This window comes from Brassica napus, chromosome C9, assembly GCF_020379485.1.
Source record: "Brassica napus cultivar Da-Ae chromosome C9, Da-Ae, whole genome shotgun sequence".
Classification (NCBI taxonomy): Eukaryota; Viridiplantae; Streptophyta; class Magnoliopsida; order Brassicales; family Brassicaceae; genus Brassica; species Brassica napus.
Genome location: NC_063452.1, coordinates 27,655,134 through 27,798,790, shown reverse-complemented (window position 1 = coordinate 27,798,790; position 143,657 = coordinate 27,655,134). Strand labels below are relative to the sequence as shown.

The 143,657-nt window shown below is 33.9% G+C and overlaps 7 protein-coding genes and 2 long non-coding RNA genes across 14 annotated transcripts; 4 read left to right on the top strand and 5 right to left on the bottom strand.

Moving 5' to 3' along the window:
• Positions 1-37,671: 37,671 nt before the first annotated feature.
• Positions 37,672-38,627, bottom strand: LOC125592838. The gene is made up of 2 exons (XR_007328502.1): positions 38,074-38,627; positions 37,672-37,990 (listed from the first exon to the last, which is right to left on the bottom strand). It is a non-coding gene; the product is annotated as an uncharacterized LOC125592838 (long non-coding RNA).
• A 45,991-nt stretch (positions 38,628-84,618) lies between these two features.
• LOC106381580 (E3 ubiquitin-protein ligase UPL5-like) lies at positions 84,619-87,962 on the top strand. The gene is made up of 3 exons (XM_013821492.3): positions 84,619-86,631; positions 86,828-87,414; positions 87,484-87,962. Exons 1-3 carry the CDS (start codon positions 84,837-84,839, stop codon positions 87,745-87,747), a joined length of 2,646 nt encoding a protein of 881 aa, XP_013676946.1. The 5' UTR covers positions 84,619-84,836; the 3' UTR covers positions 87,748-87,962.
• A 51-nt stretch (positions 87,963-88,013) lies between these two features.
• LOC106381581 lies at positions 88,014-88,934 on the bottom strand. Of its 3 annotated transcripts, XM_022709171.2 has the most exons (3): positions 88,780-88,934; positions 88,224-88,501; positions 88,014-88,162 (listed from the first exon to the last, which is right to left on the bottom strand). In XM_022709171.2, exons 1-3 carry the CDS (start codon positions 88,792-88,794, stop codon positions 88,156-88,158), a joined length of 300 nt encoding a protein of 99 aa, XP_022564892.1. In that variant the 5' UTR covers positions 88,795-88,934; the 3' UTR covers positions 88,014-88,155. The 3 variants fall into 3 exon arrangements, with proteins under 3 accessions (XP_022564892.1, XP_013676948.1, XP_048624275.1); XM_013821494.3 differs by having other exon boundaries at positions 88,014-88,501; XM_048768318.1 differs by lacking the exon at positions 88,780-88,934 and having other exon boundaries at positions 88,224-88,549.
• Positions 88,935-103,816: 14,882 nt separating this feature from the next.
• On the bottom strand, positions 103,817-105,974 carry LOC106381582 (ER membrane protein complex subunit 3). Its single transcript, XM_013821497.3, has 8 exons — positions 105,703-105,974; positions 105,520-105,613; positions 104,897-105,016; positions 104,761-104,809; positions 104,577-104,676; positions 104,403-104,464; positions 104,274-104,332; positions 103,817-104,153 (listed from the first exon to the last, which is right to left on the bottom strand). Exons 1-8 carry the CDS (start codon positions 105,852-105,854, stop codon positions 104,049-104,051), a joined length of 741 nt encoding a protein of 246 aa, XP_013676951.1. The 5' UTR covers positions 105,855-105,974; the 3' UTR covers positions 103,817-104,048.
• A 2,461-nt stretch (positions 105,975-108,435) lies between these two features.
• LOC106379568 lies at positions 108,436-110,287 on the bottom strand. Of its 3 annotated transcripts, none has more exons than XR_001276103.3 (3): positions 109,365-110,287; positions 109,038-109,250; positions 108,436-108,961 (listed from the first exon to the last, which is right to left on the bottom strand). XR_001276103.3 is itself a non-coding variant. In XM_048768317.1 (2 exons), the coding sequence occupies exons 1-2, from the start codon at positions 109,072-109,074 to the stop codon at positions 108,615-108,617; spliced, it is 384 nt and encodes a 127-aa protein (XP_048624274.1). In that variant the 5' UTR covers positions 109,075-109,348; the 3' UTR covers positions 108,436-108,614. The 3 variants fall into 3 exon arrangements, 1 of the variants encoding a protein (XP_048624274.1); XR_007328501.1 differs by having other exon boundaries at positions 109,038-109,174; XM_048768317.1 differs by lacking the exon at positions 109,365-110,287 and having other exon boundaries at positions 109,038-109,348.
• A 346-nt stretch (positions 110,288-110,633) lies between these two features.
• Positions 110,634-112,864, top strand: LOC106379569. Of its 2 annotated transcripts, none has more exons than XR_001276105.3 (3): positions 110,634-112,131; positions 112,218-112,274; positions 112,546-112,864. It is a non-coding gene; the product is annotated as an uncharacterized LOC106379569 (long non-coding RNA). The 2 variants fall into 2 exon arrangements; XR_001276104.3 differs by having other exon boundaries at positions 112,218-112,304.
• A 10,200-nt stretch (positions 112,865-123,064) lies between these two features.
• On the top strand, positions 123,065-124,204 carry LOC106381583 (NHP2-like protein 1). The gene is made up of 2 exons (XM_013821498.3): positions 123,065-123,405; positions 123,832-124,204. The coding sequence occupies exons 1-2, from the start codon at positions 123,178-123,180 to the stop codon at positions 123,988-123,990; spliced, it is 387 nt and encodes a 128-aa protein (XP_013676952.1). The 5' UTR covers positions 123,065-123,177; the 3' UTR covers positions 123,991-124,204.
• A 458-nt stretch (positions 124,205-124,662) lies between these two features.
• On the bottom strand, positions 124,663-131,377 carry LOC106378268. The gene is made up of 5 exons (XM_013818424.1): positions 131,281-131,377; positions 126,478-129,260; positions 125,020-126,420; positions 124,834-124,906; positions 124,663-124,751 (listed from the first exon to the last, which is right to left on the bottom strand). Exons 1-5 carry the CDS (start codon positions 131,375-131,377, stop codon positions 124,663-124,665), a joined length of 4,443 nt encoding a protein of 1,480 aa, XP_013673878.1.
• A 1,609-nt stretch (positions 131,378-132,986) lies between these two features.
• LOC106379956 (auxin response factor 22-like) lies at positions 132,987-136,872 on the top strand. The gene is made up of 13 exons (XM_013819802.2): positions 132,987-134,045; positions 134,131-134,219; positions 134,345-134,440; positions 134,549-134,605; positions 134,694-134,850; positions 134,921-134,992; positions 135,236-135,398; positions 135,483-135,596; positions 135,671-135,742; positions 135,834-135,973; positions 136,043-136,338; positions 136,592-136,776; positions 136,848-136,872. The coding sequence occupies exons 1-13, from the start codon at positions 134,003-134,005 to the stop codon at positions 136,870-136,872; spliced, it is 1,509 nt and encodes a 502-aa protein (XP_013675256.1). The 5' UTR covers positions 132,987-134,002.
• The last annotated feature ends 6,785 nt before the right edge of the window (positions 136,873-143,657 follow it).

The following is a 143,657-nucleotide window of genomic DNA, read 5'->3' as shown; positions in this document are numbered from 1 at the left end:
TCATTCATGCAATGACAATACTATGCATATAGATGATAAAGTGTGTTCATGTTTAATGTATTCGTTCATGTATATATTCATTTCGTGTATATATTGTTTCTCCATTTATGGTTGGAGTAGGACATGTAAAACTTGATATATATAGCGATTGATAAGCCAATTTGGCATAATTTTTAAATATTAAAATGAAATGGTTTTTAACTCAATGGATTATACAAACACTAATAATAGTTGACTAAAGCTTTATATATAAGATATGTAAAGAGGTTAAATGTTTCATCTATGAAAGGGGAGGGTGTAAATTAAAATTTAACCATTAATAAGAACATTAGATTTGTGTTAAAAATTATTGACATAAATTTTAATGTTACATGATAGAATCATTTAAAGTTGTGATCTCTAAAAGATAGATAAATTAAAAAACCACACATGTAATAAGTCATGATTTATGTGTTTAGTAAACAATATATTTTTATTGTAAAATTTAAATAGAAATAGATATTGCTTTCAAACAAAATCTTTTTTAAAAAATTTTAAACTGTATTTTTGAAATGTTTTTAATTTTAAGTCGTTATTGCGATCAAAATATTTTATATATTTTTTAATTTTTGTTTATAAATCAAAACTGATTTAAATTAATTTTCTTACTATATTTTATGATAGCTAAAATTTAAATTAATCAATTTTATGAAATAATTTTAAAATGATTCTGGAAAATTCTTTTTAAAAGATTTTGTTCGAATTTTATTAAATAAATATTTATTTTATCTTAAATAAAAATAAAGATATTAAAAGATATTATAATTAAGTTATGTACATTTGATAAACTTTCTCAATAATGATCCAACTTAAAATATCACACATGAAATGAAGTTATGATAAACTTTCGAAAAAATATTATTTTCGAAACAAACCAAATTTATATGATATAAATTTATATTTTTGATTGTGTATCTACATTTAAATGTTACACATGAAGCGTTATATTCAGTGTTCTGAAATCCGACCCCGACCCACGGTAAAACTGACAAAACCAGTGACCCTATATGTAATATGGTTTGGTTTTCAAAAAGAAATTTGCTGTTTAAAAATTCTATAAAACCCACAAAAAACCTTAAACCTTGAGACCCAACTACTGGTTGAACCGATGGATGACTCATTATGTAATACAATTTGACTTAAGTTTTCATATATTTAAAGTATTCTAATTCATGAATGTTTAGATGCAAAGTGGATATATTATGAATGTGATGCTCTAATTTTACAAAAGTTAACCATGCAAATTTTGAGTCAAACTAATTTATCATTTTGTTGTAAGCGTAATAGATCAATTTTTGAGAGGATACATAATAAAATAGATATCGAATTGAGCATCAACGATTCGTATACGGTTATTACAATTTAGTGATTTAAGACTGAAATAAATATAATCGTTTATTTATTTAGTTTACTTTTACTGTTTACATGTTATTAGATTTTTCTATTTTTTTGGTTTATTTTTAATTTTTAATTTAATTTCACTATTCATATTATACATTTAAATATTTATTAATTTTAATTTTGTTGTATATTATAATTATTATTAGATTTTGATCCGCGCTTTAAAGCGCATGATTAATTTTTATTCAAAAATTTATTTACTGAAAATTAGAAATATTATACATATGTATTTCTTATAATTTTTTTTAAAAGTATATATAATTAAATTAAAATTTACATGAATATAGTTTTATGAAAATAATATTATTCATTTATATAACCAGCCTCGAATCAATTTTACTTATATTTTAAAACTTTAAATTTTAGTAAAAATGTATTTGTTGTTTTAATATTGGTAACAATTTATTTTATTATTATATTTTTTTGTCAGCATAATTATATAAATTAAATATTCTCATTCAACTTGTTTCATGCTTGATAAATATATTAAATTATTTTTAATATTCTAATTTAAATATATATATATATATATATATATTAAAATATGAAATTATTTATTATTTATATATCTTATGTTAAATTTGTTTTAATATGTTGAAGTATGTTGTAAAATTCATGAATATATTGTATTCTGTTATTTTATAATTTATAAATTAGTTAATAAATGGTGTAGTAATTTAATTATAAATATATATTATGTATATATAAATATTATAGAAATGTCATTTCTTATTATATAAATGAAAAATAAATTAATATTTTTTTAATGTTAGTTGATATTAATTATGATTTTTATTATTTAAAAGTAAATATTTAAAAGAAATGCATATTTACATTTTAATAAAAGATATTATTAAAATGTAATCTTAGAAAAAGATTCTCAAGAATTTCTTTTTAGATATCTTATTTTGAAAATATTAGAATAATTTGTTAAATATAATATATTAAAAAATTTCTATTTTAATACAGATTAGTTAACATAAACAATTATCTTTCTATTTTCCTTTATGTGAAACACATAATTTCTCAGACATATAAATTAATATTAAACACAAATATGATTACAAAAAACAAAAATATAAAAATTGAAATTTTCAAAAATAAAGTAAACAAAACATATAACCAGGACGGGTCAGAATCTAGTTATATTATTAAATGATTAACAAGAGATTTTAATAATTGTTTTAAAATAGGTTATGTTCCTGTTTTAATAGAATAGATATATATAGCCACTCTATAAAACTTTAGTTATTTTTTCTATTAAAAATAATAATTCACAAAGAAAAAAAACAATATATATATATATATTTTAAAACTGATTTACAAAATTAAACTAATTGGCCAATAAGAATTTAGTTTATTTATCAAAATTGATTTACTAGAAACCTTGTTTCAAAAAAAAAAAAAAAAGATTTACTAGAAACCTAACCAAAAAACTAAACCGAGCAAATTTTGGTATTATTCTCCGCCGCCTCCTCGGACTGTGACCACCACCATCGTTGCAACTGCGATCACCACCATTGTGACTGCTACGTGAAAAAACCCACAAACCCCAAATCATCAAAACGAGAAAACGAAGTTCAAAAGTCATCCAAAAAAGTGAAGCTAAGATAAAACGATACCTGAAGATTCAGCCACAGCAAACTTCGTTTTTCTCTCCACTACACATCCATTGACCACCACTACCATCTCTTCATCCAATAGGAATTGCCTTCAATCTCGTCAATTTTAACTTAGACTGCAGCAGCGATATGTTAGCGCCTCGTCCGTATACCAATATATCCATGGTGATAGTAGCATTAGTTGGAGATGAAGAGAACTATAAGAAATGGAGAGCAAACTAGATTGTTATTAAAAAAAAAAAACTAGATTGTTATTAGGTTTAGAGATTATATTCGTGGGAGAATTTACCGCATTGTTTGTACCTAAATTCATGTTTGCCTTGGAAATATTTTCACAAATACATTCTTTATTAAAGAGTCAAAATATCCTTATATCTTGTTTTATAGATACATAAATATAAATAATTATTTAAATTAAAAAAATTATATAATTTTTGAATTACATGTTTTCAAATTTGAACTTTTTTATAAATTTTGTTTTTCGATTTTTTTTAAAAAACTTTCTTTTTGAAATTCAAAAATTCTTTTTGAACTATTTACAAAAATATATTTTAATTTTTAATTTTTAAATCCTAATCCCACCCTCCATCCCCCCCTTCCCCCCCTTTCCCCCCTCAAATATAAATCATAAATCTAGATTAGTTAAGCATAAACATAAAAATAAAAAGTGGTACTAAAAAAATGGTAGTTTAGCCAATTTATCTAGATTTTGATGTATTGAATTTTAGAATTTGTAAATGGTTTTAAATATATGTACATATTAGTAATGATTTTTTTGGTTTATGCAGTGTTGTTAAAACCGGGCCAATGGTCAAACGCAGCAGTTAAGGTTTACGGTTGAGGGAGTTTGCGGATGCGGGTGGTTGCGGATGCGGGTGGTTGCGGTTTTAGCCGTTTTAAGAGATTTGTACGACTGGTTCTGCGGTTTGAAATTGGTGCGTTTGCGGGATACTTATGACTGATTAACTACCAAATGCAGCAGCGGTTAAATAAAAAATTAGCAATATTTACATTTTGTATAATTATAAAAATATCAAAAATCATACTATTATAATAAATATAAAAATTATATTTAGAAATTTTTAGTTTTAGATTTTTAAAAATTATAGAAATTATTTTTATTTTAAAATTTTAAAATATTAATTAAAATATAATAGATATCTTTAGTACTTTTATAATTTCAATTTAAAATTTTTATTGAATATTTTTATTTTTGTATTTATATTATTTTTTTAAAAAAGAAAAAAAAATTCTCCCGCAACCGCAAACGCTAGCTGGAACCAACTTTTGAATTTATGAGGTTTAAACCGGTTTGAAACAGTTTAGAGCAGTTTGGGTGATTGGTGCAAAACATCAACAACCGCTACCAACCGCAAAAACTGTGTTTGCGGTTGGTAGCGAGGAAACCACTCATACCAATAGTCGGGTTAGGTTGATGTTAAAATTCAAGAGAGATCAAACAAGCTAAAAACCATATCAAACCGGAAAAAACAAAAACCGATGAACCATGTAAAACATTGTTCATCTTCCTTATTTGACTTGTCAAATTTTCTTCACATCGAATTAGTTCTTTAAGTAGATAATTTTTTTTCTAATCATAATATCTATAAATTAACTCAAACCTTCATATTAAACATCGCAGCGAAATTTATATAACATATAAACCTTCATATAAAACTCTGAAATAGACATGTGTTTTTCTAAAGTATTCTTTTATTGTTCCTTTTAAATGAATATTTTAATATATTCTATTTTTACTTTACAACTAATACTTTATAAAACTGAAAGTTAGATTCATTTAATTTAAATTTTTACAATTTTCATAAAATTATGATATTATTAAATTGATCTTTTACAATACTATTTGTAATAAAAGTGTGATTATGTTTTTTTTTATAAAAACTGCATTTATCTAAATAAATATTTATTTTAATCATAGTTATAAATTTGAAAGTTAAATGATCATTTAGAAAATAAAAAGAATGACTCTAAAATCGAAGAATGTTATTCTTATTCTACCATCATATCCATTCTTTTTGTTGTTTTCTCTAAAATATAGAAACTTTACAAATAAAAGTAAAATTTACTCCAATGTGTTGTTTTAAATAATATTTTAATCTAGAATAAAATTAGAAGAATACTATTTTATTTTAAATATAAATATAATCTTTAATTTAGAGAAAAAATAGAGATAGATTAAAGTAACTTTACATGTAAATAATATTATGTAAGCAAGTTATGTAGGTTAGAGATGTTTCATATAGATGAAAATAAAAACCACTATTTTTGAAGAAAAAATAGAAATTAGTTGGATTATATTTTTTTTCTATTAAAACAGTTAAAGGTAAAAACATGTGGTAAAAAGACGAGTTTGAGATGCCAATACAATTCAGATTGGATTTATCTATTGCAAAAAAATAAGTTACATTGCTCTCGAAAACCTATACAAGTATGTATCTTTGCTTTTGGCTCATTATATGCTTTTAATTTTGGCTCATTTACATATCTAAAGAAATAGTTTATCTATGAATTACCTCTTCATTTGAAAATTAGTATGAACTCTTCCGTAGATTCAAAATACATTCAAATTAATTAAAAATATTTAAAGGTAAAAGTAAAGAAGAACTGGAGATGTTTATACGTTGGGGGAAGCTACATCTGTTGGTGCATTTGGTTGATACCACTGTTTAGAAATTCCGTTTGCCTTAAATCAGTATTGGTTAAAATCTTGTTCCCTTATTTTTTTACCATATTAATTTTTAAAATATATCAATTGAAACCAACTATTGTTTTCATATTTGTTAGCTTTCCTTATATTGATGACAGACTTTTTATTGTAAAATATGTTAACTAGAGCCAGCTTTTAATTTTGGCTCATTTACATATCTAAAGAAATAGTTTATCTATGAATTACCTCTTCATTTGAAAATTAGTATGAACTCTTCCGTAGATTCAAAATACATTCAAATTAATTAAAAATATTTAAAGGTAAAAGTAAAGAAGAACTGGAGATGTTTATACGTTGGGGGAAGCTACATCTGTTGGTGCATTTGGTTGATACCACTGTTTAGAAATTCCGTTTGCCTTAAATCAGTATTGGTTAAAATCTTGTTCCCTTATTTTTTTACCATATTAATTTTTAAAATATATCAATTGAAACCAACTATTGTTTTCATATTTGTTAGCTTTCCTTATATTGATGACAGACTTTTTATTGTAAAATATGTTAACTAGAGCCAGCTATTAACGTTCATATTAAAATATTAACGTATAATAAATGTTTTGACAATTAATGGATAAATAATATCTATACATCGAAACTGATAAATTTAAATAAAATTAATAATTGAATTTTTTAAATGTTAATATATATTTTAAATGTTAATAATATTTACTAATGTATTTAATATCAAATACGCCTAAATGTATATAATTATTATTTACAATTTAAATGTTTTTAATAAAATAATCATATTATATCAATTAAATCAGTTTAATGGATAAATATTTTAAATGTTGATATATATAATATTTAATACATATATACATCTAAACTGATTCATATTAATGTATAATATCTATTAACAATTTTGGGATACATTAATACTATGGTCATTAAACATTTATTTTGCTATTATCAAATACAATATTTTAGGCAATAAAATATCTATCACTAAATATTGTCCCTGACTCAGATGAATCAAAATTGCGTCATTTATTTTGATGGTTTCACTGAAGATTGTTTCCGAATTATGTACTACTAATGGTAATTGCTCGTCAATTACGCTTGACCTACTGCCTTCGATTACTCAGCCCCGCCGCAACTCAAATCGCACTTGCTTGCTATCAATCGGAGTTATGGCTGACACGCTTCACAAAGCAATAGAGCTATGTCGATTGAGGAAGAGGAACCACTCACGTTGCCTGACGAACCAAGATTTCATGTGATAGCGGATAATGAACTCAGCATCCTTGAACGGCTCCTGAATCCAGATTGTCAATCAATGGCTAGAATGATTGACTACATGTCGACGACGTGGAGAGTTTATGGTCGTGTGCGTGGGATTGCCTTCTCAAGAGACCGCTTCTAGTTTATCTTCCAACGGTAAGAAGATCTACTGACGGTGTTTAAGGATCAGCCATGGTCGTACAATCATTGGACTATGATCTTGGAGCGATGGTCTCCAACCCCCCCCCCCCCCCCCCCCCCCCTGAAAATTTCCTTTAATGACGTGGAGAGTTTATGGTCGTGTGCGTGGGATTTGGATCCGTATACGCCATATTCCGTTGGTCTACTTCACCATCGATACCATGTATGCTCTAGCCAAAGAGATTGGTAAGGTTGAAGAAATTGCGTACGATCCAAAAGTGTCACAAACTAAGGACTACATTAGGGCGAGGATCACTTTCAACGTGGACAATCCGGCTAAAGTAACACGCAAGCTGAATGTCGAATCAAGCGATCCTGTCACTATTGAATTTGAGTATGAGAAGATTCACAAGCGCTGCTTTCATTGCTTCCGTCTCACTCACGAGAAAATCAGGTGCCCGCACCTCCGCAAAGGTTTTTTTAAGGAGAAACCACACACCCTGGAGACTCAACTTCTCCGAGGAGCCAAGAACTTGTTTTAGCTCCACCTTGCAATCGTTTAGGAGGTCCCCCTGGTTTTCCTCCCTTGTTTCCCGAATTGTCACAGCAAGATCAACAAATGGCTCTACTCTACATCTCCCATGCTGATGAAACTGAGAGGAATGCAAGAATTCAAAGTGAGGAAGGGTATTGCTGAGGAGGCTGCAGACTCTGCGTTTCGTTTGACCAAGATCACCAATGACCTTAGCAAGGGTAAAGGCCACATCGTCGACTATCTTGATCCTGCGGTCACTACTCCAAGTTAGAAACAAAGGAGAGCAGGCACTCTGTCTGATCACAAAAGTATAACCAATGTGCTTGAAGAGGTCGCTGAATCCTCGGCGGCTAATGGAGAAGCTCTCTCTGCTCCGGTCTTAGCTTGTTCGGATTTTCAGATGGCCCCTTCATCTGGGGGGCGAGTCACTGCAAGTTCAAGTTCAAAAAAGAACCAGAGAAGAAGACCTCCATCTTGGAAAAGGAAAACTGGTACCAGACCAGTAGACCCACAAACCTTCTCCACTCAGGTTATTTCTACTCAACAGAGAATGAAAAGGAAATCATCCCCTCCTCCATCATCCTCGGATCACAAGACGCTGAAAATCACAAAAACTCTGGTGGCTTCCGTATTGAAGCCGCTGCCTCCCCAATGAGCCTCCTGAGTTGGAATTGTCTAGGTGCTGGTAGATGCGCCGGGTGCATTTTCCCAATTTTATATTCTTAATGGAGACTAAACAAAAAAAGAAGTTTGTGAGTGATTTGCAACGGGAACTTAGGTACGATAATTTGATTACGGTGGAGCGTATTGGCTTAGTGGAGGCTTAGCTGTAATGTGGAAACAATGCTACAATATGAAAGTGTTACAAGAAGATAAGAGGATCATAGATCTTCAAGTCAGAATGGGTTCTTTGGTATTTTACCTTACGTGTGTTTACGGTGATCCAGTTAAGGAAAGAAGACATGCGGTTTGGGAACGGTTAAGTGATATGGGAGCGAGTAGAGACTCTCCATGGATGCTGGTTGGAGACTTTAATGAGCTGCTCAGTAATGAAGAGAAGCTAGGAGGATCAGTTCACAGCGACTCGTCCTTCCGAGACTTTAGAAACATGGTTGACAACTGCAAGATTAGTGATATGAGAAGCTCTGGAAACCCCCTGTCATGGGCTGGTAAGAGAGATAACGGATGGGTGCAGTGTAGGCTGGACCGCTGTTTTGGCAACGACGAATGGTATCGTCTGTTCCCACGGTCTCATGTTGAGTATATGGCTATGTATGGATCTGATCACAGACCATTGAGAATTGATTTTGCTCTGGAGAGTGATGGAGTTAGTAGAGGGCGTTTCTTCTTTGACAATCGCATGGTAGGCAAAGAAGGTGTGGAAGATGCAGTTAGGAAAGGGTGGTGTAAGGAGATGTCTGGTAGACAAGTAAGCATTATAGAAAGGATTTCGAGATGCAGGCGGGAACTATCCAAGTGGAAAAAATGTTCTACAAGTAATGCTAAAGTTAACATTCAACGCCTGCAAGTTGAACTAGAGAAGGAAATCTGCAAAGTCCATCCGAATGGGGTCTTGATGAAAAACCTGAAGATTGAACTTGGAAAAGCATATAGAGAGGAGGGACGGTTTTGGCGCCAGAAATGCAGGGAGTTTTGGCTGCGTGAAGGGGATTGGAATACATCATATTTCCACAATTGTGTTAAGGGAAGAAAGGCCAAGAACAGAGTATTGATGCTTCAAGATGACCAGGGTGTTGAGCATTTTTCAGAAGGTGCAAAAGGACACATTGCAACTGAGTTCTGTCGTGAATTATTTATGAGCTCAAACCCTTTTGATCTCCAGAGTTTGTTTACGGGTTTCACTGCAAAGGTCACAACAGAAATGAATGAGATGCTTTGCAAGGAGGTATCAACTGAGGAAATACGTAAAGCAGCCTTTGTAGTCTGTGGTAACAGTGCTCCAGGAGAAGATGGCCTCACTGGTGTTTTTTTTACCAAAAATACTGACACATTGTTGGTCCTCAGCTGTGTACGGAGATACATGTTTTTTCAAGAGCTCAGTGATCCCTCCAGGTTGGAACCATACACAGTTGAGTCTCTTGCCTAAGATACAAAACCCAACTCAGATGGGTGATATGCGACCAATAAGTCTATGTTCTATCCAGTACAAAATCATTTCCAAGATCTTATGCGATAGGCTCAAGTGTATACTACCAGCCATTATCTCAGACACGCAGGGCACCTTCGTACAAGGACGTTTAATCTCCGACAACATTGTCGTTGCTCATGAATTCGTTCATGGTTTGAGAACTAATACGTCATTGTCCAAGGAGTTCATGGCAATTAAAACTGACATGTCCAAAGCTTACAACAGAGTCGAAAGAAGTTTCATGGAGGAGCTTCTTGATAAAATGGGTTTTGATAGAATCTGGATCCACTGGTTGATGGCTTGTATTACATCAGTCTCATATTCAGTGCTGCTCAATGGGAGATCTCTTGGTTTTATCAAACCAGAGCACAGAATAAGACAAGGCGACCCTTTGTCCCCTTTCCTCTTTATCCTTTGCATAGAGGCACTCGTCAGCAAGCTTAATTATGAGGAGGAAAGTGGTCGTCTAACCGAAATTGGTCTCTCTGCAGATGGTCCTCGGGTGCATCATCTGCTTTTTGCAGATGGCAGTCTGCTTATGTGTAAAGCTAATGAGCTTGAAAGTACAGAAATTATGGATTGTCTTAAGGAGTATGGGGACGCTTCGGGTCAGAGAATAAATCTTCAAAAGTCGTCTGTCATTTTTGGGTCTCAGGTGTTAGATTCAACTAAAGAACAAGTTAAGCAAATTCTATGTATTCATAAAGAAGGAGAAGAGGGCACATACCTGGGACTTCCTGAGTGTTTCAAAGTTTCCAAGAGAGAGCTGCTGAGCTTTATTAGAGAGAAGCTTCAATCTAGACTGCATGGATGGTTCGCTAAAACTCTGTCGCTTGGGGGGGGGGGGAAAGAGGTATTACTCAAGTATGTGGCCATGTCACTACCGGTCTACGCAATGTCTATCTTCAAGCTGCCTAAAGATGTATGTGTTAAGATAACAAGTGCCATGACAGAGTTTTGGTGGGGAGGAGGTAATGGGAAGCGGAAGATTGCTTGGGTCTCTTGGAAGAAACTCTGTAAGCAGAAGAAACAAGGGGGTCTGGGCTTCCACGACATTGTCAAGTTCAACCAGTCTCTTCTTGGGAAGCAAGCTTGGAGGATCATGAGCAACCCGAATTCAATGGTAGCTCATGTACTGAAGAGTAAGTATTTTGAGAATGAGAATTTTTTACAAAGTAGTCTTGGGCCTCGACCTTCTTACGCCTGGAGACGTATTTTACATGGAAGAGATTTGCTAGGTAAAGGTCTAGTAAGAGACATTGGGAATGGTGAGCAATCAAATGTATGGCCAGTGAATTGGATCATTGATCCGATACCTAGAACTCCCAATTATTGGCAAGACAGTGTCGTTGACCTGACGCTGAAAATCTCTGATTTGTTACTACCTTACTCGTCTTCTTGGGATGCAGTACGTGTAAGAGAAGCCTTTACTGATCATGATGCGGAGATCATCCTTCGCCTCAAGCCAAACCGAAACCACGAGGATGGGTATAAATGAGGTTTCACTAAAAACGGTGAATATTCATCATGCAGTGGGTATAAATTCCTAGACTCTCTCCCTGAGGAGAATGCTTTTCCTCAACTATCACTGACACCACTGGAGAAAAAGCTTTGGAGCTCGTTATGGAAGATCAAAGCTCCTGCTAAAATAAAGCATTTTCTTTGGAAATCTCTTTCGGGTGCAGTGGCTGTTATGGATAAACTACAGAGCAGAGGAATTCAGGTTGACACTACGTGCAGAGTGTGTAACTGTGGAATCGAGACGATATGCCATCTTCTCTTTACTTTTCCCATGGCTAAAGATACTTGGGAACGGTCTGCTAACTCTGTCTTCCTCAACATTTATCACCTCTTGGAAAAAAGTAAAAAATTCCCAAAGAACTTGAATGTTAACTCATTTCCTTGGATCCTATGGCATCTGTGGAAGGCGCAAAATGGGCTGACTTTTGAGAGGATTCAGTACTCCTCAGTGTCTGTTGTAACAAGAGCTAAAGAAGAAGCAAATGTGTGGTTTGAGGTCAACTTTCCAGGAGCTGAGGTGTCGCAAATACCTCATACTATTCGAGATAACTTTGTCTCGTGGTCTAAACATCCCACAGGTTTCTTGAAATGCAACGTGGGAATATCTTGGGTAAGTCGACATGTTAACTGTGGTGTAGCTTGGATTTTACGAGACAATAAAGGCAAAGCTATCCTCCATAGTCGTCATGCCTTCTCGAATGTGGAATCACAGAGAGATGCTGAGCTCATAGGTCTTCAGTGGGGAGTCAAGTACATGGTCAACACCCACCAACGGAATATCATCTTCGACTCATCATGTGCTTTGGCAAGGGACACATTCCTCAACATGGCAAACTATATGGAGCATGTTTTGATCACAAACGATATCAAGTACATGTTGTGCTCACTACAGGATTGGAGTTTTCATCATTCTGATCAAAGGAAGAATACTATTGCGCAAGATATAGCGGAAAGTGTGACATCAGAACGCCGTTACCAGTTTTATATAGCTTTTGGTGCACCGTCTTGGTTATCACGGCGTGTTGAGAGCGATGCTGGTGCTTGGATGGCCAGGAGGCCATCCATGTGTTTTTACGCCTTCTCTATATGTGTCTACTGACATCTTTTTATTTACTGGGTTGTGTTTTTTTACTTATGTCTTTCCTCTATCAGTTTTGGGATGTTTTTCCCTTAAACCCATATGGGTGTATGTCTGTGAATCTTCATGGTTCCATTGGAATAAATTCAATCAATGTTAAAAGAAAAAAAGAAAAATCAAAATTTAGGTGATGATTGTTTTTTTAGTTCTTAGATTTTAGTTTTTTTTTTTTTTTTTGGTTTTTTGATTTTCCAGTAGATTCTAATTTTTTGAAAAACATGAATGGTTTTTTTAGATTTTGGTTTTTAGTTTTTGGTTTTTGGTTTTTGCTTTTAAAATTAATAAAATGAAAAATATGATTAATTAATAGTAAATTGTTTATTCTGCAAAAATCTATAGTATACTATTATCAACACAAATAAGCTTATTTTATAAAATTATTTTAAAACAAAAAATTCAAATAAAAGTTAAAATAATGATATTTTGGTTTTTAGTTTTCTGAAAAACAAGAATGATACTTTCATTTTTAGATTTTTGTTTTTTTTTAATAAATTTATTAAGATATTTAATAAACTTTATTTGTTTTTCTGTAATATTAAATTTTAGAAAAACATGAGAAGTATTTTTTAGTTTTCAACTATTTATTATTTATTATTTTTTGTAACTGAAATTTAGTAAAATTAATAAAATATAACCCCATAACATATATTTCTGTTTTATAAATTATTTTAAAATTAATTATATTTTTAAATATATTCCCGAATTCAGATATTATAAAAATATTATTATATTATTTTTAAAATAATATTTGATTCTATACATATTAAATAGTACACAATTTATAGTTAGCTTATTATTTGAAAGACTAAACAAAATTTAAATATATCTTTTTATAACTTTTTCAAATTTTAGTAAATTTATTTAATTTAAATATTTTAAATACAAAATTGATAGGTGGATTTTTAGAATAAAAAATTAAAAATTCCATTTTAATAAATATAAAATATTTATAATTTGAAAAATTAATTATTTTACAATAAGATTTATGGTATAAAAGATGATTAAAATATTATGGAATTAATTTAGATAAACAAAACTCTAATATTTTGATATGTAGAGAAGATTATATTTGTGAGTTTGTGTTTGTTTTATAAAATGGTTGATGTGGTTTTATATATGTAAAATTATTAATTTCTTTTTAAAAAAAGTAGTCGTGGGTTGCATGAGAAACCCATAAACTCTGGATTTTGGTTTCTATGTGTAAAATGGCAAAAGAACAAAAATCTGGTTTCCCTGAAGAATAGGAAATCTATTTTACCAAAATCTTGTTTATAGAAAAAATAGATTTTAGAAAAACAAAGCCAAAATCTAGTCTAGAATCAACAAATAATCAACCTCTTAGACACTTCCAAACTAGTTTCGTGTTGGTGTCTTTGAATAGAATTTAAAAGTCAGCACTCACAACTAGTAACTTCACACTAATAAAAGAGAAACCAATGAGTTACTATTTGCTGGTCAAGTGGGAAATGAGTGTTAGACACTCCACCATCTGGGTTCAATTGTTACTGGAAGGGATTATTTATATTGGTTGGTTCTCGGCAGAAACGTGAAACCACATTTTTTACAAAAAAATAAAAGTGAAACCTAATAATAAGTAGAGGTTATTGGTTGTTGTATTTTAATGGATTTGAAAATCCGAACTAAATCTAGTGTTATTGGTTATATGATTTTCAAATCTGTATTAAAATCATGTGTTATTGGTTTAATGATTCATAAATTCTGTATCAAATCAAGTATTATTCAATCGTACGGATTTACTAATATATTTGATTTTATAATGGATTTGAATGGATTTGTTTGGATTTTTTAGTTAAAAATACAAAGACTCAAATCCGAGGAAAAACCTCCGGATTTGCATATTTTACTTGGATTTATAAATACTATATGGATTTTTAAATCAATCAAAATATATAAACCAATAACACCCCCTAAATTAGCATGATCAAACCTTTATAGTTAGTAAGTTCAATAATTTCAACATTACTTTTTTGTTATTAACTATTTTCTACAATTTTATTCAATTGAAATTTAATTATTACAATTAATTTCTTTGAAGTTTATAATTTGCCACTATTACATAATAAAAATACATTAAAATGTAAAAAAGTTACTTTTTGAAAAAAAATTTAAAACCTAGATCATTTCGAAATGAAAGTAGTCATTATTAAGAATAGAAAGTGCGGGACTGAGAAAAAAAATCAAAATATATAATCTTTATGCATTTTTTGGATTTATTAGTACATATATATATTAGTTTGGTGAATTTTTGGCATCTCATTAAAAATCCTTCTACATTTCCCATAAAATAATATCCATTGCCAAATCTAAGAAAATATATTTACTTTTCTTATTAATTTATGATCAAAACCTACAATTACTAAATTTGATAATTACTTACTACGCATGCATGGGAAGTGTGACACTGAAGCAAAAATATATTAAAATTTGAAGTATTTGAGAAATATATGTTATATTCTAGGTTTTGAATATTTAGGATGCTGTAAAGCACCGAGATCATGTATAGCCCGCTCAAAAATTTTGAAGTGAGTACGAAGTGGAATTGTTGCATGTTCTGATCAGCAGCTTGTGCTAATTCTGAAGTTGAGAACACATCACAATTTATATATGTACCGTCGGCTGTAAACCGTTTGCACCAGCCAAAAAATATACAAGAATATTTAATTCATTTTCTCTTCATACATTTAGTTAATAAATCAAGTTTTATATGGAATCTTGAACTAATCCATCGCTCATATCCAGAAAATATTATATTTACCACAATCAACAAGAAGACAACATATCAAAGTTTCAGATGTCACTGTTTTTAAACAAAACTTATATTTCTGTATGTCTCGTTGTATTCTGAAGTGGTATTTCTTCAACCTACTAAAAGTTCCAAATTTTACTCTAGTATAGTTTATTGGAATTAAAAAAATAAATAAAGCAGATAAGAAAATAATGAAACAATCGATTGGTCAATTATATAGTAAAGAATTATTTTGCATGATGATTATTATACTGTTACATGGAGATGCAAGTGAAGCTTGTAGATGTCAATAGTCTTCCGTGACTAACTAAGCGATGAAGTTACTGATGTTGGATGCATTCATCGTTAATATATAAAGTATGCGGAGTGATGAGTTACCATGTGGATGCAAGATGCTGAGATCTAAAAGGATAAACTGAGGTTTATGTCTTGACGTAGTCGCTGAAATAGTTGCTGATACAATGTGTGTCAGAGAGTGAACCAGAACACATGCGGAGTGGTGGAGACCATGTGGATCAAGATGCTGACCTGACGTTGGATAAACTTGAGGACCAAGTTTATACCATGTAAAAAAGACAAGAGATGAACTTGAAGAGCAAGTTTATGCCTTGAAAAATAAGTACAATTCCAAAAAAGAACAGTGTACTTATTAATATGAAAGTTGTTCAATATATCCATGGTTCCTTGGACAAGGGTTTGAGAACGTGGAGATCACTATAAAAGAGCTATGGAGTCGTGTGTATTCCATAAGACACTAAGTTATTATTATAGAGGAAGAGTGAAAATATTTTAGGGGTGTTCTTAGGTCGTACTGAAGCAGATGCTGAAATACCGACAAAGGAGAGACATGTTTGGATAGATAAGGAATCTTTCACTAGCAGTTGTTAGGGTGTTAAAAGCCTATGTAAAACTGATTAAACAAGTCTTTGTATAGATTGTTTAGGCGCTTTCTAATAAAACAATAGTTGTTTGCTTGTATCCTATTTTGTCTCTTGATTTATCTTCTGCATTACTTAATTGTGGTGGCATCTTTGCACTAACAAGTGGTAGCAAAGCGGGTCACCTAAGTTATTGGTGTGATCATGAAGGTGAAGATGTACACGATTTTTTATGCAGAAGACAATCATGTTGAATGCTGGCCGGTATGGTCAGTGAAAGGCGCGTATGAAGCTATTGGTTTGAGGAATCACTGAGGGTGTGTGGATAGCTGTGAAGACAAGGTGAGAGGAGCCTACCATAGTTACAGCAGAGGGGAAGAAGCCCAAGTCAAAGGAGACAAAACAAGGAGTTGTTCGAGATGTAGTTTGGTGGATGCGTCAGAGCATGATGCATCACTTATAATTTATTCCGCTGCAACAATGGTTGTATCATGATGAAGCAAAGAGCAGACGGTGTGTGAGTGAAGTAAGGCTTGACATCTAAGCATATGTGTGTTTAGCTTAGTATGCAATTAAGCAGGGAGAGAACTGGTGACGTTCTGGTCCAAGGAGTGCATATCTTGTGGTGGGGGGGGGGGGGGGGGGGGGGGGAAGAAGAGCATGGTGATGGACGTCCTAATGTAGATGGTGCATATCTCGTGGAGAGAGAAAAACATATCTATGTATGAAGATGAAGATAGTGCAAGTCTCGTGGGGAGAATGTCATATTGAGTGTGGAAGTTTACAGGTTAGCAAACGTGGTTGTTGAACCAGAAGGGTATTGTGCTTGATTGGCATACAAAGGTAAAAAAGGGAGATTGAAGATGCAAGTGGATCTTGTAGATATCAGTAGTCTTCCGTGACTAACTAGGCGATGAAGTCACTGATGTTGAATACATTAGTCGTTACTACATAATGCATGCAGAGTGGTGGGTCACCATGTGGATGCAAGAAATGGAGAAGGATAAACTGAGGTTTATGCCTTGACGTAGTCGATGAAGTAGTTGCTGATGCAGTATGTGTCAGAGAGTGAACCAGGAGGCATGCAGAGTGGTGGAGACCATGTGAATGCAAGATGCTGAGTTGGCGTGGGATAAACTTGAGGAGCAAGTTTATACAGTGGAGAAAAGACGAGATAAACTTGAGGAATAAATTTATGCCTTGAGAAATAAGTATAATTCCAAGAAAAAGAAAGTGTACTTATTAATATAAAAATTGTCCATATATTCATGGTTCCTTGGACAAGGGTTTTGGAAACGTGGAAATCACTATAAAAGAGCTATGAAGTCGTGTGTATTCAATAAGACACTAAGTTATTATTATAGAGAAAGAGTGAAAATCTCTTAGGGGTGTTCTTGGGTCGTGATAAAGCAAATGCTGAAGCACCGACAATAGAGAGACATGTTTGAATAAATTAAAAATATTTCAGTAGCAGCTGCTAGGATGTTAACAGACTGTGCAAAAGACTCTGCAAAACTGATTAAACAAGTATATGTATAGATTGTTTAGACGATATCTGATAAAACACTAGTTGTTTGCTTATATCTTATTTTGTCTTTTGATTTATCTTCTGTGTTACTTAATTGTGGTAGCATCTTTTCACTAACATTATATTCCCGTAGAAGAAATTATTAAATTCTAGATCACTCCTATGACTACCCGTGAACCATACATTTTGGCATGTTCGACCTTATTTTATAACCTAATATTATTAAACAGACCCCTAAAACACGAAACCTGTACTATTTATTCGGGAAAAGAATAAAAATGGTTTTTTTCAAAAAAAAGAGGATAAAAATGGTAATGATATAACGTATCCCGCATTCATATCAATGAGAGATATATAATTCGATAGTATCCTAAAACACACGTAATTTGAAAGAGAAATAAGGTCGATAACTTCCTTTCTCGCTAACATCGATAACTTTGTCGTTATAACACCTTAACCAGGTTCGTGCATGCGGATATTTTCTCATTTTATAAATATATTTGATATTATTATAAATATTTTAAATATATAATTTTTATTTTAATGTTATATATTGTGTAATCTTTTAATATTATTGTATATATTTTTTATACGGCACTATTAATAATATATAGTGATTTGCTCAATATATTTTATTTTGTTATTGATTTTTATTACTTACGAATATATTTTCGAGTTAGGTACAATAAATAACAATCTAAATAATCAAACAAAGAACCTCCTTAAAAATATTTTTTTTCTTTAATTTAAACATTTTTCATATAATAATTTTAAAAATTTATTCATTTATATTGTATAAAATATATATGCTTAAGATAATTTATCTTTACATGTTGTGTTTAAAAAAATACTTTAACATACATCATTTTAGTATTTGCGGAATTTATAAGTAAAAACACTGTTTTGTTTAAATAATATAGCTCTATTATTTTATTAAATTTTATTGATATAAGATATTTTTGGATGTTATGATATTAATTTTTTTTAATTAAAATTTTAAAATATTAGATTACTTAAATTTTTTCAACATATATAGTTTGCTTTTTTGTAGTGCATTTATATCTATGATTTTATCTTTTGTAAAAATTTGAAATATCGTCATTTTGAGTTTAAACATTTATTTTAAAAATTGTATTGTCAAGAAAACTTTGAAAAATTACCCAACTATTTTTGATTTTGGAAGATTACATGAATTTTGAAATTGATTTTGTTACTACATAAATACATTATTTTTATAAAAAATATTTTAATATTTGGTAATATTTTCTTATCTTTTCTCAACATATTTTGTTATAATTATAATTTAAAAAATTATAATTAAAATTTGATTGGTCATTCATATTTTAAATGAATTACTAAAATTTCATATTTTCTAATAACATATTTTTTAAATAGTATATGAACTAAAAGTTATTACATACTATTATATTTTGTATATAAAAAATTTTAAACAATATTTTGTTGAGATTTTCAAAATAAATAAAAAATAATATATAGATGTAGATAGAAAATTTTAACTATGTTAATAAATTTTTTTTTATAAAAATATTATATAGTTTACGAATTTTAACTCATTTTTGTGATGAGTGATAATTTATTTAAATGAAACATTTTTTTGGTTAATTTATCTATTTAATTTATTTTTTCATATTTAACTCATAAATCTCTTTTATTTTTATATAATACAGAATATAATTATAAAATTTATAAAAAATAGTATAAAATTGTTTTTATTGTTTTCGAATAAAATTTTAACTAACAATGATTTATATTAATATTATATTACTATTCACAAAATTAATTAATTTATTATTTTATAAAAATATTTAATTTTTTAGTAAGATTTTGTTAGATTTTTTTTCAACAGATTTTGTTATAATTAAGAAAAAATCAAATTTGTAGTAGATTTATTATTAATGTAATTAATCAAATAAGTCATAATTATTAATTCTTTAAGTGGTCCTACTATAATTTGTTAATAGTAGATAAAAAATAGGATCCTAAATTAATAGGTTAAATACGGATCTAACAACTTTTTAATATTTTAATGTTAATCTGTTATAACAGGTGATTAATTTGGATCTACTTCTGTGGGGCCAGGATACCACTGTACAATTAAAAAAAAACAAAATTAATGTTAATCATATTGAACATAGCTGTCTTTTCAAAACTTGTATAAGAATTCAGAAAATACTGAAAAAAATGTTGAAAACTCAAACTAGTAAAAAAATTATTTTTCTACATATCATATTTAATTATTAATTCAAATTTATAACAAAGCATCTCATAGTTTACGACATGGATAGACACGAATCGAATATTCGGGCTTTTGAGATATTTGTGATCCGATCCGTTTCGTCCGAATAATCAATTATTCGGTTTGATCCGCTTCGAATCTATCCAAATATTCGGGTGTATGGATATCTGAAAAAATTATATTTTAAGGATATCCAATTCGATATGTATAAATAATAATTTTTTAAGCTAAAAAGGATAAAATATTATTTTATTACAAAAAAAAGTTATTTACTTTTTAAGGCTCCAATAATTAGTATAACAAAAATATTATAAAACTTACATAAAATATAATAACTGTATAATTTTATATATAATTTTAAATATATGTATATATGCATATAACTGATTCGATCGGATATCTGTTATTTAAAAATATTACTATTTATTTTGCTTCGTAGAGCTACGAATATCATAAGTTTTTTGTTCAAATCAAAATGGATAACGAATCAAATAAAATTTACGGATAGTTTGCGTTGTCTAAGTTTAAACACTTAAGCATTTAAATTGAGATTGAGATATTTATATATTAAAAACTATAATTTTTTTATTTCTTAGTGGTTAACTCTTCTCACTCATGTGTACCAATCCGGAAGCTCAATGATCTTTTACATTTAGTCCATTTTTTCTTTTGTCCCACCAACTCTGAGCTATAAAACTATTGTATGAATTCACATAATATATTACTGAAAAAGCAAACATGTACATATCAAATATATGTAGTGTACCCCTTTTATACGGAATTATTGTAATTAGTCTATTCATGTTGGGTTTAAAATCAAATGGTATTTAACAAATGCTAAATGAAGCCATGAATTTGTCTTCGTGTGAGATCAGGTGTAGACTAAATAATGCTTGATAATAATGGTGATATAAGTTTTCCCCGTGACAATACGTTGAAGGATCAGATATGTTCACATGGACAAGCTAGCGCCAAGAAATAAAGAACGACTATTCCATTCTAAATACGCTTAATTGATTAATTTCTAGACTTTCTTTCGTGTCTCTTATGAGTAATATTTTGTTTCCTTTAGTTTTTAACTATTCACTAGTAAAAAAACGCAAATAGCAACAGTCAGTCTTCGTGGCTATGGGTGAATGTCTGTAGCTATATGGAGGTCTTGCCACGAAAAGTCACGATTTTCAAATCATAGCTATACGATTGTAGCAAGATTACGTGGCAAGTTGCTACGGTTTTGACACGATGTTTTCATGGCAAAGTTGCTAAGAAGTAGCTACGGTTGTTTTTGTGGCAAGTTACCATGAATTTGCTATGATTATATTGTCGCATATTGCAACGAAACAGAGACGATTGTTTTAATCTCTTTTGTTTTGTTTTGATACGATTTGAACTGTGTTTTCCGTGAGTAGATATTTCAACGATTTTTAAAAAAGCCTAATTAGAATGTATTTTTTAAAACAGAAAGCGAATTTATATTACATTGAGCTTCTTAAAACTCAAAAGGTTCAAAACATTCAAACATTCAAAAGGTTCAAAACATTAAAACATAATACATAATACATAATCTTGTTTTTGGGAAAGCAACAGCCATATCTTAACCTACAAACCGTGTTCCGCACTGCACCACCTATCTAATTCAGAATGGTTATTGGTGATGAGATGTTGAGGTTGTGAATCACCTGGAGCTTGAGACTGATCCTGAGAATGGAGCCTGACCTTGACCTTGAGGTTGAGCTTGAGAGTAAGACTGAGATTGACGTTGAGCCTGAGTTGGTTGTGCAGTAAAGGCAGAAGAATTGGAAGCTTGAGGCTGTAGAAGTTGCAGAATCATGTTGAGAGTTGATTGAGTTTTAGTCATCTCTTCTTTGAAGTAAGTCTTGAAAGCATGAAAATCAGACTTGACACCCTAAGTGAGGGTCTACAAGCCACAAACCTGCATCTCCATGTCTAGGCTTCGCTTGACTGTAGCACACTGCCAAGTCCATAAATGGTGTCCTTGCGTGTCTGTCTTAGTTGAAAAGGACAAAAATAGCATTAGCACATAGAACATTCAGTCATAAAAATGCAGTCTGATCTTGTTAAAAGTTCAATACAAGAGTAAGAATAAACAAAGATAATGAGCATGAGAGATTATTATCTTGATGTATTCTTGGTTTAGGAGACAGTGCTTTGAAGTTTCTGTGCCAGCAGTTGAGGCAGTTTAGTTATCTCCAACTGGAGATCCATCTTGTAGCATCTCTTCAACCGCTTGCTCAACCTCCAGAACCAGTGCCTCTGCTCGTTCGTCAATGAAAGTCCCATTTTTACGGGTGTGAGTCTTCCTCATAAGGTCGGGATATGAAGGTGGTTCCTCCAAACCTTCATCAATTACCTACAACAAAGGGAACAACAAAAAGTTAGACAATTAGCAGTTAAATAAAGGGAAAAATGCAAGTAAAAAGAGATAGAAAGCTGACCATATGATACTCAATATTTTCAAAGGTGTGTGGTCCTTCACCACGGATGTGCATCTTCAGCTCTGGAGGAGCAGAAGTGCGAGAAACAGCTGCTGATTGGATCTTGGCTTTTGCTTCATCTGTTGACCAATTCACAAAGATTGTTTCCAGTCTTTCTCACTGATGTAACTCGGTTGCTTGTTATCTCTCATTTTCTGGCTTATGCGTCCGCAAATAGTCACTTGAGTCTGAAGCTTCAATTTGTAGTAGATTTCATCATGAAACTTGTCATCATGAAACTTATCTCTCTTTTATACATTTGCGTTTTTTACTAGTGTATTGAAAATTTAAATGATAAAAAATTATTTATTAAAATTTTCTCTTCAATTTGGTTATTTTGTAAATATTCAAAAAACTTATCATAAGTTTTTAAATGGAATTTGAAACGTTATATTGAAATGTCAAATAGATCCAATGTTTGGATATTAAGTTTTAAGGGGTTTGTAAAACATGACATATAATTTGAAGTCTAACACAAAACTAACTTCCTTTTTTGTCTACTATATTGTATTATTTATTTCCAATACAATCCTTATTTCTCTAAATTTTTACAAAATATATTATTATATTTAATTATTTTAAAAAATTATCATAACACCATAATTACCCTAAACCTTGCAATTTATTTATAACAATTATATTATCATTGATTTTTCTAACCACCATAAACAGCCAATTTGGAGCTTTTAAAGCTCAAACATGAATTTATATCTCTTCTATTCTCACTCTACACCACCAAAATTTCATTTCCTTATATTTCCTTTTCACTTTCATCTACAAAACTTTCATAGGTTCATTTTCAAAATCACAATTTTCATATTTTATGATTATTCAAAAAAACATCTTAGCTTCTTTTATTTTGACAATATTCAAAGTTTGGGCGGTGGAAAAGTCTGAAAGCTAACTTACACCGAAAAAGGTAATTGTTCACTTGATTTTCATCACTCTTCAGATTTGTGTCGAAACAATAGACTTCTTTGAATGTCTACGCTTAGGCGTAGACTTATTTTGCAGTCTACTAATCAATGCATAATTTAATTTTACAATTGACCAAATTTATATTTTGCGCCGCATACTTTACGAGAAGTCTTGTCTTTTACTTTTGAAAACAAAAAAAAATGATAAATGAGAAGTCTACTAACTGGAAGTTAGTTTTGCACTGACCGGATTTTTGACTTTTAAGAGTATACTTCTTCTAAGGTTTACATCCAATGAAGTATGTAAGAGGTCACTTTAGCATTTGACTAAAATATTGGCTTTTAGATCAAATTAGAAAGTATACTGCATGAGTTGTAGCCTTCTTTATTAACAATAGACTTCAGAATGATAAAATCATAAAATGACTTTCTAGTTTTTTTTAAGTCATAAGTGAGTATTGGTAATTTTATAAGGGTTTTTTGCAAATATGACTCAAAACTTGAAGTCAAACACAAAACTAACCCATGTTATTTTTTTGGAACTTTGACTTGCCACTTTCACCCCCAAAGTTCAGATTATTTACGAAAATACCATCACTTTTTTTTTTTTTTGAAAATTCATATTTTACCATCATCTTCCTCAAGTATTCACAATATTGCTATTGCCATCAATACACCAACCACCATGAACAACCAATTTGAAGCTCTTAATGCACCTAAAATCGATTTCACTCTTTCTTTCTCAATTCTTATGAACCAAAAACAACATCTCTTTACTTTCGCTCCATATTCATCCAAAAAAAATCCAAGATTTTTATTCTAAAAATTTTATGGTTCATAGAGCCATTGAAGCTTATGATTCTTGGTGGGTCACTTTTGTTTAAGATTCTGGGTGCTTGGAGAAGACTTTTGTGTGCTAAACAAGTTATCTCACTAGTTGAAACTATGAAATTAGTTTTTTTTTCCAGATTTGTTTGTCCAGACGACTTCCGGGTAAGTCGTCTGGCTGTAGACGATTTACATGGAAGTCTTCTGGTCAATGCAGAGGTTAATTTTGCAATTGACTTTTAAATTTGTTTTTCTAGATGACTTACATGGAAGTCGTCCATCTTTGTTTGTTAAAAAATAAATCGAGACGACTTCCATGTAATTCGTCTAAGGTAAACGGGTTAGTTTTGCATTTGACCGGATTGTGTCAAATATTTGACTTTTCCTGGACAACTTAATGTAAGTCGTCCAGTAGAAAATTAAAAAATCAATATTTTGTTATACCTAGACGACTTCTATGTAAGTCGTCTCAGGTTAGTTTTGCAATTGAAAAATTAAACAAAAAAAAATATTTTTGTCTAGACGACTTACACGGACGACTTCCACGAAAGTCCTCCATGATTTTATTCTGAGATTCTGGTCAAACCTTGCTTATCTTGGACGACTTCCATGTAAGTCGTCGGACGGACGACTTCCGTGTAAGTCATCTAGAAAAAAATAATTTTTTTTTGTTTTATTTTTCAATTGCAAGACTAATCTGAGACGACATACATGTAAGTCGTCTAGGTATAACAAAATATTGATTTTTTAATTTTCTGACACATGTAAGTCGTCCAGGAAAAGTCAAATTTCTGACACAATCCGGTCAAATGCAAAACTAACCCATTTTCCCTAGACGACTTACATGGAAGTCGTCTCAAAATTGTTTTTAACAAACAAAGATGGACGATTTCCATGTAACTCGTCTATGTTAAAAATCAATTGCAAAACTAACCTAAATGGACAACTTCCTAGAAGTCTACCAGACGACCTCCGTGGAAGTCGTCTGCGTCAGTGTTTAATAAATTTTCATTTTCTCTATAACTATAAAGACTTTTTAATTTTTCTTTCTTAATTCATGTATATTAGTCAATATTGGGGCTACTGAATGAAATTTATAACTTAATTGGTGATATTTATAAGGTTACCAACATTCATGCTTATTAAAGTTTCTAACTAATTGAGAAGACTTCCGTGGAAGTCTTCTCCGTTAGTTTTTGTAAATTTGTTAAGTAAGTTTAAGATATGTTTATTTAATTTTCAAAAGTGTTAAGTAAATTCACGAATATCAAGTAACATGGTTTAATGTGTCTTCTCAGATCATAAGATATAGTTTTTACTTATATATCTAATGAAAGTGTTCTATCTCTGAACTTATGTAATGTTTTATCTTTTGTGAATTTGACTAAGTTTTCTTGAGAAATCTTCTCCCTTAGTTGTAATAAATTTGATTAATTTTTTTGTGTTATTGTGTTTTGCTATTGAAGTTGTATCAATAACTTCAATTATGTCAAGTAATTTTGGCAAGATAATGTCGTGGAAAATGAACATATTTACCAAACTTTTTCATTAATATCTCTTCAAATTTACAAAAAAAAAGTCACAACTAAAGGAGTGCACATGCAAATCACAAAACAGACCACAAACAAAACTATTATAGATCATTCCTCTACAAAGACAAGCTTAGACTCAACTTGATATGGAATAAGACCCCGTCAGAAGACTTCCTGGAAGTCGTCTAGAAGACTTCCTGGAAGTCGTCTAGAAGACTTCTTTGAAGTCGTCTGGAAGACTTCCTGGAAGTCGCCTGGAAGTCGTCTGGAAGACTTCCGCATTATATTTTAGAAGACTTCCGAGAAGACTTCCCATATGTCTTCCAAAGTATGATCCAGATCTGAAAAACATGTATATCAAACCCAGATTTGTAAAACCTGCATATCATATCCAAAAACGTTCAAATGGCTTAAAAACAGGGAAAATGAGTGAAAAATTAGATAGGCATACTTTTATAGAACACACAAAATACATATCCAAGTGGAAGATGAGAACCATCTGATTAAAACCTGCAACAAAAAGATAGATTAGTGAGAAAGACATGAGACAAAAATGAAAAATTCATATAAGTTTAGTCTTTAAAGTCAAAGAGATTAAAGTGGGTTTGGAGAGTTTTAGTTTGGGAAAAAAATATGAATTTAATGAAACAGGAGGTTACCAAATGAAGAAAAATCAACATAAGAATTTACCAAAATGCTCAGATCTATTATGAAAGAGAGACATGGGAGAAGACTCCGTCAGAAGACTTCCTGGAAGTTGTCTGGAAGTCTTCTAGCCCAGAAGTCTTTCAGATCTAAAAAACCTGCATATCCAAATCCAGATCTGAAAAACCTGCCTCCAAAAATGTTCAAATGACATAAAAACAGAGAAAATGAGTGGAATATTAGATAGACCTACCTTTATAGAACACACCAAAATACATACCTAAAATTAACAAATCTACCTTTAAATGACTGGAAGATGAGAACCATGTGATGAAAAACTTACAAAACAAGATAAATTGGTGAGTAAGACATGAGACAAAAACAATAAATTGATATAAACCGGCGACAGATCCGTCCATGGCACATCCCGATGTCACCAGAACTTCACACCGGCCAGCGTGTTCGAAACCGGTGACAGATTCGTCCATGGTTAATCTTCAGTGGCAGAGCTATACTCGGAGGCATCCCGCGGCCCCGAGCGCCGGAATCTAAAGAAACCCGACTCTCGAACCTCTCTCCGCCAAGCGCCACTGCTGCCTCGTCGTCACACACATTTTAGGTCACCGCACACAAATACTAAACTCCACCGGCCAAGAGGAGCTTCGCCGTCTAAGAGGGATCTATCTCGGAGAGCCGCCATCTCCAAGACAGGCTCGTCTACCACCAGAACTACCCACAGCGACAGCGCCAAAAGAAGCCTTAGCCCCAATAGATAACTTTCGGAAATCCAGTGTGTCTCCGTTGTCCTCTAGAAGAGCTCGACACCATCTCCCGACGACCCACCAGGACCTTAGCTTCTACATTGAGGACCACTGCAACAGTGTCCTGAGCACCGCGACAGAAAAGAAGGTTGTGCCTCCGGCGAATTGCACCTTTCCATCAGATATGCGCAGTCTCCGATGAACAAAGAAAGGAAAATGGGGGAGGGAGCATCCTAGGTAACCGACGAAGACGCTGGCGGTCTGGAGCTCCTCCCAAGGCGAGATATTCGAACTTGCTCTACAATGACCCGAATAACATGATGAAGCCATCGAGTTTTAATTTTTTGAGACCCAATAGTGAAGCCGATCAGAAGGCTCAAAATTAGTTCAAAACTGGTCATATAAATCTGTAGCTGAACCAGCAACGCTAATTCACATGAATCCGTCTATGTTTCATGTTATAAGGAGTTGACGCACTACAAGAAAACACGCGAATCCTGAAAAATCATGGGAAATCCGTCGGAATTGGTCGACATTTGAGTCATAGTGTGAAGTCAAGATGAATCTATCATAATAGAAGAAATCTAGACTTGACATTTGAGTCTTAGTGTGAAGGACCTGATCAGGTATAACACTCTCATCCCATATACATACATGGTTTTCGTAAGAATGAGTCATCCTTGTGTTATTCAAATATTCAGCGTTAATATAAATTTTCCGTTAAGTGATTGGCGAGTTAAACATGATTTATCTTTGCATGTGATAGGTGAAAATTACTTGTCAATGAAACATGGGAAAGACAGAGGAATGGGAGCCCTTTCGCAGCTCTTCGGTGCCAAACATATTGCTAGTGCGGACCTTTATTGACACAGCAACCAAGGTGGTAAGTGAAAAGCACTCAAGTATTGTAGGCTCGAGTACGAGGTTAGGGGCAGCACGAGCTGATTGATACGATATAATTGTAACAGGGTTCAATTCTCGACGACCTCCTAAGACCCAAGACGCTGTGGATGGCAAACTACTCGGAAACGCCTATATATATGCATGTCCCTGGTGCTAGTCGCCTAGAATCTCCTGTAAGACTCGGCCAGTTGCAAATCGATCCAATGAACTTATACATGATCTGACTAACACAGTAATTAATTGAATTGTCGAAGTAGTCGTGGGTTTATATTCATTGCGATGGGTGGAGATGCATGTTGGATGTCAAGGATTAAAAAAGCAGAATATTTAATATAAATATTTATATTTCATTAAAATTAACTGTGAATATATTTTAATAAAAAAAAGACAAAAATGATTTTATCAAAAAAATTTAAAGGTCAAATATTTGAATTAGGGATGGGCACTTGGGTTATTTTCTCGGTTCGGGTTCGGTTTGGTTTGATTAGTTCGGTTCTAGTATTATTCTAACTGAAATAAACAATAGTTAGTTCGGTTCGGTTTATATTCAGTTCGGTTTGTATTTGGTTAGGTTGGGTTTATTTTTTGGATCAGCTTAATTAGGTTCATCTTAGTTTAATTTTTTAAGAGAAATTATGTTTTAAAACATAAATGATCTAAAAATAAATTATGTGAACTAAATTCAATATAAATCTGAAACAAAACCTTTTAAAAGTCACAAAAAAAATATATAAGAATTAAAACAAATGAAAATTTACTTAAAAAAAACTAATATCATTAGTAATGTCTCTTATATCATTATTTAAAAGCATGTAATGCACTTTTGTTTTAAATAAAATTTTCTTTAGGTTTTAGGTTTAGATTTAACATCTACGTTTACATATTTAAGAATATAAAAATACAGACTTTTCTATTTCTTTTAAATCAAATATTTTAATGATTACATATTCGGTTAGAAGAATATATGTTAATGAATGAAAAGTGAAAAATATGTGGTTTGGTATTAGAATTTTAGTATATTGGTATTACTAATATTTTTAATTTAAATAATCACAAAACACATCGGTTTCTCGGTTTTTTTTCCCACCCCTAATTTGATCGGGGGAATTTCAATTATTATACCACAAATTTGATATTATTTTTTCAATTTTGAATTAGAGTTAGATTTATTAGAAGGTGTAAAAAGACGGTTATTCGAGTGTCAAGTTATTAAATTTACTTAGGTTTAAATTTAATAGAATATTTTGATCGTATGATTGACGATTGGTTCACTAAATTAAATTCAAATTTTTAACATATTTAATATATTAACCACAACAAACCATAAACCTAAATTTATTAAAAGGGAAGTATGTCAAATATGACTCAAAACTTGATTTTTAAATGTAAAATTATACCCAAACTTGAATCAATTGCAAAACTAACTTAAAAGCCTTGTGAAATTACAGCCAACCATTTGTGACCAAACAAAAAACCATAACTCATTTTTACGAATATATCCCGGAAAGTTTTCTCTGTCTTCTGAGATACTGTAAATTATGTGGAAGACGTGTAGGGAAGTCTTCTAGTATAGTTGATCTTAAAAATAATTGATAAATTTTGTAAAAAATATTTTGATAGGGGAAAAATTGAAATCATGTAGTTATAAACAGTTGCAAGTGATATAAATTAAAATATAATAAAATGAAATTGTTTTCAACATAGATGAATGAAAATAGTGAGTCATGATATTATTTGGTTTAGGGTTTGACAACATATGACAACATATGTTGTACTATTGTATGTATTGTGTTAGAGTTAGTTTTTGGGAAGCTAAAACTTTTTTTTTTGAAAAACTAAATTTTGACCTATATGTGACCTATACATGTTTAGTTTTGGTATATTAAACACTTTTTAAATTGTATTTAAGTTTAATGAAGTGTCTAGTTAGTTAATCAAGTTTAAGGGTTTTATTTAGGGTGTAGACGACTTCCATGGAAATCGTCTGATGAATAGTATTTACCGGACTGAATCTTTGATTTTACCAAAGTACATTAAACCTAACCAGAGAATTTACCGGACATATAAATACTATTTTTTCACTTTTTGTTGAAAACAACGAAACCCTAGCGCCGTTTCTCTCTGAGACGATTTCGAAGGCAAATCTCTCATTTACGTCGCTCTCACCGCCGGTAATTTCTCATTTTACGATGAATCTCGTTTCTCCTTCATCCCGAAGAGTAGTTTAGTAGATTAAACTAACCATCAGCTTCCTTTTTTCAGTTCTGAAACCGCGCTTCGTGAACTCCGCCACCGGTAAGTTCTTCCACTTTGCTGCCGAGTTCAATTTTATGACTTAAGGCGTTTAAAACGCCGTAAACCCAAAAAAAATTGTAGTCTTGATTCTTCTTTCCCGTCATTTTTTGCAGATCTGTAACAACTGGTGTCGTTGGCGATCATAACTTATCCGACTGTAAGTCATCCATTTTTTCTATTTATTTAGGTTTTTCTATTTATTCAGGTTTCTCTTCAGATCTAAATGGTTAACACGATTTTCAGATCTGTAAGAGGTTGATTTTAGTAATGTTCCACTGGAAGACTTCCCAGAAGACTGCACCGGAAAGTCTTCCAGTAGAATATTACTAAAATCGATCTCTTATAGATCTGAAAATTGAGTTAAGCCTACATATTTGACCTTTTTTGTAGTATTCTACTGAAAGAGTACTCAGAAGACTTCATGGAAGTCGTCTGAGAAGTCTTCTCATTAAAACTTACATGCAAGTCTTCCAGTATATGAATTTAGGATAGTACGTTTGGTTTGTGTTTGAGATTTTGGTTTTTGATTGTTTTGCAGATCGGAAAATGAATTTATCAGAACTCCCGCGGAGGATATATACATTTGGGGAAGAGCCCCCTGCACTCAAAAGCATTTTGTATCATACTGCACTCTACATGCTGACGAATATGAGGAGCTGAAGGACTCAAAGTTAGGAGTGTTCACCAAGTTCAAGGAGCTGAATTTTGGTTGGGCATCAAGGCTTGTTCATTACATGCTCAGTTTCTAGCTTAACATCAAGAAGAAGTATGAGCTTTGGAGTCTCGTTGGTCCACAACAGGTGAGATTTTCACTGAACGAGTTTGAACACCTCACTGGTCTGTACTGCGATTACATAGAGGACCTGGAAAATCCAAGGTGTGAGATTACGAAGGAGATGGCTTCTTTCTGGAGATGATGGGTGTTGCTGTCGATGCTGGTCCAACTTCTGAACAGGTAATAGCAGCATGTGGGAGATGCAAAGATTGGTCTCGGGAAGATCACATGCGGCTCGGATACCTTGTGATCTTCATTAAATTCATTGAAGGGAGAAAGTACTCAACCTCTACACGGGCTAGTCTTGCAAGGCTAGTGATGGATTTAGAAGCATTTGAGAATTATCCATGGGGGAGAGTGGCGTTTATGATGTTGATGGACTCTCTGAAGGAAAAAGATTTGACAAAGACCTACACTGTTGATGGGTTTATACAAGTTATCCAGGTGTGGATCTACTATGCTCTACCAAAATTGGCTGCTAATTATGGGAAACCTTTACCAAACAGACCGTTTCCACCGTTGTTGGCTTACAAGGGTGGCAAACATGTATCAACAGACATGTATTTTAAACGTCACTCCCCGACTTCACACAAAAGACTTATAGTTAAGTCGTCTGAGAAGTCTTCCAGAAAATACTTCCAAAAAGACTTAATTATAAGTCGTCTGCAAAGTCTTCTTTCGGAAGACTTCTCAAACGACTTATACTTAAGTCTTCTGGGAAGTCTTTTATGGAAGACTTTTCAGACGACTTAACTATAAGTTTTCTGAGAATTTTTTTCTGGAAAACTTCTCATACTTCCATCTTTGTTAATCCTTGAAATGTCTAAGTTGATACTTTTTATTTACTTACTACAGACTAGCGTGATCAACTTTATTCAGAAGGACTTTGGTGAAATGTTTCCAGAATGGAACTTTGATGTAGAGGATCCGGCCGCGGAGAACATAATTAAAGTCATGTTTAATGCGAACCCTAAATGGAAGTAGACCATGAACTGTTGGGAATTAGCCGGTACTAACTTGTGGGTCAATCCATTGATTCTTGTGAAGGAAGAAGATAATGGAAGACCCCGGAAGAAAGCTCGTATAGAGGCTCCTAAAGAGGCTCGTTGGTGGGATAACCAAAGAAAAGACTGAACAAGGCTTCAAGGACCTAGCTGATGCCATGAGGGATGGGTTTGGGATGTGCCTCAGGGAGATCAAGCTTCTCGAGGATAGGATGGCAGATGTGGAGAAGAAGGTGGGAATCATCAAAAAAAGCGACTGTATCTAATAATCTTCAACTCACTACTGAAAGTCCACCTTAATGTGGACACGAACCCGGGATGAGTACCCAACCTCTCCCGAAATCACATAGAAGAGAGTCACTAGGCAAAGTGCTAGGAATCAGAACTGAAAGTTGTGTGTGCTTGGATGTACCGTTTGTATGTTAGAACATGTGTGCTTTGTTTTAGTAGTGTGCTTGGATATTTTCTTATGAATGGATTTTGTTTCATGTGTTACTTGGAACTTTGGTTTATATTGTATAAAATTATCATAGAGGATTTTTGACTTCATCTTGTACATCGAAATTGCAGAGTAAAAGTGTGAATGAGGGCGAAAGTGGAACAACATGGGGAAATTGGATCTTTGGTTAATGATTCCCCAGAATCGAGTTCCTCGAAAGAGAAGAGTCTTGTGATAGAAAATGTGCCCGAGGATAAAGCTCCAGAACCGAGTGATAAACCTAGCGTTCTTGTATTGGACAAACGAGTATCCACTGTTTCAGATATACAGCAGGGGAAAACTAGAAGACAGAAAAAGAATGATACTACTATGGTATACTTCAGTGGAAAGAGTGAGCGAGCAAGGAAACTTGCTGCCTCACAGCAATCTCCTTTTAAGGGAAACAGCACTGCCAAACTGATCATTCCAAACAAATCCGTTGGCCCAGGCTGTGATCCTTTTGCACCCGTTGACAAGAAGATATCGAATGTGCTCACTGACTAGGTGAAACTTGATCCGTAAGCGAAAGAATGCTCCATAATATCTTGCTTTAGTCTACAAAAAATGATTGCTTATCTACATTTTGTGTTTGCAGTTATTATAAAATAGATGTGGACAAAAACTCATGTAGATGTCCAAGTCTGTTTTATTACAACCTTCGAACCCCCTTAGCATAGTTGAACTACTCTGTAAGTCTTATGCTATTTACTTACCAGTAAGTCTTACATTTTTCTTGTCTAAAAGACTTATCAGACTACTTACCATTAAGTCTTCTATTGTCTTCTCTAGAAGACTTAGCAGACGACTTACTGGTAAGTCATCTGGTAAGTCTTCTATGTAGAAAACTTACTATTAAGTCTTCTGTAAGTCGTCTGATAAGTCTGTCTGACTTGTATTGTTTTATATGCAGCATACATATTCTTTTATTAATTTACTAAGGCAATGATATCAAAATAATCCAAAATATTTCAGGAGCGAGAAAGTGTGCTTTTTTTTATCATATATTTTCTCGGCAGTGGAGGGTCAATTACCCAGATTTTCTCGACAGTGTTGGACACGTTGTTGAGTGTGCTAACTCTGACGAACAAAGTGTCCAACACACTATGGAACCATACACATATGAGAGACTGACCGTTGGAGTACCTTGTACATAATTGGTGATTGTGGCGTGTAAATTCTAAAGTACATTGAAAGCCACATATAAAATCATTCTTTAGTTTCCACTAAATCCTAATTAAACTAAAGAATCAATAAAAATACTAAACCAAACCAAAAAAAAAAACCAAAACGGCAAAACCCATATTACAAATAATTATTTTATTGATTAATTTTTAATTTTTTTTTGAAGAAATATTAAATTTATTGATCAACTTAAAAGAATATATGTACAGTGTTTACAAAAAATTTGGAAACAAAATTCTTTTTAAAAAATCTCAGCCTTCATGAGCTCCAAACCATCGACACATCAGACCCTTCAACTTTGGTTTCTCATAATACTTGGTGGACATTATGCAATCACAAAATACTAAACATCAATTCATATTAAAAAGAATTATTAATATGAATATAATTATATTTGGATTATTATATTATAATGAAAATTATAATATAATTAAAATTATATATTATAGGTTTATAATATGAATAATTATTATATGAATATAATTATATTTGGATTATTATATTATATTAATATAATTATGAACCATTATATAGACAGTGTTATGTTTAATAATATTATTATAATATAATAATTATAATTATAATATAAAAATATATAAAATTATATTAAAATTATATATTATATATTAATAATTCAAATATAATATATTAATAATTATATATTATAGGTTTATAATATAATAATGCTCTGTGAACCATTAAAAGTGCTAAAATAATATGAACCTATAATTAAACTACAAATATTATAATTGCCCTTTAAATTATTCAAGTCGGTATATATCAATCTCAATTAGGATTTTTGATCTATTACCCTATGGTTTTTATTCATAAAGATTAGGGTTTTAGGGTTTCATTCTTTATCAATCAATCCATGTCCGATTATGGGTTCTTAGGTTTTGAATTACCTTTTAACCTTAGATGATTGTTGAATCGGACCACCAAAGGAGTTGAGCCGCGAGCTGGACACAAACGGGACGCGAGCTGGAATGGATCGAGTCGCTTCTATCGGGTCGCGGACGTCCTTTGTTGCTTGATCGGGAACGCCTTGATCGTCGGACGCGAGCTGTCTGATGCTGTCGCGAACAAGGAAGAGGTCGCGTGCTGGAGCTGCTCTCGGGTCGCGAACGTCTGAGCTAGGATCAGGAACGCCTTGGGCTGAAGCTGATCGGGGACGCGAGCTGGAACATATGCGGGAACAAGAGACACGATCGGGGTTTAGAGTTCGCCGGATCGCCGGCTAGGGTTAGGGTTTTAGGGTTTTTGGATTTGGGTATTAGCTTAGGGATTTAGAGTTTCGTGCTGATAACGTGTTATAAAAGTAATAGAAAAGTCTATCTTTATTCATAACATAGAAGTTCATTATATATGAGATTACACCGTCATAGATAAATGAAAAGATTACAAATCATAATATCTTGGTTATGAGTCATCCACAATCTGGTTCATAACATAAATGATATTATCCCGTGATATCGCGGAAAGTCATCTAGTTTGATTTATATAAGCAGACTTATGGCCATTGGCCTATTGTCTATAATTAGCTAGAAATCATAAAAAGAATCTCTTATATATTATTTCAAAATCATTACAACATTTGAGGTAGTAAAGTGTCATCACCAAAATAATTTTTAGAATCTTTAGAGAAATATGTTGGTCTATCTAAATATATACTAAACTTTTTATTTAACTAATCATAAACTTAATTATTAATGTTCTTCGTACTTTACTTAAATAAAAACTACGGAATTGCCTTATGTGATTAAATGACAATTAATGAGTTTGAATAATATAGATTTCATAAAAATTTGTGTTACCACTATCATTTTTATTTAATTTTATATTATTAAATAAATTAAAGAACCAAATTAAGGATATAATAATAAAAATATAAATTTTTCGTATATGTTATATTTTGATTTTTTTAAAAGACTATAAATTACTAAAACTATTAAAAATTTCACAATAAAAATTGTGTGATCAATGGTTTAACATTTATGTTATGACAAATTACAACTAACCATATGAGTAGTAATCTCATTTAATAAATATACAGATTAAAAGATAAATATATTTATAATACTGTTTAAATTAAAATTTATACCTTATAAAAATACATAAATATTTTAATTTTGGAATTTTTTAACAAATATTGAGAACTTCATATTTTAATTTTAAACTTTTCTTGAAATTTTTAAAAACGATTATACGTTGTTATCAAACGTCTCACATTTAAAATTTTGTTATCTATGCTTTAAAGTTTTTGTTATAAAAATTACAAATGATAATAAAACCATATAAGTAAAAAAAATTTATTTAATAGATAGTCATATTAAAAATAAAATATATATCTATGCTAATATCATTTAATTTAATTATATATCACATAAAATAGATAAAATGATTGTAAATTAACAAAACTGGTTGTTTTGATTTATGTGCTCATATTAATTTTATTATATACATAATAGTTATTGACTTTTCAAAAATTTAATATATATTTATTATTTTATTATTTCATAGTAAGTAAAAACTTAAAATAAATAATAGTACGAAAAATAATTTGTATACGTAATGTTTATCCCACGAACCTAGTATCATATAATTAACGAGATGGCGAGACACTGGACACCTCCAATTTTCTGGTAGCAAAAGACCCCTAGCCTAGACTATATGGTTACCTATAAGTTTATAGTCACTACTCCCAATTTTTGCGACATATCCACGTTTTAAAAACATATAACCAAGAATATTACTAGAGTTTATATATTACTGACAAATTTATACTTTTGGGTTTTAGGAATTATTGGTATAAATTCTCATATGCATATAGATGATGCAAAATTTTGAATAGTCAGAGAATGTATCATATATTCACGATTCTTTAAAATTAGCAAATCAAAACAAAGTCCTCGTTTGTAGTTATTATAATTGAATAATTGATAGGTCATTACTCATATATGGTAAGTTGGTAACAGTAAATCGTTATTCATATATTGATTAATAAATATTTTCTGTTACTGGTATAAGTCGTTATGTATATACATCAGGAATTACCGATTGTTATTTTTAGGGGTGTTCAATCCGGATATCGGTTCGGTTTCGGTTTGGACTACTAAGATTACTTGGTTTTATAATGTGTAATTTAAAACTCCTATATATTGCAAATATTACATAAATTTAACATATAGAACCCACATATTATCTATTAGTAGCCTATGTATATAGTCAATAAGACTATTAAAACTATTTAGATTATTATTTTCTATAGTTTTAGGAATATTTATTATGTTCCCAAAATGATTCATTAACTTTTATGGTTGTTGTGTCAATCATAAGGTTATAGTAAGAAGAATAAATAAAAATACTTATTTCTGGTAATTTTTTTATATAATACTCTTCTTTAATGACATTCATTGTATAAAATCATTAGTTTTACTACAAAATATAATATATCATTTGGATATGGTTTTACTAGTAAAATTTGAAATTTGTCAAAGTATTACTATTGTAAATTAGTATTACTACCACCTTAAAGATTACCAAAAATTACTAAGTCTAATTAAAATATTAAATTTATGTATATAACGGCTGCGAATTTTACATGAGTATTTTTTAAATTATTATTTTAACATGCGCTATACATGTACGTTTTACATGATTACTTTTTATATTATTATTTTTACATGAGTAAGACAAAATGGATTTTATGAAACATAAAACGTTTTTAAAATCTAAAATAAGAAGATAAAATTTTAAAACTTTTTATTTATTTGTAAATGATGGAAGGTGTAATGTGATATATTACTTCAACTTAATATTTACTTTACTTGACAAAAAAAAATGTGTTTGTAGAAGAAAAAAAGACTTAAACTTTAATCCTACATTTTATAAAAACAATTTAATATGGGCATTTTTTTTTTCAAATGAAACATGCTTAAATAATGGGAATTAATCAAAGATGAAAGGAGAATGTGTCACATCTAAAGAAGATAATGAAAACTACACTAATAAAAATCGAGTGTATAATTAAATGTTAACATATATTTAAATCTTTTTCTACATTTAATCTGATTTGATTACAAAACTGTATGTGTTTATTTCGTAATATGTTCAGCTTGCCTCTGCAATGAACTTGATATCACACAACTCCGCTTAAACCTTCGATTATTGCTGATACGGTTCCTTGTCAGGATCGGTCGACCCAGTTCTTGTCTTCCTCAACTCACCTCTGTGAAATTCTCCGGAAGAAACTGAATACAACAAACAAAACTAACATTAATAGAGACAGAACCTCATCACTAATGAACTGAGAAAGACAAAGGAGCATGCTTACCTTCTGTACAAGAGCGTCAACATTGTCCTTTTGCTTAAGTCCTACCGGTATTGCCAACAAGCAACGGTTCCACAACATTGTCCTGTTACTAAAGACAGCAGAAGATCTTATAGCAGCTAATAATATTTGATTCCTTTGTAGCTAACTGGAACTTAAAGAAAAATCTAACCCTAGATTCAATCTAAGCAACTAAGCACAAGTAGGACACCTCTAAGCAAGCTATCTACCAAGAAAAACATATTCCATCTATTAAGCCTCTTCATCTCTACATACAATCTACCAAGGTCAGAGTCTTTTCTGATCACAAAAATTTAAAATCTCACAGCTCAAGTCACCACTAAGAGATTGGTTAAAAGGAATATAGATTCGGAGTTATTCATCAGCATCACTCTCCAAGTTTAAACCTGCATCTTCTCTATATCCCTACACCACAAACATGTATATCAATCTCAGGAATATAGACTATAGAGATGTATCAAACAATACTATACAAAAACAAATAATTTACAGAATAGTATGACTTATGATTGTTGAATGAAGACAATATAATTAAACTCTATGAATAATAAAATATAATATAATAATCCAAATATAATTATATTCATATTAATAATTCTATGAATATTATATATTATATTTAAAAAGAATATATAATATATTTGGATTATTATATTATAATTATCATATATTATAATATAATTATATTTGAATTATTAATAATTTTATTTTAATATATTTTTATATATAATAAATATTATATAATTATAATTAAAATATTTCAGTTCAATATTTTATGAGACCGCTCTAAACCTCATAAATTCAAAAGCTGGTTTCAGTTAGCGTTTGCGGTTGCGGACAATATAATATATAATTTTAATTTTAACCTAATATAAGACAGACAATATAATTAAAATTAAATAATATATTAAAAATATTAATGCAATATTATGATCCTTTCATTCTTGCTTCTCAGGCCGATCAGGTAATTAAATGTTAATTATTCATAATGATTCATCATCATGTCTATTAATTTATAATTTTTCTAAATGTTACATGTTTGTTATATCAAGTACCCCCGGGTAAGGAACATAGATGATCTATGGGTTACTGTTACAAGACTCAACCCGAGAGGCCGAGTTCAGGGAAGTTCTGAGCTGGAAGACCCACTACAACCAAGCACATCCGGCAACTTAAGTGCAACAGAAGATTTAGCTGGAGTTGGCCTTGTAGTCGATTTAACCGACTTTGGAGAGGAAGCCGTCGTTCACGTAGAGGATGAACCAGTGATTGGAGAGTTTCACCAAGATCCAGATTCAGATTCATCTGGTGATGATGACTCGGAAACAGACTACCATTGATTTTTTTTTTTTTTTTAAGAAATACCGAGGAAATTCTGAGGAACACTTGATATAACCTCTTTCCTCGGATATTAGTTATTTGTTTTATCTAGCAAGGCAAAGCTGAATACGAATTAAAAACTACTCAAAACACAACCAAATAAAATGAAGAAACCATGTAAAAGAAATACGAACTCATAATTAAGAAAAAAAAACAAAAAAAAAACTAAGTTCAAAATTAACAGAAAATAAGACCATAAAACGTTAGAGACGAACCCTCTTCTTGTGTGTTCTTCTTTGCTGATGTTTTCGTGCGCTTCATTCTCTACAAAATAGAATCATTGCTCTCAACATGGTTATAATCAATTAAGAACTCAAAGCAACATGAAAATGAAAGGCGAAATCGAGTTGTGAAAAAAAAAACCAAATTGAAAAAAATTCTCAATCCCTAAATCATTTCAAATCCTGTTCCAAACTCGTTGATCACAGACAATTGTGTTCTATTCCATGTTTAAACATCTGTTTCATGCATATTTGATCAAAGAATCAACACGGAAATAAGAATTTAACAAAACCCAAAAAATTGCTCAAGAACACGATTTCAGAATGTGGAGATTCGCGGAGTATACCTGTCTTAGGGTGAAAACGAGTGTAGGAATCAGGTAGAGCTCGAAAAATCAAGGGGAATAGAGCCCAAAATTGTTCAAATCGGATGATTATAGAGAGGGAAAAAGGGGGGGCGAATTATAGGGGAAATCGGAGGGGATGAGAGTTCTGAGGTTTTGATCCAAAAGGTTCGAGTTTTGCCTTATACTTATGTTTTCCGCACACGCATCGAACGATGCGTTTTTGAACAAATACGAGCCCTAGGTTTTATAACCACGAGCCCCTTCTTCTTCCCCATTTCTCTCTTCGCGAAAATTGAAATTAGAATTCCGACGGATAATGTCCGTCGGACCCTAGGTTTTATAACCACGAGCCCCTTCTTCTTCCCCATTTCTCTCTTCTTCCTCTGCGCGACTCCTCTCTTCTCTCCGGCGATTTCCCCCTGAAATCCGACGATATCTCCGGCGATCTCCCCCTTCTCTTACACAAATCATGTAAGGACCCTATCCCACTCTCTTAGGTTCTATTTGTTAGGTTTTTGTGTAGTTTTGATAGATTTTTGTTAGGGTGATTGGTTAGGATTGTGATTTGGTTGTATAATAGGTTTAGAATTGTGATTTGGTTGAATAATTTGTTTTGTTGAATTGATTTAGAATTTTTTTATAATTTTTTTATTTTTTTGTATTTATAAAATCAATTTTTGTATATAAAATAGATTTTTGTATTTTACAAAACGATTTTTCTATATAAATTTGATTTTTTGGATTTTATAAAATCTTTTTTGTATATAAATTCGATTTTTTGGATTTTACAAAACATTTTAAATATCTATAAAACTTTTTTTGTGATTAAAAACTATTATTTGGGATTTAAAAATATTTTTACTATATATATATATTATTAAAACTATTTTTTGTAATTATTAAACTATTTTTATTTATTAAAACTATTTTTTGTTTATTAGAACTATTTTTATATATTTATTAAATATTTTTAATATATATAAATCTTTTTTTGTGATTAAATTATTTGGGATTTTTTTTAAAAAAAAAAAAAATTAATTTATACATTTCTGTATTTATTAAATATATTTTTTTAATTTACAGGTCTCATGATGATCAGACCCGGCCTCGACAGCGTCGTGGTCGTGGTGGTACGAGGAGCCAGTCTCGGGATTCCAGCCATTTTCAGGATTCTCCTTCGCCCCACAGCTCCAACCATACATCTCCCTCTGCTGCACCCGCTCCTGCTCCTCTCGCTCCCGCTGCTGCATCCGCTCCTGTTCCTTCGGGTCCTCCGGCAGTGATGAGTGTTGCGGAGTTGGTTCAACAGCCCGGTCGTGACCATCTTCCGTATCTCACTCCGTATCCACATGGACGGGGTCAAACATGGTAATTAAACATTTTTTTTCTTTAAATTTGGATTCATTATTAACCGTTTGTTCTTTTTATTAGGTTCAACCGATCCGAGAACGGGATCAGCGCATGGATCAACCGTATGATGTACTCGGCCCTCGACAGGGGACATCCGACTTTCACTCACTTCCCTACCGACAAGCAGGTTCTGTGGTTTCGTCAGTTTGCGGTAAATATTCTAATTTTTTACTTATATTTTTAATCTTTAATATAAATTTTCCTCCAGCAATTTCTTTGTAAACGATAACTTCACTTTTCGCAAACAAATTTTTCATGATTCTAGATCGAGTTTTGATTAAAAAAACAAAACCTGGCTCTGGTACCAACTAATGTAGCAGAAACTTTATGAGATAGAACTAGAGATCTGTTGATTCTAAGAATACCCGGAAAACTAGGATAATCACAAAGATCTTATTTAGTCTAAGAATGCATAAGATCAATGTCTTCTTAAATTCGTTGAGAACACCTATAGGAATGTCAAACAGGTTGATCCGTCCCATCCCGCCCCGTACCGCAGCGGGCTCGTCTACGAGCGGGTCATGGCAGGTCAGGCCCGCGCGGGCTGCGGTCCTCAAAATGGCTAACCAAACCCGTACCGCAAAACATGTAAGCCTTTGTGGATCGGCCCGCGGGACATAGAATTACAAACGGACATATGGCTCTTGAACGCTTCAAGACATGATTCAGGACGCTTTATCAGTTTCATGACGCGTCAGTAAATGAGTTTAGTCGAGGATTGAACTGGATAAGGCAATACACTTGTTAGTTGAAGATTTTAGTTGGATCAAAACACTAGTTTATTTACTTTTGTTAGACTCCAAACATTTTAAAAATAAATAATATTTTAGTTACTGAATCCAAATATTATAACTCATAAGTTCATAACAAATGCTTTAGTTTTCTGAATCCAAAATTAAATAAAACAAACACCAAATCAAAGATGCTAATCCCAAAAATAAATAAAAAAAAACACACCAATCACACTTCTTGTTCTTCATCTTTATCACCAACAAAGCAACAAAAAGATGGAGATTTCTCTTCTTCACCATCAACTTCATCTTCTGCGAATAAGAATAATAGAAGTCAGTTAAAGATATAATGAAACCTAAAGCTCCAAAATGTATGATAATGTGAACAAATACATATAGGCAAAAATATGAAGAACCCATTGCGGGAATTAGATCTTCTTCTTCGGTGGAAAGTGAGTTTTCAATTTCTTATGATGACTCGAAGAAGCTCCACCGGTGCAGATCGAAGGCGCTTGGGAGACCGGAAGCATCATCGACCCTGAAACCACTGTCACTGGAGCTACATAACGTCGAATCGCCTTCTCTCTCTCTCTCTCTCTCTCTCTCTCTCTCTCTCTCTCTCTCTCTCTCTCTCTCTCTCTCTCTCTCTCTCTCTCTGTTTTAGGTGAAATAAGAAATGGGGACTTAGGGTTGCGGGTCTTCAAAATCCTACATGTTAACCTGTAGCCCATCCCGCTTTCGACCAGTTCCGGCCCATTTTGAACCTGTCCCGCTTTGAACCAGTCCCGCGAGGCCCACAATTTTGTAGGCTTACCAAATGGAGGCCCAATCCCACCCCGAAGCAAGCTTTTACGGGCCAGGCCCGCGGTCCAACACCTTGATTGCCATCCCTAAACACCTATTGATACGCCCTAAATTAGGGAAGTATCACTCAATCGGACTAAAGAGATATGAACTCGCCAAAAGGGAGAACTAAAGGATTTAACGGTGACACAATGGGTTGCGGATGGCCCAATGATACTACCAGACTTTAGTTGGTGCTTGATATGACTCACAAGTCCACCAAAAGAAGGATTTCTAAACGTTGCCTGATATGATGCACAAGTCCAACGATATAGAGATTTGTTTACTCAGAGGTAACATCACCAAGAAACGAAAAGTGTTCTACAAAGAACAAAGAGATAAACTCAAATAAAAGGGAAAAATGAATGCTTTATTCCGTGGATCATAGGCCCTATATATGGGATTACAAGTTGTAGAAATCCAAAGAAGAATGTGCTAAAAACAAGACATTGAAAATAGAAACAAAGACTTGACTAAATAAAGTCTTTGATTGAAACTTGGACTGCCTTCTTGATATAGCCACAACCAGGACTTTGAAAAGTGAAGAATATGCCCCTGATATGGGCCAAGACATGTCTCTTTAAGGCCTGGTCGGAATCCATCTTTTTTCCTTAGCCAATCTTTATCGGTTTCTCAATTTGGCCCAAACAAGTCTGTTTTTGAATCTTTTTGAAAACCATCAAGCCCAAGACTTTCTTGGAAATCTAGAACAAGAATAATCACCTTTGGCATGATTGAATTGGTCGTTGGTTCATCAGAAAGAAGGTTAGCCATTTCCAGCTTCTCAGGTGGTCTGAATTCGCGAGAACTGAAGATCACCTGATTTGTAAATGGCATAGCTGTCACATATGAACTCCGTTTGATCTAATTTTTCTTCGATGAGCTCCGTAATTGAGTTGAGAAAATTCTCCAAGTGATTTCATGCGTAGAAGCCTCGTGATTTGGAAGGTATGCGTCAAACAATGAACATATATCTTTACTGCTTCTCATGATCAAGCCATGCATGTCTGTTTTGCCCGGTGCGCTACCCAAAGGCGCATCACCTATGTTGTAGCCGAAAACAAGGAACAAAGAGAGAACTCTCAATTTTATTAATCAAATCATCAACTACATAAAACCATACCTTCAAAAACTATATATAAGAAAACATAAAAACCCTAACACATAAAGATAATTATCCTAATAATAATCAAAACTTTAAATAACTGCATCAAAAACTCTGTTAATCCAACAGGCTGAGAGGTTATTCAAGATAAGTACATATGTACAGACCAGATATCATATCATGTAAGATTAGAAGGAGTGTATTGTAGATCATATATTATTAGGTATGGAATTTGTTTAAAATAAATAATATATGATCTACAATACATGTTGAATACTTGTTGTTTGATCGGAGATAGCGGATATGATGTATGTCCAACCAATTGATGGATGGCGATTCTTAGTGAAAGGTGGCAAAGTGGACTGTGTTGTTGATTTGAAAAATGGAAAGTGTGATTGTGGTGTCTATGCAGTCGAGAAAATACCTTGCTCTCATGCTATAGCAGCTGGAACATATGCTGGTATCCATGTCTCCACACTTGTATGCTTAGTCTACTCAAAGCTTAATTTATTTGCAGGATACTCAGAGAATATATATCCTTGTGCTGGACAACAAGTTGAGGTACACACATTCTTTTCTCCGAAAGAAAAGTGTGGTCCAGAGAGACAGAAGAAATCAAGATGGCAATCTTGGTTGGAGCTATCGAGGATGAGAGGACGCACACCCCGGAAGCAACACATGGTTTATAGATGCTCAATCTGCAAAGAAACTGGCCATACGCACGCGTCCACAATGTAAGAACTGACGTAGAAGACCTTCTGGTAGTCTTCCCGAAGACCTTCTGGTTAGTCTTCCAGAAGACTTAACTATAAGTCTCTGGTGTCTTCGAATCTATCTATCTGCTTATCTGTGTTATCAACTTATCCGTATTAAGAATTTATGTGTTATGAACTTATCTGTGTTATCAACTTCTCTGTTTTAAGAATTTATGTGTCATGAAATTCATATTTTAATTGTGAAATTGCAATTTAATAAGATAACAAGTCCAACATTAGATTATCCGAAAGGTTACTGCACTACCAAACTAATTTCCTACGAAATGTTATTTTGGTAGGAGGATAGGTTACAAAAAAGTTCATCCTATCATGACCCTGTTAACATAGCCTAATCTATCATACAAAATTACACAAAGCATCAAGTTCAAGTACAAATAACACATCACACATCATTAACCTCACTGCTCATACGTTGCCAGGTTCTCATCATTGTCTTCATTCTCTTTTTTCATGGCATCCATGAGTCTCTTGAAATATATCCAATTCCATCTTCTCCCATGATAGTCTTCGCGTTCTTTTTACAAAAGTATGGAAGAAATGACATCCCAAGAGCGTGGCATTCAATGTACTTTAGAATGTACACGCCACAATCACCAATTATGTACAAGGTACTCCAACGGTCAGTCTCTCATATGTGTATGGTTCCATAGTGTGTTGGACACTTTGTTCGTCAGAGTTAGCACACTCAACAACGTGTCCAACACTGTCGAGAAAATCTGGGTAATTGACCCTCCACTGCCGAGAAAATATATGATAAAAAAAGCACACTTTCTCGCTCCTGAAATATTTTGGATTATTTTGATATCATTGCCTTAGTAAATTAATAAAAGAATATGTATGCTGCATATAAAACAATACAAGTCAGACAGACTTATCAGCCGACTTACAGAAGACTTAATAGTAAGTTTTCTACATAGAAGACTTACCAGATGACTTACCAGTAAGTCGTCTGCTAAGTCTTCTAGAGAAGACAAATAGAAGACTTAATGGTAAGTAGTCTGATAAGTCTTTTAGACAAGACAAATGTAAGACTTACTGGTAAGTAAATAGCATAAGACTTACAGAGTAGTTCAACTATGCTAAGGGGGTTCGAAGGTTGTAATAAAACAGACTTGGACATCTACATGAGTGTTTGTCCACAGCAATTTTATAATAACTGCAAACACAAAATGTAGATAAGCAATCATTTTTTGTAGACTAAAGCAAGATATTATGGAGCATTCTTTCGCTTACGGATCAAGTTTCACCTAGTCAGTGAGCACCTTCGATATCTTCTTGTCAACGGGTGCAAAAGGATCACAGCCAGGGCCAACGGATTTGTTTGGAATGATCAGTTTGGCAGTGCTGTTTCCCTTAAAAGGAGATTGCTGTGAGGCAGCAAGTTTCCTTGCTCGCTCACTCTTTCCACTGAAGTATACCATAGTAGTATCATTCTTTTTCTGTCTTCTAGTTTTCCCCTGCTGTATATCTGAAACAGTGGATACTCGTTTGTCCAATACAAGAACGCTAGGTTTATCACTCGGTTCTGGAGCTTTATCCTCGGGCACATTTTCTATCTCAAGACTCTTCTCTTTCGAGGAACTCGATTCTGGGGAATCATTAACCAAAGATCCAATTTCCCCATGTTGTTCCACTTTCGCTCCCATTCACACTTTTACTCTGCAATTTCGATGTACAAGATGAAGTCAAAAATCCTCTATGATAATTTTATACAATATAAACCAAAGTTCCAAGGAACACATGAAACAAAATCCATTCATAAGAAAATATCCAAGCACACTACTAAAACAAAGCACACATGTTCTAACATACAAACGGTACATCCAAGCACACACAACTTTCAGTTCTGATTCCTAGCACTTTGCCTAGTGACTCTCTTCTATGTGATTTCGGGAGAGGTTGGGTACTCATCCCGGGTTCGTGTCCACATTAAGGTGGACTTTCAGTAGTGAGTTGAAGATTATTAGATACAGTCGCTTTTTTTGATGATTCCCACCTTCTTCTCCACATCTGCCATCCTATCCTCGAGAAGCTTGATCTCCCTGAGGCACATCCCAAACCCATCCCTCATGGCATCAGCTAGGTCCTTGAAGCCTTGTTCAGTATTTTCTTTGGTTATCCCACCAACGAGCCTCTTTAGGAGCCTCTATACGAGCTTTCTTCCGGGGTCTTCCATTATCTTCTTCCTTCACAAGAATCAATGGATTGACCCACAAGTTAGTACCGGCTAATTCCCAACAGTTCATGGTCTACTTCCATTTAGGGTTCGCATTAAACATGACTTTAATTATGTTCTCCGCGGCCGGATCCTCTACATCAAAGTTCCATTCTGGAAACATTTCACCAAAGTCCTTCTGAATAAAGTTGATCACGCTAGTCTGCAGTAAGTAAATAAAAAGTATCAACTTAGACATTTCAAGGATTAACAAAGATGGAAGTATGAGAAGTTTTCCAGAAAAAAATTCTCAGAAAACTTATAGTTAAGTCGTCTGAAAAGTCTTCCATAAAAGACTTCCCAGAAGACTTAAGTATAAGTCGTTTGAGAAGTCTTCCGAAAGAAGACTTTGCAGACGACTTATAATTAAGTCTTCTTGGAAGTATTTTCTGGAAGACTTCTCAGACGACTTAACTATAAGTCTTTTGTGTGAAGTCGGGGAGTGACGTTTAAAATACATGTATGCTGATACATGTTTGCCACCCTTGTAAGCCAACAACGGTGGAAACGGTCTGTTTGGTAAAGGTTTCCCATAATTAGCAGCCAATTTTGGTAGAGCATAGTATATCCACACCTGGATAACTTGTATAAACCCATCAACAGTGTAGGTCTTTGTCAAATCTTTTTCCTTCAGAGAGTCCATCAACATCTTAAACGCCACTCTCCCCCATGGATAATTCTCAAATGCTTCTAAATCCATCACTAGCCTTGCAAGACTAGCCCTTGAGTACTTTCTCCCTTCAATGAATTTAATGAAGATCACAAGGTATCCGAGCCGCATGTGATCTTCCCGAGACCAATCTTTGCATCTCCCACATGCTGCTATTACCTGTTCAGAAGTTGGACCAGCATCGACAGCAACACCCATCATCTCCAGAAAGAAGCCATCTCCTTCGTAATCTCACACCTTGGATTTTCCAGGTCCTCTATGTAATCGCAGTACAGACCAGTGAGGTGTTCAAACTCGTTCAGTGAAAATCTCACCTGTTGTGGACCAACGAGACTCCAAAGCTCATACTTCTTCTTGATGTTAAGCTAGAAACTGAGCATGTAATGAACAAGCCTTGATGCCCAACCAAAATTCAGCTCCTTGAACTTGGTGAACACTCCTAACTTTGAGTCCTTCAGCTCCTCATATTCGTCAGCATGTAGAGCTTGCCTTACGACAGTAAGCAACTTCGAGTCATCAGTATGATACAAAATGCTTTTGAGTGCAGGGGGCTCTTCCCCAAATGTATATATCCTCCGCGGGAGTTCTGATAAATTCATTTTCCGATCTGCAAAACAATCAAAAACCAAAATCTCAAACACAAACCAAACGTACTATCCTAAATTCATATACTGGAAGACTTGCATGTAAGTTTTAATGAGAAGACTTCTCAGACGACTTCCATGAAGTCTTCTGAGTACTTTTTCAGTAGAATACTACAAAAAAGGTCAAATATGTAGGCTTAACTCAATTTTCAGATCTATAAGAGATCGATTTTAGTAATATTCTACTGGAAGACTTTCCGGTGCAGTCTTCTGGGAAGTCTTCCAGTGGAACATTACTAAAATCGACCTCTTACAGATCTGAAAATCGTGTTAACCATTTAGATCTGAAGAGAAACCTGAATAAATAGAAAAACCTAAATAAATAGAAAAAATGGATGACTTACAGTCGGATAAGTTATGATCGCCAACGACACCAGTTGTTACAGATCTGCAAAAAACGACGGGAAAGAAGAATCAAGACTACAATTTTTTTTGGGTTTACGGCGTTTTAAACGCCTTAAGTCATAAAATTGAACTCGGCAGCAAAGTGGAAGAACTTACCGGTGGCGGAGTTCACGAAGCGTGGTTTCAGAACTGAAAAAAGGAAGCTGATGGTTAGTTTAATCTACTAAACTACTCTTCGGGATGAAGGAGAAACGAGATTCATCGTAAAATGAGAAATTACCGGCGGTGAGAGCGACGTAAATGAGAGATTTGCCTTCGAAATCGTCTCAGAGAGAAACGGCGCTAGGGTTTCGTTGTTTTCAACAAAAAGTGAAAAAATAGTATTTATATGTCCGGTAAATTCTCTGGTTAGGTTTAATGTACTTTGGTAAAATCAAAGATTCAGTCCGGTAAATACTATTCATCAGACGATTTCCATGGAAGTCGTCTACACCCTAAATAAAACTCTTAAACTTGATTAACTAACTAGACACTTCATTAAACTTAACTACAATTTAAAAAGTGTTTAATATACCAAAACTAAACATGTATAGGTCACATATAGGTCAAAATTTAGTTTTTCAAAAAAAAAGTTTTAGCTTCCCAAAAACTAACCCTAACACAATAGATACAATAGTACAACATATGTTGTCATATGTTGTCAAACTCTAAACCAAAGAATATCATGACTCACTATTTTCATTCATCTATGTTGAAAACAATTTCATTTTATTATATTTTAATTTATATCACTTGCAACTGTTTATAACTACATGATTTCAATTTTTCTCCTATCAAAATATTTTTTACAAAATTTATCAATTATTTTTAAGATCAACTATACTAGAAGACTTCCCTACACGTCTTCCACATAATTTACAGTATCTCAGAAGACAGAGAAAACTTTTCGGGATATATTCGTAAAAATGAGTTATGGTTTTTTGTTTGGTCACAAATGGTTGGCTGTAATTTCACAAGGCTTTTAAGTTAGTTTTGCAATTGATTCAAGTTTGGGTATAATTTTACATTTAAAAATCAAGTTTTGAGTCATATTTGGCATACTCCCCTTTTAATAAATTTAGGTTTATGGTTTGTTGTGGTTAATATATTAAATATGTTAAAAATTTGACACTCGAATAACCGTCTTTTTACACCTTCTAATAAATCTAACTCTAATTCAAAATTGAAAAAATAATATCAAATTTGTGGTATAATAATTGAAATTCCCCCGATCAAATTAGGGGTGGGAAAAAAAACCGAGAAACTGATGTGTTTTTGTGATTATTTAAATTAAAAAAGTTTATGTTTCAATGGAATTAAAAAATATTATTCTGCAAATTAAAAAATAATATTTTAACAAAATATTATAATATTATGAACCATTATATTCATAGAATAATGCTCTAAGACAGTAACCTAATATAATTATGAATATTAAAAAGAATTATTCATATTATAAAAATATATTAAAATTATATATTATATATTAATAATATAAAATATATAATAATATTATAATTATAATATTATAATTATAATATAAATAATATTATATATTATTTTTGTGAATATATAATATATTTGGATTATTATATTATAATTATCATATATTATAATATAATTATATTTGAATTATTAATAATTTTATTTTAATATATTTTTATATATAATAAATATTATATAATTATAATTAAAATATTTCAGTTCAATATTTTATGAGACCGTTCTAAACCTCATAAATTCAAAAGCTGGTTTCAGTTAGCGTTTGCGGTTGCGGATGATTGTGGGAGGATAATTTTTTTTTCTTTTTTTTAAAACAATATAAATACAAAAATAAAATATTCAATAAAATTTTATATTAGAATTATAGAAATACTAAAATATATCTATTATATTTTAATTAATATTATAAAATTTTAAAATAAAAATATATTCTATAATTTTTAAAATTTAAAACTATAACTTTCTAAATACAATTTTTATATTTATTATAATATTATGATTTTTGATATTTTATAATTATATAAAATGTAAATATTGTTAATTTATTATTTAACCGCTACTGCATTTGGTAATTAACCTGTCATAAGTATCCCGCAAACGCACCAATTTCTAACCGCAGAACCAGTCGTACGAATCTCTTAAAACCGCTAAAAATCGCAACCATCTGCATCCGCAAACTCTCGAAATCGCAAACGCAACCGCTGCGTTTGAACTAGTCAGGCCCTTAGGCTTTAATTAGAGTTGAGGAGTAAGGTAGAGTTTTTGGAATGTAAAATTTAGGATTCTAATAAATATATAAATAAATACTTTTAAAATATAAAAAAAAATTAAAAGTTAGTTTCAAAAATAATTTTCAATTTTCAAAAACAAGTTTTGAAAAAAAAAATCAAAAAAAATTCAAAAAAAAGAATTTATAAAAAAAATCAAATTTGAAAAATTATAATTCAAAAACATAAAAAATTATTTTTTATTTTTTATTTAAAATTTATTTTATTTGAATAATTATTTATTATTTATAGAAAACAAGAATATAAGAGATCTTTTGCCAGTAAGAAAGTGGTAAACATCAAAAGCCTTTTTTTATGGTAGATAAAAAATGATACTTCTCTTTTAATAGAAAAAATACACAACTTTGCAATGTAATCTCCCATTACATATAGTATTGCCGGTAGTTTTTTAACATTTGTGTAATTAAGATGATATAAACATGACAATATTACATAGATGTTTTATAGCTGATAATTCTATTTTCTTGATGACAATCGCACCTCTGATTATAATATCAATATTTCTACAGGATGATATATTATACAAAATATGGATATCTAAAAGTAAAAACAATTTAATCCCTTTATGTTATTTTAAAATTAGAATAAAATAACATTCGTTTTAACATTTTTACAATAGAAATGAGCAAAATACGGAATGGTGAAGGAGAGTGGCGACTATCAGGACTCGTTTCGATGAGAAAAACACGGCCATGGCTTTAAATTCATGAAAACTGACACGGTTTAGTTATGATAGATTTATTAAAGGGCTTATTTGCTATCTAACCAAAATTTGAAGTTAAATTAAGTATATGACAATGATTTTGATATTATTAACAAACTAACATTCAGCTCATTTTTACTCCGGTTATGCACTCAATAATAACAAGTATTCTGTCATAGAGTGATAGAGTGGATGACGTTGATGTCTTTTGCTATGGACATAATTGAGTCACTACTATTTACTATCCAATCTTGTATTGAAGCCATGTTATATACTTATTTACCGTGAACATACTTGGTATAAATAAAATAATAAAAAACAACATAGAATCTATGAGTGCATGGATGACTAAGAAGAAGATCAACTAGAGTTTGGAATTTTTGTTTTATTATGTATTATGAAAATATTCTTCTTTTTTATTTAATAAAACTTGAATAGTACTAACATTGCATTTTTATATACGGAATAGAATGATCTGTTACCGTAAATTGAGCAAGTTAGTATTCAATTTGAATGTTCGGAAGTCCAAAAATGTACAAACACATGATTCGAATCTTCTGAAGTGTTTCTATTCTATATCACCAAAATAGTATAGGTCACTAAACTCTTCTCAACCTTTAAATGATAAACATTATCCCAACCATACTTTCAATCCCTAAATACTAAACCCTAAACTCTAAGCACTAAACCTTAAACTCAAATATAAATCATAAATCCAAATATAATTCATAAACCCAAATAGAATGAAACAGAATAAATAACATAGTTCATACTGGTAAAAATATGAAATGTATATGATTACATGGAAGAATTTAATGTTGACCCCAACCTCAACCCCCACCTTACAAATACTAAACCCTAAATCCTAATCACTATACCCTAAACCCAAAATATAAATCTTAAACCCAAATACCAAAATCTGAAAATAGTACATAATTATATTTAATATTAAACTATACCATATAGACCATTCATTGTAATACTTAACTTTAAAATGTAACATATAATCATTATAAATAGAATAATAAAAAATATTATTGAAATTCAGTAATAAAAAAAAATATGGATATTATGATCACAAACCTAAAAATATTATATTACCACTGATATAAAATAATTATAATTAACCTCAGAAGCTGTTTAATATTTTAATATTGGTATACATATGAGTTTTATTAATTTTATACAAATTAATTTTTAATTTGTGACACTAATTACTGATCATTTGATCAAAGATAATAGTATTAAACTATAATTATCTGACTTGGGCTATACTCCACTTATAAATATTATATAACGCATGAACCTCCCGTGATCCTTTTTTTTTCGAACAACTAATTATACTAAAAGCTAAAATCCCAATGAACGGTTACAATCGGAGAGAAACTCGACGGTCAACTGAAATGCGAGAAAAAGCAAAACATAATAAAGGATAGAGATGGCTGAGAAGAGAAGCTTCACTTGTAGTCTTCGAACCTTCATTCGAAAGAACACGATGAAGTCGAAATCGACGTTGAATAACCCAATCAATGGGTTTTGAAAGCAGCTAAAAACTGTCTTTGAAAATGCTTGAATCACCAGATGTTGCAATGAAGTGCAGAGAGGCTACCGGAATAGGACTACACAGAGAGTCGTCGATAGTACATCCTCTAAACGATAATTGTTGACCGAATCGGGAGATGATGAGCTTTGGTTACATTGCCCTGAAGAGCGAAAGGACTGCCGAAGTAGGATTTCACGCAGAGTCGTCGACGGTACAGCCTTTAAAGTTGAAATGCTCAGTTAGCGGGATGGTGAGAACATTGGAAATATTCGTAGGAGAGAGCTATGGTAGTGAACCGTTAAAACTCGTAAGGCCCGAACATACTTGGCCATAGATGAAGGGCTAAAGCCTATAGCATCAAGGGAGGCCCAAGTGTTTGATGAGGCCAATACAAGTGAGATTTTGACGGATGAGGTGCAGGGTCCACTAAGGCCGCCGGGTGAAGGAGACTTATCAAATTTGTCATTTTCGGACATATCATTGATCAAATTTGTCATTTTTAGACTTATCATTGATTTTTTTTTTTGACTTCTCATTGAGTTGAGATGCCTTAATATCTAATCAAACGTTACAGATGGGTATACGTAATTATTGCATATGCTGTAATAAACTAATAATATGTGATCGAAGCACTACAAGAAAACAGCGACATACCGAAAGAAAAAATCTTCGGTATGTCGTCGGAATAACGTTTTTCCGACGACATACCGACGAAACAAGTCCTCAGAAATAACTCTTCGGAAATTCATTTTTCCTCGGAAATCCCTCGAAAATTTCCGACGGAATTCCGAGGAAATGAATTTCCGAGGAAACTCCGAGGACCACCAGTTCGTCGGAAAGTTCCTCGGAATATACCGAGGGAGAACTTCCTCGGGATATTTCGATGGATTTTCCGATGGTCCAATCCTCGGAAGTTCCGACGAAATGTTCCTCGGAATTTTCATCGGGAATTTCCGAGGAACGGAGCCCTCGGAAAATTCTGAGGAAGGAGTCCCTCGGTATATTCCGACGACTTATTCCGAGGAAATGTTCATCGGAAATTTCCGAGGGTTCATTTCCTCGGAATTTCAAAAAAAATTATTTTTTTTTTTAAAATAAAATTTTGAAATTTAAATTCGAAAATATAAAATTAAAATTAAAATTGAAAACATATTAGATAATATTCAAAGTTGTACAAATAAAAACAAAACATTTGAAAAAAAAAACTACGGGTCTTGCACGTTCGGGAACACCTCGTTCGGGTTCGGGTACATCCTCTGCATCATCTCCATCATTTGCTGGTTCAGCCTCTTCTGTGCCTCATAGCCCGCCTGTTGAGCCGCCATCTGGGTCTCCAACAAAGATATACGATCATCTTTGTCCTTCAACTGAGCCGTAAGTACTTCTGGGTCAACAAAGTGCAGAAGAAGGAGGAACCGACCGGGGGCGACGACCTAAACCGACCAAACGTCTCTTCTTCTTTGGAACCGACTGAAATAGAAAATAGCCAAATTTAAATAATATAAAAAGATGATAAAATAAAATTCAAGAAATAAATGAATTGAACTTTAAAAAAACAGAACTTACCGATTCAACGATTTCGTTGATTCGAAACCGGGACAAGTTGGTCGAAGCCGTCGAATCGTCATCGTCGGTTTGAAGCTGAGACACTTCGTCTTGCACCTGAGTTTGGAACATGGTGACCACTTCCCTCACAAGACCATCATCAATCTGGCCGGTCTTCTTGTTGGTATACGCCCTCTTCATTAGGGCGAGATCATCAACCGGCTCGCCATCATTTTCTTCCGCCTTGAAAAAAAAAAATTAAACAAACATTAGAAATCAGAAGAAATGCACAAAAAATAAAATTTCAAAACTTAAATAATTGAAAAAAAGCGGCTGAACTTACCATGCGATCCCCTAGAGTGGCAATAGATTGAGCACCCAAGTTATGCTTGAAGACGCCCTTCCCTTTGCGGTCGCTCCTGCGGTTGGTGGAGTTGGTGGAAGAAGTTTCTTTCGTCTCTTCCTTATTCCAATGCACACACAACTCAATTCAGACCGTGTTGTTCATCGACTTTGGGACCTATTAATAAAAAAAAGGAAAATAGTTTAATAAATTAAAAAATTGTTTAATAAATTAAAAACAACTTTGTTGATTTCCCACTTCTTCTTCCACTCGTGGATCTGCTTCCCATAGTTGTCCATAACTTTATGGACGAAGTGGTGATAGATAAAGAGCGTATCATCGGAATTCAAGTTGAATTCTTGCTGAAAAAAAAACACAATTAGTAGAAAATTTATATTAAAGATTAAAAATATAAGTAAAAAATTAGAATACTTACCGCAAACTGACGAAACCACTGATGTTGCCTGTCGGTAGGGAAGTCAGTGAAAGTCGGATGTCCCTTATCGAGGGCCGAGTACATCATACGGTTGATCCATGCGCTTATCCCGTTCCCTGATCGGTTGAACCTAATAAAAAGAACAAAATATTAATAATGAATCAAATTTTAATGAAAAAAAATACATTTAATTACCATGTTTGACCCCGTCCATGTGGATACGGAATGAGATAGGGAAGATGGTCACGACCGGGCTGTCGAACCAACTCCGCAACACTCATCACTCCCGGAGGACCCAGAGGAGCAGGAGCAGGAACAGGTGCAGCAGCGGGAGCGAGAGGAGCAAGAGCGGGTGCAGCAGAGGGAGATGTATGGTAGGAGCTGTGGGGCGAAGCGGAATCCTGAATCTGGCTGGAATCCCAAGACTGGCTCCCCGTACCACCACGACCACGACGCTGTTGAGACCGGGTCTGATCATCATTAGACCTGTAAATTAAAAAAAAACATATTTAAAAATTAGTTCTAATAAACAAAAAATAGTTTTAATAAATAAAAAATAGTTTAATAATTACAAAAAATAGTTTTAATAATATTAAAAATATTTAATAAATATAGAAATTTATATTATATATATAAATATATATATATATATATTTTTAAATCCCAAACAATAGTTTTTAATCACCAAAAAAGTTTTATAGATATTAAAAATGTTTAATAAATATATAAAATTAGTTCTAATTAACAAAAAATAGTTTTAATAAATAGAAAATAGTTTAATAATTACAAAAAATAGTTTTAATAATATTAAAAATGTTTAATAAATATAGAAATTTATATTTTATATATATATATATATATTTTTTTTTTTTTTTTTAAATCCCAAACAATAGTTTTTAATCACAAAAAAAGTTTTATAGATATTAAAAATGTTTAATAAATATATAAAAATAGTTCTAATAAACAAAAAATAGTTTTAATAAATAAAAATAGTCTAATAATTACAAAAAATAGTTTTAATAATATTAAAAATGTTTAATAAATATAGAAATTTATATTATATATATATATATATATTTTTTTTTTTAAATCCCAAATAATAGTTTATAACCACAAAATTAATAAAACTTTAAAAAAAATTCCAAATCAAGTGAATACCATAATCAAACTCGATTTTACACAATCCTACCATTCACCCTAACAAAAATCTATAAATATCATCCAAAATCATCAAATCTACTTAAAAACCTAACAAATCTAACCTAAGAGAGTGGGATGGGGTTCATACATGATGCAGTGACTGAAATTGAGAAGGATTAGGGCGGATTCACCGGAAATCGTGGAGAGAGAAGGGAGGAAACAGCGGAGAGGAAGAGAGCTTCGGCGGAGAGGAAGTGAGAAATGGGGAAGAAGATCTAGTTCGACCTAATAAAATGAGGCGTCCGATGGAAACTGTCCGTCGGAATTTCCTGGGAATAATTAAATACTTCCGTCGGAATTTCCTCGGAATAATTAAATACTTTCGTCGGAATTTCCTCGGAAATCATTAATTCAATTTTCGCGAAATATTTTGCGGCTTGGTTTACCCGGTTAAATGTAAATATTCCGAGGAACCATGTTTCCTCGGAATACCCTCGGTAATTACCGAGGAAATTCCGAGGAAAAAGGGTTTGGGGTTTCAAAACATCGATTTTTTTTGCCGTATTTCATTTCTTATACAATTGTAATGCATACCATTGAGGATTCTTTGTATAGATGATCATAAACCATGAAATAACAAAATTTCAAAAATAATTGTAAGTATTCCCTTTACCGTTTATTAAAGTGTATAAGTGTTTTTCTTATGTTGTGTGATTTTCGTTCATGCAATCGTAAAAGTGTTTGTTATTGGTAAAACACCAAAGTTTGACTTCATAATCTGGTTAAGACACTTAATGAAGGTTATATACGTGTTATTCAATCCGCAAAACGTTGTTTTCGGTTAAAAACCCCTAGTTCCTCGGAATTTCCTCAGAATATTCCGAGGGAATTCCGAAGAAACCCTTATCTTCCTCAGAATTCCGTCGGAATATTCCAAGGAAATTCCGAGGAAAAAAACTCTATAATTCAATCCCTAAATCGACAAGGTCTATTCCGAGGAAATTCCGAGGAAAACCTATCTTCCCTCAGAATTTCCTCGGTATTTCTATTAAAAAAAAAAGTCGATGCTAGTCTGTTTCCGAGCTATCATCACCAGATGAATCTGAATCAGGATCTTGGTGAAACTCTCCAATCACTGGTTCATCCTCTACGTGAACGACGGCATCCTCTCCGAAGTCGGTTAAATCGACTACAAGGCCAACTCCAGCTAAAGCTTCTGCTGCACTTAAGTTGCCGGATGTGCTTGGTTGTAGTGGGTCTTCTAGCTCAGAACTTCCCTGAACTCGGCCTCTCGGGTTGAGTCTTGTAACAGTAACCCATGGATCATTTCTGTTCCTTACTCGGGGGTACTTGATATAACAAACCTGTAACATTTAAAAAATTATTAGTAAAATTATAAATTAATACACATGATGATGAATCATTCTGAATAATTAACATTTAATTACCTGATCGGCCTAAAAAGCAAGAATGAAAGGATCATAATATTGCAGCTTTCGCCTCGAATTTACTGATGTAACACCAAATGCATCTGTTCTCACACCTCGATCTAGAGTGTTGTCGTGCCAATCACAATAGAAAACAGTACAGCGCAATCCAACCATGCCCAAATACTTGATTTCCAAAATCTCATGTATGTGTCCGTAGTATACATCATCTCCTGATCCAGAACAAACGCCAGCATCATAAGTCGTACTCGAACGTCTCCTCTTCTGAGTTGTGAATGCATATCCTCGAGTACTAAATCTCAGATATGACTTGGTCCAACGACCATCTCGCGTATCCAATCGTCAAATGTTTCACCTCTGGCCAAACCAGCAGACACCTATTAATAGCACATATATATGTTATATCAATAAATGTGAATTAGTATAAATATGTGATAAATGATATTTTAATTTGTTTAAAGCACTCACATAAGTAAACATCCATCTAGCAAATTCTCTCTGCTTCATTTCTTCTTGTTCGTCCTCTGTGGGGTATTTATATTCGAACCGCTTTTCTGTCATCAAAATCCTGTACATATGATGACAATAATGTAATTAATTAAGATTTAAATTTCAACTTGTTAAAATAAAAATTTGTAAGCTAATTTATTTACCTCTCATATTGAAGAACATCTTCGCAGTTGGTGAGCAAATATGTTTGCAAATTACTGCGCTCCTGCTCACTAAGTCGACGGTCCTTTGGTTTTCCGCTAAGTCGTCCAACGTCAGTGAAAATGTCTGGAACCGTAACATGATATGTTGCCCGTTCGCCTATATCATCATGCCGAGCAGGTCTTCTGTTTTTGGTCTGGAGTTCTGCTGGAAAGTAGTACTCGGCAAAGTTTAAAGTTTCTTCATTGATCATCTGTGCGACTATAGAACCTTCCACCCTACTTAAATTTTTCACCATCTTCTTCAAATGGAACATATAACGCTCATACAGATACTGTCTTTCACTCTTGCCAAACGGGCTGAAACCATCAGTACATAATCCAAGGTAAACATTTCTTCTCTCATACGCAAAGTCGGGATACTTTGATTGGAAATGCTTCCACGCTTTTGCATCTGAAGGATGTCTGATCTCACCATCTGTTGAGTGCTCCGCATGCCATCTCATTGGTTGCGCTGTGCGTTCAGACAGATACAACCTCTGCAACCTTTCCATCAAAGGCAAATATCACATCCTTTTATTTGGCACTGGAACTCTTCCACTCTTATCTTTATAACGAGGCTTCCCACAAAATTTGCATGTAACCCGCTGTTCATCCGCCCTCCAATAAATCATGCAGTTGTCGCTGCATACATCTATTACCTGATACGATAAATCAAGATCAGCTACGAGTTTCTGAACCTCGTAGTATGAACCAGGAGCTACATTATCCTCGGGTAGAATACCTTTTACAAAATCAGCAATCGCATCCACAGAGTCTTCAGCCAAATTATAATCTGTTTTAATGCCCATCAATCTTGTAGCAGATGATAAAGCTGAATGACCATCTCTGCAACCTTCGTACAATGGTTGCTTTCCAGCATCCAGCATATCTTAAAATCTCCTAGCTTGTGCATTGGGTAAATCTTCCCCTATAAAATGATCATTTACCATCTGCTCAGTACCTACACCATAATCTACATCCGATCTAATTGGTTCTTCTAATCTAACCGCTGGCTGAGGTTCGTTAGTACTACCATGTTCATAATCAGTTTCCCCATGATGATACCAAATTTTGTAACTTCGTGTAAACCCACTCAAATATAGATGAGTCCAAACATCCCATTCTTTAATAACCTTTCTATTTTTACAATTAGAGCAAGGACATCTTAACATACATGTTTTTGCTTCCGGTTGTCGGTGAACTAACCCCATGAATTCGGTTATACCTCGTTGGAATTCTTCCGTAAGCAATCTCGTGTTCGGATCCAAATGAGGTCGATCGATCCAAGAACGAAAATAATTTGAAGAAGAAATGTTTTTTATGAATCAAATTCGTGTGCAAAGAGAGTAAGAGAGAGGATGATGATATGGAGTGAATGAAGACGAATAGGGGTGCTTGTATTTATAGTTGAAATCCTGCCGACAGACCGAGGAAATTCCGACGAAATTCCGACGCCAACGGCTAGTTCGTCGGAATTTCCTCGGAATTTTTAAAATCCCCCAACGGCTCTCCAACGGTTATAATTAACTTCAGAATTCATCGGGTTTTTTCTAGGAATACATTTCTCCTCGGTATTCCATAAGAATATTCCGACGGATTGATATTTCTTTGGAATTCCGTCGGTATATTCCGAGGAAATTCCGAGGAAACCAAATTTTGTGTTTCGTCGGAATATCCTTGGAAATTCCTCGGGATATTCCGAGGATTTCATTTTCCGTCGGAATGTCCGTCGGAATACCACTGTTTTGAAATTCGATGATGCGGTTATATGAGTTGGAATATGGATATATTATAAGGAATATACATAAATTGATTCATGACAAAAGATATTACAATTTGTAATAATGGCCAATTATTGTTCTCTTTTGCCAATTTTATTGTTGGGTTGACACAAAAGTTTGAAACTCTAAACAAGTTTAATTTGTTTTCAACCTGTGAAACAATTTTCTTAAAAACTATGAAAATAACTAGGCCTGTCCAATATGGTAAAACCGAACCGTACCAAACCGAACCGAACCGAAATAGATAATATGGCGTGGTTTTGGTATATACCATATATACCGAATGGATATAATTTTATAAAAACCGTAGGATTTGGATTTGGTTTGGTTTATAACCGATTAAACCGAATAAACCGAACAAAACCGATCAAAAGTAGAAACATGTAAATATGTACATATTTTATAACGTCACATGAAAATCTATATGTTACATAAGTTATTTTTTTGTTAATAATTATTACCATATTTTTCTATAGTAATAAAGAATCCTAATTTGAAAACACTTAAAATATAATTAAATAACAATTCATCGCAATTGAGGTTTCTTATTTTCTTAGTCTTCTTCTTTTAGTCATTTTTATTTCTTTTAGCATTGATTAAATTGAAGTGAAGGTTATAAATTTGATTGATAATAACTAGAAAAAAAAATTCACAACTTTTTTCTTATTATTAGACGAAAAGAGTTTCATTCGAAGAAACATGACTTTGATGAACACTAAATATGGAAGAGTGGAAAAACTTTTCTTTCATACTTTTCTTTCATACTTCTCTTTTGTTTTTTATTTTTATTTTCAAAATTTCGAGCTTTGATTTTAATTCTAGATTTGATTATTTCATCTGAAGGTATAAGCGTTTTTATTTTTTTTGTTCTTTTATTTGAAAATATAATTATTTTTTAATAAATGACTGTGATGACAATATGACTGTAAAATTTATATAATATGATTCCAAACTAAATAATTATGTTTTGGTATAAAACCGAATAAACCGAAAAATGACGGTATATAAACCGAACCGAACCGAAGTAAATATGGATTTAGAATGATAGTTATATTTTAGTAACCGAAATACCGAAAAACCAAAAAAACCGAACCGAAACCGAACCGATATCCGGATTGAACACCCCTAAAAATAACAATCAGTAATTCCTAATGTATATACATAACGACTTATACCAGTAACAGAAAATATTTATTAATCAATATATGAATAACGATTTACTGTTACCAACTTACCATATATGAGTAATGACCTATCAATTATTCAATTATAATAACTACAAACGAGGACTTTGTTTTGATTTGCTAATTTTAAAGAATCGTGAATATATGATACATTCTCTGACTATTCAAAATTTTGCATCATCTATATGCATATGAGAATTTATACCAATAATTCCTAAAACCCAAAAGTATAAATTTGTCAGTAATATATAAACTCTAGTAATATTCTTGGTTATATGTTTTTAAAACGTGGATATGTCGCAAAAATTGGGAGTAGTGACTATAAACTTATAGGTAACCATATAGTCTAGGCTAGGGGTCTTTTGCTACCAGAAAATTGGAGGTGTCCAGTGTCTCGCCATCTCGTTAATTATATGATACTAGGTTCGTGGGATAAACATTACGTATACAAATTATTTTTCGTACTATTATTTATTTTAAGTTTTTACTTACTATGAAATAATAAAATAATAAATATATATTAAATTTTTGAAAAGTCAATAACTATTATGTATATAATAAAATTAATATGAGCACATAAATCAAAACAACCAGTTTTGTTAATTTACAATCATTTTATCTATTTTATGTGATATATAATTAAATTAAATGATATTAGCATAGATATATATTTTATTTTTAATATGACTATCTATTAAATAAATTTTTTTTACTTATATGGTTTTATTATCATTTGTAATTTTTATAACAAAAACTTTAAAGCATAGATAACAAAATTTTAAATGTGAGACGTTTGATAACAACGTATAATCGTTTTTAAAAATTTCAAGAAAAGTTTAAAATTAAAATATGAAGTTCTCAATATTTGTTAAAAAATTCCAAAATTAAAATATTTATGTATTTTTATAAGGTATAAAGTTTAATTTAAACAGTATTATAAATATATTTATCTTTTAATCTGTATATTTATTAAATGAGATTACTACTCATATGGTTAGTTGTAATTTGTCATAACATAAATGTTAAACCATTGATCACACAATTTTTATTGTGAAATTTTTAATAGTTTTAGTAATTTATAGTCTTTTAAAAAAATCAAAATATAACATATACGAAAAATTTATATTTTTATTATTATATCCTTAATTTGGTTCTTTAATTTATTTAATAATATAAAATTAAATAAAAATGATAGTGGTAACACAAATTTTTATGAAATCTATATTATTCAAACTCATTAATTGTCATTTAATCACATAAGGCAATTCCGTAGTTTTTATTTAAGTAAAGTACGAAGAACATTAATAATTAAGTTTATGATTAGTTAAATAAAAAGTTTAGTATATATTTAGATAGACCAACATATTTCTCTAAAGATTCTAAAAATTATTTTGGTGATGACACTTTACTACCTCAAATGTTGTAATGATTTTGAAATAATATATAAGAGATTCTTTTTATGATTTCTAGCTAATTATAGACAATAGGCCAATGGCCATAAGTCTGCTTATATAAATCAAACTAGATGACTTTCCGCGATATCACGGGATAATATCATTTATGTTATGAACCAGATTGTGGATGACTCATAACCAAGATATTATGATTTGTAATCTTTTCATTTATCTATGACGGTGTAATCTCATATATAATGAACTTCTATGTTATGAATAAAGATAGACTTTTCCATTACTTTTATAACACGTTATCAGCACGAAACTCTAAATCCCTAAGCTAATACCCAAATCCAAAAACCCTAAAACCCTAACCCTAGCCGGCGATCCGACGAACTCTAAACCCCGATCGTGTCTCTTGTTCCTGCATATGTTCCAGCTCGCGTCCCCGATCAGCTTCAGCCCAAGGCGTTCCTGATCCTAGCTCAGACGTTCGCGACCCGAGAGCAGCTCCAGCACGCGACCTCTTCCTTGTTCGCGACAGCATCAGACAGCTCGCGTCCGACGATCAAGGCGTTCCCGATCAAGCAACAAAGGACGTCCGCGACCCGATAGAAGCGACTCGATCCATTCCAGCTCGTGTCCCGTTTGTGTCCAGCTCGCGGCTCAACTCCTTTGGTGGTCCGATTCAACAATCATCTAAGGTTAAAAGGTAATTCAAAACCTAAGAACCCATAATCGGACATGGATTGATTGATAAAGAATGAAACCCTAAAACCCTAATCTTTATGAATAAAAACCACAGGGTAATAGATCAAAAATCCTAATTGAGTAAATCGAAGCTCTAAAAGTTCGATACTCCAAACCCTAAATCATGTTCCTACATGATTAAAACCCCAAATCGGTTTTTACAAGTTAAAATTCGATAAACCCTAACCCTATATCTATAAACCCTAATTAATATAAGTATCAGAATTAATTATACTATAATTATCAAATCACATATTAAACTCTAATCGAATATTTTGAAATCAAAACTGTTTTCGGTTTTGATCATTGAGGTTTTAAATCTGATTGAATCTGATGTTATGTTGCTAGAATTGTTTGACCGTTAAATTGATAGATTTATTTTCTCATCATGCTTGGTTAATTGTTCATTTGATCTAAAATTGTTTAAACCGACCAGCCTGTTAAAACATTGATTGAATCCGATAGGTTGCTAGCTTGCTTTGCTTATATAATCCGAAAGGTTGATAGATTGATTGAGGTTTACTTGTTTAAAATCTGAATGATCTGATTGCATGATTCTTGAGGTTTAATATCATCTGCTAGGATTGATAGTTTTGTAATTTGATCTGTTTTAAATAGAAACCCTAAATAATCCGTATGATAGGTTATATTGATCTGATTTGGATGTCTTTGAGAATTGAGAATCTGTATGCTAGGTTGATAGATTCATGAGAAAATCTAATGTCTTGAGGTTTAAGATTGTATGCTAAGTTCGATTAAATTGATTGATCTGATTATATGTTTTTGAGGTTGGATAAATTTGGATACTAGATAAATTATTTACACATGGTTTATGCTAAATACCAATCAGCCTTGAAACTGATTCATTGAAATTCATGCTTGAAATATATATTCTAGTATTGCTACAATCAACCTTGAAACTGATTCATTGAAATTCATGCTTGAAATCTATATTCTAGTATTGCTAAAATCAGTTTTGAAACTGAGTGAGTGATTAATAAATATTTTTACTAGTTTTGCTAAAATTCATTGATTGTTAAACCCTAATTGCATGATTAATTGAATCCATTTTTGCTAGTCTTGATAAACCATAATATTATGATTACATAGAAATAGTATTGCTGAGACTTGCTAGAAATTTACTGATTGATTAAATGTCTTTAATATTGATAGTCTCAGTCAGTGTTTTTAAAACCGGACCGACCCGATGGTTGGACCGGGTTCGACCATGAACCGGTTATATAGCCGGGTTGGTCTAGTAATTGGTTCGACCAGGAACCAGACACATAGCCGGATTATATTTCAAAGTTATCAAACCAATAAAAACCACTAAAACTATCGAAAATCTATAAACCATCCATATAAACAAGAAACTAATTTATATTTATAATATTTTATGTTCAAATTGATTTATATTTTAACTATGCGTCATGTTTACTAATATTACTTTAATATTTACATACTAAAAAAATATTAAACCATATTATTGAACCAGGACCCGGTCGAACCATATTGAACCGTGACCCAAAATATTTTCGGTTCAGCTTCCGGTCCGGTTTTAAAAACACTGGTCTCAGTGTTCTCACAAGATTGAAATCCGAATTGATTGTTTTTAAGAGTAACACCGCATGAAAATTATACCTAAATATTGAGTGATATATGATTTGAGATGTCGAAAATCAACCTTGATTTTGCTGCCCTAAATCTCTCTGGAGATAATTATTTACGGTGGGCATTGGATACCAAGATTATCCTAAAGTCAAAAAGACTTGGGGAATGTATCATAGAAGGCAATAATGTCAATGAGAAAGATTGATACATGGCAATATTAATTATTAGCCATCATCTTATTAAGAGTCTCAAAGATCAGTATCTGACTATAGAGAATCATCTAGACCTTTGGACAGAGTTAAAATTTGAGATATGATCACCAAAGAACGATCTTATAACCAAAGGCCCTATTTGATTGGAGGAATCCCAGAATCCAGGACTATAAGTCCGTGGATGAGTCTATTGCTAGCTGGGCAAAATAATGGATTACTGATGAGAAACAGTGAATTGAGACCTCCTGGATTAACCACATTACCTGATACCAATAAGGCTGCAGAAGAAAAAAAAAGGTAACCACGTCCAGAATGATAGACCACACGGTCATGGCCGTGGAGGGTGGAAAGGACGTGGCCATGGCCACTATAACACATTTGGTCGTGAGAATCACTATGGCAGAGGCCGTGGGTATCAACCCAATTTGAGCCATGGTCAAGGCAGTGGCCGTGGTATATCCTTTAAACCACAAATCTCGACCAAATCAGTGTGCCATAGATGTGGAATGGGGAACCATTGGGCTAAGATATGAAAGACTCCCAAATATTTTTGTAACCTCTATCAAAGAGAGTCTGAAAGGGAAGAAGCCTGAAACCCACTTGGTCTATAAAGATGGTGAAAATAATTTCGAACATGATCAAGATGATCTTATGGAATATGAGACTTATGATTGCCTAAAAGAATCAAGTTGATAATCTGATTTCGACATCAAACTTGTGTGATTGCTTTGCTTGTATGCTTTCTCTGATTTTTATCTCATTGAATTTATTTCTATTACATTGTCTGCTTAGATTAAATGAATGAATGATTTTTCTATATGAGTACACTGAAAAACGCCAATATAAGTACTAAAGCAGGTATTGCCAGTCTGAAAGAAGACTATGGCTAGGCTAATATATTATTGCCTAAGGGTATGCATCTAGAAATCAGTGATGCCTTATATTCACCCAGCTCTAAAAGCAAGAGCAGCCTATTGAGTTTTAAAGATATAAGAATGAATGGTTTCCATATTGAAACAATGGGTGAAGGAAACAAAGAGTTCCTTCAGATATATGTATAAAATCGCCCAAGGCCATAATAAGTCCTAAAGACTATACCTGCATTTTCTACTGACCTAGACTATGCATAGATCAGTATGATAGAGGCTAAAAGCCTACGAAAATATACACTTTATGGTACGACCGGATTGGCCATCCTGGTCCAAACATGATGCGAAAATTGATATTCAAACGGCACACATTAAAAGATAAAAATAGTTATCCCAAAGAATCTCATGTGTGTAGCATGTATACAAGGGAAACTCATTAGGCCATCACCAGTAAAATGGCTACGAGCCCCTTTTTCATAAAAAAAGACTATATGTCTAGATAATACTGGTGAATACATGTCTCAAGCGTTTAAATGATTATTGTATGTCCATGGGGGTAAGTGTGGATAATTCTGTGATACATGTCCATACCAAGAACGGCTTGGCCAAAATCTTTTAAAACGCAAATAGCTGATTGATATACCATAACTTATGAGGTCAAAACTCCCATTCACAGCTTGGGCCACACGAAATTTACATGCACCTAAGTTAATATGCATTAGGCCATTTAGTGAGCATAGATATCCCCTATCACAATTATTAACGGGTCAAGAGCCAGACATACCCCATTATAAGACATTTGGATGTGATGTCTATGTATTAATTGCTCCACCATAGAGAACTAAGATGGGACCTCAAAAGGAAGATGGGGATATATGTTGGATATGATTCTCCCACAATAATAAAGTACTTTGAGCCAACTATGGGTGATTATATTTGAGGCCAGGTACACGGATTATTTTAAGACCAGGAGGAGAAAAAAAAATAAAGCTGGTAAAAGAATGGTAAAAGAAATATAATGGAATCAACCATCAATGTCTTGGCAAGATCCTCGGACTAAAGAATGTGAAATAGACGTCCAAAGATTATACATTTACAAAGCTAACTAATCAAATGCCAGACACATTTGCTGACCCGAAAAAGAATGACTAAGTCATATATAAACCAGCTTGTAAAGCACCAACGAATTTGATGTCCAAGAAGAGACACAGTCAAGTTGCTACAGAGTCTAGACAATGTATGAAATGTGGTAGACCAATAGGTTCCAAAAGATAAGAATCCTCGGAAACAGAAGAAAGGTGCAGAGAATGATAATCAAAATCCAAATCCGAGGTTACTAAGGACACCATCCCAGACATGGAGATAAGGCCGGCCGGCTCTAAGGTACAGGTACCAAACAATGTAGCTTGGGACGCCAAGCTGTAAAGTATTAAAGGTCCTGATAATAATGAATCTTAATTGATTATATCATGTCTGGAACATAATGGAACCAATAAGGAATGTCGACATAAAATGATTTATTTGCATACAAGGTAGCACTTGAATTTATGAATATAAGCGAGGATCATGAACCCACGTCAATATAAGAGTGCGCACTCGTAGAACAGATTGGATTGAATGGAAACGTGGGGTTAAATAGTTTAAGGAAGAAAGGTGTATTTGGCCATATGATTAAGACGCCATATGATGTTAAAACCAGTGGATATAAATAGGTCTTGTGAGGAATAGAAATCGTGAGATATAAAGTTGATGTTGCACAAGGATTCTCACAAAGACCAGTAATAAATTATGAGGAGACATACTCCCATGTGGTGGATGCAACTACTTTTAGATTTCTCATAAGTCTGGCTATATAAGAGAGAAAATTAGACTTGGAGCAAGTTGATGTAGTGACTGCATATTTATATGGTCCACTGGATAATAAAAGTACTAGAGGGTATTGAGCTGAAAGTACAGCAAGTTCTCGAGAACAATATTGATAATCATCAAAGTATATGATCTGAATATCCTAGGAATCTCTGGATACAATTTTCCAAACAGTTGAATATCTCAAGAAAGAGTTTGCGATGAAAGATCTTGGAAAACAAAGTTTTGTTTGGGATTACAGCTTGAGTACATTAACAATGAAATCCTTGTGCATCAAATAATATATACAGAAAAAGGTACTCAAGAGATTTAATATGGACCAGTCTTACCTATTATCTAGTACATGGACGTGAGATCACTTGTTTTGGACACTGATCCATTCAGTCCAAAGGTGGACGATAAAGAAGTCCATTTAGTCCTGAGATGGACGATGCAGAAGTCTTGTTTTAGACACTGGTCCATAAGAAGGACGATGAAGAAGCCTTTGATTTTGGTTTATTTAATATTAACCAGCCCAAAGAGGGGTTATTTGGTTTTGTTGATTTGTTTTCAGACAGGTTATGTTTTACACATGGTGGTACACGCATATCACAGCAACATCATCCAAGATTTCGTGTGTGTGTATTTGAGGTCGATGACTCAATATGTTCGATCAGATTGTGGCATGACCGATGGTAAAGAAAAACCAACTATCATGTTCGAGGACGAAACATATTCTGCCCAAGATCTTCATCACCCACGGATTGCAAAAAAATGGAGAGATTCAAGGGACCTTCAGTAATGTCCAAATCAGGGGGAGTAACGTGTATTGTACTCTTTTTTCTTCACCATTGTTTTGTCCCAATTGGGTTTTCCTGATAAGGTTTTAATGAGACAACATTAAAGCACATTACAAGCTCTAAATGGTTATGGCATCCAAGGGGGAGTGTTATGAACCAGATTGTGGATGGCTCATAACCAAGAGATTATGATTTGTAATCTTTCCATTTATCTATGACGGTGTAATCTCCTATATAAGGAACCTATATATTATGAATAAAGATAGACTTTTCCATCACTTTTATAACAATTTAAATATTATTTGCGGTAAGTAAGTTTCGTATATATTTGAAATTTATAACAAATTTGATAAATTAAATTTGTTGATAAAAATTAATAAGAACTTTTGATAGGTTAATAATATATAAATAACACTAAATTTTATTATAATATATTATTCATTTTAACACATGCATCTAGTAATTATGAAAAAGTCAAATTAAAAAGAGAAACTACCATATATGAGTTGTAATATATCTATCTAGTATTTATGTTCAATTCAGAAAATAGTAAGTTGGAAAAGATTTTATTATATTACTTGGATAAATATAAATTTATTTGGGATATTAACAAATATTATTTTTTTTTCATCACAAATGTTAATTATTAAATATAGTTTAGTTGTGTACACAATTAATCAACAATATAACATTGATTTCAAAACATTCTGAAATATAATATAAGAGATCATGTAAACATTCTCCAGACATTATTTGTATGTTTATTTATTTTTATATTAAATATAATATATTACTTAATAAAGTAAGGGTTCTGATAAAAATATATCTATAAATTCAGATAATTTGTAAAAGCTTCAGAATACAGATAATTTGTTGTATTATAGCTACATATTCATAGTCTGATAAAGATAAAAATTATGTAAAATGCAACCAAATATAATATTTTTTCATTATAAACAACTACAATTAGCTATTTAAAATAAACTAATACATAATTGAACATTAAGACACATATTCTACAAAAATGTTATTTTAAAGACTGCCCTAAGCAAAATATTTAATATAATATAATACATAAAAAGTTTTGAAAATATATTCTTAGAATTATATTCTAATCTTTCTTCTACTTATTTAATTATTAAAATATGTTCTAAAGATACAATAGATGTTATATTTATAATATATGAAAGGGAGAATTGCCAAGTGTGACTCAAAACTTGGAGTCAAACCCAAAACAATACCCCAACTTGGATCAAAGGCAAAAGTAATCTAAAAGGCTATTGAAATTACAACTATCCCCTTGTGACCAAACAAGAAAACGGAATTTTTTTTACGTTTCTACCCCTCGCAAGTCGTCTGTTTAGACGACTTGAAAATAAGTCGTCCAGACGACTTAACTGAAAGTCGTCTGGACAGTTAGTCTTAAACATAATTTAAAAATTTTGTAAAAAATATTTTGATAAGTGAAAAATGGGAATTATGTAATTAACATATGTCTTAGGAGGTATAAATTAAGATATAACAAATTTCAATTGTTTTCAGCATAGATGAGTGAAAGTAGTGAGTCATGATATTCTTAAGTTTATGTTTCATCAACATATGTTGTAGTATTGTATGTGTTCTTAGGGTTAGATTTTGGAAAGCATTAAAACCGTTTTTGAAAATTTTTAAAATTACTTATGCGTGTTCATTTCTGTGTATAGTAAACACTATTTAAGTATAATTTGATTTTATAACGTGGTTAGTTAGTTAATCTAGTCATTTTAGTTTAGGGGTTCATTTTAGGGTTTAGGACGACTTAATATTTTGTCGTCTGAAAACAGACGACTAAATATTAAGTCGTCTGTTGTACATTATCAGCCAGAATAAGTCGTCTAAACCGGACCAAACCTTAAAGTTTACCAATGTACTTTTAAAGCTAACCGGATTATTTACCCAATATATAAGGTGATTTTTATTTTTTTTGTTTCATTTTTCGCGAAATTCAGAAACCCTAACAGTTCTCTCTCAAAGGCGATTTCGAATTCCCACGATTTCCGAACAAACCATCGTTCTCAACGTCGGCTATCTATCTCACCGTTGTCGCCGCAGCTTCTTCTAACCCTAGCGCCGCCGATTCCTCTAAACCCAAGCGCCGCCGATTCCTCTAAACCCTAGCGCCGCCGCTTCCACTATTTCCGAACAAACCGTCGCCCTCGCCACCGTGTTCACCAACGTTCTCACCGCCGCTTCCTCTAAACACTAGCGCCGCCGCTTCTTCTAAACCCTAGCGCCGCCGCTTCTTCTCTGTAAACCTTAGCGCCGTTTCTCTATAAACCCTAACGCCGCTAAGTCATCAATCTCGAGGAAAAGATGAACATAAAACGTTGTCTCTATCAATTTACTCATTCTCACCGTTTCACGTTTATTTTTTCAGATCTATAACCGCAATGACGAGTACTCCAACTCCTTCTGCGACTGGAAGACTTGTAAGTAATTTAAGTCGTCTGGAAAGTCTTCCAACTGGACGACTTAGTAGAAGACTTAAATATAAGTCGTCCATTTGGAAGACTTTCCAGACGACTTAATTATAAGTCGTCTACTAAGTCGTCTGGACTTACATTGTTGTCTTTGATTATTTTGCAGACAAAAAGGATGGATATTCCAGAACTCCCCCGTAGGTTATACACATCAGGGGAAGAGCCAGAAGCCCACAATAGCATTTCGTATCATACGGATAACAGCAAGTTGCATACTGCTCTTAGGAAAGCTCTTACTAATGACGAATTTGAAGAGCTCAAGGAGTCGAGTTTGGGAGTTTTCATCAAGTTCAAGGAGCAGGGATTTGGTTGGGCTTCAAGGCTGGTTCACTACATGCTCAGTTTCAAGCTGGACATTAAGAAGAAGTATGAGATGTGGTCTCTCGTTGGTCCAGAACCTTTGAGGTTTTCACTGTTAGAGTTTGAAAACCTCACTGGTCTAAACTGCGAGTACATCGAGGACCTTGAGACACCAAAATGTGACGTTACCCCAGAGATGGTTTCTTTCTGGGGGATGCTGGGAGTTCATCTGGAAGCTGGGCCAACTACTGATCAGATAATAGCAGCACTGAAGAGATGCGGGGATTGGTCCAGGGAAGATCGCAAGCGGCTCGCGTACCTCTCCATCTTCACTGGATTCATTGAAGGGAGAAAGTTTTCAACCGCTACACGATCTACTCTGGCAAGGCTAGTGATGGATTTAGAACGGTTTGAGAATTATCCATGGGGGAGAGTCGCGTTTAAGGTGCTGATGGACTCTTTGTGGAACAAAGAAATTGCTGGCTGTTACACCGTGGATGGGTTTATACAAGTTCTTCAGGTCTGGACGTACACAGCTATGCCGGAATTGGGTGCTAGTATTGGTGGTCCCAGAGCAGACAGTCCGTCTCCACCGATACTGGCTTACGAGGGCAGCAGAGGCCGCAGATCAATGAAAGCTGCTATCTTGAGTCAGGTATTTACTTCAATCCAAAAGACTGCGCAGACGACTTATTATAAGTCGTCTGGAAGGTCGTCCAGCTGGACGACTTATCGGACGACTTATAATAAGTCGTCTGGAAAGTCTTCCCAGCTGGACGACTTATCGGACGACTTAATTAAGTCGTCTGGAAAGTCTTCCATCTGGACGACTTATTAGACGACTTATTATAAGTCGTCTGGAAGGTCTTCCAGCTGGACGACTTAGTAGACGACTTATAATTAAGTCGTCTATTTAGAATTTTTTTTCAAATATCTAACTCGATTCTTCTATTTACTGCAGACCCGCGTGATCAACTTTGTTGAGAAGGACATTAGTGAAATGTGGCCAAAATGGGACTCTGAGGTTGAGGACCTGCCCGCGGAGAACATCATTAAAGTCATGTATGAGCGGAGACCGTGGAAGTGGACCATGGATTGCTGGGAAGTCACTGGTACTAAGGTCAATACAAAACCTAAGGTTGTGACTCCATCGAAGAAGGCCAAAGAGATGGTTGTGTTGGAGGAGGAGGAGGAGGAGGAGGAAGACAATCCAAGACCTCGGAAGAAAGCTCGTAAAGAGGCTCCTAAAGTGGCTAGTGAAGAGGCTAGAGAAGAGGCTAGAGAAGAGGCTAGAGGGGTGACCAGAGAGGAGTTGGAAATTATGTTCAAGGGCGTAGCTGACTGCATGAAAAAAGGGTTTAATAAGTGCATGAGGGAGTTTAGGAAGTTGTCCAATAGATTGGAAGCTGTGGAGAAGAAGGTTGGTGTCACCAATCAGGCTACCCCTCCACCTCTAACCAATCAGGCTACCCCTCAAGATAAACAGCCTACCCCTCTTGCCAAAGAAACCGGGGGTAGAAACAAACAGGCTACCCCTCATGCCAATGAAACCGTGGTTAGTAACCAGCCCCCTCCTCATCAAACCAAACAGCAGCCTCCTCCTCCTCAAAAGAAACAGCAGCAGCCTCCTCCTCCTCAAAAGAAACAGCCTCCTCCTCAAAAGAAACAGCCTCCTCAAATCAAAGAGGTTAGTATCAAATCCAGGGTTAACTAGTTGTCCAGACGACTGTAAAAGTTGTCTGGACGACTAGTTGACCCTGGACGACTTAAACGTAAGTTGTCTGGACGACTAGTTGACCACGGAAGACTTAATTTTAAGTCGTCCAGGGTCAACTAGTCGTCCAGACAACTTTTATTTAAGTCGTCCAGAGTTAACTTGTGTGCAACTTTTATTGCAGAGATGGTTGCCGGAGGATACAGCAACCGAGGCGAACTCGGTAAATAAGATCTTGCCGGAGGATAAAGCTTCCACCGAGCCAAGCGATCCAGTTTCAGAACCGAGCCTGGTTGTATTGGACAAGCGTGCAAAGAGTAAACGAGCGAAGAAACCTGCTCCCACTGTGAGTTCTCCTTATACGGCAGAGAAAAAAAAAGATAAAGTGGCAGCCTATAATCCATTTCCACCAGTAAACAAAGATAAGTTGAAGGAACTCGCTGATTGGTTGAAAACTGATCCGTAAGTGATTGCTTTACCCATAATAGCTTGATTTAGTCGTCCAAAACTGATTGCTTTTTTGTTTGCAGTCATTATTTAACTAAGACCGAGGACAAACCACGTACATCACCAACAAGGTGGTACCACTTCCTCCGGATAGCCAGAGGATGGCTGGAAGACTGCGTAAGTCTTCTGCACACGATTTAAGTCGTCTACAAAGTCGTCCAAGTAGACTACTTTCCAGACGACTTAAAGATAAATCGTCTGGAAAGTCGTCTACTTGGACGACCACGTAGACGACTTATATTTAAGTCGTCTGGTAACTTCTAACTTGTTATATTTAATATGCAGCATATAGATGCTTGGATTAATGTGCTAAGGCAGAGGTATCAGGAGAACCCACAAGCTTTCAGGAGCGAGCGAATGTGCTTCCTGGATCACAACTTTTCCCAATCTTGGAGAGAGCAGTATCAGCTCTTCAAAACATCGGAACCTGATCACAAAGGTTTAGGAAGAGTTCTACCTGGTGGGGCGTCGGATTTTTATGACGGATCAATAACTTCATTTTACCAATCAAACAAGAAGTGGGGGGAGGACATTGATGATATCTATGCGCCAGTGAACTTGGACGACAAGCATTGGGTTGCTATTTGGATATCGATCCCTAAGAGGCACATAGTCGTCTGGGACAGCATACCTTCATCTAGTGTACCAGACGCATGGGATGCGATAATGGAGCCTTTTCTCCAGATGGTCCCTTATCTGCTTGTTGAGTGCGCAGCCACCGACGAAATACGGGTCAAATACGGGTTGGAGCCATACACATATGAGAGACCGCTGAAAGGTGTACCCACGGCCAACAATGGTGATTGTGGCGTTTACTCTGTAAAGTACATTGAATGTCATGCTCTTGGCGTCTCCTTTGACCCTAAAGACTTTGCTAGGTGCAACGCGAAGAAAATGAGGGATAATATGGCGGTGGATATATGGAAGGAGCTTGTTGATCAGCATCTGAAAGAAAATGTGGATGGTGATAAGTTCGTGGGCATGTATGATTAGCATTTGAACATGATTTTTTAACAAGCGAAGTATTTGTATTTCAGCTTGTCTTTTTTTAACAAGCGAAGTATTTGTATTTCAGCTTGTCTTTGTATAGATTTGTAAATATATAAGTTGTCTGGAAGAAATAAGTCGTCTGGAAGGTTTGGACGACTTACAAATAAGTCGTCTAGAAGGTTTGGACGACTTACAAATAAGTCGTCTAGAAGGTTTGGACGACTTACAAATAAGTCGTCTAGAAGGTTTGGACGACTTATTATAAGTCGTCTGGAAGGTTTTCCAACTGGACGACTTACAAATAAGTCGTCTAGAAGGTTTGGACGACTTATTATAAGTCGTCTGGAAGGTTTTCCAACTGGACGACTTACAAATAAGTCGTCTAGAAGGTTTGGACGACTTGAAGGGATAGTAGAAGGTAGTCTAAAAATAAAATACACTTGAAGAGATAGTAGAAGGTCGTCTAAAAATAAAATACACTGGACGACTTAGTAGAAGGTCGTCTAAAAATAAAATACACTGGACGACTAAAAATTTAGTCGTCTGGACGGGTAATCAAGACTGGACGACTTAAATTTAGGTCGTCTGGACAACTAGTCAACTGGTTGTGTACATTGTGGTTTCGTATGGCCAGTTTCCTTGCAGTTTGAGCATCTCCGTGCCCTGTGTTTCTTCCTGGGTTTGTGTCCTCTCATCCTAGATAGCTCCAACCAAGATTGCCATCTTGATTTCTTCGGTCTCCCCCGACCACGCTTTAGTTCTGGAGGAAAGCATTCTCGTTCCTCAATATGTTGTGACACGATAGGATATATATTCTCTGAGTATCCTGCATACAGATAATTCTTTGAGTACAGTGGACATACAAGTGTGGAGATATGCAAACCAGCATGTATTCCAGCAGCTATAGCATGAGAGCAAGGTATTTTCTCCACTCCATATACACCACAATCACACTTTGCATGTTCCAAATCAACCACACAGTCCATTTTGCCACCTTTGACAAAGAAATGCCATCCATCAATTGGTTCGACCGTCATCGTACCCACTATCTCTTCTCGAACAGCAAGCAAGTATTCAACACCCCCGCTATGTTCAGTTGTGAGACTCAAAGCATCTTGTCTCCTTTTCCAATACCATTTTCCTAACTTCTGCCTTATGAACTCCAGCAGGAACGTAATCGAAAATCCTCTTGCTCGCTTCAGTGCAGAATTAATAGATTCAGCAATGTTGCTTGTTTTTATGTTGAACATGTTCCCCTTACAATAAACCCTTGACCATAGCCTGACGTCGGCTTTCTCCAAATACGTTGCAAGTTCCGGGTTTGCACTCCGTATCTCAGCCATGTACCGGTCAAAATCGTAAACCGTGTGAGCATAAGCAGCCCCTTTCCCCGGACGACTTTAAATTAAGTCTTCTGGAGGGACGACTTTATATTAAGTCGTCTGGTTAAAGTTAAATTATGAAGTTTTATTTTTCAATTACAAAACTAACCTAGGACGACTTACACGTAAGTCGTCAAGTTTTCATAAAATATTGAAATTTTAACTTTCCCAGAGACGACTGAATTATAAGTCGTCCAGAAATAGTCAAAGATCTGACACGATTCGGTCAAATGCAAAACTAGCCCGTTTCTCGTAGACGGCGTATATATAAGTCGTCTGGAGTGTTTTTTTTTAACAAACAAAGCTGGACGACTTAATTTAAGTCGTCCGTTTGACCAGAAGACTCATCAGTAAGTCTTCTACATACAGATGACTTACTAGTAAGTCTTCTACGCGAACAGATCTTGAAAAAAAATTCAAATTCGTACCTTAAACTAGGTGAGATGACTTCGTTTGCACACAGAACCTCAAACGAAAGCAACCGTAAGTCAAAACGAAAGAAATATGGCTCTGTCAACTTTAGCCCATATTTTGAATCAAAAGCTTGAGTTTTTTGGATGAATATAGAGAGAAAGTGAAAGAAATGTTGTTTTTAGTTCATAACAATTGAAACAGAGAGAGTGTAAAGAGATTTACGTGCATTAAAGGGCATTAAAAGCTCCAAACAGTTCGTACAAGGTTGTTGCCACTATTCATTGCAGTGGCAATATTGTAAATACTCGAAGAAGATGAGGTTGAGACAGTAAAGAAGCCATTTTCGAAAAAAAAAAAAATGGTAATGGCATTTTCGTAGATAAAATGCAGGTGTGGGGTTAAAATCTCAAAAAAAAAAGGAGTCAAAAGAAAAGGTTAGTTTTCTGTTTGACTCCAAGTTTTGAGTCACTTTTGCAAAAAGCCCTATATGAAAATAACCTAATAACACATACAGATGGAACTTAGTTCATTGATATTATTTGTTCGAGAACTAGGAAGACCTTAAAGTTTTCATCAATAGAGACATCTAATTCATTATGTATATATATATACATACATATATAGTATTTATATATGATAAAGTTTATACTAATTAAAACTTCTTACAAATTGGTTAACGTAAATTACGCTATATATCCTATAACAATTATGAATTTAAAGATGGGTCGAGCAAAAATATTTAGATTTGTTTTTTGATACTTATTTAATAAATTTCAAATAATAGAATAAGTTTGAATTGATGACTCCTCAGTTAAAACTATAAGATCGTGACAAATAAGAAAAGTTATATAATTTATGAAGAAATACGAAAAATATTGTCAACTATCTCTGGCCCATTGAAAATCAGCAATATATATACCTTCCCATTTCTCTCCTAATGATAATTCTATAAATACCCATTAAACACCCAACATCTATCTCGACCCATCTCACAGAGTATAAACCCTGTACTAGTTCTTGAGCTTTCGCCAGAGCAGAGATATTTTCAAAAAAAAAAACCATTTATTCTTGAGAAAAAAAAAAAAATAACATTAAATCAAGTTTTTGTTCCCAAACTATCACTCAAGGTCAAAAGTCACAAAAATAGCACTTAATGTTTTATCAAAAGTCACAAACTTAGGGTTTACAGTTAAAGGGTGGGGTTTAGGATTTAGGGTTTAGGGTTTACGGTTTAGAGTTTAGGGTTTAGGGTTTAGAGTTTAGGGTTTAGGGTTTAGGGTTTAGAGTTTAGGGTTTAGGGTTTAGGGTTTAGAGTTGAGAAATGAGGTTTTGAGGATAAGATTTCAAATTTTGAAAAATAAAAAAATTAAAATTTTCAAAGGATAAACTTAGAAATGTGCTATTTTGGTTATTTTAGTTTTTGAGTGCTATTTTTGTGATATAAACTTAGAAAAGTACTATTTTAGAGATTTGCCATTTATTCTTTAGCCTCTGAATTTTTAAAGAATTTTTAAAGAATGTGTGGGGCACATAAGTTTCTCAAGATTTCAAATAGCACTTTGGTTTGAAAGACATAAGTTTCTTGACTTTCCATGAACGATTTGCATACTCAAAAGATTTAGCTCTACTGGCAAAAGATGTCATAGACATTACAATCTTACCACAAAATAAACGCACAGGGCAGTAAAAAAATCAGTTAGAAAAATGGTAAACATAATGTCAAGCAAAGGTGTCCTCACGATCTCCCTCAGCGATGTCAGCCTCCACCATCTTGCTAAACTCTAGGATATGAGTGGGTCGATGTTCCTCATGATAGATTGATAGTACTCCTTTGGGGATCCAAGTTTGACGCTGTATTTCATGCCCTGTTTCTCAATCTCAGCTATCTGTTGCCTCTGTTGAGAGGGTGGGGTAATCTCAGCTCCAAGGATAATATCTCTGATTGTGTAAGAGCTGAGGTATTCACATTGTTCTTCTTTGCGTAGTCAGAAAGGATAAGATCCCTTAGTGCTACCTCCACCTGAATTTAAACATAATTGTGAATCAGGAAAGAGATGCATCATATACTGTAAATAACACAAGACCAGTAAAAACTGTGTAGATAGAGAGACAAAATAGGTAAACATGGATCTTATCGAATAAAATATAAGAACATGGAAAGAAACTAAGTAAATGAAAAGTGGCAGAGGAATTTCTCAATCTTAAGGCACACCTAGAGGGGATCGAGCATTCCTTTACAAGTAACAATAACTTATTTTGGCTGTTCTTCAACAGGGAGAGACCGCACGAGTGCATCCACCTCTTCAGCAGTTTTCCATTTCGCTAGCTGACCAAGACGCTTCTGACCAGCCCAAAACGCTTGTATGGATAACCTATAGAAACAAAAAGCAGTTACTTAACATCCAACTGCATGTTACAGCTTTACAGGACCTAGTAAACAGAAGGAGTAACAGGTTTGAGTCACAACATGCATATTCTTAATGTAAAGCGTGTAGAAGAAGACATTTTTTTTTGGAACACATTACCTTGAGGAATAGCTGCCCACTTCTTAGATTGAAAATAAAGATCGCACCACTGATTGGCTTTGTTGTTAAATTTCCTTCAAATGTCTTGTGAAATGTGACACGATAGACATTGGAATCATCAACAAACCATATAATTTGATTACAATCAATATTTTTAAAAAAATCAATAAAATCTAACCGATCATTTATCCTCTTACTATTTAGCCAAATATATTAATACATCTAATAGTCCAAACATATTCTTATAATAAATGGTACATTTTAAACTCAAATACATTGTAACTTTTAAAAACATAAAAAACTTTTAACACATTTTATTAATGAATAATTAAATTCATATATATATATATATATATATATATTGATATTCTGAAATGTTTAAGATTATTTTTCAAAACATAAAGTTATAATAAATATCATCATTTACGTGTATGTTATATTATTTCAATATTTTTTAAAACATTCACTATATATAAATATGTTGATTTGAAGTTAATATTCAATACTATTTATAATTTTTATTATCTGAAGATATATGAATACATTAAGAAGAATACAGATGGTCATTTATCATCTTTTTATCATTAACCAAAAAAATCAGCATAATACAATAAAATAATATAGATAATAAGTTTAACAAGAAAAATATATTTAAACTAAGTTTAAATTTTTTATTTAAAAAAGATAAATTTGATATTAATACAAATTTATACTAAATATCATTAACGATGTGTTAGAGAGGTTAAAAGGGAGCGGAACTCTCTCTCTCTCTCTTCGCTTCCATGTTCTCTATCTACATCTTTCACATGGACGAAGAGAGATGAGATTAAAACTTTTTGTTTTGTTTATTCTGATCATTAGATCAGATTTCTAGTTTCTCTTTGGAGATTTTGTATTTTCGCTTGGCGATATTAGAGTGAAATTTCAATTTAATCAACGCAGAGCTTCAATCTTTTCATTTTGTTTTTGGTTAAATTGATTTAATAAAGCTTCAATCTGTTCGTGAGTTGTCTTTGATCTGTAAAATATCCCTCGCTTACAGATTGGCTAAATCTTGATTCAGATCAGGCTGGGTTTCTTTTGTTTTGTTGTAGTTTTGCTCCTCTCTTCCTATAAAACTCTCTGATGTGTTTTGATTTTGAGGGTCTTTATGTTTTCTCGGCTGGATACGCTCAGATCTCCATCTGGTGACGAATCAATCTTCACTTGCAGTGGATTAAGTGAAGTCTCCTGAAGGATGAGGAATCAGAGACGATGATGAAGCGGAGGTGAGTCAGTTCAGATTTAGTCAAGTCAGAGCTTTTTTAACGAAGGCGTTCCGTCAAGATCTATGGCTGTCTCTTCAAAAGTTTCTCGCAGGGATTCATCTCTAGTGGTTTTAACGGAAGATCTCTCTGGATCGACGGTGATCAAAGGAGGAAGGAGCATGCAAACAGATCAAATATAATGTTTCATGTGTTTTTTTAACAACAATAATGTTTCATGTATTGCTCAAGAAAAAAGATCTAATCATAGCCAAATGATGTTCTTCACATATACTAAATAATTTGTGAAGAAAAAATAAATTTGAGTATAATATCTTCTATTATCTGACAATGTTGCAAACCTTTTCACAAAGTCACTACTTACCTCAATATTCAAGAAACATATCTACATCATTTGAATGTGTCATCGAGAAGATTTATTAAATACAATAGTAACTCGAAGAAGAGTTTGCATGGTTGTATCTTTTCATTTTACGGTAGTTTTCGTAGTATTATGCACACTTAGCACTACAAGGGCCAGAATCTATAGCCTGAAGTCCTTTTTCTGTAACACTTAAAAGCCCATATCCTATTTTATGTGTGTTTATGGATAATTCACACTTTCAAAATCTAGAACATCTTTATCAGTGTGGCGTGTTTTTAAATTTTAGGATCAGATATTATAAGATGAAGAAAAGTATTTCTTACACATTTACGATATTAATATGGTGTTATAGCATTCACGTTAACTATTCTTATTGTCTAAATAATTTTAAAAATGTTAACAATATTTGTGAAAAAATCAACAAATAATTATTTCTAGTATTTTAGTTGTTTATAAGCAAACAAAAAATATTTCTTACATGTTTACAAAACAAATATATATTTGGTCCTATAATCATGCTTATTACTGTCTTTTTTAGCAAAACTAGTAATGTTTGTGCCAAATCAAGAAATGAATATTTCTAACATTTTATTGTTTATAAATAAATGAAGAAGAGTATTTCTTACATGTTTAGGAAATATATTTTTGGTAGCATATGTTTATTTTCTGACTTTTAGCAAAATTTACTATGTTTTGCCAAATAAAGAAATGATTATCGCTAATCTTTTTTTTTTTGCTGACAAATAAAAATAAATGATTATCGCTAATATTTTTTGAATGAATGATTTTTGTTAATATTTTAAATTATTTATAAATAAACATCTTCACCGACATCTATCCTCTAACCAATGTGTTAAAGCACTCTACACACGTTTTTCTTTTCTTCTTCACCAAACTTTCCAAAGCCGCTAGATCAGTTGGAGAGTAGCTTGCTCCAAAATTATGAATCCCACATGAGATAGTAATAACAAGTTAACAACAGTTTGTACCAAGGCTTTGAATACTACAAGAGAGTGAGAGAATAATAAACAACTTAACAAAAGTTTATACAAAGAATATACTTCAATACTGGAATTGTAACTAGAAAAGAAAATATAAATGATGCAAGTGTTGTTACTTTGTATATGATTGAAATCTTAAGTAACTATGTAATTATTTTAAAGAATGTTGTATATTAAAAACCAACTCTTTGTAATTTAGATTAGACTTTAGTTTATGTGTAGATTGAGATATGAAAGATGTATAAACCTTTCAGTTTCGCAAATATGTTAGGAACATGAAAAGAAAACTGAAAATATTTACCAAGGCTTTGCATTCTTTCTCAATCCTTTTGTCGATAATTTACTTTTACAGTATAGTTTCGACTGTAGGAAATGAATTTAATTCCGTTTAGAAAACGAGATTTGAAACCCAAGATTTTTGGTTGAATTTAGTGTGTGAGACACATAGATGATAGAACCACAAGAGAATCAACATCCTTTCTACCGGTTTGAAATAAAGAGATATAAGTTTCGTACATGCTTTCTTAACTTTGGATTTTTGGATGAAGGGTTAGACTTAACATTAGCGTTGTCATTTGATATTCAATAGGATTAATTTTTCAAGGTTAAAAATTATTGCATGAGAAGATTGAAAATACACTACCAAAACTTGAAAACATTAAAACTGAAGTTTATAATATAAAAGCCGAACTTAAATGCTTGAAGGAAGATGATTCATGACTTCAAATATGTAATTTGTACCAAAATCGAAATGAAGGAGTAGAAAGTTATTACCAAAACAATTTGTGAATGTCTTTTCTTAATGTTTGTTGTAGAAAGACATTAGCAAATATACTCTACTAATTATGTATCTTTGCTTCATTTCTAAAATTGTTTTCATTTGTAAGACTTCTTATTCTAAGTCATTGTCGTTCCCATTTGAGTTTTTCATTTTTGATATCTATGGCTTTACTTGTAAGATCTATTGTTATATATTATTCTCTATAAAGTTTGAATTTGTTGTCATTTGTAAGAACTTGATTTTGTTGTGAATTGTAAGAGAATAGTCCTACGTAAATTAGACAAAAGATTATTAAAAATTAATAATACAAACTATCAAATTTTGCATAAACTTGACAATGCATATTTAAGAAGCACTTGCTTGAACTCATATGAGATGAAAACATCTTAGCCAACGCCAAAACCTCATAGACTGATATTGCATCCTCGTCAACTTCGCTTCATCTTCTTTATATGACATAGGATCATGTATATTAGCTTCCTTCCAACAATCTTCGCCTCCATTTTCATTGTTTTCTCCTCCTTCATTTTTCGCATCATCTCCAAAATTGATTGCTAAAACTTCAAAAGATTATTCTTCAATACATATTCATCCTCTTTTTCGACATCCTTCACATCCTTCTTTGTCAACATAACTTCCTTTACAACCTTCTTTGTCGACAGTGTTCCCTTCATAACCTTCTTGACTGATACCATTCATGTCATTATCATATACAAGCTCATAGTTAGGATAATCAACAATAACCTCATAGAAAACAATGGATATAGTTCACACTTATCTCCTTCAATTTTTTTTTATTTCATCGCATTCATTTTCTTTCATCATCTTTCATCATTTTCAAAAATATGTTTATGTTGTCTACCTCGACATTAAACAAGTTTTTTTTCTTACCATACTGGGATTCTGTTACGGTGAATTTAGAAAAATACAAAAAGTTAATCAGTTTTAACTTTTTGGTCAAATAAAAGAAAACAAAAAAAGAAACCGATTTGAAGATTTGCGTTCTTAGAGGACCAATGTTTGCTTCCTTTTTTGTTCGTTTTCAAAACAATATTTTTTAACTTTCCATTAACAATAAATAGTCATTAAATAATTTAAATTACAGTAGGTAGATTTATACTAAATTCAATTCTATTAAAACAGGTTTAATTTTTTTTTAAATCAACAAAGATTTTGAACGTTATTTTGGCGAAAATAAGTAAATTAAATCTTTAAATAATCATTTTTATTAAAAAGAATATTTAGTGTATAAAAAGAAAGAAAAAATTAAGTGCCGTAAATTAAAATTTTACACACTAACAATAAAAATAGATTAATTTGTTACTATTATAAAATGTATTGTAGTTCTTTAAAAAATATTGACTCTCTCTTTGATATCCTACTCTAACAAACTGAATCGGTTTTAAGCCAGTTAAGACAAGATTTATTTCCCAAAGAACATCTTTCTAAAATACATTATTTTAAAAAGACCAAAAAATATCTTTGTAGGCGTCTGTCCTAACGATGGCGTATACAGAAAATTAATTGACTGCTCTTCGTTAAACCTCCCCCTTCGTCTCCCCCCCTTCTTCCTCCTCGCCTTTACATAGTTCTCATCTCTGTCCAACAGTTCATTTTCCGTCCACCGACTTGGCTAATCCTTCTCATCGGCGGCGATTTTCGTCTCTCAGATGACTCTACGCCGTTCAACAGCCGCAGATTCACCAATCTCTCACCGATCACCTCTCGCCGTGGCTGGAACCGATAACCACAAACGCAAACTCGACGATTACGCCGCCGATTACGGCCTTGACCTCCTCCAGAAGATGAAACGGCACGAGGTCGACGCCGATCGCATCTCCCCGGCGTCGCAGCAGAAACCGTTGACGTCCGGTGAGAATTACCGGTCTCTGTACACTCCCGGCGAGTGCTCCTCCTCATCCTCATCTTCCTCCTCTCTCCCCGAGTCGTGGACTCGTTCCGAGTCGACTCGGTTGCAGCTCTTCGTGAGGATGATGTCAGGAGGCAAAACAATCGTGATCCACGCGGACAGAAACGACACCGTCGAGCATCTCCACCACAGAATCCAGCTGAAGACTCAGATTCCCGTCACGGAGCAGCGCGTTATCTACAAAGGCAAGCAGTTACAGTTCGAACACACCTTAAACCACTACTCCATCGAGCAGGATTCTTCCTTACACCTCGTCGGCCGTATGCAAAGCACAGAGTATCCAGTAGCTTGCCAGACCGTAGATGAGATCATGTCCACCATCTCGCGGATGCACAGAGGCGAGAATCTCTACGGAGGCCGCACCAACATCAACGACAAGCTCGTCAAGTTCTTCGCGAGGATTCCCGCTGAGAGCAACCGTTCCGCCGCCAAGTATCTGAAGATATTCTCCAACTCTTCGGTTCCAGCTGCGCTGGTGATGCTCTTCGTCTCTCCTCTAGAGATCAACAAAGCCTGCGGGAAGAGTTCGATCAAGCTCTTCTTGAACAGCTGCGTGGCGTTGCCGGTTCATCAGCAGAACAGTTGTTTGCCCGTTGTGTTGGAGTTCTGTAGATTGCTTAGGGGAGCTTGTCCCGACAACAAGCTTTACGCGTCTTGTCGGAACACCTTGGGGTCGATGCTTGATTTGGTGTGTAAATCCGATGAGTTTCAGTTCAGATTGTTTACGATCGGGGAGGAGATCTACCCGTGCGTGACCGAGTTAGCTGATATTATTGTGAGAGAGTTGGTAGAGAACACAGGGCCTAGCTTGTCTGAAGTTCAGAAATTTTCTTCCTTTTGGCAGCCCTTGAAACGGGCCGTTACAGCTCAGCTTCCCTGCTTGTTCCCCGTCGCTATGCCTCTGCGGAACACTGTGATGGAAGCGGAGATCGGGAAGCTTTATCAGATATTCAGAAGGTTAATGACTGTAATGGACATTTGTATGACTAGAATCGAATCTTCGTTGGGTAACAGAGGAGTTGCCAACACGGAAGCTATGTCTGCGACTTGGTCTCAGTATCTCGCTGTTCTCAAGATTGTGGATTCGATGTGTGAGCTTTATCAAGGCGCTAAGGAACAGCTAGCTAGTCTCTTAAACGCCAGGAAGGTTTCGTTCAGCGCCCTCGTTTTGAAATTCGCGAAAAGAGGGGATGATGATCACCAGTGGATCTTTGACTACAAGGAAGCTACGACCTTCGAATCCAGGAGGCATTTAGCGATGCTCCTGTTCCCCGACGTGAAAGAAGACTACGACGAGATGCACGAGATGCTTATTGATCGGTCCAATCTGTTTGCTGAATCGTTTGAGTACATATCCGGCGCGACCCCAGGGTCGCTTCATAGTGGACTGTTTATGGAGTTCAAGAATGAGGAAGCTACAGGTCCTGGTGTGTTGAGAGAATGGTTCTATTTGGTGTGTCAGGAGATATTCAATCCCCGAAATGCCCTCTTCCTTCGATCTGCTGATGATTTCAGAAGATTCTCTCCTAATCCAGGTTAGCTCTTTTGCTTCTCTCATGACATAGCCTTAGGTACAAGTAAATCTCAGACATGGCTTGAACATTCATTATTGTTGTTCTGAAGGGTTTAGTAATAGACTTTATATGATTCTATAGGAGCAAGAAACAAATCTAAGAATGGTTACTCTCTTGCTCTGTAATGATAATTGAAGTTTTTTTGTGTTACATTCAGCATCTAAGGTGGATCCATTACATCTCAGTTACTTCGAGTTCACTGGTCGTGTGATTGCTTTAGCTTTGATGCACAAAGTCCAAGTAGGTGTGCTGTTCGACCGTGTATTCTTCTCACAGTTAGCCCACCCGGAAATAAGTTTGGAAGACATCAAGGACACGGATCGAGTCATGTACAACAGCTGCAAACAGATCCTAGAGATGGATCCAGCGTTCTTCGACTCAAACGCCGGTCTTGGTCTAACGTTTGAGCTGGAAACGGAGGAGCTGGGGAAAAGAGAAACGGTGGAGCTGCTTCCTGAGGGGAAGTCCATTGCTGTTAACAGCGAGAACAGGGAACAATACGTTAAACTCCTAATCAAGCAACGATTTGCCGCGTCGATCTCCCAGCATGTAGAGAGATTCTCCAAGGGCTTCTCTGATATACTTTCTGACTCTGTACCTGCCTTTTTTAAACGAATATACTTAGAGGATTTCGATGGGATGCTTCGAGGAGGGGAGAACCCTATAAGCATAGATGATTGGAAGGCTCATACAGAGTATAATGGGTTCAGAGAGACTGACAGACAAATAGACTGGTTCTGGAAGGTAATACACAAATAAAGCTCGACCATTTTTTAAGTTTCTTGAATCCCTTAAACCGTTTTTTGTGTGTAGATTATGAAGAAAATGACAGAAGAAGAAAGGAGGAGCGTACTCTTCTTTTGGACATCGACTAAGTTTATACCAGTGGAGGGGTTTAGAGGGTTATCATCGAAGCTTTACATCTATAGGTTACATGAAGCTAATGATCGTCTTCCAACGTCTCATACTTGCTTTTACCGTCTCTGCTTACCAAAATACCCGACGATGGGTCTCATGGAACAACGTCTTCGATTCATCGCTCAAGATCATGTCAGCTCCAGTTTCGGTAAATGGTGAAACAGAATTATCAAAGTAATCTTGTCTATATCTCTCGCTGATCTTTAGGTTTGTAGATTGGTGCGTTTGGTGTATAGCTAGATTTAGCTGTGGTCAAGCTCTGTTTATGACCGGGAGTGAAAGGTGAAACCTTTCTTAATTTGTGTGTTCTATAACTAATGTATAAATTAATTTAATTTGGAAACTTATGCTAAGGGAAAAAAATCTGTAAACGACATCGTTTTTGCGTTGAACAGACAGACATCGAACTGCCTTGAGAGACAAAATAAAAAGGGAAACACAAATATCATTATATATATTAAATAAACATTACAATAATAGCACCTGGATTATCTTATTATTATGCGGAAATATAGGATTTAAACAAAACAGAAATGTTCTCATGGGTGAGAGAGAAAGACAAGCATCTTAGGATGTCTTGACTTCAACAGTCTTCTCCTCTCATGGGTGAGAGAGAAAGACAAGCATCTTAGGATGTCTTGACTTCAACAGTCTTCTCCTCTTCTGCCGCTGGCTTAACATCTTTCTCCTCCACAGCTGCCGGAGTTTCAACCAGTTTCTCCTCTTTAACCGGAGCTGTCTCGGTTTTTTCAGTCTCTTTCTCTACCTTTGGTGCTTCTTCTTCATCTTCTTTGATTTCAACTTCAACCGCAGTGGCTGAGTCATCTGCATGGACGGTTTCCTTCGGCGTCTCGATCGTTGTTGCCTCGGTCGTCGTCGTCTTCTCTTCTGTGTTTGGAACTGTTTTCTCAACCTGCGATAAGAAATCGACCGTCCTTTGCGTCATGTCATAATATTCATGATCAGACGTTTCTAAAAAGATTATCGAGCGGAGATATATAAGCACTTGCACACATATTTTATTATCTGAATTATACGGTTTTTTTCATATTTTATTTTATATATATATATATATATATATATATATCACATGTGTATCATCAATATCAATTGAATGATCTCTTGTGAAGACTTCTTTAAACTAATGGAAAAATTATGACATGAACATTTAAAAACGAGAAAAAGACTTACCTCAACACCAGCCATTGGGAGACTCTGAAGAAGAAAGATATGAACAATGGAAAAAATAAGTGTGTTTGTATTTAGGAAAGCAGGGAGAATTGTGAGTGAGTTAAGCGAAGAGGAGGAGAGTATTTATAGAATTAATCTTCAAAAGTAAAAATAAAAAATAAATTAATTAATTAAATTTGTTGAGCATATTGATGTGTCGTATTTACAGGTAAAAACATCAGTAAAGTGTGTATACTATGTTATGATGCTTAAAGTGTTTATGTGTGGCACGTGGAGAACAAATTAATTTTAACCCATCTTTATCATGTAACATCACTAAACATCCCTAATTATCAAATTTCTTATCATGTAACATCACAAAACAACCCTAATCATCAAATTTCTTATCATGTAACATAACAAAACATCCCTAATTATCAAATTTCGGAGAGAAATTTGGAGCAATAACTAACAAAATTACATAATTATTTAGATAACAAAACAATGGCTATATTACAGTAATATGTACCATATGATAATTTTATATCTTTAATTTTTGATTATTTATTTTATGGTATAACTTTAAAATTTTGAATCTTATTTACTTTAATTCTTCTAAATATAATAATTTAAAATTTAAATCTGACTTTAAAATATATTTTTTTGTATATTACATGTTAAATATTTTAAACAGGCAAAATTTCGAAAAAATAATTAACTATAAATAATTTTAGGATCATACCATATAGAAAAGAATACAGTCTTATTATATGTTCGTATATAAGCTATAGGATACCAAAGAGTGGAATTTGATAATTCATGTATATGGTTAACGGACAGGACGAGGTAGTCCGGTTGGTAAGGATTTTGGGAGCCAATTGTCATGCTCACGGGTTCGACACCAGGCGGAGGTGAACTGTCCATCCATGTCACCCACACGGATATGGGCCTATGCTTTAGAGCTCATTTGAATACCTGGAGAGAGAGTCTATCCGTGGACTGCATCTCCCCTTGGGAATTAGTCTGGGCCTCTCCGGGGATTTGGGACACCCCTAGGTTAAAAAAAAAAAAAAAATGGTTAACGTCTTATTTTCATAAGAAAGGTTCATACAGTAATTTAGTCAAAAAAAAAAGAAAAAAGTTCATACAGTAATGGTTAGCCGTTCTTGTCTTACGGACAATGGGATGAAATTCTTTTGACTGGACCTACGAGTTATCGGTTTTAGTAACCGCACACCTCTTGCTCGCCATAATATTCTATCAGAGGACACTATAAAGAGAAGTATGAAGCTCTTTTAACAATAATCGGTACATTAAGTTGCTTGTCTTCCTTTGAATTTTTAAAATTAGCTTTAAGTGTCCTTCCTCTTACACCAAGTATTTCGATTGTGTAGCTCTTAACTCTCGGCTAAGTTGTAGGTAAGGCTGGGCGTTTGGATATTCGATTTAGATTTGGGTTGATCTCATCAGGTTCAGGTTTCTTCTAGTCTTAAAGATTTGAACTTTTCTAGATACTTGCAAATTTTTAGTTTGGTTTTTGGCCAGTTCCTCTCTGTTCCTAGTCGATTTAGTTCCAAATATTTTATACCTTAACTATCAAAAATGTGACTATAATTCGGTTTTGATTCATATACTCTCTCAGTTCCTGAAAGTAAGATTTTTTAGAGTATGCACACTTATTAAGAATTTAATAAATGTTTATAATTTAATTTATTTTTACTTTATTATACACTTTCCAATAACTTTCCACCAATGAAATTTAATCAATTCAAATATTCTCAATTAATGTTCCTCAAAAGTATAAAAAAGTACCTTAACAATATAGAAAATCTATTTTTGTGGAACAAGAAAAAAATCTAAAACATCTTACTTTCGGGAACGGAGGTAGTATATAACATATCAAAATTTAGCTAAACCCGTTATATTATCTAAAATTTCCAAATGACCAAAATAAACTATTAATAATTAAAATTAAACATTTGTAAACTCTAAATTTGACATTTAAATTTTCATATTATTTAAGAATACAACAAAAATAATAACGAAGATTACAAATAAAAATGCATTACAGCAAAATCATAAATACAAATGTAAATTGGAACATATGGAGTCATAGTAGTGCTGAGATTCGGGACAGATTCGCCCCGCTTGACACGTCATACGGCAGATTGGCAGTATTTTTTATCAAAAAAATAATCTGCATAATCTTTGGATTTAATTTAGTAAATTTATATGTCCGGTCAAATTTGTGGGTTATCCGCAAGTTACCTACGGATCATACTAGTTAAAATAAAATTTCAATTGTTATATCTTTTATTTAAAAAAAATATTTCTAATAATATAAGTCTTATATTTTAAAAGTATATAGTTTGAATAAAAATCTATTTATTAAAAATATAGCTAATTTTAATTACTATTTATATATTATATAATTAAAATTAAAATTTAGAAAATAATAATATTTTTTTTATAAATTTGGCGCATTCGCGGATATCTGTGATTTTAAATTGATTAACCAACATCCTCACGTATCCAAATATTCAACTCGCATCAAAAAAATCTTAACATGCATGCACCCGTCACTCGTCGGGTCAAGCGGGGAGGGATATATGTTTTTTGAAGCAAATTTTGTCTTAAGTCATAGTCTTGGATATTTATATTTTAGGTGGGTATGAATTGATTCTTATCACTCGCCCGAAACAAGAAAATAAAAAACAACAAAACCTTTATCCAGACTTTACAGTGGACTCGCTCATCAAATGAGCATCGAGAACATAGAATTTACAGGTCATTCAGACGTTGGTGGATACTCACGATGTGAAAATAAGTGAAAGTATACCTTTAAGCCGAAATTAGATAGCAGATCGTGATGGATGACATTTCACTAATAATGGGAGATACACGGTTAAATCTGGTTATCAAGTAGAACGAGTGTATCCAGACAAAGAGAGAACGCTTCCAAAGTATGGTCCCTCGGTCTCTCCCTTGAAGGCTTTCTGCTGGAAAATACGGTGCCCTCTAAAAATGAAGCATTTCTTATGTCAATTTGTATCATGATGTATTGTGGTAAATAAAAACTTAAAAGCGAGAGGTCTTCAGGGGATACAATTTGTGCACGTTGTGGAGCACTTGAGGAATCCATAAATCATGTGGTTTTTGAATGTCCGCCGGCGGTTCAAGTTTGGCGCTCTCACGAATTCCATCGAAACCAGACATCTTCCCTACTCAATCACTGTTTACAAATATAAATTATTTATTTTGGAGGGTCTCTCCGGAATTGGAAAATCATCAATTTGCATGGATTTTATGGTACATATGGAAAAGACGAAACAACAAAGTCTTTAGTATTGGATATTGATCCTAAAGATACTCTTAGATTGGCAGAAACGGAGTCACTACTTTGGGCTGAAGCACAAATATCCCTTACACAGGGAACCATTCAAACCCGATCACCAGGAGAAGCAATAGTTCTAGCTATCACAGGTAGATGGTGTTTTACGGATAGATCTTGGAAAAATCAGGATAACTATTCGGGACAACGGTGGTATAGCACACTGGAAGGTTTTGATGGTTTAATGGAAGCGAGGAATACAAGGGCGAGTCAGTCGCCCTTTCATTCGGAGATAGAGTCCCTTATTTGGCAATAGAATGTATGAGAAATTTAAGACAGTATACGGTTACATTTGCAACGGATTGTTCTCAATTAATGAATATGGTTTCGGAAGCAAAAGAATGACCAGCATTTGCAAGTTATTTGGAGGATATCAAGATTTTGAAGAGAAGTTTCAACAGCCCAGAGCTCGTTCATATACCACGGACGCAAAACTTAAGGGCGCACAGTCTAGCACACATGCAAGAAAGAAACCATTGTTTGTAGTCCATATGGATGCAGACAGGCCCGGCCCGGAAAAATTATGGGCTTGAAGCAAAAATGAAAAAATTTGGGCTTGTTTCTAGATGAAAAATAAATGGTGGCCGGCTGACAATTTAAAGCTGTAAACCAACTGCTCTAATGAAGAATTTACGAAAATAAAGGTCGAAATATTATCTATTCTAAATAGGGCTGGAAGCAGGTGCTTCCACCGCTTGTACCCAGGGCCGCTACTAGATGCGGAGTTACCAGTTTGGTTTGTATAGTTTACATGAGTCTGTCTATGATGCCGACAAAAAAAAATTAATTGGTTCTTATCAAGTTGAATTTATTCGGGTCGGATTTGTCAAATCGGACCTCTTTGATTGGTTCTTTTAAGTTTCGGTTCTTTCGGATATAAAGATTTTAAACATATCTAAATTTTTGTAAATTTTTTGTTCTACAGTAGAACCTCTATAAATAATACTCGATAAATTAATAATCTCTATCAATTAATAAATTTTTTCCGTTCCCAACTTGGACTGGTTCAAAATTTGACACAAATCGATAAAATAATAAGATAATAATTTTTTTGAAACTTCTACGTATATACATGTTCCCATTAAAATTATAAATTAATAATTAATATGTATACATATTTTATATAAGTAAGAACCTACTATTATAGTGTTTATTTTATATTCACAGTGGAATTATTTTTATATTTCTTAACACTTAATAGATTTTTGATGAAATTTAATAATAGTATATCTGATCACATTTAAGTTCTATGCAATATATATTATATACACCAGATAATATAATAAAATTAATATAAATGTCAAATTTAAAAGAATAACAATTAATGTCTATATACTAAAATCAAATATTTTTCTTATCTTAGAATAAATGTATTTTAAAATAAGAAATCTAAATAAGAAAACTTTTGTAAATTAATATCTCTATAAATTAATAAAATTTTAAAGTTCCAATATTATTAATTTATAGAGGTTTTAGTGTATATCGAATTGGATAGTTTTGAGTCGATTCCGGTTCAGATTATCGGTTAAAGTGCCTAAGGTGTCTAAAAATCTTGCATCAATATCTTTTAAAATCAATCAAACAGCATATTAGATAAACACATGATTATTCACACAAGACATAACCTATAAGAAAGTTACATCACTAAGACAAGATTGGATTTATATGTTAAAAATATCTAAATTACGCCCAAAACAAAATAGTTTTTTGTTAATGAGTTGGTTCACTAGTAGGTGCGGTGGTACACTTGGACATATGTAAGGGTGACACTATTCCGTCATTTTAAATGCTTTCCCTTTCATCTTTCTCCTTTTCTCTCTGCATGATTCTATTTCTCTCTAACTTTCAAAGTTTAATTCCTTCACGTCACCTCTTTTATTATCCTTTATTCCTTCTTGTTCTTTGAACCATTGCTTCCGATGTTTAATGGCTTTTTTAGGTATTCAAACAACTCTTTACAGAACAACGAATGAATGATTCGATTCGTTTCTTGCTTTAGTATTTTTATTACGTGGCTTTTATTTTCATTCTTTGTTTTAAGAGAACCAAGATTGAATTTTAGCATCGATTCTCTGGTTTACCAATATAAAATGATTTGTTATTATATAACACATGATTGGGCAATACTCAAAAGCCTAGAACCTGTGTATTCCTGAACAAAAATGAATGCTCAAAAAGAATAAATCTAAATCAAAATTTATATTGTTTTCTTAGATAAATTAAAACCCCAAATTTGCTTGGAATTGAATTACGAATATTCAAAAGTAAAAAAAAAATAAGTAAAAACTGCTGCAGACTTTTTTTCTGAATTTTGAAAAATCATCAAACACAATTCGAGTAGATAAATGTTATCATGTGAATTTTTCAAAAAAAAAAAAATGTTTGATGATTCTAATGATATATTTCTACTCGAGTATGTTGCAGGCTGGAAATCAGGGATGGCAAAATGGTTGATGGAAGCTTGATGGATCGACCAAAGATATGATCGGATGGGCGATATGATGGAATGCAAGTTATGATCCTGAAAACGAATGCAAAAATAAATGAGATATAATTTTTAATATGATAAAACAAGATAAATAAAGATAGATAAGATGGAATTAGGCTGCTGGTCGTGTGACACTCTCAGCCTAATCAGTTGATGATTGAAGTTGATTGAGATGGTGTTTTGCTTGCTGGATGTGTATCACTCTCAAGCTTGGCAAACGAATTGGAATGGAAGGATGGGGGATTAAGGACGCCACAAGACTCTATGGAAAGGAGCCTTGATAAGTCAAGGTGCTTTGGAGTTGCTTCACACAAACTCAAAAGACTTAGAACAATAGTTTTAAGAAAACTAGAAAAACTGAATAATTCTTATTACTTTAAAAATGGGGTGCTTTACAATGAAACAAAGACTAGAGCTTTATAGGCTCGACTAAGAAAGACTCTAACAGTCATAAAATGATAAAAGGAAACAAAATAACTTGAACTTAAAGTCTTGGGAGCAAAGGCTTTGATGGCTCCATGGAATATAGCCGTTAGGCTTGATTTGCTTCCTTCCAAAAGAGAAACTTGCGAAGACTTGTATCTTGATAGCTTCTGGACGTGGCCATGATCTTCAAGCCTTCCTGAAATACTCCTTGGCCTCAATAAAAGAAAATATGGCCGTTGGTCTTGGGCAAAAGTATGTAGAAACTCCTCCAAAGCATTTAGTGTAAAGGTGACCATATATGGAATGTTGATGGAGAGAGAGATCCGCCTGATCTCCTGGGTGCTGGTGCAGCTAAGGACGTCTTGGATGTCTTCTGAATTGTCTAGAGTATCTCCTGGATCTGGGTGCTGGTGCAGCTAAGGACGTCTTGGATGTCTTCTGAATTGTCTAGAGTATCTCCTGGTTCCCATAAATAGCTCTGGGTCGAACCAAGTTGAATTGGTTGAAGACTTTCCATAAATGATGTCGGTTTGGCCAATCTGAGTAAACCGGCTTGATCTTTTGGTTTGATTGGGATCCGACTGATCCAGTGTGGCATGGTGCTTCCTAGGATGTTTTGGAGTGCCTCTGAATGACTTAGAATGTCTCCTGGCCGCCATTCTTGAGGTTGGTTTGATGTGAAACCCGGATCTTCCAAATAAGGCAAGTGTAGAGCTGGTTTGGCCGGTTTTGGGAAATTGATCATATCTTCCAATTTCCTTGGCCATTTCTCGAGATCTTGGGCTTTCTGGAAAGCTAATAAACTCCTCTTGACTCCTATGATCGGTTTTAGTTCAGGCCTCTTCTTCTTTGGGCTTGAATCCTCTTCTAAAGTCGCATACTCGCAGATGGACGGGCTGAGAAACCTTTGAATTGTAAAATTCATAACTTCTTGATCCCTGAATATTTTGGGCCGATTCCAATTGTCCTGGACTCCTTCTTGAGTATAGAATCCATAAAAAATATCCTCGTCATTTAAACCCTCTTGGTTTGTAAGGTATGGCATGTTTAGTGCACGTATGTCCTGGTTGGCGCCTTGGCTGGTTGAGTAGGGCTTTGGGTTGACCTCTGGTTCAGTTGCTGATCTGATGGCCGCATCATACCCTCCCCCTTGACAAAGTTTCGATCTCGAAACTTGATAACCTGCACCAAGATAGAGCAAGTCAGCTTTCATATTCTTTTGAGATTCTAAGGTCTTACCTTGATATTGTTTCGGTTTGGGGATGGATTGTGCATCAGGTGGCTCTTCTTTCAGCAAATAGGATATGATCACGCCTCTGCTATGGACTTTGGTATTGCCTCTCTTCTTCAGTGGATGGTCCTTCATACTCCTACTAGGCTCGGTTCTGACCATCTTTGGGGTTGATCCTCCTAGCAACAAAAGATTATCCGGTGGGATTTCTTTGAAGCTTTCTTCTTTGCAACCTGAAATTTTTTCAACATTCTGGACAAAGACCAAGTGAATTATATCTGATACTGGAGTTTCATGAACAGAATTTGTTATGGTCGAATTTACCTTGGATGCTTTAGCATGATGAAGAATGATATTCTTCCTTGGACAAGTTTGGTTTGGTGGCTGCCTTTCTTGCAACTTTCGATCTTGGTTGGTATGATCACCTTCTTTTGATAGCTCAGTTCGGTTTTTATGTTCCTCTTGACTTATCCCTGGATCAAAACATCTTGGCAAAGACAAGTATATTATACCAAAATAAAGGGATTTATAAAATGATATAAACATAGAACAATTAACCCTTAATTCAGTTGTGGCAGCAAGAACTTCTTGTTCTTTCTTTGCCTTGTACTCATCTTGGTTTCCTGTAATAATTTCACTTTTCCTTGGACAAGACAAGTGCATTAATCTTGTCATGGAATTAATAATATCATGATGATCTAGAGTGAAATTTACCTCAGGTTTTGGCACTTGAACAATCTTTTGTTCAGTTTTCGGTTTCCACTTGTGGTGTGGATTTTGATTGAGCTCATGTTCTGGTTCGGTAAGAATGTGGCTCTCATCTGGTATTCCTGTACCAAGAATACAAATGTTTAAACCAGTATCTAAAGGTGTTGTTTGACACTAACCTTGGTTTGATACTATGATCACTGGTTTTGGTTTATTAAGCAACTTTGATTGTTGTGTGCTTTGAGCTTCCTTCTGGTCCGTGGGAAGGCTTGTGCCTGGCGTCTCTTCTTCTATGTACCTAGGCTCCTTTAGAACTGTAATAACACTCTTGGACATGGTTTTGGTTTATTAAGCAACTTTGATTGTTGTGTGCTTTGAGCTTCCTTCTGGTCCGTGGGAAGGCTTGTGCCTGGCGTCTCTTCTTCTATGTACCTACGCTCCTTTAGAACTGTAATAACACTCTTGGACAAAGACAAGTGCATCATACAAGTGGTAGATGATTTATGAAAAGATTTATCAAGTATAGGAATTACCTTAGCCTTTACTTGGACAATAGCTTGCTCTGGTTTGTCTTTGGACCTGATCAAAGTGTTTTGGCCGACACTTGTACTCATCTTCCTGACCTTTGGGATGTCACTCTTCTGGTCTAAGCAATGGACAATGGCATGCCCCTGGTTTGGCTGAAAGTTATCTTGTTGAGACAAGACTCTTTGACCCTCTTGTGCCACTAATCTTCTTGCTTCTTTGGAACCATGAATTGGATACCTCCTTGGATATAGTTCTTGGATTTAAGAACTTGTAAAATCTGGTGCAAATCTATCCCTCATGACTTCCTTAAGAGCTCTCCACTTTTTGATAGTTGGCTCATTGTAAAACCGCCTATCATCTTCTTCTTGTACCCACCATTTAAAGGCTTCTTCTCTAAGTTGATCAATAGCATAAGCTAGCCTTTCTTTCCTCAGGATGTTGTTGAAGTGAAACCATTCATCAAGGTTCCTCTCCCATCTAAGATAACCTCTTTTTCCTGAAAATTTAAAGAGTTCAATTTTATCAGCAAAAGAGTTATAATCAAACCGAGAATTAACAACATGATTGTTGTGGGTTTTAGAAGTTGGAGTTTGATTGATCCTTGAAGGATCTGGTGGCTTGGGCTCGACATATACAGTCCCTGGTACATCTCCAAATCTCCTTTCTCCTTCAAGTGGACGTTGGCCTTGTGCCTGATTTCTTTTCTTCAACTGAGCAATCTTAAGTTGGAGCTTTTGTAGAGCTGCGGACTGTTGGCTCAAGGTGGCCCTTAGGTTTTGGACATGTCTCTCCTCCTCCATTGCTTCCTGAAAAACAATCTCAAAGAAAAAGTGAAGGCATGGAAAGTTTTGGTCTAACCAAAATAAAACAAATGTAAGAATGCAATTTAACTAAACCGAGAAAAATATGCAATTATGAACCGAAATGAAGTAACTATACTAAAATGATTTTTCTTTTGGTTTTCTGAATGCAATCTCGAAATTAAACAATATGGTATGATAAGAAACACAAATGGAAAGAAAGTATGGAAACAAACCAACAAGGATATTTTTTTTGAGTTTTTAGTTAAAGAAATGCAATAAACTTAACAATATGAAACAAATGATTCAAACTTGTGATGAATGAATTTTTTTTTTTTTTTTAAATTCAGCAATATGATATGCACGAAATACTTCAACTAAAATGGTCTGATAAAATAACTAGGATGGTTTTTTTTTTTTTAAAGGATATGCAAACAAGGAAACAAATTCAAAATGGCAATTTTTATGGGATTTTTGATTATGAAAACAAAACAAAAAGGAAACTAACAAGAATTTCGAAACTAAGTGCAAGTAACATGAATCAAAAACATCTTTCTTTTTTTTCGTGGTTTTAAAATATGATGAACAGCAAGAACACAAAAACTTGAAACAAAGAAACTGTTTTTATGGGTTTTCGGTTTATAAGATGAAAAAAAAAAAAAAATGCAAGCAATGTGAATGATTTTTTTTTTAATGCAAATAACAAACTTATGAAACAAATATGGTATGCACGAAATTAATAAAATGTTATGCCTTTTTTTTTTTAACTTTTCAATGCAAGAAACAAATTTGGAAATGCAGATTTTTTTTTTTTTTAATGAATGCACAAAATCTAAATATGGCAAGTGGAGCTGGGGAATGAATGCAAACAACTAGACAATAATTTCAAACTAATTTCGTGAATCAAATGCAAGAAACTTCTTCTCTTTTGTTTTCTTTTCTTAAGAACAATAACAATGCAAAAACTGTTTTTATGAATTTTTTTTTTGTTTATGAATGAAAAAAAAAATGCAAGCAAATATGAATGATGCAAGGATAGATGGACCTGATTCAGGAGCTTGAGCTCTGATACCAAATGTTGCAGGCTGGAAATCAGGGATGGCAAAATGGTTGATGGAAGCTTGATGGATCGACCAAAGATATGATTGGATGGGCGATATGATGGAATGCAAGTTATGATCCTGAAAATGAATGCAAAAAAAAATGAGATATGATTTCTAATATGATAAAACAAGATAAATAAAGATAGATAGGATGAAATTAAGCTGCTGGTCGTGTGACACTCTCAGCCTAATCAGTTGATGATTGAAGTTGATTGAGATGGTGCTTTGCTTCCTGGATGTGTATCACTCTCAAGCTTGGCAAACGAATTGGAATGGAAGGATGGGGGATTGAGGACGCCACAAGACTCTATGGAAAGGAGCCTTGATAAGTCAAGGTGCTTTGGAGTTGCTTCACACAAACTCAAAAGACTTAGAACAATAGTTTTAAGAAAACTAGAAAAACTGAATAATTCTTATTACTTTAAAAATGAGGTGCTTTACAATGAAACAAAGACTAGAGCTTTATAGGCTCGACTAAGAAAGACTCTAACAGTCATAAAATGATAAAAGGAAACAAAATAACTTGAACTTAAAGTCTTGGGAGCAAAGGCTTTGATGGCTCCATGGAATATAGCCGTTAGACTTGATTTGCTTCCTTCCAAAAGAAAAACTTGTGAAGACTTGTATCTTGATAGCTTCTGGACGTGGCCATGATCTTTAAGTCTTCCTGAAATACTCCTTGGCCTCAATAAAAGAAAATATGGCCGTTGGTCTTGGGCAAAAGTATGTAGAAGCTCCTCCAAAGCATTTAGTGTAAAAGTGGCCATATATGGAATGTTGATGGAGAGAGAGATCCGCCTGATCTCCTGGGTGCTGGTGCAGCTAAGGACTTTGTTATTCATTCCTTTTCAAATGTACCATAAAATTCATGCAAACTAATGATCATCCATCAGCAGGGGAACTCTCCAAAAAAGATGATCCATGATTGTGAAAAGAGAACTTGTTGGAAAAATGATTGGATTGGATGATATCTTTGAAAGAGCTCAATCCTGAAGTGCTGGAGGATCTTCAAAAAATAAATGGTTTATCGATTCTTCATCGGCTCCGCATCTTGCACAATATATGCCCCCTTGTATCCCTCTTGCTCGCATATTTTTCCTCACTGCTATACATTCTGACACAAATTTCCATAAGAAATGTTTTATCTTTGGTGAGCAACGTATTTTCTAGCAGAACACCTTCAATACATCAACTGTGAGTCCAAAGAGTATCTAGGCAACAGTTCGTGTATTATTTTACCTTTATTCATTCATAGCATCACTTTTATCCAAATTAAATAGTAAACAAAAAAAATATAATCGATATCTATATTATTATTTATGAAGTATTTTTGTTGTAAACTCATACTTTAAAAGTTAGAACGGCTAAAGTCGTTGATACTCTTCAGTAATATATATATATAATTACCAATAACTTTTAAATTACCAATTTTAGATTTATTTATTTCATTAGATAATTGATCGTAAACTACTATAATAAAATTAGAAAAACACAAAACATATTTAAAAATAAATAAGATAAATGTTATATGTATATTGTGTTGTTATCCAAATAATATTTTCAACCATAAAAAATAATAAAAAATACTATCATTTGCGATAATCTAGTTTTTATTCTGTTAAAGTCGTTAAAATCCTTAATAGATCAATATATATATATATATATATATAATTAACGATGAATTTTATATTACCAATTTTAAATTTATTTATTATATTATATAATTGATTTAAAATTATAAAAATTGGTAACCATAATCAAAACGATGCATAACTATATACTAATTAATAAAAAAAGAACACAATGAATGTTTGTCTAGAAACACAATGAATATATAAAGATTTTTTAAAGATTTTATAAATAATTTAATGTTTGATTTTAAAAATTTTAGAGAGCTAAAATATTTATAATATGTAACTGTTTCCAATTCTTTTAATGCAATAGCAAGCACATATATTTTGATGGAAAGTTTTATCTTTTATAAATAATTTGATGTTCGATTTAAATTTTTGAAAGTATAAACCATAATCAACTAGATGATAACCCGTGTGCATGCGTATAGTGAGTTTTTTATACTAATGTTTATTCGTTAAATGATTTTAACATTTTACAACACTACAGTCTTTATCGATTGTAAAATGATAAATACAAATGTTGGTCTCTTAAATCTATCATCTTTGTTGAAAAATTAACGTATTACATCTCATTTTAATTATTTTTAAGATTTCATATGCACAAAAAGAAATTAAGTTTTACGGCTGACACAGATCACCAAAACTAGATAGACAACATCAATTGTAAAATGACAAAAGAGGATTAAGTTTTTTGCTCTCGATTTTTTACTATTGACTCTCCATAAGTAATTCATTTTCTACCTCTATAAAATTATGCTTTCGTTTTCGTTTATGTTTCACTGATATGAGTTTTGGTTCTTTTCTTAACTTTTTATGTGAATTCGGTGAATTACAAAAGTGTAAATTTAAAAATATTGACATATGTTAAAATTAGTTCCACTCCATATACATGTCTAAAAATCTAATTTTTGAAGAAAATCATCGGCAAAAATGTCTATGTAGTATATATTCACCATTTTGGTCTAAAAATCATTTAATTCTAGAACAATAAAATAAATTACTTATTTTATTAACCTACGTTTTTGAGGTTTAGTTACTTAGGAATTACCGATAAAAAATATATAATACTTTACCTTTCCAGTATATATAAACTATGTACAAACTAAGAACTATTTGATTTATTAAGTGATAAACTAGAAAACTTAAAATAAATAGTTCAAATCTTGCATTCTTACAATTATAATAGCTAGATAGGGTATTAGGGAGAAACAAATATTAGTCGAATGATCAAATCTCTCAATTCTTCGCACAATCTCAAAAGAACGTGATTAGAGTCTTGTCATGATATTTCATTAAAATATTTTTAGAAATAAAAATCAAAACTAAATTATCTAATTTGAATGAAATAATATTATATATAGTGCTTCCAATATAAAAAATCATTTTGATTTGAAGAAGTGTATTTCTGGAATTGTGAGGATCAAATACCATATTAGAAACCACATATTTAAAAAATAAATTGTATGCATAAAAGTATATTCATTAGAGTAAACGTGTAAATTAAAATCAATACTTTTTGTTTATTTACAATCATGTTTTTTGGTAAATAAATCAAAATAATTATTTTATTTACTTTATATTGTGTATAATTAAAATTTAGTGATATTGATATAGATATATATATATATATATAGTATATTTATATTTATTATTGACATTTCCTACTCATATGATTTTATTAACATTTGTATTTGTTGTAACAAAAATTTAAATTGTTAATCACAAAACTTTTAATGTGAGATTTTTCAATACAAATTTCAAAACTAAAATATTAATATCTCAATAATTTTTGTATGCAAATTTTGAAATTAACATATTTTTATATTTTTATATAGTATATAATTTAATTAAATACTATTAATATATATACATATATATATATATTTATATTTATATTTATATTTTGAATATTTATTAATGAGACTTCATATTCATACGATTTATGATCATTTGTATCTGACTTGAACAAAAAAAAATTAAACCATTAATCACAAAATTTTGAATGTGAGACTTTTACCATTATTAGTAATTTATAGTCATTTTAAAAGATTTAAAATATAATATATAAGAAAAAATCTAATTTTTTTATTATATATTTAATGTGATTGTTTTATTTTTTTTAATAATATAAAATTAAACAAAAAGAAAGAGTATACAAAAATTGTTATCAAATATGTATTATTCATAATCATTAATTGTTATATATATATATATATATATATATATATATATATGTTAATCATATTAGGTAATTCTGTAGTTTTTATTTAAGAAAAAAAAACTGAGAATGTCATTTTGTACACTACTAATCAATTTGATAGTTAGTTTAATAAATAATATAATATATATTTATATGGACCAACTTATTTTTCTAAAGATTCTAAAAATTATTATAATGATAGACACATATCTACAAAAATATATTGTAATGCTCTAGGATTAATATATAAAAATAATAATTTTAATGGTTTTTAAATTAATAATGTATTTAATAATAAGTATCTGTAAGAAAAAAAATATCCACGTAGGCAAACGAAACACCTAGTTGATAGAATATAAATGAATGGTTAGAATATGTTGGCGAAAGAAAGAAATGAAATCAAACAAATATATTTTTTAAGAAAAATTATTAAAAATATTTTTGTATTTCTATTCTTATATGATCACCCTATAGTATATATATAAATAATTCCAAGTAATTTTGTCCCACAAAGTCATAATTAAGTAGCCCTACGAAAACAACTCCAAATCTTACCAAACTCAACCGAAGCATTCCTATTTTGTAGCAGACGCTAAATCAATCCATACCAAAATAAACCGGATTCTGTTCTGGGAAGATTTTACAGAGAACACAGTAACAAAAACTGAAAAAACAAAAGAAAAAGCAAAAGCAAAACACAAGATTTGGTTTTATGTCGAAGCTTCTACAGAGTTGATCTGGTTTCAACGTGTTGTGTCAGAAAACTATATCGTCATTGTCTCTACTTCACGAGTTTTCTCAATACTGACTCTGCACGCTGCTCGAATCGAGGTAGAGCCCAATCGTGCTGAATTATGTCGAGACCGTCTTTCTCTGCACCCAAGCTCTGATCAAAGTTGCAATGCAAACTGAATTAGGTATGGGACAAAGATCGAAAACGAAAAATAGAGTAACATTTGAACAACAGTGAGAGAATGATCACAAGGAAAGGTTAATATGAGGATACCTTTGATGCATCAAAACCAAACCCACCCATTTGCATCATACGTTGTGTGTCATCAATGGCTGCACAAGAAGCAAAATGTATACCATTACTACCAGCATGATTTTATAATTTCAAGATTAGTATACTAACCATTTTCATCTCCGAGAATGAGACTGAACAAGCCTCTTAATCCAAACAAGTTTAAGAAGTACCTGAAAAAAGTGAAAGCAAAGCTCATGAAACAAGAGAATTGGCAACAACCAGAAGAAAATATGATTAGCATATCGAAAAATCTGGATTCGTTCAAGTAACTAGGGTACTTACCACGAACGACTACTCACATAGCTAACATCGACAGTGCTCAAGTCGATGCCATTCTGTAACATTGACCTGAACCTCTGGGTCAGTGGGAATGGTATTTTGGCTGTAATATAAACAAAGACGACTCAGATGCATCAACAAGAGTGAAACAGCAAGGTATGTATCAAATTTCAATAGGAAACAAGACCTGCAACAAATCCAGAGAAGAAGAAGTTGACCCATGCAAAAGTGAGCGTCTGCAGAATGGCAAGTAAAAGCAGTTTCAAACATTACAAAGAACGCAAAGAGAAAAAATGAAAACTTTAAAAACTCAACCAACCAACCTGGGGAATAATCATGGAAAGGTTTTTCTTCATCATATCCATGGCCATGTTAGGATCAGAAAACATCTGAGCTTGAGGGTTTGTGCCTTGGCCCTTGGGAACATGTAGCAAACCATTCTCCTGCACCAATCAACACATATATTTTCTCAGCATTACACGTCCAAAAGACGGGAACTAACTAAATACATTAAACTGCAACTGTGCATCTGATAGATCACCCTTATTTTCCCTCAAGCAAACAAAAGAGGTAACTAAAGAGAGACAACAGGCAACTAAAACTCTTCCTCGTGCCAGATTTCGCGCAGCTAATAATCAACTACAACCTACCTTGGTAATACATAAAGGTAACAGATTTGTACACCAATGATAACACTTTATCCATTGGCATCTCTTCAGTGAGCGCGCAAAAGAGAATTCAGCTAGTTTTTGACAAACAGAGAGATAACTAAAGAGTAACAATAGGCAACTGAAACCCTTACTCGTACCAAGTTTCGTGCAGCTAATACATAAAGGTAACAGATTTCTAAAGAATCACACAAGTTGTGAGAATCAAAGAAGGCTATGTACGTACCCACAACAACATTAAGCTCTAAAGAATCACACAACTTACAGAAGAAGCATACCTCGTTGCTAAAGTAGAGTCTACGAGTGCGGAACGATCTCAACGGGATGAAATTTGCACCGGCTTTTAGATTCCGAGCTCTGATAATAACTTGCCTAAAAAAACAAAACAAAAATCGAATCAGCACACGAAAACAACACATAGATCATCATCATCATCGTGCAGATAACTAGGTGAAACGGACCCTTCTTTGACAATCTTAGCATCGGGAGATGGAGAAGAACGCATGAGCTTGGAGACGAAGTACCGGAGGATACCGATGAGAACCATCACGACGGAGAGAGGGATCAGAACCCAATCTCTAATCGCCGTATCGAGAACCAGATCCTCCGCCATTGTAAATTTTAGTCTTCGCCCCTCTCCTAAACCCTAGTTATCGTCTCTCCTCCTACTTGTGAGAGATCTTCTCTCTTGTTCGAGCCGGTGAAGCAAGCACGATCTGTGGGTCTCTTTAGTGGGAATATTTTTATTTCTTTTACATTTTTTTGGTTTAGGTGTTTTTTTTTTTTTGAAACACTGGTTTACGTGCAAAAGCATCTCCAAAGTAAAACTCTATTTTTCCCTTCAAAATAGAATAAAAGTGAAAATACAGTAAAATTACTCCAAATCTACTTCATTTCCTACTCCATAATGGAGTGATGAACAAACAAAAAATAGATTACTCCATTTATGGAGTAAATTTCATTATGTAATGAGATATGAAGTTGAGTTTGAGCATTCTTTACTCATTATTCACTTTTACTCCATTTTAGAGAAAAAATAGAGTAGGGATGAAAATGCCTTTATATCCAGTTTTTATACTTCTATCAGGTTGTTTGGGTTTAGTTTCAGCTTGAGTTTTTGTTACTTGATGATATCTGAACTAAGCCAAAAAAAATCATAATTTAGACCCGATTTAATCTGTAGAAAACTGCTTGGATCCGAAAATAGATCTGAAAATGTATAAAATTTTGAACCGTAAAAATATCCAAAAAAAATTCAAATATATATAAATATCAATTTGAATAAACAAATCAAACATTCAATTTTGTATTTATTTTTGGTATTTGGTTGTACATTGTTAGATATATATATTTGTATGTGTAGTTTGTTTATTTAACAAATTCTTATATAATTTTGTTTCTTTAATAGAATATTAAAAATTAAAGTGAAATTTCAGAATGTTATGTTTAAAAATTTATTGTTAATATTTTTGAAAATGAAAATATAATTAAAATTTCTTAAATTTGTCGTGTTGAACTTTTTATTAGAGAAATACAATTATAACAATTTTTCATGGCTAACAAAATTCACTGGAATAATTCTCCAAATCTCGAATCTATAATTTGTTTCTCACTGTTTGCTATTGTATATATGCTAAAATACTATAAACACCAAGAAGTCTCAGTCTGCATGCATTATATGTTTAGTTATTTCATGAATTATTTCATGAAGAGAAATTGTTTAGACTAAAAAAAGAAATTGTTTAGACTACCCCATTTTTAATATCACTTTTCATGTTTACCTTGACCATATAGTTAACTAATCTAAACTTATAAATTAGATTTGAGGTGTAGAGTTTTGGAGGAAGAGTTTTAGGATTTTTAAAAATAAATAAAATATACTTTTTTTTTTTGAAAATAGTTTCAAAAAGAATTTTCAAAATTCAACATAAATTTTGAGATAAAAAATTGAATTTTTTTTATAAAAAGTTCAAATTTAAAACGTATAATTTGAAACTATATTTTTATTTATTTAAATAATTATTTCTATTTATATATTTAAAGTAGATGTAGAAAGGTATTTTGCATCTTTAATGGAGATAAACATGAATAATGATACAAAAATGAAGTAAAACAGAATTTCATTTTCATGAAAAGTACTATTTGTTACATTTTATAAACCAGTTGTCAAAAAAAAAAATTAAAGAGTTGTCAAAAAAAAAGTTACATTTTATAAACCACAAATATATTACATTTTAGAATAGCAAAGAATTCTCTCTTTTAGAATTTATTTGTACATAACTATTATTTCTTCGTGATGATCAAAAAATTTAACATTTCATAAAAAAAAAAATATACATATATTCATATGGTGTAGAAGATAATATGACTTTCAAGTTTCAATGTTATGTGATGAAGAGGAAACATTTACCCATGTCAGTTGCTTTTTTTTTTGTTTTTTTTTTTTGCTAAAATACTCATGTCAGTTGTTGCTTTATGTTTTTCGGCTAGCAGTTCCCCTGAGCTTTATGTTTGGACAAACACATTCCAAAGGAACTGCTTAATTTTTCTTCAAATTATGATCTTACTTCCTCTTATTTGTTAGCGACTCACTTTTTGAATTGCCCAATTGCCTAAAAGATGTTTAAGCAATTTAAGTCAATTGTTTTAAGGGGAACCAAACTGCTATAAAAAATGAATTTAGAAAAAGTTTCATTTTGGTTGTTTATGGATTGGTAGGACATACGCTGCTATTGCAATGAACTCAAATATATTAGAGTAAAGAAACCTTTTGGATAAAATCACCATTGCACAAAATTAGTTAGAAATAGAAATATCTGGGGTTTAATCTTTTGTTCCTTTCTAAGGTCTTTCTCAGCAATCTCTTTTCGAGATGAAGCGATTTGTTATTCCCATGGTTTCTTTGTGTCAGATAATTCTCTTATCCCAGCGCAAAAGTTGGAGACACCATTTCAGATACACCTCACAAACCAGATATGACATAAACCTCTGGTGTTGTTGATGTGGCTGGTGATAATAAACACATAGCTCATCTAAAGCTATGTTTACATTGTTGGATTATTGACAAGTATATAATACAAAAAAAACAGATAAATATTATATATGTACATACTTTATTACATTTATATACAAAAAATTGTCAGCCAAAAATTGATCCGGCAGGTCAAAAAACTAGTGTGTGTTTCTTAATCATGTTAAAAGAAACGGGTTTGCTTTCAATCATCTAAACTAAAGGCCACATTGCAACAGGGTTTAGTTAAAAAGTAAGACAAAGGAGTAATATATGTTCCAAACCCTCATGTCATCAAACCCAAAAAAAGTAACAGCTATACAAAGACGGACACACAGTCGAAACACAGTTAACATAAAACTTTCAAGAAGATACATTGGCCTCCCTTTGGAGGCGCGCACAAGGGTAGTCCTTGACAGAGTCGCCGACAGAGTTTGCAAGGGTATCCTCTCTCTGCGGCTTCTCACAGTCAAGACGTTGTTCAAATAGCCTTGTAAGTTTAAATGCTGAACTCTCATCAGGAACAAGCCAGCCAGGTTCAGTTTTGGATAAGAGAACCCCAACACCGTTAAAATACATGCCTTGGAAACAACCAACAGCCTCTTTTTCCATGTGTTTTGAGAGTACGATAACATTTGGTTTAGGAAATACCACGGGCAAACAAATAATGTCCACTAACATCCAAGTCATTCTCGCAAAGTCATCATCCCCTGGAATGCAAAATAATGTATAAAGTAAATATCAGAGGAGACGTTTAAGTAAAATAAAAAAAAGGAATTAACTTACCCTCGGGTAAGAAATCGACAAAAAATTTGGCATCCATAAATTTACGTTACAGTTCATCCGAAAACCTATTCTTGTAAACGTAAGCCACAATAGACACCTCCTCACAGCCCAAATCCAGAAGAATCGATTCTATATCCCTACGAAGCGAATCAATATAGATATCGTTAGGAACCGGGTAATCCTCCACGTCCCAATAGACGACTGTCTTACGGTCTGCCACCGAAGAATGAATAAACAATTATGACTAGACGGAGAAAATAAAAATTATACAATAACACATCAACGCTTAGATTAAGATGAAATCTAATTCAGATAGAGAGATCTTACATTTGTTTATCACCAAAGGTGTAGGGATGGGTTCGTGGTCGAAAATATCTTCCAGGATTAAGATTTTGTCTGCGTAGTGCAACGGCTGTTCTGATATTTTGTTTATCTAGTGATAGCGATCTGTCTTACATGGCCAAGGAGTATCGTATTGGACTGGGCCGATAACAAAGATCAATCTTACCGTCCTCCGAAAAAAACTTAAACGCAGTGTTTTTTGGGTTTTTTTCTTTTTCTTCTTAATTTTCAATGTTTTTTTTCTGTCAATCTTTGAAATATTAACAAACCGAAGAAGTACCAAAAAATCAAAGACCGAGTACATAAAAGCAAAAGCCAAAATAAAAACAAAGACCCAACAAAAGCACACAACAAAAAAGCCCAAAGAAAGTCGGTTGCCCACTTGCACACCATGCATTATTGATTAGCGTGAGTGGATCAACACGTGTCAACTATCCTGACAACTAGATGCATGCGTCACACGAAGAGACCACCGACTTAACAGCTAGAAAGATGTGCCGGAGTGACTTTCCGACGATCACAAGAACACACTGTAGACAGGTTATAGAGAAAGAGGAACCGTCGAGACATCTTCAGACCATAAACTCGCCAAACCAACGGAGGTTAAGTCGTCGGAGCTCTGACACCATAGAAAACAAATCAACCGGAGTCGAGAGAGGTCTTTGAGGAGAGCCAGCCAACGAGCCAAAACCAATATCTACGGATCTTCGCTTCCGCCTAAACATCTTCAATCAAATCAGTCGATCTAACTATCGATTTCCATGCATGATAATCAAAGCATCTTAAATGATAAGAAGAAGCTTGGAGACACCAACAACCCTAACCGAGGGGATGGAAAAGCAACAAAGATCTGGAATCGAGGATTGAGAGAACGAGAGCTAGAGGCGGAGATCAAGCTCAAACCGGGAAAAAACCGGTGAACACCTAGCCGCTTATCTCAGAAGGAAAAGGATGACGATAGCTAGAGCCAAGTGCCGGTAGGAAGGTGTTGAGTGACCACCGCATACCATAGCCAAGAGACAGTGACATCGATGTTGAGGAAACCACCGGTCGCCAGAGACAGAACCGACGTTGATGTTAAGTAAACCATCGACCGCCAGAGACCGACACGGCCACGGGGCCGACACCGGAGGACTACCGCCAGTGATGAGCCTCTCTCTCTGAAAGATATGAAAGAGAGAGAGAGAGAGAGAGAGAGAGAGAGAGAGAGAGAGAGAGAGAGAGAGAGAGAGAGAGAGAGAGAGAGAGAGAGAGAGAGAGGACCCCTCCTAAATGGTTTTTGATCTTAATTTTCAGTTTATTAAACCTTTTTAAATTGACATTGTTCGATTCACTTTAAGGTCCAAAAATGTCACTACCCACATCTTACTTAACCGAGACAAAATGTAATCTACATTTTCGTGCCTTCGTAGTAATGAGACTAACTGAAGCTCACTTTTTTTTTGAGATGGAGGGAGCCGCAAACCCAAGACACCAAAGATGGACAGAGTTCCAACCCCCTAAATTAAAATGACAACACCAAATCAAGGACATTCGTGACACATCACATCCATATCCGTGAACCGTTCCTCATCTCCATCGCCTCGTGCAACGAATTTGAGAAAGCGGAAGCCTAAACCGGAAAATAGAAGACAGCGTTAAACCCTAAAAGCTTACTCTTAACGCCGGTAACTGCTTTTAAACCTCACTGTGATACTAGAGAGAGCATCACGACCGGAAAAGATCTCCTTGTGAGTGAATCTCAACCATGTAGCAAACCCTAGCCCAGTTTCAAAAGTATATCAGGAGAGAGGGAGAGACCGAGCAAAATAGCAAAGAGGAAAATTGACAGAATTTGCCTCTGACGTTAGCAAAAACGAAGGTCGGACGCCGGAGTTCGAGCTGGATTTGTTTTGTTGGTCGTTTTTGTTGTCACTTGGTTAGAGAGAAAAAAATGCTTTTTTATTGTAGTTGTTTTTGTTGTCATTGTTTTTTTAGAAGAAAATAATATAGTTATTAGAGATATTTTCGCACCCCCTTCATACTTAAAATCATTTATTTCAAACTATTTCAATTTCATATGCTTGTTGGCATTTTTTTAGTTATTGCGATTTTGATTGCTTTTTTGTCAATAATCTATATAAATAAAGGAGGCTTTGCTCTCTCCTTAGCATGTCCAGCTCAGCAGGGAGAAGGGGGCTTTTTATCGCCACGTGTGTGTCATGAGGGACGAAGTACGGAATTTTGTTTTTGATGTATTATTATGTTCATGGACTCGATATTTGGTATGGGCCTTTATTCAATTCAAAAGGGGCCGTGTATAGCTAGATATTATTCGTCTAGGACAGTCCGCCGTTTCAATTACGTCTTCTCGCCGTTGAATACCTTCTTATTCTTCTAGAGACGTAACGGGACTAGGCTGAATCCAAAGGTCGTCTTTAACGCACTTTTAACAATTGCTCCAACTCCTCTCACAATCTATCATTGAATGCATCTTCCTTTATTTCCTTTCTCTGAATCTTCGACTATATATAAAGGTATTTCCTATCCCGTGAGATTCATCTCTTCGATCCTCTCACCCGTAAGCTTTCCAATTCCACACATTGATGGTCTCTGACGAAGGTAATCTTTAGGATTATAGATTTTGGGAAGTACTTAAAACTGTGCATGCTAATTCATTTTGAGTTAGACACAAGTATGGAAACAACTCTGTAATCCGACAAGTTACCTTCTCAATATTCAATTCCACTGAATAATTTCTTCCAGCGACAAGGTACTGATTAGTTAGCAGCAATGTTTTCTTTGCTTCAGACTTGACAAACGAATACATGGTTCTAAGATTTTTGTTTTGCGGTTTAGGTTCCCTGTCTAACAAGAACATCAACGGAAGAGGGCCAAGGAGCTACTCAATCCACAGTACTGTCCTTATTTCTGGATGAATGATTTGTGAGATTCATTCAATTACTTTTATCGATTTGACAAATCTAGGAATCATCATGATGAAATTCAAGATGTATATAGCCTTTGTTTGTTTTAAAAAACAACAAGATATTACGTTTCTATTTGCAAATACATGAAAAAACAAATCACAACTTGAAAAGTTTGTTATTTTTTGAAATATATGTAGATAAGATAACAACATATGATTGGAAACATATGCAAACTCTTGAAAAAAATTTGTTACCAGTTGGCAGAGTATATGGAACATGAGAGAGGTTTGAGGAAGTCGGGAAGAGAAGGATACATACGTCGTGGCTTAGGGAAAAGAGGTTGAGGTTGTTCAAAAAAAAAGGGAAAAGAGGTTGCTTTGTTGACCGAATGATATTGCATATTTTCTTTAATTTTCTTTCTAATCAAAAGAACATGTGGTATATTGAAATTTATCCTTTTGTTAGGCTGGAGTCTGAAAATCAATTAGTTCTTAAAATTTGTAGTCATGACTGAAGCCAAGTTTTGTTATTCTCAGACAAGAAAAACACTCAAGGAAGGGGAACAATTTACATTGATTTGAGGTGTTTGGGTGTTAAACTAGTCTTCTCATTAGCTTTTTTCCCATAAAGAATTTTCAGACGTCGATTTTTGAAATGCAACCTAGGTATTTTGTTACTAGGTTTTGTTCATGTCACAAGTATTTGTTTGTATCAGATTCATCTCAATTCAATAGATTAGTGAGAAAATCGGAGACATAATTGAGACTTTAGAAGTAAAAAAACATAAACCCAATTGCTTTTAGCCACATACAAATTGAGAGAAAACCGAGTCTGGATTAAGAAAAAAAAAAACTGTGCCAAGTATGATAAATATTTACATCTAAAGTCTCAAACATCCATCACAAACACAAGCCTTGCTCTTCTTTCTCTCCCTTACTCTCACTCTAATTCAATAGACTGAAGCAAATTACAGACTAATAGGAACTTCACTCACTTTCAAGGAAATATTTTGCTGGCGAAAGGCCACACGTTATGATAGATTATGCAGTCACTGCCTCTATTGGCAAAAACCGGGATGTAACTGAAGAGAAGAGTGGCCATGAGCTTGCAAGACAAAAAATGGAAGCAAGAAAGGACAAGGAGACCGACACTTGGACACGGTTGAAATACTTAAGAAACGCAGTGAACGATTCAAACTTCTTATGCCCACAGAGAAAGACACCACATGACAGGAGTAAAGAAAAATTGGTGCCTCATACACTGACTTCTGCAAAAATTAACAACAAAGCAAGCCACCACGGAAAAGAGGTAAGGAGCTTCGAAGACTAGCGAGGATCCGACCACACACAAACTTCATTTTTAAGAACTAGAGAGTGATCCATTTAACACTACGATAGAAGAAACTGGTGATAGATCGGAGCCGCAAACAAAATAAAACAAACCCGTGAAGGACACAAACCAATACCCGCACAAGTTCGGTTTGAGTTCACTATACGCCAGAGCCATAGAACGGAGGAGGCAAGGAACGGAGAGGATGAACGGAGCTGACGACCCCAGAGCACCATACATCTCCACACGCCAAACCAAAACCGGAGATCCTCACCTGCCGATGAGGAGTTGTACATGTATGTGACCAGCAATATGAAACTCTTAAATCTTATTCTATGGAACACGCCAAACCAAAAATGGAGATCCTCACGCGCCGATGAGAAGTTATACATGTTTGTCACCAGTAATATGAAACTATTAATCTTATTTTATAGAAACAAAGAAAATATTGACTTTTAAGTTATAGCCACCACAAACCATACTCTTCACACGTGAAATTTTTTTAACTTAATAAAGCTTGACCTGCAAGTTAAAAGATAAAGGCCGATACGTGTGAACAAATTGGCCAAGAGCACCCCCCCCCCCCCCCGGCCGACGGCCCACAAGTATTTCTTTACCCCACACAAAATAACCAAATAAAAAATTCCGGAAGCCCACGCAACAAAAAAAATAATCAGACAGTAACCACAAAGCCTACAACCTTTTCTCATAAAACATCCACCTTGAACAATGTGGATTGCTAGTAACCATATCAAGGAAGAACGGACCGCGTCCAGGCCCAAGTCCAAGACCACGACCAAATAGGAGAGAGAGGCGGCTAAAGATTAGGCCGACTATAGTATAGGATGATTTCCTTTTCTCTTCATGTTTATCTTTAAGTAGATTTCCTATTTCCTTTAGGATAAGGATTTGTAATCTTTCCATTCCTTGTAATCCCTATATAAGGGAACACTTTGATTAAGAAATAAAACACATGATTTCCCCTTTGTTCACAACACGTTATCAGCACGATAGCCTCTAAATCCCTGAGACCAAAATCGAAACCTAAAACCCTAAACCGGCGACTCAAAACCTAAACCCTAATCTTGTTCTTAGTTCATCCAAGAACTCAGAAGATCCCTCTTGAATCCCAAAGTTCTCAGATCACGTTCCAGCTCAGAAGAACCGCCATCCAGCTCGCGATCAAACCCGAAACCCGCGATCGACCCGAGACGACCCGATCTCCGCGCAGCTCGCAGCCGAGACGCCTCCAGCCCGCGATCGACTCCATCCGCGACCCGATAGGAGGCAGCAAGCGTCCATTCTTCTCAGCTCGAAGTTTCATCCATTCTCAGGTGGTCCGGTTCCAAATCCCCTACGAAACAAAGGTATGAACATAATCTGAGAACCTAGATTAATCAGAAACCCTAATCCATCATTATGGAAACTATGTTCTTGATAAAACCCTAAAAGAAACCATAAGATTAAAATCGACAAGTCTTAAAACTAGAAAGATATGCGATTCCAATTAGAATATGATTGCATGTTGATTGATTAAAACTGAAACATGACAAACCCTAATGAAAGAAATCGAAAACCCTAAACCCTAAAAGAAGCTAGAATCCGATTTTAAGATTGATCTTGCTTGTTTGTTTTCTTGCTTGATTTGAGGTTTAGGATTGATTAGATTGTTTGAAATTATCTAACTAAGTATACAAATACTTAAGGCCTTGAAACTTTTAACATAAATTGATAGAATTTAAAAGATTGAAAACCCTAGGCATTATAAGGAAAAGTTTAATTGCTTTACATGAATCCGAACATGGTATTGCATTCATAACTGATTAAAACAAAGATCGACCAGCATATAGATCACACGAATTTAGATTGATTGCATTAGTAAACCTATATAGCCGTGTGGCTCATGATTGATAGCACCATGGTCGATTAGTATTGTTTTGAATATCATAAATGCGTAAGAGGTGTTGTGGCCGAGCTTGCTTATATCCTGCGGCCACGTGATCACATTATGAACCTAAAATTTATATGATAATGTGAATTAGATGTCGAAAATAGCAAACAGAGACTATGCAGCCCTTAATCTCTCCGGAGACAATTACTTGCAGTGGGCGCTAGATACAAGGATTAGTCTAAAGTCCAAGGGACTCGGTGATACTATCACCGAGGACAACAATGAGAATGAAAAGAATAGATACAGGGCCATAAGCTTTATGCGCCATCATCTCATTGAAGGTCTTAAAGATCAGTACATGACAATTGAAAATCCACTGGATCTTTGGAATGCTTTAAAGCATAGATATGATCACCAAAAGATGGTGTTGCTTCCAAAGGCAAGGCACGACTGGATGCATCTTAGATTCATGGACTATAAGTTGGTGGATGAATACAATTCAGCCTTGTTCAAGATAGTTTCAATACTAAGGCTTTGTGGTGAAGAAGTATCCGATGTGATGATGCTTGAAAAGACCTATACGACTTTCAATCAGTCGAATTCTGTGTTGCAACAACAATATAGAACAAAAGGTTTTGTCACATATACTGATCTGATCTCATGTCTACTCTTGGCCGAGGCAAACAATGAGCTCCTTATGAAGAATAGTGGAGCCAGACCGGCCGGAACAACACCATTACCCGAAGCCCATGAGGTTGAAAAGAAAGATCCCAAAGAGACCTACTACACCCAAGACAACAGGAAACCATACGGCAATAGCCGTGGTGGGTACAAGGGGCGTAGGCGTGACAATCATAACGGTCGAGACAACTACTCAACCGGCCGAAAAGGAAACCACAATAACCGTGGTCGTGGTTCCAATTACGGTCGGGGTCGAGGCAGTTATGGCCGTGGACGAGGTGGCATATCCAAACCATCTTACACGTCCAAGTCATTATGTCACAGATGCGGGATGGACAACCATTGGGCCAAGAACTGCAGAACTCCGAAACACTTGTGCGACCTCTACCAAGAGAGCCTCAAGAACAAGAACCCGGAGGCAAACATGATCCAAGAAAACGGTCATGATGACAAAGGATATGGATATGATGCTGACAATGAATCCGACAAAGATAACAAAGATGACCTAATGGATTTTGAGACATCTGATTGTCTAAAGGACTAGTTTTTCGAATCACATTGTCTTATTGCTTTATGTCATTGATTTGGTGTTTTTTTTATTTTATGTAGTGACATTTATAATAATAAGAGTTTTAAAGATCTTATGAAGTCTCTAAAGTTTAGAAAATTTTATTTATAGAATGAGTGATGAGATGAGTATACTTGTGGTGGATAGTGGCACAAGTCATACAATACTTAGAGACAAAAGGTACTTCATGAATCTCACAATGCAAAGTGCAAAGGTACATACCATTGCGGGTGAGGCTAGCCTGATTGAAGGTCACGGCCAAGCCTATGTGTTGATGCCCAAGGGCACTCACCTAGAGATCAAAACCGCCTTGTATTCCCCAAGCTCTAGAAGAAGCTTATTGAGTTTCAAAGATATAAGATTGAATGGTTTCCATCTTGAAACATGGGAAGAAGGAAACAAAGAATTCCTTAACATAACTTCGATCATCAAAGGCAATAAAAAGATCCTAGAGACTATGCCCGCAATGTCTACTGGTCTATACTATGCAAGGATCAGTATGATCGAGGCAAATGCCTCCGAGCTATTCACTTTATGGCATAATCGGCTTGGCCATCCCGGAACAGGAATGATGCGAAAATTGATGATGAATTCACAAGGGCACACGTTTAAAGGAGTGATCCCACGAAATCTCACATGTGCAGCATGTGCACAAGGGAAACTCATAACTAGGCCATCACCAGCCAAGGTTAATAAATAAACCTTAAAATTTCTGGAAAGAATCCAAGGAGACATATGTGGACCAATACACCCACCTTGTGGGACGTTTAGATATTTCATGGTCCTCATTGATGCATCGACCAGATGGTCGCATGTATGTCTACTATCCACTTGGAATCTAGCCTTTGCACGGCTGCTTGCTCAGATGATAAGACTAAGAGCACACTTTCCAGATTTTCCTCTTAAGACTATACGTCTAGACAATGCTGGTGAGTTTACGTCCCAAGCGTTTAATGAATACTGTATGTCCATTGGGGTAAGAGTAGAACACTCCGTGGCACATGTCCATACACAGAATGGCTTGGCCAAATCCTTCATTAAACGTATCCAGCTGATAGCCCGACCATTGCTAATGAAGTCTCAACTTCCGGTATCAGCATGGGGACATGCGGTTTTACATGCAACGGAACTGATTCGCATCAGGCCATCTAGTGAGCATAGATATTCACCATCCCAACTACTTACGGGTCATGAGCCAGACGTGGCCCACATCAAAACATTCGGATGTGCCGTCTACGTTCCAATTGCTCCACCACAGAGAACTAAGATGGGACCACAGAGGAGGATGGGAATATACGTAGGATATGAATCTTCAAGCATTATAAAGTATCTTGAGCCAACAACCGGTGATTTGTTTAAGGCCAGATACGAAGACTCACAGTTTGATGAGTCAACATATCCGTCCTTAGGGGGAGATAACAGCCGGTTGATAACAAAAGATTTGGAATGGTTTAGACCATCAACATCTTGGAAAAATCCTCGGACTAAAGATTGTGATTTAGAAGTCCAAAAGATTATACATCTTCAAGAGCTAGCTAATAGACTGCCAGATACATTTGCTAACCCAAATAGAGTAACAATATCACACATCCCAGCTTGTAATGCACCTATAAGATTAGACGTCCAAGATGGACAATGTCAAGTGGCTACAGAGTCTAAGCAACGCTTAAAACGTGGTACACCAATTGGTTCCAAAGACAAACAGCCTCGGAAATCCAAGAAAGGTGTTGGATCCGAGAGCATCAAGGAAACCGTCCAGGACATAGATGGACCGGTCGAGCCGACCATGACGGTTGAGCCAAGTGTACCGGCCACACCCGATGATCCGGCCGTTCCTCAAAGTGAGGTCCGGGACGCTGGGCTTCACGGGACACAAGAGCCGGACAATCAAGAGATCTCTATTGACCATGTAATGTCTGGAAAACAATGGAACAGAAAAGATATCAACGTTGATGATTTATTTGCATACAAGGTAGCACTTGAGATCATGGATAAAGATGAGGATCTAGAACCCACGTCCATACAAGAATGCATACTAAGATCAGATTGGATCAAATGGAAAGAAGCTATAAACGTGGAGTTAGAATCATTGAGAAAGACAGGCGTTTTTGGCCATATAATCTTGACACCAAGAGATGTCAAACCAGTGGGATATAAATGGGTCTTTGTAAGGAAGAGAAACGAGAAAGGAGAAGTAGTGAGATACAAAGCACGGCTTGTAGCACAAGGATTCTCACAAAGACCAGGAATAGACTATGAGGAGACTTACTCCCCTGTGGTGGATGCGACTACATTAAGATATCTAATCAGTCTGGCCGTGAAAGAAAACATTGATTTACGCCTAATGGATGTAGTAACTGCATACTTATACGGTCCACTGGATAATGAAATACATATGAGAGTTCCAGAGGGTATTGAGCTCAAAGATAAGAAAGGTTCTCGAGAACAACATTGCATTAAGTTGAATAAAGCCTTATATGGTTTAAAGCAATCAGGTCGAATGTGGTACAACCGATTATCCGAGTACCTAGTGAAAGAGGGTTATAAGAATGATCCAATAAGTCCACGTATATTCATAAAGAAATTCGACAGCAAGGGCTATGTTATAATGTCAGTTTATGTGGACGACCTGAATATAATAGGAACCCGTGGAGAGATTTCCCAAACCATCGAATGTCTAAAGAAAGAATTCGAGATGAAAGACTTAGGGAAAACTAAGTTCTGTTTGGGATTACAGTTTGAGTATAAAGAGAATGGCATCCTTGTGCACCAAGAAACTTATACAGAAAAGATACTCAAGCAATTTAATATGGACAAAGCTCATCCCTTACCGTGTCCTATGGTCGTGAGGTCCTTAGACATTGAGAAGGATCCATTCGGACCTAAGAAACTGAACGAGGAAGCACTCGGATCGGAGGTGCCTTACCTAAGTGCCATTGGGGCCTTAATGTACTTGGCTAGTCATACTAGACCGGACATAAGCTTTGCCGTGAGCTTACTATCTAGATTTGGTTCATGTCTGACCTTAAAGCACTGGAACGGAGTGAAACATCTGTTCAGGTATCTGCAAGGAACAAAGGATCTTGGTTTGTTCTACACCAACCGGCCAGGAGAGAACATGGTCGGATATGCAGATGCTGGGTACTTATCTGACCCACACCAGGCTAGATCTCAAACAGGATATGTGTTTACACATAGTGGAGCCGCAATATGCTGGCGTTCAACAAAGCAATCCTTAGTAGCCATATCATCTAATCACGCCGAGATCATAGCCATGTAAGAAGCAAGCCGTGAGCTTGTTTGGTTGAGGAACATGACCAGCCATGTCTTAAGAGAGAGTGGTCTGGCCGTGGGACAAGAGAAGGAGGAGCCAATGATCATCTACGAGGACAATGCAACGTGCATTGCTCAGCTCAAGGAAGGATACATCAAGGGAAACAGGACAAAGCACATCCTGCCCAAGTTCTTCTTCACCCACGACTTGCAGAAGGCAAAGGAGGTTCAAGTAGTTCAAGTTCGATCCAGTGACAACTCAGCCGACCTCTTCACCAAGTCTCTGTCAACCTCAACGTTCAGAAAGCTGGTTCATCAGATAGGGATGCGCCGGCTGAAGGATCTCTTGTGATACCTTCATCAGGGGGAGTGTCATGCGTTGTACTCTTTTTCCTGTCTACGGTTTCCATTTTTCCCACCTTGGGTTTTTGGTTTTCCTAGAGAGGTTTTAACGAGGCAACATCGTGCATGATACGAGCCCATGTGGTTATAGCATCCAAAGGGGAGTGTTATGAACAATGTGGATTGCTAGTAACCATATCAAGGAAGAACGGACCGCGTCCAGGCCCAAGTCCAAGACCGCGACCAAATAGGAGAGAGAGGCGGCTAAAGATTAGGCCGACTATAGTATAGGATGATTTCCTTTTCTCTTCATGTTTATCTTTAAGTAGATTTCATATTTCCTTTAGGATAAGAATTTGTACTCTTTCCATTTCTTGTAATCCCTATATAAGGGAACACTTTGATTAAGAAATAAAACACACGATTTCCCCTTTGTTCACACCTAAGGCTACCCTCGAAATATCACGGACTGTACAAATATATTCCACTTCCACTATTTTTCTATTTCACGTTAACGTGTGTCAACTAGATGGAGTTCCCCTTTTTTCCCCTTGATATGCATATATATAGTTGATCAATATTAGGTAAAATATATAAACTTCCCGGTCAAACTACCACCATTGGACATTCTTTAATCCAAATGATAGTTCATCAAATAAACAACAACAGTATTATCCCATAACAAGTATATAATCACAAAAAGCCAACTAAATATAGCAAATAAACAATCACTTGCAGTTATAGATAATACTTGAACTCAAATAGTGAGATCACACGTCTGAAACAAAAAAAAAAATATACATGAATACTTATATTCTATAACAAATACAAAATATTAGGCTTAACAAATACCAAACATCCCGCGCGAAGCGCGGAAACGCCACTAGTTTTATATAAGTTCAAACGTCTTAGAAATCCAAACAGGCAATTCATAGCTTATATGGACAACATCATGCAAATATATATACTCGAGTACTATATTAAGACATATCTATCTTTTTATTAGAAGTATGTTTCAGTTGTTTTCCTTATATATATTAAGCAGATTTTTGTAGGTACAATTATCATGTATGGTTTCAAAGATAATAAATTCGCCCTGTCTTGTCGACTTTATATTTTTTTTCTTTCATGTATTGCAAAATCACTGATCGTTTTATTAATGAACAAAACTTCTCTTTAAATTCACGGCACTTCTTATCACCAATTAAATTGCCATATATATAAGTAATAAAAAATATTATTTTTTACAAAAAAATTTAAAATAATAGAAAAAAAATAATAACGTCAGTTTTAACGACATTAACGCTGTTAGCTAAACCCTAAATCCTAAACTCTAAACCTTAAATTTAAACCCTAAAACCTAAACCCTAAATCCAAACCTTAGATTCTAAATCTTAAACCGAAACCCTAAACTCTAAAACCAAACCCTATACCCTAAACCCAAACCTTGGATCCTAAACCCAAACCCAATACCCTAAAGTTTTGGGTTAATGTTGATGTTGTTCTTTTAAGGTTTAAGGGTTTAGAGTCTAGGGTTTGCGTTTAGGGTCTAGGGTTTAGGTTTACGGTTTACAGTTTGGGTTTAGAGTCTAGGATTTGGATTTAGGGTCTAGAGTTTGAGTTTAGGATTTGAGTTTAGGGGTTAGGGTTTAGATTTATTGTTTAGAATTTAGGATTTAGGATTTTGTTAGTGGTGTTAGCGTCGTTAAAATTGGTGTTATTATTTTTTCTACTATTTTAATTTTTTTTTAAATCAATATTTTTATTATTAATTTAGTTGACACTTTGATTGGTGATAAGAGGTGTGGTGAATTTAAAAGTTCAGCCTAAGAGTGAACCTAAGTTTTGTTCTCGACAAAATCATGATTGGGTAAAAAGTGGTTTTTGGAAAATCAAAAACTAACATAAAATCTAACAAACAATCAACCTCTTAATTGTTCCAATAAAATTCTCAAATTATATTGACGTATTTAAACTCACAAAAATATACATTTTTAGTATTATTTGTAAGGAAATGTATTTTACGTTTGTGAAATATGGCATATTTAATGTTATAAAATGATCACATGTATCCTATAGATTCAATATATAGTTTAATAAAGAGAAATACTTTAGGATATCAATATCAATTTTTTTTATCACAAATACAACACATAAGTATCAAAATAACTAAAATAAGTTTCACTAAATAGGTGAATTACACATATACTTTTAAGATTAACTAATATAAACTTAGAAATTTAGGATCTGGATTTGATGGATATGGTTTAAAAAATAATAATAACTAAGATTTAAAATAATAATTTTTAAAATAGTTTCAAAAAGAATTTCTGGATTTCAAAATAAAATTTCGAACGAAAATTCGAGAAAATTTATTTTGATCATTTTTCTTTTTAACAACATTTATCTCTTTAACAACATTTATTTTGATCATTTTTCTTCTTTTGGAACCAAATACGATCTAAAATTAGAAAATTTTGAATATACCCGAGTATCTATCTTAGTTTTTGTTTGGATATGATTTGGTTTTATCCCAAATTATGATAATTTTTTGGTTAGTTCAGTAAGGTTCTGGTTGAATCCAGTTTATTTCTTTTGTTTTCCAATTCTACGCAGCCTAATTAACTCAATTGGGCTGGGCTTAAATCGTTTGAAATATTTTTTTTTCCTCTCTATTTCCTAAACCCATCCAGGGGCACCACTAGGGTTCCCTTTGTAAAACCCCAAATCATCGTCTCTTCCTAACAAAAACCAAAACCCTAGCTGCTTCCTCTCATCTCTTCTCTTAGAACTCAGCGGCAAAAGATGACGGTTGAAGCAGTTAACCCTAAGGCCTACCCGTTAGCTGATTCTCAGCTAGCGATAACAATCCTCGATCTTGTCCAGCAAGCTACGAACTACAAACAGCTCAAGAAAGGAGCTAATGAAGCTACCAAGACATTGAACCGTGGTATCTCTGAGTTCGTTGTTATGGCTGCTGATGCCGAGCCTCTCGAGATCCTTCTTCATCTTCCTCTTCTCGCTGAAGACAAGGTATTGGCTTCTTCTTATCCTTTCTTTTACCTTACAAATCTTGATGGACGTGTATGCATTTGATTGGTTGGCTTCTTAGACATGAATTTTAATGTAGTAAAGACTTTGACTGATTGATTAGCATTGAGAAGCTCATTTGTTGCTCCAATAACAGACCTTAAGTGATGTGTTTAGTCAGTGCTGTTGAATCTTGTATATATTGTTTTATTACATAACACTAGTTTGTATGCATTGATTCATGAATATTGGACTGACATGAGACCAAAGACTGTGATTCACATTTGAAGCATATTGTTCTTGTTGTTTTTGTCTAGTTGAAACAGGTTGCATATGCTTATCTTTTAAGTTTTTTTCAATAATCTTTTGTACCAACATTCTGATCTGTATCTTAACAGTTGTTCTGTCTCTACCTTTGAATGGTTGCAGAATGTGCCGTATGTGTTTGTGCCATCGAAACAAGCACTTGGAAGAGCATGTGGTGTGACAAGACCCGTGATTGCTTGTTCGGTTACATCAAACGAGGCTAGCCAGTTGAAATCTCAGATTCAGCAGCTTAAGGATGCTATTGAGAAGCTCCTCATCTAAGGATTTGTTGGTGGAGTTATGAATGATGGGTCTTTTTCTCCATTTTATGGAATAAGGCTTTGACTGAAGTGTGTTTGTGCGAGTTTTAGCTTATGATGAAACGAAACCGTATCTGTTTTTGAAGTTTGTAATGCTTTTATTTCATGTTTGTGTTGGTGCGAATGTAGTTTTGAACAACAATGATTTATGAATCGAGTGTCTTAGATTTGGTTCATCAGTTTGGTATTTTGGTCTTTTCTTGGAGCACCATGGGAGATTTTATATATATGCTTCCACAAATGTTTTTCAACCAAAGGTGTGGAAAGTTCAAAACAGTGTCAGAATAAAAGTGAGCATCATTAATTGGTTAAATATTTTGAAGACCATTTTACAAGCTCAATATTAATACTTTTATTAAGACTAGTCGTTGTTATGCTTTTAAATATTTTGATTTTAGATGATAATCTACGATAATTTGGAGTTAGATTATATATATTAAAATTCCAACGGGTAAATGACGATGATTGGGCTATTTTTTGTATGACGATGATTGAGCTATTTTTTGTTTTGATTTGTCAAACTTTTTTGGTTGTCCAGAGTACGGTAGATCAGTTTTAAAATTAAATTATATTATAAACCACGTTTAGACGCAGAGGAAAATCATTATCATTATTGAGAACAGATGTAAAAATCTTAAAACAAGCGGAAATCATAAATAAGTTGGTTGAACTTTTCGACGAAGAGGACGTGTAGATGTCTTGGGATTTTTTGAGTTGGAGAACCTGAAATTATTTCGAATAAATCAGTGAACATAACTTAGTAATATGAATCAATTTATTCAATTAATAGAATAGGTAGACATACTTGGAAATAATGAGATATCCATCATCAGGGAAGGAGCGTTAACTTTGATTCCTTTCGGTTGATAGCTAGAATACTGCATAATAAGTAAATGTGAATTATTAAATAGATAATCATAAAAATATTCAATTAGATTCTGAATTTAAAATTTTACTTACTCCCATGGGAATGAAGGCGGTTGAAGATTACTTTGTAGACTATGTTCTTCACCTTTCGTGGGTGTGAATCTCCGCTTTTGATGATTTTTAATCCTGCTTTGCTCGTCACACGTGAGAGAGCCACGTACAGTTGACCATGTGCGAAGACATGTCTAGGTAGATATAGGATAACCTCTTTTAAACTTTGCCCTTGGCTTTTGTTGATTGTCATTGCATAACACAATCTGATAGGGAATTGTCGTCGACGCAAAGTGAACGGCAGCTTTGTTTCATCATGCAAGAGAACAATTCTTGGGATTAAAACTTCGTCTCCAATGTGTGACCCAGTGATTATGTCTGCCTTAAGCATTCTTTCGCCTATGTGGGTTAAGATTAAACGGGTACCGTTGCATAAACCTTTTTTTTTGTTTACGTTTCGCAGATACATAATTGGGGCCCCAACTTTGAGAGTGAGTTTATGAGAAGGAAATCCTGGAAATTCCATGGAATTGAGATACTCAATCGCGTATAATGTATCATTTTGGTCAGACTGAGTATCCGAAACCTCGAAGCTATCGTAGCTGTAGTAGTCTCTTGACTCCCCGTCGGTTTTGGAGATTGTATATGCATTGATTTCATCGACGGTATCATTTCGGGGTGTGAGTATAGCTTTATCAGTGTAGGAACCTTCGGAGGGCTTTATTTTGTTGACATCACCATATGCAGCATCGACAACTTGTTTTAATGATTCATCCTTAGTCTCTTGGACCAATGAGTTGTCGACGATTATCATTTGTTCATGGTAGCCATTATCCTCATCTTCTTGTACTGATTCTTGACGACCTTCCCCGACTTTGAGAAGCCACTCAGAGAACTCTTTCTCGTCCTGTTTGACTCGCATATTTGTTTTTAAAGAGAACTTGTGGCAGCTATTCCATAGATATGAATGACTTATCGAAGCTAAGACATTATCTGCTCTACTACCTTGTGAAATTACTGGTAAGATCTGTCTAAAATCACCACCTAACAAAACTATCTTGCCGCCAAAATTTTGATCTTTTGCTGGTGGATTTTTCATAGACATTATGTCCTTCAAAGTTTTGTCAAGTGCTTCGAAAGCATGCTTGTGTGTCATAGGTGCCTCATCCCAAATTATGAGGTCCGTTTTCTCAATAAGTTCAGCCAGCATTGTACCTGGTTTGATGTTGCAGAGCTTCTCTTCGGAGAGCTTCAACGGAATATTAAATCGAGAATGAGCGGTTCTCCCGTTAGGTAGTAGTAATGCGGCTATTCCTGAAGAAGCAATCGGCAGAACGATTTGTTTCCTTGAGCGAAGTCTGGATATAATGGTTTTGTATAGGAATGTTTTTCCTGTGCTCCATGCGCCATATACAAAGAATAGTTTGCCATCCTTTCTATCAACAGAGTCTAAGACTGATTCGTAGATCGCACGCTGTTCAACATTAAGTAGGTTATACTGGGTGTCATGTCTTAGTGTTTACTCGGCAACATCGTAATCCATTTCTTGGTTCCACAAACTGTTCCCCAATTCTTTTAGCAAAACAGGTTTGATCTTTGGCATCTCTTTAATAACACTTAATGAGCGGTCATGCATGTGCATCAACTTTTTCACTTCGATTAACGTGTATTGCTCAAGGGTTTCTTCATCCAGTTCAAGATTTGTGTGACCTAAGAGCCTTTGTCTCTTGTGAAGTATATTCTCGCTCATTGATTTCCATGAGTGTTCCCATAGCTTTTTAAGGCTGGCAACGAAGCAATTGTTTAGGAATGTGACAAACATATCGCGGATTTGGAATGGAGAAGCCGTTCTAGCACCCTCTGACATACTCTCGTGCCATTCAACATCATTGTCCAAATATCCTCGTGCGTGGCAAACCGATTTGAAGTCAGGGTATTTCACATCGTTAAACGTTTTCAGCTCGTCATAACTTCTAGGACCCTTAATCTTATTTATGAGGATCCTCAGATAGTATCGCTCACTTGCGGATGGATGGACAGCCACGATTCTTCCAATGGTTTTTCCTTTTTTACGTTCCGTCCAGACTTTGGTACTGTTGTTCCATAAGAAATATTCAGGTATTTGCACATAAGTTAACGTACGTGCAAACGCTGACCTTCTGCATAAGACCATCCATTCAGTGAACACCGTCTTCTCAATACCTGGCTTGTGGATTACACGGCCGAGGTTATCAATTGATTTAATTGTGATATTATGCTCACCTTCTAAGTGAATAATAAGCTTCTCAACTGATGGCTTTCTTTTATGTATGTGGAATGCGAAATTACGCCACATAGACTCACAAGCTGATAAATACCGAGCATCAATGTAGTCTTGGATCTTATTCCGTTGCTTTATTACTCTTTCCTTTGGTTCCCCAGAAGGTACTGTGTCAGAGGTAGTTGCCGCATTCCCTTTTTCAATAACTACAGATGCTCTGTCAACACCCTTTGTTATGTACTTGAATAAGTACTTCACTGCACTTGTACGATTACACCATTCAACATTAATATGAGCTTCGTACTTCTTCAGGAGCTTAACGTTATGAGGTACGACAAATGTGTTGTTCAGGATTGCACCATCCTTCACCACAAACTTATTTTCATTCCGACGGCGACGATATAATAGATACCCTGATATGTCAATCGAAGTATTGTCATTATACGGTCGAGGATACTTTTTTGTGCACACATTATTCTCCATACATGGTGACTTCCGATTAATGACCCCACATGGACCATGGATCATGTGTTTTGTCACTAAATTGTAAGCTTCCGGGTCTTCTTCTTTGTTTGGGAGCTCGGCTGAAATAATTTCATCTACTTCCTCTGCACTTAGTGTTCTTGAAGAGTTTCCAAACCACAATAATATATGTGCATGAGGGAGCCCTCTTTTTTGAAACTCTATCCTGTGGAGGGCTGCCGTGTATGGCTTGAAAAAAGTCCCTTCTTTAAAATCCTTGAGTAGCTGATCTAACTTCATTTTGAAGACTCGACATTCAATGTCTGGTCTATCATTGGGAGAGTTTCCACCATATCTCTCAAGATGCTCTTTGATCTCTCTCCAGTTAGGATTGGCCGTCATTGTGATAAACAAATCTGGATTCTCATATTCTCTGCAAATAGCCATCGCATCATGGTATTTTTCAACTAAGTATCGGGGCCCACCGGTGAAACTTGGCCGCAGTATGAATCTTTGACCAATAATTTTAGCATCAGTGTTACCCTTGCTAACAGCATCGAGTACATTACTGTAGAGTCCGGCTCTCAAAATATCTTGATTATTCCTCGCCCACCTTAGCCGATCTTCTTCGATTGCTGTAAAAACGTCCACAACATATTGATGGAGGAGACGACCACCTTTAACCAACGTCATCCCTTGGTTGAGACGCGTTTGTATCTGAGCAGCGTAGTATTGGCGTATGGTTAGGAATTGCCTTGTTTTCGAGGTGCCTGTCTCAAGATGTAATGGGATCTCGGGGTGAAATCCATACTTACCATATGGAAACAGAAGAGGATATTGGAGGCTCATGTATAGTGGGTGATCATCACATATCTGCTGCAAAGTGTCAGATTGGAATTGGACCACTATATCTCGTACTCCAATTGTTGATGACATATCCCCTACGATAAGGCCGGCGACCTCACCTGTACTCGGAAGATCGTATTCTTTTCCTTTCCCTTTATCTGAGAGCAACTTAATATTAAACTCTGTCCCATTGCTTTCGTAGTAGTCACGTGCCCGTCGGAAAATCTTAGCCAAACAATTATTCTCATCAATCATCTCGATAAGGCGCTCTAAGGTTGTCTCATCAAGATTACCTTCTGTTGAGGTTTGCCCCATCGCATTTAAACGGTTTCTGATTTTGTTGCCCGTATCAAATATGTAAAGCTGGAGATGTTCTGGGGGTTGGCCTTGTCGCGGTATAAGCGAGCCTATTCTATGGTGGGTTTGACCTTGGATCTGTATAGTGTAAGGACCGGGCGCATGCACCACACTATAATCCATTTTCATTCCAATGGAGGTGAAAGCCAGTATAGAATTATAGACACGGATGGTATCTCGAAACCACCTAGTCCGAAGAAGTTCTTCTAACAGGGCTGGAGGTTGCTTGATCGGAGGAAGCTTTATTTGGCCATGATTACAGCAAATTGTGAATGTTGGTTCACCGGTTTTGGAGTCTGTACCAGTGCTTTCCGAAATCCACATTAATGCACCACATTTTGTGCATGTTACGATTGGGTTATCTTCGGCTTTAGATGTGGAGCATTTATCTGTAATAAAATTTGATTCAAGTTGTTAACACATAGTGTGTTTAATATTTTATATTTAACGGCGTTTAATATTTTTTAAGTACTATAAAATAACTTTTAAATATAAAAAATGTTTAGACTTTGAAATTTTAATAATTTATAGATATATTAGTTTTACAAAAGTTTCCTTATTTAGTTTTATTATTTTAAGATCTATTTATTGTAAGATAAGGGAAAAAAATGACTTAGGGTATATACATTAATTGTTTTTTAAATTTTGTTTACATTTGCCTTAATTTATTATGTTATTTGGTGTGTATAATATATGTTTTATAGAATTTAAATTTGGTATGAGATATAAGATTACAATATCTCAAAAAAATATACTTAAGTGATAAGAATATATAAAGCAATTTTGTTGTGAACATAAGACAACCACTATAATGATTGGTTTAAATTTATATAAATATCTATACATAGGAATTTTTAATTTATAATTTTAGTTGGACTATATATTTTCATAGATTTTTCTAACAATTTATTATCTTAATTTTTTTATCAATTTGTGTAAAATTTTGAACCGGCACAAGTTGAGACCGATTTTTTTTATTAATTTACAGAGATTATTATTTTACGGAGTGTTAATTTGTAGAGGTTACACTGTATTGGATTTTGCAAATATTGTTTTTTCATTCATTAGAGGGTTTTTATATTATGTACCTTTTTTTTTGTTCGAGTGTGTCGCAAGTAATGTTGCCGTGATGGAGCATCTGAATATAAGGATAAACAAAGAATATTATAATTCGAAATGTATTTATACAACTGGATTTTTTATATATGATTCTTACCCTGTGACTGTGCCGAAGCTCGTTTTGATAGCAGGATGACCTTTCTCATATTACGTACATTTTTTTGTTTGACTGATCAGATTCAAAGTTATTAGTTTAAGAGGATACTAGATTTTGACCCGCGCTTTAAAAGCGCGGGAGTATTTTCGGCTTAATCCAAAAAAAAATTTGGTTATGGTTCAATTTTTGTTTTTTTAAAGGTAAGATATAGAAACCGTTCGGTATTTGGTTTCAGTTTGACTATTTTGGACCTGGGCAAAAAAAATCAAATTTGAAGAACCAAACAAAATCCAATCCGAAAAGTAGTACCAAACCGAAATAGATTAAATATCCGAATGAGTTCAAAAATTTTGTATTCAGAGAACCGAAACCGAATATGATCTGAACCAAAGTATTTCAGATACCTGAATGTATCCGAAATAGATTTATATACTTAAATATATTAATTATTTTAAATTTAATATATAAAAAGTATCCAAAATATGTATTATATTTGAAATTTTCCAAAAGTAAATGTTTAAATTAGCTAAACAATACTCAAAACACCAAAAATACTTGAAATATCATTGTTTTTTATCCATATACTCATACCAAACCAATCTATATGTAAAGTTTAGGTATTTTGACATACATTATTCAAACTTATATAATATATTATTTTAATTTTATATTTTTAAATTTTAATATATATATATATATATATATGAATTTAAAAAAATTTAAAATAATTTAAACGGGTTGTGGATCCAACCCGCCAGAAATTTCAAATATAATTCCTTTAAATATATATGGTCGTCTTCTTGTTGGTTTATTATTTTCTATAACATTAAAATCGGCCTGTATTATTATTATTCATATTGACATCAATCAATCTATAATGAAGTTGTTAAGACCATGGATTTTAATATCCATCAAATTTTGGAAAGTATTTTTAAATAAAATTATGAGCATGTTAAGATTTGCTAGAAATCGGTATTAATTAAGGAATATACTGATAATATTCTTTAAACGAAAACTATATAATCCTAATATTCTTATATTGTTTAAAACAATGTAAATAACCATTAGAAAACCATTAATTGATAGATTTATTATAAACTCTAAAGAGCTTCTAGGTTATTGATCGAGAGAGATGTAGTTATTGTAAATATCGCAAAGTGATTTCTTGAGTACTTGTCATAGCTTTTGTATACCAGAAACCCCAAAAGCAGAGGAAGCCGCCAACAATGAAATGAGAAGAACGACCATGGCGGAGATAGTCGAAGTAGCTACACCATCCGAGGCAGTCATTTTCAAGTGTTGGTTAAAGGATGCGCCAGTTGAGGAAATTAGTGATTGATATGAGATGTGCGACTCATGGCTCTACCATCAACTATATATATGTGGTGTCATCAAGAAAGGTGGAGTTATTGAGGGTATGAATAAAGAGGGGGAGATGGAGAGATAGGAGGATATTAAAAGTTCTATGGATATTAATTGGAGAACTAGATTTTTGACCCGCGCTTAAAAAGCGCGGGTTCTATTTTTGTTGTTTTATCAACAAATAGATCGATAAATCTTTTATTTTGATTATATAAAATGTCACATGATCAATTTTCAATTATGCGGGTCAGTTATTTGTTACTTAGTTATATAAAAATGGTAGATATATGAATAGTTGAATATTTCTATAAATTAAATATAAGTCATATGATTTGATTATATAGAATAAGAAACTTTATAGTTTGTACAGTATGAAGAAATTGTGTTTTTTAAAATGTCTCACACAACCGTTTTATGTTTGTAAATAAGTTAAAGAATGGTTGTATTTTTAGACATATAAAGCTGTCCAATTTTTTTTTAGTTTTATGATAAAGTCTTAAAATCATTTAGTTAGAAAATTTCAATATCTAATATTACTTTTTAAATTATTGGAGATTTTAATTTATTTGTTATTATCAAAAATGTTTATAGGCTATGAAATGGATTATAAATAAACATAACCCATTTGATTAATTAACATATTTGGCTATCAAAAGTTTATAGGCTACGCTTCTCAGATTACCAAAACAGTTTGATATCGCAAATATTGTGGAGTTAGAAGAATATTCTGATTATAAATTTGGAATAATATCCTGGGTGTACCTTCGTTTTAGATTATAAACGGGTATTAATAATGGGGTATATTCGCTTGCTTAAATCAAAGGTACGTGTAAATCAAGGTAACATCATAATCCTTAAGCATGAATTTAGGTTTTATCTAAGTATATTGTTGTAGTTATATAAGCCCAAAGAAGTTAATTATTTAAGCCCGATTGTAGATTTCATTTAAGTATATAATTCTCTTGTTTTAAAAGTGGCGGTGAAACTAATACGTCCAAATCAAAGTCCATTTAAATTTAATGATAAGCCCAAATTTCGAATGACAATAATGCCATTAATGATAATTTTAATTTGTTCATAAAAGTAAGGTCAAAATTGGAAAACTTAAGTATTTCATTAAGGGTAAAAAATGGGAATGATCCCCTTTTAATGGTATTGATAAAAGTAAGGTCAAAATTAGAAAACTTAAGTATTTCATTAAGGGTAAAAAATGGGAATGATCCCCTTTTAATGGTATTGATTTAAAGAGAGTAATGTAAATTTAATGGAGGAAAGGCGCAAGATCAAGCTCTGGTCGCAAAATTTAAAAGTTGTAAGTTTAACAATGGTTCAAAATAATAATGGTGTGTGGAAACCCTAGAGCATAAACGAAGAAGAAAAGGATATGCTTAAACGGTTTGTTTGGATCAGAATAATAGAAACTTTAAATAGGCTTCGATTTTTTTTTAATAAACACGGTTCACTAATGTGCTAGCGAATAGAGGAATCGGTTAAAAATATCAGATAACGCAGCACTTACGTCATTCATAGCCATTGGGCCAAAATCATATACCGAAATTAAATCAAACCAAACGAAATAAACAAACCAAACTCAGAGATGAAAGTAGGACCTACAGCTTAAAAAAATGCTTAGGTGGACAATTTCAGGAGAGAGCAAAATTCTCATATTAGACTATGTACAATGGTGTCAAGATTCAACATCTTCCACTTCATCTTTTAACACTCTATGTCATCTTCTCTTTCTTTCACACCATCATTTAACACACATTAAACTTTTATCCACTATAATGATTTTGTTGAATAAAATTCAACATTCTATTTTATTAATTAATAATTATTTTTTTCTATATCCAAATTAAATAAATCCAGTCTCTATTTATATATAGTGTAAAATGATAAATTATAGTATAAGAAATAAAAATAAATTATTTAATTTATAATAAGATTAATTGATTTTAAATAATTAAGAAAATATCAAAATATCAAAATATCAAAAATCTATAGAAACTGACATGTGTCGTCAGTGGCCCAAACTTTCTACTTATTTAACATGTTGAATCTTTTCAACACCAATTAATCTACATCATCAAATTTCATTTTTATACACCCTCATTATAAGAATTCAACTGTTGAATCTTTTATTCAACACCCCCATTATACAGTTTTATAATATAGATTACCTGGTTAACTAAAATTTGTTTTATGGGCCCCTTATTTCGTGGGGGTGGTGCACCCATTGTCTCTTCCTCTAAGCCGGCCATGAATGTCACATGTCCTATATTGCATTATTATTATATATATTTAGAAACATAATTTATTGATATTAAAGAACTTTTGATATTTCTAAAGATACAACTCTGACCCGATACTTTTTGACAACAAGTAAAAGTTATTAGTCAAACTCATATCCATAAATATATTTACCAAGTATTTGAATATTTTCACATTTATAGACTTTTTACATATAATATTTACAAGTTAAGAAAAACACACTAGTTCAAACCAAAATAAATAAAGATCAAAGTTCTCACCAAGTGTTTGGAAAAATTGTTGATGGCTGGTGATCAAATCATGCATGCACAACATGAAGTTTTAGGTTTAAGTTAGAAATTCTTGGATACGAGTTTCGTTTTCGATTGATGAAAAACATTTATCCCTAATATTTTTTTCTTTGTTTCTAGCTATTGATGAAACCAATAACTATTTGAACGGTAAATTATGGAAGTTATGTGCTGGACCTCTGTTTGATACTCCAGAAATTGGAGAGAAAGTATATTACTTTCCACAAGGGCATATAAAGCAGGCAATATTTTTTTATCTTCTTTGAAACTTTTATATCATTTCACTTATGTTTTAATTTGTAAGACTTACTCAACAATTTGATTGTATTACCAGCTAGTTGCCTCTATGAACGACGAACTTTGTCAACTAAAAGCAATTTTTGATATTCCTTCAAAAATTTGTTGTAATGTATTTAGTATCAACCTTAAGGTATGCCTCTTTGAGTATATATGTTTCTTATTTATAAAATACGGATGATGTAAAATGACTTAGACTGTAACTGATATTTTTTAAGGTATATTTTATGGATGTTCCTAGGTAGAGACCAATACTAATGAAACCTATGCAGAAGTTTCTTTGTTGCATGATATATCTGTAAGTAGAAAAATAAAATTTTATTAATTTTAACATTAGCTCTTCTTACAATTTTTTTTAAGTAATTTAATTAATTTTATGTTCTCAGGATGTTGAAATCCCTACTCCTAAAAACGAAAACAACATACAAAACATTAACTATTTCACCAAGGTGTTAAGTGCTTCTGATACCCACACAAATGGTGGTTTTGTTTTGTATAAAAGACATGCCATTGAATGTCTTCCCCTGTTGGTAATTACCCTGGGCTTACATTAACTCATATTGTAAATCCTTATATAACATTTTATATTTAATGTTTTTAGGATATGTCTCAGCTACCCCAAGTCAAGAGATAATTGCTAAAGATATTCATGGTCATGAATGGAGTTTTAAACACACTTTAAGAGGTGACCATTCTATATTTCAATTCAAAATTTGTGTTTTTATTACTGATCTATATTTTGTTTACAAACAATCAACTAGGTACACCAAAAATACATCTTTTCACATCTGATTGGAATGAGTTTGCAAAAGGAAAAAAATTGGTTGCTGGAGACTCTTTTGTATTCCTTCGGGAAAAATATTTGTTTTGTCATTTTAGATCTCTTTCGGTCCTTAAATTTATATTTTAACTATTTGCTATTCTAGAGGAGAGAATGGGGTATCGCGAGTTGGTATCAGTAAAGCAGCTCATCAGCAACACAACATACCAACATCTTTAATTTCAAAACAGAGTATGCACCACAGTGTGGTTGCTACTGCACTGAATGATATTAGAAACAAATGTATGTTCGTTGTGTTCTATAAGACAAGGTAGTTTTTTTTTAACTCTAATTAAACATTATGTAAATAGTTTATTGAAAATATAATTTTATTTATCTGATGTGATGATATCAGGTCGAGCCAATTCTTTGTCAACTTCGATAAATTTGTAGATAGAGTGAAAAATAAGTTTAGTATAGGCTCCAAATTTTCGATGAAGTTCGAAGGAAAAGATCTAAATGAAATAAGGTAAATCTTAAACATTTATTTTACTTTATTTTTTCAAAATATGATTACTTACACAAATGATTTTACTACACAAGATACAATGGAACAGTAGTGGGAGTGAGAGATTTCTCCACTCATTGGAAGGATTCAGAATGGCGAAGTCTAGAAGTAAGTATAGTATTAGTTCCACTTACGTATATTATTTTAGAATATATTTTAAAAAGAGTAATATATAATATCCAATAACTTTATTTTATTGGTGCAATGGGATGAAGCTGCAACAATTCCAAGACCTGATAAGGTATCTCCATGGGAGATTGAGCTGTTAACACATTCATCAAACATTTCCAAGTCAGATGATCTAAAACATAAAAGTCAAATCGAAGTACATGAGTTTGGTATGTAAACATTTCTCAATGAGTTAAAACTTCTTTGTGAATTAGTTATAATTCTATTGATGTGTATAGGTTCAAAAATGTGGGCTCCTACCTTGTCCCAAGGCCAAGAATTTAGACAGTCAAGCATACAATCTTCCATGAGATTATCATTCCCTACCATCTACAATGAGCAAATGGTTCAAGCAATGAAAGAAACGCCAACCACAACCGCAACTACTTGCTGCAGACTGTTTGGAGTTGATCTAATGGTTCCCGCTATAACAAAGGATCCAGTGGAACCTATTGACTCATACAAATTTTTTAAGATTTCTAAAATCTTTGAAGACGAAAGGGTTGACCATGTCCAAGCTAAAAGTCGTACTAAGGTATGACAGATCACCATCTTCTTATTTTTTTACTTATTAGTCAAGTTTAAAACTATTTATTATGTACAACTAAAACATTAGAAAACGTATATTTTAGTAAAATGTTATGTTGTGTATAAGGTAAATTTAATATATATATATATGCTTTCATCCACGTTTTATTCTAATATTAGATTTTGATTAAAATTGCATAATTTTCAATAGACTGAGATTACTATAAATTTCATATGCTCTTGATATGGTTATTGCCCAGGTTCAAATGGAAGGTGTCATAGAAAGGACTGTAGATTTAACTATATTTGATGGATACAATCAGTTGATCGATGAACTAGAAAGACTCTTTGATATCAAAGGCGAGTTGCATATGCACAATCAATGGAAAATGTTTTTCATATATGATGATGGAGATATGATGATTCTTGGAGACGATCCCTGGCCGTAAGTTTTCTTTATTTTCTATTTTTTCTTATTAGTTGCAAAATTTATTGAGTAGTTTTATTTCTGTGTAGCAAATTTTGCAATATGGCTAAGTAAATATTCATATGTTCGAAGAGGATGTGGGATAGCAAATAACAGATTCTCCAAAGGTGATCCAACATTAACAACAACAATCTTACCACCAGATGTCAACAACAATTAGAGAGAGTTTTGATTTTAAAAAATAAATGTTGCTTGTTTTTATTATATATTAAATAAAAGAGTTTGAAATTTGTGTAACTTAAAAATATATTATGGAGTGTTTTGGTATTTGATGATGGGTGTCTTGTCTAGCGGTTGAAGTTTTAAATGAAACAAATGTCTTTTTTTCTTCTTTTTAATATTTTGTTGACTTGTTTAGTATTGTGCGTGTATGTCTTTTTGGTATTACATATATTATGGAATGTTTTGGCATTTGATACTGGCGTGTAATCACTCTTCTCAAGAACTCTCTGCTAGAGGTAACATGACCAATCAACTCCGTGGATATGACTTATATAACGAAAATCGGAAATGCTACTCCCAAAACTACTTTCACATCTTCAGAAACTTGGAGTCATCTTCAGGTTCAGCTTCCTGTTGTTCAATGGCATCAGTCAGTGTTGTTCAAAGGCTCAATCCCAAACATGGGCTAAGGGGTTGGGGTCTCATTGTTCCCTCGGATTGTCTTCTTTGCGCAAGCCACCAAGAGAAAAGACAACACATCTTTTTGGTTGCTCATAGTCCTTTGAGATTTGATATTTTTTCTCGTCCAAACTCCATTAGTGCTGTTATCCAAGCCGGTAAGGTGCATTGACATTTCCAGATTGTGCTTCAGGGAGCGAGGAACAGATTGAACAGAAGTGTAGTCTTTGTAATGAACACCACCGAGCTTATAAATTGTTCCCTTGTGTGTATGCACGCTCTAAAGAAGAAGAAAAAAAAGAAATGAGTTAGTAGTTAGGTGATTAAACTAAACACATATCACAGGCAATGGAAATCTACTCAGAATAGCACATAGTTCACTATATCAACAACTTAGCATTATACCAAACAATTAAGCAAGTTAATCTAGTTGAGGCAGAGTTAACTCTAGGATTATAAATTTTCACAATCAAATAATAGTGAAGAAAACAAAGCTTTTCCAGGGTTCAGTCTGCAGAGTCAATGGCAAGTAATCAAAAATATGCAAAAACAAAATAAGATAATACGAAAAACTGAACCAGATTGTGGTTGGCTCATAACCAAGAGATTATGATTTGTAATCTTTCCATTTATCTATGACGGAGTTGATTGGTCATGAATAAAGATAGACTTTTCCATTACTTTTATAACGCGTTATCAGCACGAAACTCTAAATCCCTTATCTAAGACCCAAATCGAAAAATCCTAAAACCCTAACCCTAGCCGGTGATCCGACGAACCCTAAACCCCGATTGCGTCTCTTGTTCCCGCATTGTTCCAGCTCGCGTCCCCGATCAGCTTCAGCCCAAGGCGTTCTTGATCCTAGCTCAAACGTTCGCGACCCGAGAGCAGCTCAAGCACGCGACCTCTTCCTCGTTCACGACAGCATCAGACAGCTCGCGTCCGACGATCAAGGCGTTCCCGATCAAGCAACAAGGACGTCCGCGACCCGATAGAAGCGACTCGATCCATTCCAGCTCGCGTCCCGTTCGTGCCCAGCTCGCAGCTCAACTCCTTTGGTGGTCCGATTCAACAATCACCTAAGATTAAAAGGTAATTCAAAACCTAAGAACCTATAATCGAATATGGATTGATTGATAAAGAATGAAACCGTAAAACCCTAATCTTTATGAATCAAAACCATAGGGTAATAGATCAAAAATCATAATTGAGTAAATCGAAGCTCTAAAAGTTCGATACCCCAAACCCTAAATCATGTTCCTACATGATTAAAACCCCAAATCGGTTTTTACAAGTTAAAATCCGATAAACCCTAACCCTATATCTATAAACCCTAAATAATATAAGTATCAGAATTAATTATACTATAATTATGAAATCACATATTAAAACCCTAATCGAATATTTTGAAATCAAAACTGTTTTCGGTTTTGATCGTTGAGGTTTTAAATCTGATTGAATCTGATGCTATGTTGTTAGAATTGTTTGACAGTTAAATTGATAGATTTATTTTCTCATCCTGCTTGGTTAATTATTCATCTGATTTAAAATTGTTTAAACCGACCATCCTGTTAAAACATTGATTGAATATGATAGGTTGCTAGCTTGCTTTGCTTATATAATCCGATAGGTTGATAGATTGATTGAAGTTTACTTGTTTAAAATCCGAATGATCTGATTGCATGATTCTTGAGGTTTAATATCATCTGCTAGGATTGATAGTTTTGTAATCTAATATGTTTTAAATAGAAACCCTAAATAATCCGTATGATAGGTTATATAGATCTGATTTGGATGTCTTTGAGAATTGAGAATCTGTATGCTAGGTTGATAGATTCATGATAAAATCTAATGTCTTGAGTTTTAAGATTGTATGCTAAGTTCGATTAAATTGATTGATCTGATTATATGTTTTTGAGGTTTGATAAATTCGGATACTAGATAAATTATTTACACATAGTTTATGCTAAATACCAATCAGCCTTGAAACTAATTCATTGAAATTCATGCTTGAAATCTATATTCTAGTATTGCTAAAATCAGCCTTGAAACTGATTCATTGAAATTCATGCTTGAAATCTATATAGTAGTATTGCTAAAATCAGCATTGAAACTGATTGAGTGATTAATAAATTTTTTTACTAGTCTTGCTAAAATGCATTGATTGTTAAACGCTAATTGCATGATTAATTGAATCTGTTTTTGCTAGTCTTGATAAACCATAATATTATGAGCACATAGAAATAGTATTGCTGAGACTTGCTAGAAATTGATTGATTGATTAAATGCCTTTAAGATTGATAGTCTCATTGTCCTCACAAGATTGAAATCTGAATTGATTGTTTTTAAAAGTAAGGCTGCATGAAAATTATACATAAATACTGAGTGATATATGATTTGAGATGTCGAAAATTAACCTGGATTTTGATATCCTAAATCTCTCTGGAGATAATTGTTTACGGTGGGCATTGGATACAAAGATTATCCTAAAGTCAAAAAGACTTGGTGAATGTATCATAGAAGGCAATAATGCCAATGAGAAAGATTGATATATGGCAATATTAATTATTAGCCATCATCTTATTAAGAGTCTCAAAGATCAGTATCTGACTATAGAGAATCCTCTAGACCTTTAGACAGAGTTAAAAATCGAGATATGATCACCAAAGAACGGTGTTATTACCAAATGCCCTATTTGATTGGAGGAATCCCAGAATCCAGGACTATAAGTCCGTGGATGAGTCTATTGCTAGCTGGGAAAAATAATAGATTACTGATGAGAAACAGTGAATTGAGACCTCCTGAATTAACCCCATTACCTGATACCAATAAGACCGCAGAAGAAAAAAAAAGAGAGGTAACCACGTCCAAAATGATAGACCACACGGTCATGGCCGTGGAGGGTGGAAATGACGTGGCCATGGCCACTATAACACATTTGGCCGTGGGAATCACTATGGCAGAGGCCGTGGGTATGGTCAAGGTAGTGGCCGTGGTATATCCTTTAAACCACAAAGCTCGACCAAATCAGTGTGCCATAGATGTGGAATGCGGAACCATTGGGCTAAGATATGAAGGACTCCCAAACATTTTTGTGACCTCTATCAAAGAGAGTCTGAAATGGAAGAATCCCGAAACCCACTTGGTCTATAAAGATTGTGAAAATAATTTAGAACATGATCAAGATGATCTTATGGAATATGAGACTTATGATTGCCTAAAAGAATCAAATTGATAATCTGATTTCGACATCAAACTTGTGTGATTGCTTTGCTTGTATGCTTTCTCTGATTTTTATCTCCTTGAATTTATTTCTATTACATTGTCTGCTTAGAATAAATGAATGAATGATTTTTCTATATGAGTACACTGAAAAACGCCAATATAAGTACTAAAGCAGGTATCGCCAGTGTGAAAGAAGACTATGGCTAGGCTAATATGTTATTGCCTAATGGTATGCATCTAGAAATCAGTGATGTCTTATATTCACCCAGCTCTAAGAGCAAGAGCAGCCTATTGAGTTTTAAGGATATAAGAATGAATGGTTTCCATATTGAAACAATGGGCGAAGGAAACAAAGAGTTCCTTCAGATATATGTATAAAATCGTCCAAGGCCATAATAAGTCCTAAAGACTATACATGCATTCTCTACTGGCTTAGACTATGCATAGATCAGTATGATATAGGCTAAAAGCCTGCGAAAATATACACTTTATGGCACGACCGGATTGGCCATCCTGGTCCAAACATGATGCGATAATTGATATTCAAAAGACACACATTAAAAGATAAGAAGAGTTATCCCAAAGAATCTCACGTGTGAAGCATGAACACAAGGAAAACTCATTAGGCCATCACCAGTACGGCTACGAGTCCCTTTTTGAGAAATAAGACTATATGTCTAGATAATACTGGTGAATATATGTCCCAAGCGTTTAAATGATTATGGTATGTCCATGGGGGTAAGTGTGGACAATTCTGTGATACATGTCCATACCAAGAACGGCTTGGCCGAAATCTATTAAAATGCAAATAGCTGATTAATAGACCATAACTTATGAGGTCAAAACTCCCATTCACAGCTTGGGTCACACGAAATTTACATGCACCTTAAGTTAATACGCATCAGGCTATTTAGTGAGCATAGATATCCCCTATCACAATTATTAACGGGCCAAGAGCCAGACATACCCCATCATAAGACATTTGGATTTGCTGTCAATGTACTAATTGCTCCACCAAAGAGAACTAAGATGGGACCTCAAAAGGAGGATGGGGATATATGTTGGATATGATTCTCCCACAATAATAAAGTACTTTGAGCCAACTATGGGTGATTATATTTGAGGTCAGGTACACGGATTATTTTAAGACCAGGAGGAGAAAAAAATATAATAAAGCTGGTAAAAGAATGGTAAAAGAAATAGAATAGAATCAACCATCAATGTCTTGGCAAGATCCTTGGACTAAAGAATGTGAAATAGACGTCCAAAGATTATACATTTACAAAGCTAGCTAATCAAATGCCAGACACATTTGATGACTCGAAAAATAATGACTAAGTCATATATAAACCAGCTTGTAAAGCACCAACAAATTTGATGTCCAAGAAGAGACACAGTCAAGTTGTTACAGAGTCTAGACAACGTATGAAACGGGTAGACCAAATAGGTTCCAAAAGATAACAATCCTCGGAAACAAAAGAAAGGTGCAGAGAATGATAATCAAAATCCAAATCCGAGGTTACTAAGGAAACCATCCCAAACATGGAGATAAGGCCGGCCGGCTCTAAGGTACAGGTATCAAACAATGTAGCTTGGGACGCCAAGCTGCAAAGTATTAAAGGTCCTGATAATAATGAATCTCAAACGATTATATCATGTCTGGAACATAATGGAACCAATAAGGAATGTCGACATAAAATGATTTATTTGCATACAAGGTAGCACTTGAATTTATGAATATAAGCGAGGATCATGAACTCACGTCAATATAAGAGTGCGCACTCGTAGAACAGATTGGATTGAATGGAAACGTGGGGTTAAATAGTTTAAAGAAGAAATGCGTATTTGGCCATATGATTTAGACGCCATATGATGTTAAAACCAGTGGATATAAATGGGTCTTGTGAGGAATAGAAATCGTGAGATATAAAGCTGATGTTGCACAAGGATTCTCACAAAGACTAGTAATAGATTTTGAGGAGACATACTCCCATGTGGTAGATGCAACTACTTTTAGATTTCTCATAAGTCTGGCTATATAAGAGAGAAAATTAGACTTGCAGCAAATTGATGTAGTGACTGCATATTTATATGGTCCATTGGATAATGAAAGTACTAGAGGGTATTGAGCTGAAAGAACAACAAGTTCTCGAGAATAATATTGATAATTATCAAAGTATATGATCTGAATATCCTAGGAACCTCTGGATACAATTTCCCAAACAGTTGAATATCTCAAGAAAGAGTTTGAGATGAAAGATCTTGGAAAACAAAGTTTTGTTTGGGATTACAGCTTGAGTACATTAACAATGAAATCCTTGTGCATCAAATAGTATATACAGAAAAATGGTACTCAAGAGATTTAATATGTATCAGTCTCACCCATTATCTAGTACATGGGCGTGAGATCACTTGTTTTGGACACAGATCCATTCAGTCCAAAGGTGGATGATAAAGAAGTCCATTTAGTCCTGAGATGGACGATGCAGAAGTCTTGTTTTAGATACTGATCTGTTTGGTCCATAAGAAGGACGATGAAGAAGCCTTTGATTGTGGTTTATTTTATACTAACCAGTCCAAAGAGGAGTTATTTGGTTTTGTTGATTTGTTTTCAGACAGGTTATGTTTTACAAATGGTGGTACACGCATATCACATCAACATCATCCAAGATTTCGTGTGTGTGTATTTGAGGTCGATGACTCAATATGTTCGATCAGATTGTGGCATGGCCGATGGTAAAGAAGAACCAACTATCATGTTCGAGGACGAAGCATATTCTGCCCAAGATCTTCATCACCCACAGATTGCAGAAAATTGGAGAGGTCCAAGGGACCTTCAGTAATGTCCAAATCATGGGGAGTAATGTGTGTTGTACTCTTTTTCCTTCACCATGGTTTTGTCTCAATTGAGTTTTCCTGGTAAGGTTTTAATGAGACAACATTAAAGCACATTACAAGCTCTAAATGGTTATGGCATCCAAGGAGGAGTGTTA

Bases quoted from the DNA above. Each gene is read 5' to 3' on its own strand.
- LOC106381580 (XM_013821492.3), top strand. From the start codon at position 84,837: ATGACTCTACGCCGTTCAACAGCCGCAGATTCACCAATCTCTCACCGA. The intron at 86,632-86,827 runs GTTAGCTCTTTT...TGTTACATTCAG, and splicing joins AAGATTCTCTCCTAATCCAG to CATCTAAGGTGGATCCATTA. The intron at 87,415-87,483 runs GTAATACACAAA...TTTTGTGTGTAG, and splicing joins AAATAGACTGGTTCTGGAAG to ATTATGAAGAAAATGACAGA.
- LOC106381581 (XM_048768318.1), bottom strand. From the start codon at position 88,534: ATGACGCAAAGGACGGTCGATTTCTTATCGCAGGTTGAGAAAACAGTT.
- LOC106381582 (XM_013821497.3), bottom strand. From the start codon at position 105,854: ATGGCGGAGGATCTGGTTCTCGATACGGCGATTAGAGATTGGGTTCTG. The intron at 104,810-104,896 runs GTTGGTTGGTTG...GCCATTCTGCAG, and splicing joins TTTCCATGATTATTCCCCAG to ACGCTCACTTTTGCATGGGT. The intron at 104,333-104,402 runs GTTAGTATACTA...CTTCTTGTGCAG, and splicing joins CATTCTCGGAGATGAAAATG to CCATTGATGACACACAACGT.
- LOC106379568 (XM_048768317.1), bottom strand. From the start codon at position 109,074: ATGGATGCCAAATTTTTTGTCGATTTCTTACCCGAGG. The intron at 108,962-109,037 runs GTAAGTTAATTC...TTTGCATTCCAG, and splicing joins TGTCGATTTCTTACCCGAGG to GGGATGATGACTTTGCGAGA.
- LOC106381583 (XM_013821498.3), top strand. From the start codon at position 123,178: ATGACGGTTGAAGCAGTTAACCCTAAGGCCTACCCGTTAGCTGATTCT. The intron at 123,406-123,831 runs GTATTGGCTTCT...GAATGGTTGCAG, and splicing joins CTCTTCTCGCTGAAGACAAG to AATGTGCCGTATGTGTTTGT.
- LOC106378268 (XM_013818424.1), bottom strand. From the start codon at position 131,377: ATGACTGCCTCGGATGGTGTAGCTACTTCGACTATCTCCGCCATGGTC. The intron at 126,421-126,477 runs GTTGCCGAGTAA...AATGTTGAACAG, and splicing joins ACCAAGAAATGGATTACGAT to CGTGCGATCTACGAATCAGT. The intron at 124,752-124,833 runs GTATGTCTACCT...AAATAATTTCAG, and splicing joins GGATATCTCATTATTTCCAA to GTTCTCCAACTCAAAAAATC.
- LOC106379956 (XM_013819802.2), top strand. From the start codon at position 134,003: ATGGCTGGTGATCAAATCATGCATGCACAACATGAAGTTTTAG. The intron at 134,046-134,130 runs GTTTAAGTTAGA...CTTTGTTTCTAG, and splicing joins TGCACAACATGAAGTTTTAG to CTATTGATGAAACCAATAAC. The intron at 136,777-136,847 runs GTAAGTTTTCTT...ATTTCTGTGTAG, and splicing joins CTTGGAGACGATCCCTGGCC to CAAATTTTGCAATATGGCTA.